This window comes from Lithobates pipiens, unplaced genomic scaffold (genome assembly GCF_037356315.1).
Source record: "Lithobates pipiens isolate NorthernLeopardFrog02 unplaced genomic scaffold, aLitPip1_a1.2 Scaffold_13, whole genome shotgun sequence".
Lineage (NCBI taxonomy): Eukaryota > Metazoa > Chordata > Amphibia > Anura > Ranidae > Lithobates > Lithobates pipiens.
The window spans coordinates 273,591,035-273,735,213 of NW_027507718.1; the positions used below are offsets into that span (position 1 = coordinate 273,591,035).

Here is a 144,179-nt window from a genome sequence, read left to right on the forward strand (position 1 = left end):
TCCCCAAACGACGCAATTAATGATAGGAACTTAACGGAAGAATGGTACAAGTTTTTCAACCAGAGCGAGACAGAGCTCTTACAAAAAATAGTGATTAGACGCCAACATAAATTAAAGAACATAGAGACTGAAATATTACAACTCAGAGACCAACTTATACCATTCAAGGAGGCAGCAGAATATATTGACAGGGAAAAGGCACTACAAGAGCACATAAAAAAGTATGATAAGGAAGTGCAGCAAAAGAAACAAAAGAAATTCAAGAGGGATGTGTTGGACTACAAGAACCAGCAGGTTTATAAATGGCAAACAGAGGGCAATTACAACGAAGAAGAAAATGAATTATCCATAATGGAAGAATCTAGGGAAAACTCAATCCAGGGCAATGAACAACAGTGGGATCAACCCACACAAACACAGAATGGAACAGTAAGAACTTATATTCCTCTCACACCAATGTACAGGAGGCCTGAGGGGAGGATACCAGGGGGACATGAACAAGATAGGTATAGGGGTAATCATACTCCCTACACACCTAACATTCCGAGAAATTACAACAGATACTCCCCCCTAAGGGAACACCCCCAACATACCCCATTTAGAAATCGAAGGTACGAAAGAGATTTTTTCACAGGGGACAGGAATACAGACCACCAGGCCCGAGAGATACGAGATATGGTCCCCAGAGAGAATAGAGACCTTTTCGATTTCCAGCAAGAAATCAGCAACAAGGACCTCCCAGGAGGAATGGAGGATGGAACCCGAGGTGGACCAGAGACGAAAACGTGAGGAGGAACTATGGGGGTCACGAACGCCATTGGGACCAAAGAGGGGAAGAGACATATAGGACACAAGGCAGAAGAATAGAAAACGTACACGAGGAAAGAGAGGAGGCCTCCAGAAAAAGAAGAAGGGAACAATAGGGGAGGGCATATATAATTTAAGTAAGGCGGTTTTCACGGAAGAAGAACTCAGAGTGTTGGACATGGGATTAAAATTTGCCCCAGATAAGGGGCTAGACAAATTCAAAACATATATTGACCTCCAAAGATTTGTGAGGAAACTTAACATCAAAAAAGTTTTTGAGGCTAGAAATTCCCATATAAAGGAAGATAACAACACAGTTTACAAGCATTCTCAATTAAGAAACAATTCAACTTTTAACCCCAAGGTCCAACACGATGAAAACATTAAGGTCTTCAAGAAAATGGTCGAACATGACCTAAAGGGCCTAGAAGTCAAGAAAATTAAAGGAAGAAAAATCTGGGAAACCATTAAACAAATAGAAAAAAGGAAAGGGATTATCATCAGACCCGCAGATAAGGGAGGGGGTCTTGTTATATTAAATAAACAAGATTATGAGAAAGAAATGTAGAACCTGTTAAGTATACCCAACACATATAAGAAATTGAAGAAAAATCCAAAATCAGAATATGAAACTAAACTTAGGAAATATGTAAAAAAGGGCAAGGATCTAGGCATTCTGAACAAAAAAGAGGCAAGGTATTTACTACCTAAGGCAGCAAAGACCCCAGTTGTGTATTATGTTCCCAAGGTTCACAAAAATCAGACTCATCCACCAGGAAGACCAATCATAAGTGGGATTGACTCCCTGTTTTCCAGACTAGGGGCGTACATTGACAATTTCCTGCAACCGTTGGTAGTAAGAGGGATATCTTATCTAAGGGACAGCAAGCAACTGATAGGTGAATTGAACGGCATGACAATCAATGAAAGTGACATACTGGTGACAATTGATGTAGAATCGCTATATACAAATATTGAACAAGAGGACGGTCTCAGCAGTGTTGAGTGGGCACTGCAACAGCAATCGGATTTGAAACAGGAGCAGATAAAATATATCATTGAAGGTTTAAGGATGGCAATGACTTCCAATTACTTTTGGTATAACGGAACTTTCTACACACAAACGAAAGGTGTAGCAATGGGGGCCAAGTATGCCCCGAGCGTAGCAAATCTGTTCCTGAACAGATGGGAGGAAGAACAAATATATGGAGTACATAGGCAAAATTTAAAACTATACCGTCGGTACATAGACGACATTATAATAGTATGGGGGGGCACGCCAGAACAACTGCAGGATTTCTTTGATGAGATTAACAACAATATATACCACATCAAATTCACAGTAAAATATAATAATCAGAGTGTAGATTACCTGGATCTACAGATTTACAAACATGAAGGAAGCTTTGGCACCGGTACCTTCTTCAAGGCCACTGACCGCAATGGGTATATTCCCACAAACAGCTGCCACCATCCACGGTGGCTAGGGAATATACCCAAGGGTCAGCTTTTGCGACTGTATAGGAATTGCAGTAAGAGTGACGACTTTGACAAACAGCCGGAAACCATCATAGAAAGATTTAAGAAGAAGGGGTATAAGGAAGAAAATCTCCGTAGATTGAAAAATGAAGTAAAGTGTATGGAGAGGAAAAAATGGCTAGAAGACAAAAAAGAAAAACCAAAGCAGAACAATCTGGAAATTGCGTTCCTTACTGGATATAATAGACAGTATAAAGATGTGGAACATATCATCAAAAAGCATTGGCCGATCCTGCAGGCGGACAGTTCACTCCGTGCCATATTACCGAAAAAACCCCGGTTCATCTACAGAAGGGCCCCAACGCTCCGGAACAAACTAGTGAAAAATGCGGTGGACCCACCAAAACAAATAAGAATCTCAGAGACCTTGAAAGGATTCTACAAATGTGGAAAATGTCTTCCTTGTAAAACCAGCAAAAAGACTGATAAAAAGAAAACCACCTTCAAATCAACCTCTAATGGAAAAGAATATAAGATAAAAGAGTTGATCACTTGCAACAGTTCTCACGTCACCTATGTCATTGAGTGCCCATGCCTTAAACAATACGTGGGCAGAACCACCAGGGAGTTAAGAATTAGAATAAGGGAACACATTGCAAATATCAAGAAGGGATTCCAGAAACACAGTGTATCCAAACACTTCAGGGATTTCCACAACCGGGATCCTGGACAAATGGTATTCTATGGAATAGATAAAATAAGAGGCCACTGGAGAGGGGAGGATAAAACAATTAAAGTATCTAGGAATGAAACTAAATGGATTTTTAACCTAGATACCCTCCAGCCAGGAGGAATGAACATAGATTTAGACCTCAATTGTTTCCTAACTAATTTCTAACATTAAATAGCCCACCATTCCTGATGTTAGATAACCCACCATCTCCATTCCCACTTTTTACTTTGGGTCGATTGTTTTCATTTTGGGTCGAATGTTATGTATGCAAAAAACCAGTGCACATGTCAGAATGCATTTCCAGCAATTTTTAAAAAATACTGACGATAAACATTGGTGACCATACATCATACACCAACATAAACACATCAGTTCACTGGTGAAAAGAACATATCAGACACACAAATACCCCATGGATGACAGGGCATATTTTTGATCTAAGCTCTGCACCGGGGCTAAACCACTGGGCACATTGGAGGAAAGAACTGTCCCCTAATCCTTGCCTATGAACAATAACAACCCAGCAGTATAATTACAGACACTGCTTTCTGATTTGGGTCCAAACTGACTGTGGTTGGGAATTACACGGTTAAAAGAATTATAACCACAATAGGTTGAATAATTAATCAAAAAACTCCTACTTAGTTGATTGATAAACAAAGCCCCAAATAGACCTCCCTTCCCATTTACATATACATAAAAAGCCTCTTGTTGCCTAAAAGAATCCCCAAAACTTTCATATTTTTATATTTTTATATATTTTTATATGTCCTCCTCGACAAAAACTAGGAAACATGATGTTATTTGCCTAAATAACAAAAAATTCCTCTGCTTGATAAAGTAATACAAGTAACATTAGGGTCCCCCCCCCTTTTGGAAATAATTATACATACACATCTAAGTTATGCTAGGGTCCCCCCTTTGGAAGTAATCATATACACATATCCAAGCCTATACTGTTACAATTTGTTTGCATTGGAGATTTAAATGAAATGTTTTAACAGTGGGTTTTAATAGGGTTTTTAAAAAATATATTTAAAAAAAATATATGGATAATAGCTGAGCCTTATGTTAGATATAGGATATTGTTAGTGGATGTCAGCAGTGTGGGATGATGTTCATAGTTCATATACGGAAGTAGGCTGCAGTGCTCCAAGGTTGATATGAATTCCACCACTAATGTGAGATCTGACACAGACACGATCAGGGTTACCCTCCGGTGGGTTATGTACCCAGGGGGAAGAAATTGTGACCGCTATCGTCAGAGTAGAAGTGTTGGGATCGTAGAGTAAGGGCATCCCGTACCTAAAATGGCGCTGTTAGTTTGGCGCAAGCGCAGTGGAGCACTGCACCCTATTTAGATCGTAAGGTGCACCAATATGGCCGCTCCAGAAGACGTCAGAGTGACGAAACATGTAGGGCGTGGCCACGTTGCGTGCACCCATTCCAATAGACAGAGACGGCCGGCGGAGATTATATGCATGTGTTTTTAATGTCAAATGTGAGTAGTTGTAAACTTAATAAACGAAGGTTTCTGTTTAAAAAAATACTACACTATGGATGTGTTTTCCCTTATGTATACCCTTTAATGGAGTCCATACAAATGGAACAGTGAAACTCTCCCCAGTGCACCAGCAGCAGCCAGACAGCGACACAGTGGCTTACATTGAGAAGGTCCATCCAGCCCCATAGGGGCGTAAGTTCTGGTGAGAGCATTCACATACTATAACACTGAGTGGCGCACCGGGATGAATGTTTTTCATTGAAGACCTGCACTGTTTGTACCAGTAATTTGTGGTGGCAGCATCACCAGCCAAAACACCAATATTGGATACGTGTAGCGAATACACATGCGTCCTTATGCGACTATTTGTTGAACTTAGATTTGACTTTTAATTTTTTTGCACTTTCCTTGCACTTATTTGCCCCGTTCACTTTTTATCTTGGATCATGACACTGAAGGACATATTTAGTGACTTTATGTTGTTTAAAAGAATTTTCTTCCTTTTTATATAAGAATTCAATATCCATTATGATCTATATGAATATTTCTTATATGAATTCTTTGGAGTTCAACTCATTGTTAAATGGCACTTATATGATGTTTTAAAACACCGATTATATTTTTATTTTTCAATCAAACATATTTAGGATGCATTTGCACTTTAACCCGTACAGGATCGAATTAGCACTTTTCATACCACTAAGCTTGGGGATAGGTCACTACGAGCACAATTATTTATATATTCATACATATGGTGGGTTTAGCGCCATAACCTATTCATTTGATTTTATAAATAGAAGTTCAACCTTCGTCATATTATCAGCTAGGGTTTTTTCCCATTGCCTAGATTGTTTGTTAATTTTTGAGATTTGCACAATAAGGAGACCTCGAAGATACGCTTTCATTGCATCCCAATATATTAAAAGTGCACCAGCAGCAGCCAGACAGCGACACAGTGGCTTACATTGTGAAGGTCCATCCAGCCCCATAGGGGCGTAAGTTCTGGTGAGAGCATTCACATACTATAACACTGAGTGGCGCACCGGGATGAATGTTTTCCATTGAAGACCTGCACTGTTTGTACCAGTAATTTGTGGTGGCAGCATCACCAGCCAAAACACCAATATTGGATACGTGTAGCGAATACACATGCGTCCTTATGCGACTATTTGTTGAACTTAGATTTGACTTTTAATTTTTTTGCACTTTCCTTGCACTTATTGGCCCCGTTCACTTTTTATCTTGGATCATGACACTGAAGGACATATTTAGTGACTTTATGTTGTTTAAAAGAATTTTCTTCCTTTTTATATAAGAATTCAATATCCATTATGATCTATATGAATATTTCTTATATGAATTCTTTGGAGTTCAACTCATTGTTAAATGGCACTTATATGATGTTTTAAAACACCGATTATATTTTTATTTTTCAATCAAACATATTTAGGATGCATTTGCACTTTAACCCGTACAGGATCGAATTAGCACTTTTCATACCACTAAGCTTGGGGATAGGTCACTACGAGCACAATTATTTATATATTCATACATATGGTGGGTTTAGCGCCATAACCTATTCATTTGATTTTATAAATAGAAGTTCAACCTTCGTCATATTATCAGCTAGGGTTTTTTCCCATTGCCTAGATTGTTTGTTAATTTTTGAGATTTGCACAATAAGGAGACCTCGAAGATACGCTTTCATTGCATCCCAATATATTAAAAGTGAAACTGAAGTTCTATTTATATTCTGATAAGTGATTAATTCAGTCATAATTCCTTCAGATGAAGGAAAAAGTGACAACCAATAAGGATTCACCTTCCATAGAGTACATCCTAGATTAGTCCTAAAAGAGAAATGTAATATTATAGGTGAATGATCTGAGATATCCCTGGCCTCACACTTAATATTACAAAGATATGGTAGCATAGAATATATTCCCAATGTTAAATCTAGAAAGGGTTTTATAACTACTTGAAAAGCAAGGAAATTGTCTATTGGTTGGATTAAGCTGTTTCCAAAGATCTATCAATCCCAATTCCATTCTATATCTCGCAAAGGCAGTGGGGCCCATTGAAGTTTGCTTATCCAATATGTTATATTTATCTATTGCGGAATCCATATACTTAAAAAAAAAAAATCACCAACCAATAGGCATGCACTATCCACTTTATCAGAGACGAACTGAATATTTTCTTTAAATACCTCAGTTGAATATGGCAGAGGGATATATATATTTCCAATCACATATCAAAGGCCTGATAATATACAATACAAAAATATAAATCTACCTTTGCTGTCCTTCTTAATCTATATGTAAAATCCAATCTATTAGATAAGTACAGGCACTCCTCTAGAGTATGATGTATATGTAGAATGATACTGAGTATTATACTGGTTTTGTTTTAGGTAGTGTAATCTCTCAGGATTTAAATGGGTTTCCTGAAGACATATTATTGACGGTGTAAATCTCCCTATGAAGTACAAACTGCTTGTCTCTTAGAGGGGCTACCAAGAAGACCCCTTATATTCTATAGAATTAATCCTTCATTTAGGGGGGCCTTGTCCAGTTAATCTCAAATAAACTAACCAAAATAAACATACCAGATACAATAATGGGTAAGTACCATGAAGGAAAGAGGATAGGCATGAGTGGGGGGAGGGGGAAAGGCGAGACATTAGTATATTCTGAGAGGTGCACGTGAACCAACAGACAAGACAAACATACACAAACATAAATGTATGACATAACAAGACAAAGACACAAACAAATGTATACACATAAGAACATAATCAACATAACAAAACACAAATATGGGGGCTATCTGATCAAGAGGGCTAAAAAGAGAACAAATCGCGCTCTCTCCGCCCTTCTCCCCGTCCCAAAATGTCCAATCATACTCCCAAAAATAGGAGAGAAAAAAAAATATATATTTTTCTTTTGGGAAGTTAATTTAACCATTTATAATTATCCAGACACTGGGTCTCTAATTCCAGGGATGCAAAAAAATGTGTGATGCCCTGTGCAGTTACTTTGAGTTTGGCTGAAAAGAATATAGAATAGGGTAAATCCAACTGACTCAGTCACCACTTCACCTCAATAAATTCCGCCCTTTGGCGCTGCACAGCTGCTGAGAAATTAGGAAAAAAACATATTTTTAAACCATTTATCCGTATATCTGAAAGTTGTCTAGCTCTCTGCAGGATATATATATATAGATTATTAGATGCCATTTACCAAACAGATTTCATGGACAACAGAGTAGAGCAGTGTTTTTCATCCTTTTTTCAGTCAATGCACCCTTTAAAATCTAACCTCGGGGCACACCAGTCAAAAATGTAATCAAATGTATATATTATTTAGCATCAATGGAAGATAACTGCCTTACAAACGAATGAACTATTTGTTACAAACTGCTGAATTCTAAAATTTGCGTTATCAGCAACTACTGAACTCTGAAATTTGCATTATCAACAACTATTGAACTCTGAAATTTGCATTATCAACAACTACTGAACTCTGCTTTACAAACTATTGAACTCTGAACGCACAGTTCAGCATTCAGTAACTTGAAATGCAGAGTTCACTCATTTGTAAGGGTTCAGAGTTTTTTCAATGCATTGATAAAGTAAAGTTGTTTTGATAAAGTTGTCTGGTGTTTTCTAAGGGCCTGGTTTTGATATATCTTTATACTTTTATAAAAAGTTCCTTTTGTTATATAGGAACCCATCTGGACATCCAGACAGTTAAAGAGACCTTGTGACCAGATATTTTATTTCAACAACCATGTTCCCTAAGATTATATTCACATTCACACATTTTGACATTTTATAACTGTAAAAGCCTCCCATGTGTGGACATCTAAAAGCCCTGAGACTGCTGCTGGGCGCTGCCACCATCTTGAATTTGATGTCAGCAGTCCTAGCAAACTCAGAGCTGTCAATCAAGTCATACTGTACTTGTTTTAACATAAAGGAGCCCTTGATATAATTTTCATATCTCAGGGAACTCTTACTAAATTCTTACATCCACAGCTCATGATTCATGAGCACTATCAGTAAGTTTTAACCATAAAAATAATTAAAAAAAAAACAAATGTGACTTTTGTAGGATAATAATGGCCAATAAAAAGACACCCCCCCCCCCACCCCTTCCACATAGGCAGTGGAATGAAGAAACTTGCAGAGCTGTACTCGGAATAGACAAGCTCTCTGCTAATCTATCTCTAAGTTACCTCCCCGACACAAATTTCCAGCTGCTTTTATTTCCTTTGTGGAGAGCTTGACAGAAAGAGCAACGGAGCAGCAGAAAGACACAGGACTTAGGGCTTTGGAGAGAGATAAGTACAGATATACGTGCCCAGGTCAGATTTCATGAATGAGGTTTACATCCACTTTAAACAAATCAGAAATGTTGCCTTTAAATGTAAAACAAAAATTGCAATGGCAGGGGTGATTACACTACAACAACAAACCACTGTAATTTATCTAGGAGATAAATCCTGTTTGTCTTAAATAGATTTTTTTTTTAACAACATAAAAATATGTGTTAAAGCTGAATAAATCTATCTCTTACTTTGCTAGAGATAATAACAATAATTAAAATAATAACATTCATTATTATTCTTAGCAAAAAAAAATGAACGACTATTATTCCCAAAATACTTTTTTTAGAAAAATAGATGAAATAATACTTAGCTATTTATGTGGAAGTAAGCAACCTAAAATATAATAATCTACATATTGCAGACAAAAACTGTGAGCTGGCATCACAATACCATTATGTGAGTACACATTTATTTTAATTCCTGGGTCAGAACACCCCTGACAGAAAAACACATTTAAATTACTACAGTATGTAAAAAATGTAAGACACATATAAACCCAAAAGGAGAAGAAAGGTTTGATGTGATTCCAATGAATTCTTAGCTAACAATCAAATAAATAGTGATGGACGAACTTCCGACGGGACGTTTCACGAACGCGAACCGCGAACGCAGCCAAAAGTTTGTGAACCGCAAAGTTTGCGGTGGACCCCATTGACTTTAATGGCAGGCGAACCTTAAAAACCTCCAGGTCATATTTTCAGCCACAAAATACTTACTAGCTGTGCACACATCGTCCCACAACATAGACACTGACATAACAAAAGTATTAAGTGAATCTGGGATCGACAACGACAAGCATTCTTTTTTTATCTGTGACATTTTGACAATTCAGGAGCGCATGAAGGCCATGGAGGAGAGGCAAGGTCAGGGCAGGCTATGAAGGGGGTGCAGGAGATGATCAGTGCCACAGTCAGGGCAGCGCAGTCCTGTGCCCGTGTCCCAATGTGCCAACCTGTGCTTGAGCCCCTCCCTCTGCCTGGCCCTTACCCCCACCTATGCAGGGCTCCACTGCGGTGGTCCGGAGGTGCCAGTCTAGTGCTGATCCTCAGCCATGGTGCTGGCATTGCCTGCTGATTGTCTTCTCCGCTGCTATCTCCCTCGCTGTCTGAAACCAGCACCGCAATAGAGACTGAGCACTGACACCAGCACCGTGATAGAGAGCACTGACACCAGCACTGTGATAGAGAGCACTGACACCAGCACTGAGATCGAGAGCAATGACACCAGCACCGAGATAGAGAGCACTGACACCAGCACCAAGATAGAGAGTACTGACACCAGCACTGTGATAGAGAGCACTGAAACCAGCACTGAGATAGAGAGCACTGACACCACACCAGCACCGTGCTAGAGAGCACTGACACTAGCACCATGATAGAGAGCACTGACACCAGCACCGTGATAGAGAGCACTGACACCACACCAGTGCCATGATAGAAAGCACTGAGACACACCAGCACCGAAATAGAGAGCACTGACACCACACCAGCGCCGTCATAGAGAGCACTGACACCAGCACCATGATAGAGAGCACTGACACCAGCACCATGATAGAGAGCACTGAGAACACACCAGAACCGAGATAGAGAGCACAGACACCACACCGGCACAGAGATAGAGAGCACTGACACCACACCAGCACCGAGATTGAGAGAGAGCACTGACACCAGCACCGAGATAGAGAGCACTGACAGCAGCACTGATACCAGCAACTCGCTGCAGGACCCAAAATTATGACACCCCTCAACCTCTTCAAACAGGAGGGTACGGGCATATAATATGGTGTGCTTTTTTTGTACAAGGAAGTGAGCCAAAGGTAGAAAAAAGGTCTGTGTGCTCGATTAAATAAATTGTTTATAGAGTTATGCATATACATGGTCTACTGGTCACATGTGTTGAATTCCTCCGAGATCCATGCCTCATTCATTTTTATAAATGTGAGGTAGTCAACACTGTCGTGAGCTAGGTGAGTGAGCTTATCGGTCACGATCCCCCCTGCTGCGCCGAACGTACTTTCGGACAGGACACTGGACAAGGGGCAAGCCAACAGTTCCATTTCAAATTGGGCAAGCTCTGGCCAGGGGTCAAGCCTGCTCACCCAGTAGTCCAGGAGTTCATCACTCCTCAGAGTGTCCATATTGGCCTAGGCATTCCCTGATGCTGGATCCAGATGAGACCTGTCGATGGGTCGGCTGAAAGGATGACCTCATATCAGAAGTGACCAACACATCTTCAAACCGCCCCCTTCTTGCAGGCGCTGTTGGATTGGTACCTGCAAATCCTTCTCTGGGAGTGGGAATGGCTCCTCTGCCAGCGCACGCAAAAGCAAAATGCAGCATTTCTCGAAGCAAGGCCTGGAAGTGCTGCATTCTGACACCCCTCTGCGACGGCGGTAACATTTCCGCCATTTTGTGTTTGTACCGGGGGTCTAAGTACGTTGCCACCCAGTACTGGTCCTTGACCCTTATGCTTTTTATACGGGGGTCCCTATTAAAACACTGGAGCATGAAGGCCCCCATTTGCACTAAAGTGGAAGCGGTGTGGTGGCCTGGCTCCTGCTCATCATCCAGGATAATGTCGTCCTCTTCATTCTCCTCTCCCCATCCACGCACAACAGGGATCCCAGAAAGGTTTAAAGCATGCTCTTCTTGCTCCTCCTCATCCGCCCCGGCACCATCCTCCTCTGACTCCCCTTCAGACTCCTGTTGTTGACTTGTCTCAGATAGAGTAGCCCCCCCGGGAATTCATCCAGCATTGCGACTTCCTCATCTTCCTGCTCCTCCACGGCTTGATCAATGACATGACGCAATGCACGCTCCATAAAGAAGGCATAAGGTACGATGTCACTGATGGCGCCATGGCTGCATCTGACCAGTTTGGTGATCTCATCAAATGGCCGCAGAAGTCTGCATGCGTCCCGCATGAGCGGCCACTGGCACGGTGAAAAAAAAACAAGCTCCCCAGAACCTGTTTTGCCGCAGAGTTTGTACAGGTAGTTGTTAACTGCACGTTTCTGCTGGAGCAGCCTATCAAGCATATAGAAGGTTGAGTTCCATCGCGTTGGGCAATCGCAAATAAGGCGTCTGACCGGCAGATTGTGTCGCCGCTGAATGTCAGCAAGGCAAGCCATGGCCATGTAAGATCTTCTGAAATGGGCCGAGATTTTTCTTGCCTGCCGCAAGATGTCCTGGACCCCAGGGTATTGGACAACGAATTGCTGCACGACCAAGTTTAAGACGCGTGCTATGCATGGCACGTGTGTAATTTTACCCTGTTTCAATGCGCTAAGCAGATTGGCCCCGTTGTCACACACCACTTTATCAACTGTCAAATTGAGCGGCTAAAAGGAGTGCAGGGCCAGTGTGGCTCTTGGCTTCCAGGCACAACAGACGCAGCATAGCATGGCAACGTCTCACCTGGCATGTCGAATAGGTTCTGGGGAGCTTGGGCGGCGCAGCGGAAGAGACGCTAGCAGCGGAAAAGGAGGAGTCAGCCGAGGAGGAGAGGGAGGAGGATGGAGTCGGAGGAGGAGAAGAAGAGGCAGGCCTGCATACAATGCGTGGCAGTAAAACCAAATCTACATGGGTGCCACGGGTTACATGCTTGACGGCCTTCAGAAGGTTCACCCAGTGGGCAGTAAAAGTTATATACCTTCCCTGCCCGTGTTTGCTAGACCACGTGTCTGTGGTCAGATGTATCTTGGCACCGACACTGTGTGGCAGAGATACATTCACTTGCCACTGAACATGGCCATATAGCTCTGGGATGCCCTTCGCCCTCCAGCCGTCAACCATTGGGCAATAGGGTTATCCGGCATCATAATTTTTTTACGCTCGAACATTTGGCCCACGGAAGCCTGCCTTTTTGCAGAAAAATGTGAGGTCGGCATGATGGAAGGTGGAGTGAAGGACAATTGTGAGGAGAGAGGAGAAGGAGAAGTAGAAGACGAGGCTGGACGGTGAGAGCCTGGAGTATGGCTTTGTGGGTTCCGTTGCTCCCACTGGGCTCGGTGATGGAAGCTCATGTGCCTTCTTAAGGCCGTCATCCCTAGGTGAGTGTTAGGCTTACCGCGACTTATGCGCTGACTGCAAAGATTGCAGATGGCAAAATTATTGTCAGCAGCGGACACGTTAAAAAAAACCCACACTGTGGAGCCATATGCCGGCGTCCTGGAAGCGCCAGATGTGACCGTACATGGATGATGCCTCGCTCCTGATACATTAGCAGTCTGGTTTGTCCCTCCTGCTGTGCAATCTAAGTTCAGCCTGCTTCTCCTCCCTATCTGCTGGTCCATATCTCCCTCTGAACTCCCCTCCTCTTCCTCTCTTGTGGACACCCACGTGACATCACTAGACACGTCATCATCAACGTCACCTTCCCCACCGCTATAATTAGAGATCTCGGAATAGGCAGCAACAGCGGGGACCAACCTCCTTGGGCTGATCTGGGTACTGTCGTCTGACTGCTAAGTGGCGGTTGTTGCTACCAACTCTTCCTGATCCAATGCCAAGAATGGCTGCGCATCGGAAATGTCTTGTGATGGATCGGAAAATAATTCCTGTGACTCATGGGAAGGTATATGGTGGTGGTGGTGTTGGTGGTAGTTTCTTTGGGGGTACACACAGCAGAGGGTGAAGAGGGTGCAGATCGAGAGGATGAGGAGGGTGCAGAAGAGTAAGGCTGTACACTTATACCAGTCCTTAAAAGGACCTTTGTGGACCTAGTAGCTAGGGATTTGCAGACTGTCCCTCAGCTCCTACACTGATAAAAGACAGCTGCAGAATCGGTCAGCGGTCAAGTATAATAGGCTTTCTATATTTGAAAGAAAGTATATTATACGTGTACAACCCTATATACTGTACACCTATACCAGTCCTTAAAAGGACCTTTGTGGACCTAATAGTAATAGCTAGTGATTAAACGGACTTTCCCTGCTCCACACAGCGTCCTATCCCTACTCTAATAAAAGACAGCTGCAGAATCGGTCAGCAGTGCACTCAGCAATCAGCAGCACAGCAGTCAGCAGCAGTGCACCAAAATCCTATATACTGTACACCTATACCAGTCCTTAAAAGGACCTTTGTGGACCTAGTAGCTAGTGATTGGCAGACTGTCCCTCAGTCCCTACACTGATAAAAGACAGCTGCAGAATCGGTCAGCAGTGCACTCAGCAATAAGGATGAGCCGAACACCCCCTGGTTCAGTTCGCACCAGAACCTGCGAACAAACCTAAACTTCGTGTGAACTTTAGAACCCTATTAAAGTGCTAATTTTTTTCAGGAGCACTGATTTTAATAATGATTACAGTGAAACAATAAAAGTGTAATATTCCTTTAAATTTCATACCTGGGGGGTGTCTATAGTATGCCGGTGAAGGGGCGCATGTTTCCTGTGCTTAGAACTGTCCCTGCACAAAGTGTAATTTCTGCAGAAAAAAAAGTCCTTTAAAATCACTCGCAGCTATAATGAATTTTCGGCTCCCGTAATACAGAGAACACTCATTGAAAGTCATTTATAAAATGGAGGCAGAAGATGGATGGATGCGCTGCGCTGGATCAGATCAGCCATCGCTGGACCCCAGAGAGATGATCATCCGTCGCTGGATGGCAAGAGTGGATTACCACTGCTGGAATCTTTTTTTTATTCTTTTTATTTTTAATAAAGGAATTTTTCAAAAGTGTGTTTGTCTTATTTAACTATTTTTCACACTTTCTTTGTGAAATGGTAGGGGTACTGAAAGGTTATGGTAAGCATCCATCTTGTTTCTGTCAGTCATCTTAATATTCACAAACTTCCATTTTACAATATGTACAGTTTGAACTTCTCAGATAACTGTCTCAACATGAGATTCTTCTAACTCATTTATTCTCACACACTTATCTAAAACTTTCACACATTTTCACACATTTTCTCAGCATTCCTTCAGCTACTGGAGAAATCATGAACTGTCTCACGTTTTTGTTATCTTTTTCTCACATTATTTTAGCCAGCTTAGAACAATGAACAAAGCCTTTTTGTCCTGACCAGCTGTAACCGTCCTGATGTCTACTGCGCATGTCTTATTCTGTGTGACGTGTAATTTACTATATGAATCACTTGTGATAACTCAATACAATTAGTTCTCAAGGGACAGCATGGTGTGAGTGTGGTTTTATTTGTCCTTTGAGAATTGATTCCAGATATATCTGAATTATACAATACATTGGATCTAAGGTCTGAGAGGTTGGTGGTCACAGACCCCCAAAGCATCCTCCCAATGTTGAGGGCATGTGGCCTGCTACGGTTCAGGAGGGGGGCGCTCTCGTCCCCCCTCTTTTCCTGTGGCCTGCCAGGTTGCATGCTCGGATAAAGGGTCTGGTATGGATTTTTAGGGGGGCCCCCACGTCAATTTGTTTTTAATTTGACGCGGTGTTCCCCTTAATATCCATACCAGACCTGAAGGGCCTGGTAATTGAATTTGGGGGAACCCCACGCTTTTTTTTTTTTATCAATGACTTTCAATGAGTGTTCTCTATATTACGGGAGCCGACAATTCATTATAGCGGCGAGTGATTTTAAATGAATTTTTTTTCCTGCAGAAATGACACTTTGTGCAGGGACAGTTCTAAACACGGGAAACATGTGCCCCTTCACAGGCATACTATAGACACCCCCCAGGTACGAAATTTAAAGGAATATTACACTTTTATTGTTTCACTTTAATCATTATTAAAATCACTGCTCCTGAAAAAACTGACGATTTTAAAACTTTTTTTGCATTGACCCAGGTCCCCAAACACTTTTTAGGACAGTAACTTGCATATTAGCCTTTAAAATTAGCACTTTAGATTTCTTCCATAGACTTGTACAGGGTGTTCCCGGCTTTTTCGAATTTGCTGCGAACACCCCAAATTGTTCACTGTTCGCCGAACAGGCGAACAGGCAATGTTCGAGTCGAACATGAGTTCGACTCGAACTCGAAGCTCATCCCTACTCAGCAATCAGCAGCACAACAGTCAGCAGCAGTGCACCAGAACCCTATATACTGTACACCTATACCAGTCCTTAAAAGGACCTTTGTGGACCTAGTAGCTAGTGATTTGCAGACTGTTCCTCAGTTCCTACACTGATAAAAGACAGCTGCAGAATCGGTCAGCAGTCAAGTATAATAGGCTTTCTATATTTGAAAGAAAGTATATTATACGTGTACAACCCTATATAGTGTACACCTATACCAGTCCTTAAAAGGACCCTTGTGGACCTAATAGTAATAGCTAGTGATTAAACTGACTGTCCCTGCTCCACACTGCGTCCTGTCCCTACACTGACAAAAGACAGCTGCAGAATCGGTCAGCAGTGCACCAGAACCCTATATACTGTACACCTATACCAGTCCTTAAAAGAACTTTTGTGGACCTAATAGCTAGTGATTTGTGTCACTACAGTCTGTCCCTGCTCCACACAGCAACCTCTCCCTACACTGACAAAAGACAGAATGTAAAATGGCCACCAGATCAGGTCTATTTATAAGGTAGGGGGAATGTCCAATTGTCCATGTGCTGAAATATCTAAATTGGCTGTCCTGTACCCCATGATGGATGTGTCATCATGGGTCAAAGTTCTTTCACAATGTAAATGCATATGTCCGCATCGCGAACAGCTCCAGAAGTCCGCCGGTTTGGCGAATCACGAACATGCAAAATTTGCCGCGAACCGCAAGGCCATCCCTACAAATAAATATACATCTTATCTATATTTAAAGTGACCTATTTAGTCTATTTATGAAATCTTCCAGCATAAAGTAACATTTTTTTTTTTAAATTAAAAAATCCAAATTCAAAATATTTTTATTAAATCCCAGCTTCCTATCATACAAAATTGATATGCAGGGCAGTACAAATATGAGCCAGTACAAATATAAATATATGTTGGGCTGGTGGCCCTGAATAGAGATCATAAGTATTACAAAGTGACTGTTCCTATTTAAAACTTGTGATCACAGAGTCTACCAGAAGAAAGTCTTCTAGAACCAGTTTCATTTGTGGCTTGGACATGTCATGTGGCTGGATACAGAGAACCACAATGGAAGCCTATTGTGCTCTGACATCCAAAAGTGGAGCAGAATAAGGTCAAAAGGAATCTTTTTTTCAAAGCCTCATCGACCATTTTTCAGAAACAATACAGGAACTCAAAAAGAGGAATGAAGTTACATTATAGAATATAGAGAATACACAAAAAATTTAGTGTAATTAAAACAATGATCACAGGGTGGCAGCATAACCATAAACAAATAAAGCGGAGCTCCAGGCTTCTTCTGCAAACCTTAAAAGTCAGCAGCTACAAATACTGTAGCTGCTAACTTTTAATATTAGGACACTTACCTGTCCACATTTAGGTCTCGTTTACACCTGTGTTTGGTGGGCATTAAAAATGCATGACTGAATCATATTATTACTGCACCCCACCCCCAGCTACTCCCCCTTATAGTGAATGAAATCTACATAAACGGAGATGACAGGAGGTCTTGCAGACATTCCCAGCAACTGCAGTTGCTGGGAGTGTGTGTGAACCCCCCCCCCCCCCACTGGACTACATTCAACAGTGCCTTTACCGGGGGGGGGGGGGGGGGGTGATTGGAAGTGTTAAAGATGTAGCTCAGAATTTTACCTTTTTTTATTTTTTACATTTACATTTTACATTTCTACATTTTTAATGCTCACCAAACACAAGTGTAAACAGGTCCTAAAAAAAAGTATCTCAATGAGTAAATGTAAATCTGACAAAACAACTGTCAACTGTCAGATGGAAGCACCAGATTGCCTCCACACACCCCCTTGAGAGACAGGCAGTGCCCATTAGCAAACCCAGGACTGACATGGTGGGTGCCACTGCATAAAGGGGAGGACGATGATTGAATGTCTGTTTTCTGGTCTGCCCTGCCTGTTTAAAGACTTGGAAGTGAAACGTAAAACATCACTTTTAGGTCCTGGTGTCACTTTGTGCACTCCATTAGCTACATTGGAGGGCAGGTGAGACATCAGGGGTCTAAAAGACCCCTGATGCCTCATTAACATAGAAACTGTCACCAGAAAATGCATCACATAGGGGACACTCTGTCAGTTGTGTAAAACGTTATCATGGTACACACCAGAGTGAGATCAATAAATCTAGGCCCATTTTTCACAGTTATCTCTAAACTAATGACCCATATGGGGCTTTTAAAGGTTTGCTTATGAAAAATATAGGGTACTGAAGTATATTGTAGTTTCACAGGGTCATACAATTTTGAAACTTAACATGTTTGGTATCTATTTATTATGAGCAACCTTATTTTTTATATTCTATCAAAAATATATTGCTTTTGTGTGCCCTAAAATTAATTTTAGTTTATTTTTATTGATATTTTTGGTTTCATATATGTTGTGCTAATATCATGTTATGTGACATAAAAATTTGGAACTACCACTATTTTATTCTCTAGGGTATCTGCTTTCAGAAAATATAGAATGTTTGGGGGCTTTACATAGCCTTCAGACCTAAAATTATTTTTTAAACATATGTGCATAAAATGCAAAAATGGATGTGGCAGCAAAATGGCATAATATATGTACTTAAGGAGTATATATATTAGGTCTTAAAGTCAGCTGCAGCAGTCTCATTAGCAGAGATTGGTTAAGGTGTGTTTGGATTCTTGTCTAAACAGGCCTGAGCTATCCTGACAGGAAGCTCTCATTGCACACTGACAATCATGAGCCGTCGAGACATTCCCTGCCCCACAGCCCTACATATACATGCCTCTTGTGTACATGCGGCTGTGGAACGGGAATGCCGGGAATGATTTGCAGCCATTATAATAGAGGGAGGGCCCTGTCATCAAGGCTATATGGGGCCCCATGATATATAACAGCAGCCCTAGCCCCCCTTATCTCCGCTCCACTCCTCTCCCTCCTTCTACTGTTGGTTTTGTTGACTCGTTGTCCCCCTCCTTCATAATCTTGTCTTACTGACCCTGCCCACAAACTTGCTAACTACTGCCACTTCTGTTGCTTCCCCAACATGAAGCAATTTCACTGCCTCCTCTCTAAGGCTGCCGTCACTCCTATGTAGGTGCAACAGAGTGTGCATGTAAGGGTAGAGTGATGGCGTAATTGGATGTACTTCCATGCCCTGTTGTAGTCATTTTGAAAAAGGAAAGGAGGGTCTGGCAGAATCACCTGGTATTTCACATAAAGGAAGTAATACAAAGAGAACAGGATACTTTTTAATACAAGTACACGGTAACACATCCACATATCAGGAATATGAGATGTTAGGGTAACATACACTTCAAGAAAATACCCACCTTTTACAATATGCATCAATCACTGCATCTTTATGTCATACTTTGTATAATGCACTTTTTTTTAACTCACATGAAATGTAAGAAAAAAGCCTGGTGCTTGTGTGTCCTTTAATCACTTATGTACAATACCTCCATGTATTATTGAAAGGGCAAAGTGGTGGACACTTATTTCTGAAGTGATATTTTAAAATAGAGCTGCAGAAATCACCCTCAGGTGGCCAGTGCACCCGTTTAAGGCTGTGTTAAGCCACTAAGCCATCATTTAAGCCATCATATAATGACTCAGTTCACATGTACAATGTACAGAGTTGCTATGGTAAGCCAGGGTTGTTAGTAAATTTACCTGCCAGGTATAGTTGCCTTGGCCAATTGAAAGGGTATCAATTGATTTCACCCTAATTCTGGAATTGCTGCACTTCTCTCTTCTGTCACTAGATGACTGGGTATCTGGTGACACTAGATAAGACAAGGGCACTGCAAGGACAGATTAGGAATAGATGGGGTATTTCAGCCAATGAGCAAGGATCTTCTTGGGTCCCTTGACCAGGTGATCGGGGTTCTGTGTCACCTGGACAAATGCGTTTCTTTTTGAAAAAAAAAACAGTTTTGTGCTTAAAAAAAAAAAATCTTTGTTTTTTTATGCAATTTTTTTGCATAATGTGAATGAATGAGATGAAGTTACGCCGTGTAAATAGATATCTAACATCTCATGTTACTTTTTTTTTAGTTCACTTTTATTCCTATTACAAGAAATGTAATCATACCTTGTAATAGGAATATAGTATGATCGGTCCTCTTTACAGTGAGATATGGGGTCAATAAGACCCCACATCTCACCTCTAGACTGGAAAGCCTGAAATCCCCCCCCAAAAAAAAAATGATCTCGGCTTCCCAGCCAGGGCGGCGCAATTGTTTGAATGCAGAGGCTGGGCGTGATGTCATAACATTGCACCCGGCCTCTTAACGATCATAGAGACTCTGGCAACCATCTGGTCCTCTGGAAATCTCTATGGTAAACATCAGGAGGCTGGCGGATCCTGTCTCCGACTCACCGATGGATGTGGTGAGTCGGTAGAAGCACCAGAGGGCAGTGGGAGGGGGGTCACACCCTCTCACCACCGGTAGGAATGATCAAGCGGTGGAACAGCTGCTATGGTGTAGGGAATCACCGTCTAAAAAAGCCGATATCTGTAGGTAAGGAATTGTTAAAACATCATGCTATTTTTTGCTGTGTGTGCCATTATAAGGTTTCTCTTCACTTTGTGCCCTGGAGATGCTCAAGGAAATGAGAGAAAATGAGAGCAGAATTCCTATCTTGGATAAATGTCACTAGAACATTGGATAACATTGGATAATTTACACTTCCTGCTCTGAGGACAGCTCTCAAATCTTAGATTTCCCTTTGCCTCCCCCTCGAGGGTTCCCACTGCTGTCTCAGCCAATGAGGAGGGAAAGTCCCAGGACAGCCGGGGCTATCGTGAACATCGCTGGATCAGAGGGAGCTCAGGTAAGGATTGGTGGGGGGCGCTGCACACAGAAGGATTTTTACCTTCATGCATAAAAAACCTTCAGCCTTTATAACCACTTTAACATGAACTGTTTGACAGGGCTGTTTTGTTTTTTGGGCGTTTTGTAGCAGACTAACTTCTTAAATGTCTGTTGTTTATGATGTTGTGTAGTGGCCTAGCCATGTGTCCGTCTACATGTGACGTAATAGAACGCTCACCTTTTAACCGCTTGCTGACGATATACTGTAAATATACAGATCCCTGTGCAAGATCACGTACCTGTACATGATCCTGCACCTCTGGGTCTGGGGAGCGGGGAGTGTGTGCGCCACCGGCGACTCGCTGTAATGGGGCACAGAGGGAGCCAATCAGCGGATCCTGACTCAATGTCTGCCGTAACCCGCCAATCGTTTGGGACAGAACGATGTTGTAAACAAGGGAGACTGCCGTTTTGTCAGTAAGGTAGGTAGTGATCCTGTGTCTCTGTAAAGCAGGAACACGGATCTCTGCTTTCCCATAGTACAAGCAGCTCCCACACAGTGAGTAAGCACATTTTAGGCACACATTTAACCCTTTGATTGCCCATAGTGTTAATCCCTTCCCTGACAGTGTCATTAGTACAGTAACGGTGCAAACTTTTTGCTCTGATCACTGTATTCACTGGCCATAAAACAGCCTTTGCACATAAATACAATGGCATAGAGAGGGATTGATGCCCTGAAGCAACCAGCTAAAAGTCATACTGTTAAAATCTGGTGTTTACTTTAGCAGATTTTTTATTTATTTTTTTCTATTTTGTTTATTTTATTTTTTTTCCAATTTTGGAGAAAAGCTTTAAAACTGTTAATAAAACAAAAGAACTGAACAAATTAGTGTTTTCATTATTAGGGAAGATCCTTATTCAGCCTCTGTCTATTGTAAATAAATGACTGCACTGGCCCAAAGGTAGCAAGAAACAAAAGGCAAAATTCAACAAGCGGAATCATTTTTCCTGTTTATTTTATTTTTTTTACAAAAGGATTTAGTCAGGAAAAAAAGTATGGTAAAACACTGAAATTCCAGTTAAAATGATCAGCTTCAGTTAAACCTGCACTATGTCTAAGGCCGCGTACACACGGGCGGACTGTTCGCCCAACCTTGTCCGCTGAACAGTGTTTGGGCGGACAGTCCGCTCGTGTGTGGGCTTTCAGCGGACAGTTTCAGCGGACAGTTGGACGGACAAGGTCTTTCGGAAATTCAGAAAAACTGTCCGCTGAAACTGTGTTTGAGCGAACAGTCCGCCCGTGTGTGGGCCTGTCCGCTGTACTTTCGAAATGAGCGGACTGTTCCCGCTCGGAAAGTCCGCCCATTTCGAGCGCGTGTACAGGTAGGCGGGGCCCGCGAGGGAGACGTCGCGGGCTTCGCCGCCTGGAATGGGCTTAAAGGGGAACCCCAACGCCGAAAAAAATCGGCGTGGGGGTTCCCCCCAAGTCCACACCAGACCCTTGTCCGAGCACGCTACCCGGCCGGCCAGGAAAGGGGGCGAGCGAGCGCGCCCCCCCTCCCGAGCCGTACCAGGCCGCGTGCCCTCAACATGGGGGGTGCCTTGGGGAAGGGGGGGCCGCGCGGCCCCCCCACCCCAAAGCACCTTGTCCCCATGTTGATGAGGACAAGGGCCTCTTCCCGACAACCCTGGCCGTTGGTTGTCGGGGTCTGCGGGCGGGGGGCTTATCGGAATCCGGGAGCTCCCTTTAAGAAGGGGGCCCCCCGGATACCGGCCCCCCACCCTATGTGAATGAGTATGGGGTACAATGTACCCCTACCCATTCACCTGTGAAATAAAGTACAAATAAAAACACAACACAGGGGGAAAAAATATTTTATTGCACAGCCGGGGGTCTTCCGTCTTCGGGGGTCTTCTCGCCGGACTCCTCCGCTATGTGTGTGTAGCTCTTTTGCCAGCGGAGGAGTCCGGCTTTCTTCCTCCCCGCCGCCGGCCTCTTCTCCCGACTTCGGGGGTCTTGTCCCCCTCTTCGGTTCTTCTGCCGGGCCACCGCGCCTGGTCCGGTGGCCCGGTCTTCTGTCGCCGTCTTCCGTTCTTCTGTCGCCGCCTTCGGTTCTTCTGCCGGGCCACCGCGCCTTCTTGTAGCTCTTTTACAGGCGGTGGCCCGGTCTTCTGTCGCCGCTGTACCCCATACTCATTCACATAGGGTGGGGGGCCGGTATCCGGGGGCCCCCTTCTTAAAGGGGGCTCCCGGATTCCGATAAGCCCCCCGCCCGCAGACCCCGACAACCAACGGCCAGGGTTGTCGGGAAGAGGCCCTTGTCCTCATCAACATGGGGACAAGGTGCTTTGGGGTGGGGGGGCCGCGCGGCCCCCCCTTCCCCAAGGCACCCCCCATGTTGAGGGCACGCGGCCTGGTACGGCTAAGGAGGGGGGGGCGCGCTCGCTCGCCCCCTTTCCTGGCCGGCCGGGTAGCGTGCTCGGACAAGGGTCTCGTGTGGACTTGGGGGGAACCCCCACGCCGATTTTTTTCGGCGTTGGGGTTCCCCTTTAAGCCCATTCCAGGCGGCGGAGCCCGCGACGTCTCCTTCGCGGGCCCCGCCTACCTGTACACGCGCTTGAAATGGGCGGATTTGCCTCCTCCTTACGTGGGCGAGTCCGTTCATTTCAAAAGTTGAGCGAACTGTTTGCCCAACCTTGTTCGTCAAACAGTCCGCTCGTGTGTGGGCAAGTCCGCTCATGCAAATTTTGAGCGGACTGTTTGATGAAACTGTTTGCCGAACAAGGTTGGGCGAACAGTCCGCGCGTGTGTACGCGGCCTTAACTAGCTAAGGAAAGTGTTGCACTGTCCAGACACCATAGATAATTCTTCCTTTTTCACTTCCTGATATGAAACACGCCAACACATATGCAAATAGTAATTTTGTATAAGCTCCCAGGGTGTCAACTTACCTGCTATACAGTGTAACATGTAGCTTGAAATCATTTACACAGAGTACAAGCAGAAAACTTAAATGTCACCCCTTAATAAAGTCTTGATTATATCCATTTACAGCAATATACAGTGTTTGGAAGAGATTTTCTTAAAAAATAAAAATACTTCGGCTCGGCTTAAAAAAGGTTGATCTGTTTATTGACATTATAAAAAGTATAAAAATATGCTCAATATACTGTAGAGTCCATTTTTCATGTGGATGAACTAAGACACTGAAAAAAAAGTCACTGTTGTTACGTCAGTATTTTTATTGCTTTTCAGTGCAAAAAAAAAAAAAAGGACAATCAAAAAAGATCAGTGACAACATAAAGCATTAATCTTGAAAAAGTTCATGTACAAAAAAAAAAGCTTTTTATTTTATTTTTTTTACAAAAATTACAGTGATTTGGACATGAGCCCATTAATTTTCCAAAATCACATGTATTAAAGAGGCAAACACTGCCAGTACTGTATATAAATCATACCCTGTAACACCTTTGGCTCACTATAACACTGTACAGGTAAAACCTGGTGTACACACTTTGCAAACATATACAAATATCTTTTCATTTAAAAATAGCAGCAGTTTGTTGCTTGTGCCTTGAATCTGCTTTCAAAGTAATTTCATCTAAGTGTGCATTAAAAATAAAATATCTCTTGAGGTTTGAAGATAGAAGGTATAAGGCCACGTTATATTTTTTTCTCTTATAGCATCTTGGGTATTTAGTCCTTGGAGGAACATATACTATTCCAGTGTAATGTTTCCAGCATAAAGGGTTATTAATAAAATGATAGCAAACCCAGAAAGCAATCCAGCATTCTGAATGGCAAAAAAGATCATGTCAGTTTTTCTTCCTTTTATCTTATCACTGAGCATTTCATTCATTTCCGGAAACTGAAAGAGAAATAAAGTACACATAAATGACATGCTAAGACCGTCTATCATCAGACAAGCTAGCTATCTTTTCCCAAACACCCTCTAGGTGGCAGCATACACAAGGTTCTTACATTGTTTTGCATCTCAATGGCTTGTCATTTTAAAGCGGGAGTCCGCCGGGACTCCGCGTTTTTTTTTTTTTTTAAAGTCAGCAGCTACAAATACTGCAGCTGCTGACTTTTAAAATAGTGACACTTACCTGTCCAGCGCGCCCGCGATGTCGGCACCCGAAGCCGATCTCTAGATCGACACTCGAGTGCTGCCGCCGCCATCTTGGGTATGGGAATCAGGAAATGGAGCCTTTCGGCTTCATTTCCTGGTTCCCTACTGCGCATGCGCGAGCCGCGCTGCGCAATGAGGACGGTCCCCGCTGCCTCTGGGATCTGTGTGTTTCCCAGCAGGCAGCGGGGCACTTGCGGAAGGGGGCGGGCACTTGCGGAAAGGGGCTAATGTACGCCCCTTTCCGCAGAGAGCTAGCCCGGAAGTGGGTGCAGTTACCTGGACAGGAATCCGATGAGCGGAAGGTCCATTTTAGGGTGGACCTCCGCTTTAACAATTCAAGTTGGAATGTTTAGGAAGCAGAAGAAAGACAAACTGAAATGGACATAGTTAAAATATAAATAATAAAGTTTTTTACCTGTGTGAGTATGGCACAAGGACAGGCTCAGGGGAGCTTGGCATTTTTTCCCCACGCCAGTGGCTGCTGATAAAGGATGCATGCACTGTACTGCCACCATTTGAGGAGGCGATAAGGATGATGAGTCGTGACAATGCATGCATCAGTGACACAATTCCTCTTGTGTTTGTGCCTGAACATACTCTGCGTGGTATTATCGCAAGGGCACTCAAGGTAGAGCAGCCGGAGGAAGAGGCGTACTTCCTTTCCTCTCAAGGCCTGCTTTATGCAGATGCCATTCTTGCGATGCCACGGAACACAAAAGAGGAGAGGGAGAAAGAGGAGGATTCTGGCAGTTTTGGAGGCATTGAAGCAGAGGAAGACATCTTGTCAAACCTTAAGAGATGAGTCTCAGTCCCCAGAAACCTTGGGAGTAGTACATGGCTGGGAGGAGTCAGTTTCAGATATTGTAATCCTCAGTGACCCTTGAGGACTCTGCTTTTCATGCCTTCGCAAACTTGCAGTGCATGGGCTCCCTTATTCTTCAAAGCCTGCAAAAGGCCCGAGAATTCATGGCATCAGGGAGAAGGATCATTATTGGTTGGCAACCCTCCTTGACCATCATTTAAAAGGGGAAGGTCTTGGAACTCATCCTGCCCCCGCAGAGAGAGCACAGGATGAAATATCTTGAGGACACCCTAAAAAAAAGGAGTTTATGTAACACCTTTCCAGACTCTGGTAGGTTACAAAACAGAAAATAGATCCCGCGCCTCCTAATTTCTAAACTAGGTTCCTGCTACCCCTTAACTAGGTGAAAAATCACCAGTGCAGAATTTGGAGAGGTTGGTAGGGGGCGCTAATTGGTCTAACAAACCGAAAAAATGTATAATTTTTTTTTTATGGCAACCAGCATGCCTGGTTTTACAACTATCTAGATATCTGGTAAACTATAATTGACTTATAAAGTGCATATAGATGTGAATCTTAACAGTACCCACATGTATTGCTAAAACAAAACAAAAAATATGACAACCAGCCTGCCTGGTTTTACAACTAAATTGGATATCTGTTAAACTATAATTGACTTAGTACCCACATAGATTGTTAAAACTAATCATATATATATATATATATATATATATATATATATATATATATATATAAATACATGTGCAAAATAATTGACTTATAAAAATATAAATCTTAACAGTATCCACATGTATTCCAATAACCAATCAAAAGGTATGTGCAAAATATTGTGATAACCAATCAAAGGTATGTGCTGTCACACCATATAAAATATAGACAAAATTTCATAACAAACAGAAACTGCATTCATTTAAACCCTACCACTGAATAAGTAAATGCACCAGCCCTCCTATAGTACCACAAAAAAATAGTTATACCTGTGAACTGGCAAATCGCATATAATAAATACCAATAAAGTGCTTACACCGTGAATGCCTATCTAGGTGTATAGATCAAAATCAGTGTACAAATCTTAAATTAAATAATATTTATGAGTGAACCAAACAACAAAAGTCCATATATATGTGATTCTTGTGACCGATTTTTCCGAACCATCAATGGGAAACCTTCACCACATTATGGATATCACCCTGAAAAGTGCTAAAAAAACTGTGTGTCAGCTTATCAGATGAAGTTGACCTAATTAGTGAAAAAAAGGTCAAGCAGGCTTTTGCAAGACAATCCTTGCTGTGTTGGAGAAATCTGTGGATCAGATACCCAGTCCCCAGCATATGGAGCTTACGAATGGAATATGAAACAAAATGCAGAGGAATCAAAAATAGTGTAATCCCATTTATTTTAAAAGGTTAAAAAATGCCAAATGGCTGCTTACATATCTTGTGCCATGGCTCGGCACTGAGGCTGAAAAGCGCTGCTTATTTGAATGGTATCCCACAGATTTGCACTGACAAGGGGCCTGCGTTCCACCTACAACGGTGAGACAACCACAGGGACCGGATATGACATAATCATGACCAAAGAACCGCCTCAACATATGTATCGGGTGAACAACGTCTTCAGGAAGCGCAATTATAGTTTACCAGCTATCCAACTTAGTTGTAGAACCAGGCAGGCTGGTTGCCATCATTTTTTTGTTTGTTTTAGCAATCTATGTGGGTTCTGTTAAGATTCACATCTATATGCACTTTATAAGCCAATTATAGTTTACCAGATATCTAACTTAAGCCCCGTACACACGAGAGGACTTATGTCCGACAGACTTCCAAAGGAGTTCCGTCGGAGTTCTGCTGGAATTCCGACGGAGTTCTGACAGACTTTTCGGCCGAACGGACTTGGCCACACACAATCACACTAAACTCCGACGGATTCGAACGTGATAACATACGACCCGACTCGAATAAGGAAGTTCATAGCCAGTAGCCAATAGCTGCCCTAGCGTCGGTTTTAGTCCGTCGGAGTAGCATACACACGAGCGGATTTTTCGAAGGGGACCGGGTCCGGCGGAGTTCCGTCGGGAAAATTTGAAGCATGTTCCATATTCTAAAGTCCTTCGGACTTTGGTGAGTCAAAAGTCCGTTGCAGCCCACACACGATCGTATAGTCTGACGGACTCAGTCCTTCGGACTTTGGATGTTGAAAAGTCCGCTCGTGTGTACGCGGCATAAGTTGTAAAACCAGGCAGACTGTTTGACTGGGGCATGTTATTTCAATTTTTTACAGCAATGCTAATTCTTGCTTTCATCAAGAATGCCTCTATAGCAGGTATGTCCAAAGTCTGGCCAATCCCCACCCACATTCTGGTTTTGAATGGCCCGTCTGGTTATTTGGACATATATATCATTTGTGACCCCCAATGATCTCCCAGTGCTGGGGCCACAAAGGATATATATGCTGTATATATATATATATATATATATATATATATATGCAGGCTGGACAAGGAGGAGGCAAAACAAGTTCTGTACACACACAGGAGTATTTCCTGTTTACACAGCAGCCTATGTAATAGGAAGTGCTGTCTCCAGCGCTGCCATTGGATGACGGTTCTGCCTATCAAAGGAGGTGGGAATTTCTATTAAATAGGCCACCAAGAAAACAGGAGTTTTTACTGTATGCAATCTTTTGGCACTTGTCCCGCCCCCTCCCTGTCCCCTCCAAGGCTGCAGATGGATGGGAATCAATCAGCCTGCACTGATGGCAATGGTGAGTCTGCATTCATGGCAATGGGGGTGCTGCAATCCTGACAAAATATAATGCTATATATCAAAATAACATGCCCGAGCTCATCTCTTTACTCGCACACAACCACAAAGGCAAAATAATTCTTGTTGGGCAGTGTATTAGTGCTCGAACGAACACACTTAGGCCAAATTTTAATGGTTCAGAGAATGTCAGGCAAAATGGTCGGCCCTCACACATGTTTACTTCATCAAATCAGGCCCTCTTTGAAAAAAGTTTGGACACCCCTGCTCTATAGGTTGACGATGTGAAGGCACCACCAACATCCAAAGACCTATTTTTCCCCAATTGTAACTTCTATCCAAAGTCTGCAAAAGAGACACCAGATTGTATCTGAATAAAAATTATTCTTGGCTTGAGTGTACTACAATTTGGCTCTTCACATAAGGCTTGCTCACTGTGGTGCAAAACGTTATTATTTCCATCCAAAGTCTGACAAAGAAACACCAGAATATATCCAAAAAAATCTTGTTCTGAGTGCCCTAAATTGTGGGTTCATTATAGAGATTGGCTCCCCAAGCCATTGTTTACAAAATAAAGAAAGCTTGCAGGGAAAATCAAATTAAATGTCTTTTTTTTCTTTATAAATGTCAGCTTTGCTGCTGCAGATTCTATACACCAGGGCTCGACAAACCCCGGGCGCCAGGTCGCATTTGCGACTAGAATTCGTGACCTAGCGCCTGGAGCAGCACAGCGGGGGTATCCTGTCTCCTTCCACCCCCCCTGGCATGATCGCGTCGGGCCGCGCCGCCGCCGGCCGGTAATTGAGGCCGCGGCTTTGAGGCCTTCTGTGGTCCTATGTTTAGTTCTGTAATCTGTACATCTAGTGGTGGCTGTTGGTATGACAGCCAGCGATGCTAATGAAGCTTTCACTGCCTACCCATCTCACCTTTACTTAGAATAAAAAATATATATATAATGTTTAGGAGTTCTAACAACCTAGAGAATAAAATGGTGGTCGTTGCAATACTGTCTGTCACACCGTATTTGTGCAGCGGACTTACAAGCGCATTTTTGGGGAAAAAGTCTTATTTTTTTAATTAAATAAATATAACAGTAAAGTTGGCCCAATTTTTTTTATATTGTGAAAAATAATGTTACGCCGAATAAATTGATACCCAACATGTCACGCTTCAAAATTGCGTCCGCTCATGGAATGGCGACAAACTTAGCCTTTAAAATCTCCATAGGCGACGTTTAAAAAATTCTACAGGTTGCACGTTTTGGGTTACAGAGGAGGTCTAGGGCTAGAATTATTGCTCTCGCTCTACCGAACGCAGCGATACCTCATGTGTGGTTTGAACACCGCTTTCCTATGCGGGCGCTACTCACGTATGCGTTCGCTTCTGCACGCAAGCTTGGCAGGACAGGGCGCATTTAAAACATTTTTTTTTTCTTATTTTAACTTTTTATTTTTTCACGGTGCTTTTAAAAAAAAAAATGTCACTTTTATTCCTATTACAAGGAATGTAAAAATCCCTTGTAATAGAAAAAAACAGGACAGGTCCTCTTAAATATGAGATCTGGGGTCAGAGAGACCTCAGATCTCAAATTTACACTAAAATGCAATAAAAATAAAAAAAATTGTCATTTGAAAAATAAAAAATAAAAAAAAATGTCCCTCTAAGAGCTATGGGCAATGACATGGAGACAGGTGGGGGGGCCGCGCTATCCTCCCCTCACTCGTCTCCATGTCAGGCCAGGGACAGGTCTGGATTGCCGTTACCGACCTGGCTCCTAACTTTTTTAGCTGGCTCCTAGATTCCAAGCAAATTTGTCAAGCCCTGCTATACACGATACAGATGCGCCACTTTACAGACAGACTTAGGGGACCCCCCAGGCATTATATTTAAATACATTTTTAATTTGTATTGTTTCACTTTAAGCATAATTAAAATCACTGCTCCTTAAAAAACAATATTTTTTAAAAATATTTTTTGCATTGATACATGTTCCCCAGGGCAGTACCCGGGGCCACCATACCATTTTTAGGGCCGATAACTTGCATATAAGCCTTCAAAATGGGGACTTGATTTTTCAAGTTCAGGGCTTATAGACTTTAATAGGGTTCACGTCCAAACTTTTGTAATGTTCAAGAGTTCTGGCGCAAACCAAACTGGATGTGTTTGGGCCATATCTAATCTCCACTGCAGACGTTTAATTAATTCCTTAAGTTAATTTTCCTGCACATCACTGGATGTTAGTGTTAGGGTTACAGGCAGGGTTTAATGTAAGGTTTAGTGTCAGGGTTACAGGCAGGGTTAATGTGATGATTAGTGTGAGGATTACAGGCAGGGTTAGTGTAAGGGCTTGTGTAAGGGTTGCAGGCAGGAATGGTGTAAAGTTTATTTTTGGGGTTACAGGCACAATTAGTGTGAGTGTAACAGGCAGGGTTAGTGTGAGGGTTGAAAGAAGGACTAGTGTGAGGGTTAGAGTTACAGGCAGAGTTAGTGTGAGAGTTATAGGCAAAGCTAACCTGAGGGCTATAGTCAATAATAGTGTGGGGATTACTGCTAGGGTTGCAAGCAAGGTTTGTGTGAAGGGGACTTCTCTCAATGCCAAGAGCTCTGAGCCAAAAAGTACCAGTGGCACTGAAAGCTAATGTAATGTAGTTTCAGCTATGCAAAACAATCTCTGTATATACGGGAAAAACAAAAGTTTTGTCTTACCATATCAGCCAGTCCAATATACAGAAACATTCCTCCAGCAAGTCCAAATATAATATTTGGTTCAAAGTTGTTGCCCACTAGAATCCCAATAATCATACCAAAGTAACAAGTGCAAGCAGAAATAAAATTGAAGAACAGAGCTTGGGGGATACTCATTCCTGCATTCAGCAAGATTGCAAAATCACCTAAAAAAAAAGAAATCACCAAATCAAAAACTTTACACATTTAATTGATTCATACAGTCATCTGCTTTCGCTAATTTGTTTGTACTAGATTCAGTATTTAAAAAAAAAAATTATTAAATACTGGTAATAATAATGTATATATTTAAATTTACACAAAAATGTAGGTGAGAAACTATTATAAACATTATAACTGTACTCACGCAACACCAACAGGGTGCCACCACAAATGCAACAAGAAACTTCATTGTAAAAAAAACACTATTTCCACCCCTTTCCATCAAAAAAAAAAATTAGAAACTGGATCTGGGGTACCATAATATGGAGGGAATGAAGAGGATGGGAAGCTCAGAGGTAAAGGATACAAAATAAGGGGTGGTAAGGAGGTAAAGAGAGTGGGTGGGGGGGGGGGGGGGGTGTAAGGAATGGAAATTTAGAGACATGGGCTATGAAGGCATTTGTATTGTAAAACAATGTTATTGAGGAACCTGGATGACAATAAAAAATAAAGTGACAATAAATGTATTGTTGACAACAAGCATAATAGTTTCATGACAGAGTATAGTTCAATTGGATAGCTGATGTAATAGATACCCAATCAAGACTGTATAAGTCAACCAGCATACCCATATCTCATAAAAGCTGGTATGCTGTATGTGTAGATTGTTTTGCATAATTTTTCTTTCATATTCCAATACTGTTTGACCCATGCAAGCTATTAACTCAAATTAGGGCTGTGGGTTGTTACCGTACTTAGACCCCGTTCCCACATACTGCAGTGACGTGAATTTTACTAGAAGAATGTAAGCCACTGCAAGGACAGATAGAACACAATTGTTTGCTGTTTGTCCTTTTCACACTACCATGCTGGTGTTATGTGCAGTGTGGTGCATTGTGTTAAAATGCTAAATGTAAATGCATGTGAGATAAATTAGAAAACAGCTTTTCGTTATTTTGACCCTTCCAAGGACCCATAGCAATTTAAATCACATAAAAATGGGTGTCAACACGAGTTTAAAAACATGCCAACACATCAATAAAAATGCACACAAATGGACGACAACATAATAATTTTTGCATTTTCATGCACTTTTATGTGTGAACAGGCCCCTAGGAACAAAATTTTTGGGTACGTTCAAGAGTTATGCAATGTATAGTTGAGTGAAACTCGATTATCCAAGGGTTTAAATTACAGGAAGACCTTCTAATATTTGCTTCCAAAAAGCCTGTACAATGAGACAAGATCACCAGAAGGCAATATGGCCACATCATTCAACATTTATCGGGTAGTAGGGGCCAGAATTTAAGTGTAATTCTTTGTCATCTTCCATTCATTGTAGGCGGAATTATTTTTCATCTTCCAAACAACTGATAGATTCTTCAATTTTGTGCAAATGGAGAAGACATGTACTAGGGCAAACACTTTATGAGATTATTTTTGTGCAAATTCACTTTAACAATCAGAGATTTACTAAAGAAGGGAGAATAAATCTATGGACAGTAACATTTTGTAAAGCATTGAAAGTTCCTCTAAGTTCTGTAAAGGGTATGGGATAGCTTCTCTAAAGGGTAGAAATCTGTGGTAAATTACGGTCTTCTAGAAGGAAATGTGATCCCGTATTTAACATTACAAAGGGTTATGGGACAAATATTGTACCCCACTCTTTATAACTGTACTAAATATTAATATACTTACTGAATAGGATATCAAATATTGCTAGGAATGAGCGTTAGGTTCAGGTCATTGAGTTGAATGCTGGCTGTTCAAGGCTCGCCAAATGGGTAAACTAAATGGCCAGATTTGGCCTGTTCACACACGTAGAACCTCTGATTGCTGCTGCTGCAGCCATTCATTTAATTAATTGAGGTATTTTTATTGCCACTAGAGGAATGACTTCAGAGCCAGCCCACTGGCTTGCTTCACATAGCAAACAAGTTAGAGGGTATCCTGGATTAAGCTGTTGAACAAATACTCTCATGAAAATATTCGGTCATTGATATCACATATCTTCAAACTGTCTCTGGTTTCGAGGGACTGTCCCTGATTTGGAGCAATGTCCCTTTGTCCCTCATTCCTCCTCATTTGACCCTCATTTTGGTCTGATCCATATAGTTGTATATAAAACACACTATTTATCTTTCAAAAAGTGTTTCCCAGTGCTAAACCTTTAATCCAATTTCTAAACCGCTGCATTTGTACATTTTAAAAGCCAATATAAAGGATAAATAGTGGTAAAAAAAAGCACTTGTGGAATTAATTAACCTTTTTTTAACCTTTTTTGGGGGTTAATTCTCCTTTAAGGGGGTGTGACAGGGGGTGTGCCCTTCACCTACATACATTTGCTAGTAGGTGTCCCTCATTCCCATCTCAAAATGTTGAGAGGTATGACATCAGGCAGCATCACCAGCCAGATTGTTTACACTGAGCAGTTTGCCCAGGAGTGGTCAGTTGCAGCAAGAGTCTTTCAGCCACAGGATTGTCATGTGGGGGTCGATCATTAGGTTATTGTCAGCAGATCATCAGGCATCATTCATAATAAGTTATGATGGATCTACATAACTACACATGTTGGTTGATGTTGGATTTTCTTATGTTTTTATGTTTATTTACATTTTTAGTGAATGAGTAAAAAAATTGACCTCCCCAAAAATGTATACTGTTTCCCAGCACACTCAGTGGCCACGAAACTCCTACTGAGTGGCTGAGAGAAATATGCATTTTTATAACTCAGTTTGACTGCAACTCATCATACTAATGCCAAAGGTACTAGTGACACCTACTGGCAAAAGGGAGAAACTACAACCACACTAAGCTTAGGGGAAAACCCAAATGATTGCAAAGACTGCAAATCAACCAGTTTAACTACAGCCCATAGCAAAGCTAAATTTACTGGTAGCCCCAGTTTTAGACATGGGTCATATACATATTTTTCATTTCACAGCACAGATAGCAACAAATTCCAACCCATCATCCCTGTTTTTACTAATCCCTCTGTCTCCATTTTGTGACACCATGTTAACAGGAAAGGCAATTCATTCAATTTTGCCCGGTGGGTACACCGGCTGAGAAAATAAAGAGTTTCTATCCTTTCCCACTACCAATTGTTTCTTGATTGATTTGGAAGTAAAGTAAAAAATTTTTAAAAATTGATTACTTAATATTACAGGATGCTTATATTTACATTTATTTTTAAGGGGAGTATGCATTCTATTTTTGTAAATACTCTCTGACACCAAAATTTACACTGTTTGGGATGATTGCCTCTAAAGTTGCAACACACCACCAAATTCCCAAAGCTATTTGTTCTTCCTGCAAGAGTTGGGACAAAAAATGTTGATGCTGAACACTAATGAAAGTCCAAATTAAAGTTTTACTTTAAAAAGAGAAGAAAACCAGTACACATCTTCTCCCCTTTGATGGAAGGTACAGATCTCCCTATTCAGAACCCCAACCAGTCAGCTGGCAATAGTGCTGTCTGTTGTACTGACATTTAACATCTCTCAATGGGATACCAGGCCAGGAACCTACACTGTGTAGTTCATTTGGGAAAACTGTGGTTGGCCATAGCATAAAGTAGAAAACTAAGAAGAGGTATTAAAAAAACAATTCAGTAACAGCGATACATAGTAGCCTAGCAGCTCCTAGTAGTAGTACTATTCAAAATGCTGATCAGTGGGAATCAGGAGCAAGGTCTATAGCCTCAGGCATTTAGAATACATGTCACTTACCAAACTCATGGGGAAACTCCTCACACACAATGGCGATAGATGTACTCAGCCCTTGCAAAGGAGATAATGTAAATGAAGCCCCAATGGCGAGCCCATCAATAAAGTTATGCAGGGCATCACTAAATGTTATCATCCATGCTAATGTTCCAATCTCCTTCATTGGAGTCCATTTCCTTATTTTGCAGCAACATTTTCCTTCATCTGTTTCCTATAAGGAACAACACATGTCAGTGAGAACTACATCTTATAATATGCACATTAAAACAACTTTCCCTACCTTCTTCTATCCAGAAACAACATGATTATTTGATTGTCAGATTTATTGCTGATTCTCATTAAATAAGGAGTACCCTTTTTTCTGGTAAAATATGTATTTTCTTCTACAACTCCGGAGACAAATGCTACATTGTATATTTGATCCATACTATAAGCAATTTAAACCTGTGTTTCTAATATAGAGGATTTGTTTGGCTTACCATTCCTTTAATGGGCTCTTATAAAAGATGGAAAGTGCAAATAAAAACTGACAAAAACAAGGAGGTACCATTTATAAAGCCACCAAAAACCAACTACCAGTTGGGATTCTTTAAAAAATGTTACATTTATATTTGCATAAATTGAATAAGTAACTGAATTTGTATTAATATCATCCTACTGAAACCACTTGCACATCACCCAACATGATGGGAAAAGAGCAATTAAGGTTCTGATGAACTGCATAGTATTGTATCTTAGGCTATAGGTCAGTGATGGCGAACCTTGGCACTCCAGATATTTTGGAACTACATTTCCCATGATGCTCAGGCACTCTGCAGTGTAGTGGAGCATCATGGGAAATGTAGTTTCAAAACATCTGGGGTGCCAAGGTTCGCCATCACTGCTATAGGTACACTAGCCTACCCTGATCGCGGCTGCGAGAAAATGCAAAACGCAACAAAAATGCAAATCACATTGTTCAGTTTAGGTTGGTGTAGGTCCCAAGCCATGCATTGAGTAACTGTAGTGCAGACTGCAGAGCAGTAATAAAACGGTATGCATTTGAATTGCACATTTACCTTTTGCCTGGAGTACAGCTTTAAAATTGCATTTCACATTTCTTGTAAATTCCATAGTAAGTATATTCAAATGCAAGAGGATCCCATGTAGATAGTTCATCATCTGCACTAAACTTGTTGAACCCATACTCACTATATATATATATATATATATATATATATATATATATATATATATCAAGTTTTCTTTATTATATACACAATTACACAATTGTAGGAATCAAATACACCAAATATACAAGCACATAAATAAAAGGTCAGCAGATTTTTTACAGAAAAATGTGCAATGATTGCCAGTAAAGGGAATGTAAGCCAAAGGAAACGAGCCTTGTAAATGTTTTTGGAAAAAAAAAAAAAGATATATAGAAATACAAGCTTACAAGGCTAAGACCTTTCACACAATATGCCAATATTGGTTTGTTCATGACGTAGATTCTTTATATGTGCTGTACAATGTATTGCTGCTACAGCAGTTTCTAATAGTATAATTAAACCTGACATTTAGCAACACATGTACTATGCTGTCAAAATGATATAAGCTATAAAAAGCATCTTAACACCTTCAAGTATTTTAGTGGTTTATTGCAGACAGCATTTTGTCAGCATTAACCTAATCTACTGTAAAACTTTAATTATAATGACTCTCAGGATCTTATCTTTTTTATTGTCAAATGTAAAAAAAAAAGTTGCTGATAAAAGGTGTATACTTTACTGAATACAAAACTAGACACCCTGAGAGCCGGTTCACACAGGGGCAACACGACTTCCAACGCGACTTTTGGAGGCAATTTGGACACGACTTGTTAACACGACTTGGGGCGACTTACAACACGACTTTAAGTCACCCCGGGCCAGGCGACTTTGGCTGTGGCCAATCAGAGAATAATGAGCTCTCAAGGGGGAATTCCACGCCAAATTAATTTTAAAAATCCGGCATGGGTTCCCTCTCTGGGAGCATACCAGGCCCTTAGGTCTGGTATGGATTTTAAGGGAAAACCCCCCTATGCCGAAAAAACGGATTATCGGAATCTGTTAACCCCCTTTAATAAGGGGGCCCCCAGATCCCGGCCCCCCACCCTATGTGAATGAGTAAGGGGTATATCGTACCCCTACCCCTTCACCTGGAGGAAAAGTGTCAATAAAAAACACAACACAAGTTTTAAAAGTAATTAATTAATCAGCTCAGGGGGTCTTCTTCTGACGTCGGGGGTCTTCTTCTGACTTCTCCGCTCTATTCGGCCTCTTCTCCCGGGGTCCGGCCTCTTCTCCCACTTTCCGGCGTCTTCTCCAGGGCTCCTCCACTGTCTTCTTGGAGCTCTTTTACTAGCGGAGGAGCCCGGTCTCCTCCATCCTCTGTCCTTCTTCCTTCTTCCCTCTTCTTTCTTCTTCCGATGTTAACATGGTGCTATCTTCTGCTGTACTGGCTTGTGCAATGTGCGCGGCGACTTATATAGGTATAGGGCGTGGTCACGGGGTAATGTCACACGATGACCCGCCCCTTTATGACGTCACAGACCCAGCATGCCAGGGACTCGATGTTATAAAGGGGCGGGGTCACTGTGTGACATCACCTGGTGACCACGCCCTATACCTATATAAGTCGCCGCGCACGTTGCACAAGCCAGTACAGTGGAAGGCAGCGCCGTGTCAACATCGGAAGAAGAGAGAAGAGGGAAGAAGGAAGAAGGACAGAGGATGGTGGAGATCGGGCTCCTCTGCTAGTAAAAGAGCTCCAAGAAGACAGTGGAGGAGCCCGGGAGAATACGCCGTAGAGCGGGAGAAGAGGCCGGACACCGGAAGAAGAGGCTGAACAGAGCGAAGAAGTCGGAAGAAGCTGATTAATAAATTACTTTTAAAACTTGTGTTGTGTTTTTTATTGACACTTTTCCTCCAGGTGAATGGGTAGGGGTACGATGTACCCCTTACTCATTCACATAGGATGGGGGGGCCGGGATCTGGGCCCCCTTATTAAAGGGTGCTCCCGTATTACGATAAGCCCCCCACCCCGCAGACCCCGACAACCAATGGCCAGGGTTGTCGGGAAGAGGCCCTTGACCTCATCAACATGGGGACAAGGTGCTTTGGGGTGGGGGGGCTGCAGGGCGTCCCCCTTCCCCGAAGCACCAACCCCCCCATGTTGAGGGCACGTGGCCTGGTACAGTCCAGGGGGGTGCTCGCTCATCCCCACCCCCTTCCTGACCGGCCAGGCTGCGTGCTCGGATAAGGGTCTAGTATGGACCTTGGGGGGACCCCCACGCCGTTTTTCCGGTGTAGGGGGGTTCCCCTAAAATCCATACCAGACCTAAGGGCCTGGTATGTTCCCGGAGAGGGAACCCATGCCGGATTTTTTAAATAAATTTGGCGTGGAGTTCACTCTCGAGAGCTGATTATTCTGTGAGAGGCGACATTGTTGCCTCAATATAGATGTAGATCCGACTTGGAGGCGACTTCCATTGAAATCAATGGGTACCAGTCACCTAGAAGTCGGATAGAAGTAGTACAGGAACCTTTTCTGAAGTCAGAGCGACGTCAGTAGTGTGCATTAAGACGGCTCTCATTCACTTACATTGATTTTTACATGTAGCTTGACTTGAGGCGACTAGGGGCGACCTGAAGTCGGATCATGAGTTGCCCCTGTGTGAACGGGCTCTGAGAATGCTGGTAGACAAAAAATGTGAAGTAGTGAAATAAAGTGGGATTGGCAATTTTTTTTCCATAATACATTTTTATTGAGAAAAAAGAATATTTTTCAATGTAACAAAAGACATTACAGCAGTGTGCAGTTACAAAAAGAACAAATTTGAATGTAAAATCAAGAAAAAAAAATAGTCACAGGACCACTGGTCCCCAGCATAAATTAGTCAGGTCTCAAAACTAGAGTATGACGAATCTGTATGAAAAATCTGTCAGTCATGTGAAAAACTAAATGTTTAAAGAGCCCAGTTAGTGAAGCCATTATAAAGGAGAACACATAATAAAGATCAAACCCTGTTACCCAAAAAAGCGGTACATGGAGGCTTAATAAAGACTGGGTACAAGGGACAATGCCTTGCAATCCTAGTTCCATGGAATTTTGGGTGACCAGCGAACAGAAAAAAAAGGGGGGTGGAAACCAAGGGAGAGAGGAAATGGGGGGTTAGAGTGGGAAAGAGAAAGGAAAAGGGGGAGAGGGGAGAAAGGGTGGGCATGGAGAAGAAGAGAAAGTGGAAGAGAGAAGAAAAAGAAAGAAGGAGGTGGAATCCAACTTCCCAGGGGGCCACGGAAAGGTAGTTAGATATACCTGGCTGGCCAGTGGGAATAGCTATTAATGCCATTACAGAGCACATTTGTGTTAGGAAATGTCATAAATAAAGCTGAAGAGGTCTGCAAAAGGTCTTGATTTTTAATCATTGATGGTAAAGTGGTTTTACTATGGAAGCTGTGCACTGTATTGGTTCAAACATTTTTCTTATTAGCTTTTATGTCTTGTTTTATCAGAGGTGTTGGCCAACCATGAACCTGCATGTCCTGCCCAGCTCCTGAAGAGAAGGAGTTAGACTGGATTCACACCTATGCAGTTCTAGTGCTTTTTGCATTTTGCAGACAGTTTCACTACAAAACGTGTTCCATAGAAAACCATGTTAAATGGATTGTAGTGCAAATCTGCAAAATGCAAAAGGCACTAAAAATGCATAGGTGTGAATCAGGCCTCATGTTAAATTCAGTCCTTTTAAATTGTCTTTTTAATAGTTTTTTTGTTGGTGGGTTTGTCTGGATGAAAACTCTTGTTGCAATTGAATGGCTGACTTCAGCAAAATTATTGCTGCAGCAATGACTTCTGGCTTGTTTAACCGCATGCCGACCAGCCGCCGCAGTTGTACTGCGGCAGCATGGCTCGGCTACGTGAATCACCGTAATGCTATGTCGCTCCCCGAGCCGATGCGAGTGGCCGGCGGTCTCGATTGCCGCCGGGCTCCTGCGATCGCTCGGGGCACACAGAGAACCGGCAGCTGTGGGTAAAAACACACAGTTTCCGGTTCTCTGAGCAGGGAAATGACAGATCGTCTGTCCATACAGAGTATGGACAGCGATCTGTTAGTTTCCCTGTCCAGTCCCATCGCCCCATCAGTTAGAACACAAAATAGGATACATATTAACCCCTCCCCTGCCCCCTAGTGTTAACTCCTTCACTGCCAGTGACATGTTTACAGTAATCAATGCAATTTTAATTGCACTGATCCCTTTATTAATGCCAATGGTCCCACAAATGTGTCAAAATTGTCCAACGTGTCCGCCATAATGTCGTTGCCATTACTAGTAAAAAAAAAAATATTAATAAAAATGCCATAAATCTATCCCCTATTTTGTAGACGCTAAATAGTCCAGGGCTGAAGTGGTTAAACACATATGCCTTGCATCCTAATTACTGGACAAAAGTTTTTAGATATGTTTTTTTTTTTACTAGTGAACATTATCTTTTTGTCCCTATGACTGTTTTTAATAGAACTAATGTTGTTGGTTCAGCTCCCAAGCACAGCAACTACCTGCCTTGAGTTTGCATGTTCTCTCTGTGTCTGCATGGGTTTCTTCCTGGTACTCTGGTTTCTTCCAACACTTCAAAGACATGTTGGTAGGTCAATTGGCTCCTGTCCAAATTGGCCCTAGTATGTGTATGTATGAATATGAGTTAGGCACACACATAGGGACTAATGTGAATGTACAATAGTGTGAAAGTCCTGCTTAAATTGATGGCACTATATAAGAACCTGTAATAAATAAATTGGTATAAGCCAAGCATGGCCTCTTACCAGAATATGGAGTTAGACTGGATTCACACCTATGCAGTTTTAGTGCTTTTTGTATTTTGCAGATTTGCACTACAGTCCATTCAGCATGGTTTCCTATGGAACACGTTCTGTAGTGCAAATCTGCAAAATGCACAAGTCACTAAAAATGCATAAGTGTGAATCCAGCCTAACTACATATTCTGGTAAGAGGCCATACTTGACTTGTACCAATTTATGTGATGTAATGTTGTTGTTTGAGAGGTATAGGATCTTTGGTATACATGGACCCTCTTCCCCCATCCTCCTCAACAAATATTATTATTTATATGCACATAAGGATTCCACACAATGTATGCTAAGTAGGGGTTTAATTAAGTACCAAAATAATAATGATTGCTGCTTTATCTGCCACTGTTATAGGGCACTGAACAAGAATGCCTTTTAAAGATAAGGGCCCTTTGATAGGAAAACTCATTTTCACCCCACCTGTATTCAGAAATTTGGAAATACATGTAACATCTCGGATTTTGGCCCAAACTTGTCTAGCATACACACGTTAGCACAAAGTTGTCGGAAAATCCAATCGTTCTGAACACGGTGACATAGAACACGTACGACGGGAATATAAATGGGCCAGTAGCCAGTAGCTTTCATCTTGTCATTTATTCTGAGCATGCGTGGCACTTTGTCCGTCGGAATTGTCTACACACGATCGGAATTTAAACAATCGAAATTTAGAAAATTTTAGATCCAGCTCCCAAACTTTGTGTGTCGAAAATTCAGATGGAAAAAGTCTGATGGAGCCCACACACGATCGGATTTTCCGACAACACGATCTGATCGCACATTTTCCATCGGAAAGTCCGACCGCGTGTACGGGGCATTAGAGTCAGCCAATGCAAAAAGATATATATAAAAAAAGATATTTTAGAACCAAAAGAATATTTATGTCCTCCAACATGCACAGCTTTTTAAAATAATGTGCCTTCCTAAGGTTCATTTATTATTCCAAGGACCAGATTCCAATAATCAAAATTTCAAGGTCCATGGGTCAAGCTAAAGGGAAATGCTAGAAAGCTTTTGTTGATCAGAGACCGCAACCAATTAGCTGCATCTGCTGATCAGTGTATTCTGGCAGTGGTCGATGAAGGAGTATGTTATTTATTTATTTTTTATCTATGGCCAGCTTTAGGGAGACAGTCGTTAATACATGGCTTTGCAGAGGTACTTTTTTTGCGGTATTGTATTTCAGGAGTTAAAGAGGAGCTCCAGCCCCCCCACCAAAAAAATTAAAAGTCAGCAGCTACAAATACTGTCTGACTTACCTGTCCAGGGATGCCGCAATGTCGGCACCCCAGACATTCCTTGTAAGGGAAACCGGTGGTTCCCTACTGCTAATGCGCAAAGTGTGCTGCACTTTGTGAATGGCCCGCTCTGGGAAAGGAGGAGGGGGTCAAATTTCTGGGGGGCCTCCCAGAAGTGGGGACAGGTACCTGCTAAAAACAGGTACCTGCTCCTCCCTTCCCTTGGAAGGGGCTAAATTTGTCATTGGGGGGGGGGAGCAAACAAGTGCAGCTTCCCCTTTTTGGGTGGAGCTCTGCTTTAATCCCTTTTTCTAATTGCCATAAAATCAGGAATAATTAAAAATAGGAAAACATGTTTTTTTTTTTTCAGTTTGACCAGTTGAGTTTTAAAACAACTAATGCAAATGTAATAGTCATGTTAAAATGATTTTTCTGGTGCAACATAGGAATTAAGTAATTTCCAAATAAAAGAAATCTTTTTTTTTATTGTTTCTATGCTTTTTTTTAAATAGCATAGAAAAATGAATAAACATAACAAATTTTGAGTATGAGCAATAAAAAAAAAAATATTTGTATGAGTTATGTAGGGATTAATCAAGATAAAGATTTTTTCCTTTTTACGTTTTACTTTTTGGGTTTCTGCAGCTAATGTAAGGTCTCACACACACTGGACATTGTGTGTTTTGGATACACATTTGTGTTCCAGCTCCTGCATGTTAGCCTGTTTGTTTAGTTACACTTGTTATGTTAGAATGATTCTGGTTTTGCAATTCATTTCATTTTTCGTTTGGTTTTTTGTTTTCGTTTCAAAATTTTCATCTGTATTCAAATTAGATTTGAATTGAAAATATTGAATCAAGTCAAATTCAATTTGATTGAATGCAGTTAAGCTGCGGCTACTGAAGTTTTTAAAACCTAGAATTATAAGATCTAAATCAAATCTAAAATAAAGAATTGTTGCAGAAAACAAAATCGCAGCATCCATGGCCAGATTAAACCTTTTAAAAAAAAAGGATTGAAGGTAACATTTAAAAAAAAAAATTGAAGGGTTCTAGGTTATAATAAGGCATATACTGTATGCTGATCAGGGAAAAAGGAGAGGTTTCGGGAGCTTAAGGAGGATGTTACATGGAAGTAGAAAAACACAGTAACAAAGTATTTAATAGAAAACAGATTACAAGGACATTAAGTAGTGTATGTGTGTAGTAGAGCTGGGTGATTTTCTCCAAAAAAAAAAGTCAGCGTTTTTCTTTTTTAAAAACTCGATTCACGATTCGATTCGTTGAAAGAAGAATCTAAAAAATCGATTTGCTGAAAATTTGAATTGATTTGACCTCTCAACTTGATTCAAGATTCAAATCATTTTTTTCCCCAGCCCTTATTGTTTAGTACCACTTTAAGCTTGGGGAGAGATACAGTGTATCCAAAACATATCTTTTTCTATATAAGTGCTGCCTTAGTAAGATTGACTTTAATGTGAATATTATTATTTATAGCATACATAATTAGTTTAATGACAAATATCTGATTTGTTTTACCTTTGAGATTACACTGACTTGATCAATGTTGACAGCACCATTGGCTTCTGTTATAGCTGAATTTCCATATATGGTGGTTCCATTGGTAGTTTTACATTTTTCATGATCAGTATGAAGTTCCTGTGGTGGTTTGTCAATTTCTAAGTGTTTATGAGGTCCCTGTGATAAAAACATTGGGTATATTAGTTAGGATTTTCACTGTTAGGGGCAAAGTAGCCAGTTCTTTCTTAAGACAATTTCATGTAAGTAATGGTATAACCAGTTTCTTACTTCACCATAGATGTTCAGACTCATTTTCAGTATCCTCTCAACAAACATGAGAATGTAGAATCCCCCAAAAATCGCCACTGCTTTTGAAACGTAATTATCATGTTTGGGATCAAATCCAAATGCCTGCAACAAGATACACAATTGTACACTTAAGATTCCACTGTAGTGTATCAGCTTTCAGACTATATCAGTGACCAATTGTCATGCGTGCCTAGAAAGTCTATAGTACATGCATACATTTGGGCTTATTGATAAAAAAAAAAAAACATTGCAATAGCAGTATACAAAATAATGTAACCAATAACATATTAACCCTGATCATTTTACAACCATATAACTGTTGGTTGCTATATGCTACTTTTTCATTAAAACATTATTCCAAACACATTAACAAGCCTGCTAATGTGTTTGGAATATTTATATATATATATATATATATATATATATATATATATATATATATATATATATATATATATATATATAGTATAAATCCATCTGCTATTAAGCAGCCGGAGTATAGGCTCAAATCGCAAAGCTTCACAAGTCGATCACCCAACGTCTGGACTAAAAACATAGGGAAAATATGTTCAGTATGTTTTAAGAGATAATTGGGGACAATGTTACAGCTATCAGCTCAATGTTACAGTTATCAGCTCAAAGAAATGTTGGCAGAATCTATTTTTTTTTTTTTTTTACAATTATTGAACAGATATGACCAAATAGACATGTGCAGAACAAAAGAAAAAAAAAAGGTTGTCTCATTTTGGATAGATTTGTTAGGTTAAAAATGTTGTCTAGTTACATTTGTTATGTTAGAATGATTAATTTTTGTAATTTGTCTCCTTTTTATTTTGTTCTCACTATCGATTTACATTTTTAAGCTGTATTCTAATTTAATTTGAATCGAAAATATCAAATCAAGTCAAATTTGATTTGAATTGAATGCAGTTAAGCTGCAGCTGCCAAAGTTTTTAACAATTAGAATTGTAAGATTTAAATCTAACAAAATCACATCAATGTAAAAAAAATTGAAGGGTCCTAGGTTATAAGGCAGATACTGTATGTTTATCTGGACACAAATGCTAAAAATATGCATTCACCAGAAAAACTGACTGATTTTTAACATGTTAAAGGGGTTGTAAAGTCAGTAGGTTTTTTATCTTAATACATTCTACAAAAGCCTTCTGTGTGCAGCAGTCCCCCTCGGCCCCCTAATACTTACCTAAAGGTCCATCTCTGGCCAGCGATGCCCACTAGTGTCTCAGCTGTCCGAGACTCTCCCTCCTAATTGGCTGAAACACAGCAACGGCACCATTGGCTCCTGCTGTTGTCAATCAAATTCAGTAAGCTAATCAGGAGAGAGAGGGGACAGGGCCAGGCCGCGGTTCAGTGTTTGAATGGACACAGGGAGCTATGACTCGGCTCAGGTGCCCCCATAGGAAGCTGCTTGCTTGGAGGGAGGGGCCAGAAGAACAGAAGAGTGGTCCAAGAAAAGGAGGATCTGGGCTGCTCTGTGCAAATCCACTGCAACAGAGGAGGTAAGTATAACATGTTTGTTATTTTTATAGGAAAAAAAGGAGACTTTACAATCACTTTAATCTTTTTTGTTTTAATAATACGGTTTATTCAGAATATATGAAGTGTTCTAAGTTATAAACTGGACTGCTGGAGCAATTTGGATCATAATCTATTGGAGTTTTTTGCCTTCCTCTGGATTACCTGTGGGTATAGGCTAGTGTAAATAAGGTTTTCTAGTGTGTGTGTTTGTGTGTGTGTGTTTTTTTCCTTTAATGGCTGAACTGGGCGGACTTGTGTCTTTTTTCAACCAGATTAACTATGTACAGTAACTATGTATATAAAGAAAATATCTGATTTTTTTTTGTATATGTAGTATGAATGCTGTCAAATATATATATGTTTTACTTATTTGTTTTTATAAATTTAAATAAATGCAAAGTGAGTGAAAAGAAGAAAAAATAAAAATAAATACCATTTGGCTTCAAAACAGCACCAATTCTTTTAAGTACAATAATACACACAGTCCTTGAAGAAAATCAACAATAGTCAGCGGGCAATATGTTTAAATTTTAAATTAGTTTTCGAATTCGATTGAAATTTAAATAATTTGTTATTTAAGACTAATTGAATTTCGTTATTTTGGATTTGTTTAAGAGCAATACATCCGAATCTCCGAATAAGGACAATTTTGTCCGAATTTTGATTTGGAATGAAATGAACCACATGTCTATGACCAAATACTTTAGACAAAATAGAGCAAATAAGGGAAGTTCATTGCTAGGATTTACATATACTTTATCTGTCACCTTTTTTAATATACTTATGTGACATATTGCCCACATAGATCACAATAAAGTTGGCCACACTTGGCTTGAAATTGTCCAATTCCTGCTAAATTCCACTGTGAATTGCTTTTCAGAGGGGTGCTTGTGTAAACAAGCCCTTAGGAGCCAATTTACAAAACAATTTAAGACAATAACATTTGTGAAGATTCACTTTAATCATACAATCATGTCAAATATTATTTGTTTTTTTCATATGATTTGGATAATTGAAGTGATTATTCAAACAACTGTGGGAATATTCTCAAATCCTTTAGTAAATCAACCACCAATTGTACATTCTCTGTACAGTCTTCTAGGAGACTAGGTTGTATGTATGTAATCAACCTTTTATCTACAAAAATATGTAGTGCAATGACCTGCTTAAATAGTCAATTTAGTTTATTTCCAGTCAGAGATGCCCCCATACAACATAGACACAGGTATATCTAAAGGAATTGTACAATTAGCTTGTAAGTGTATGATCAACTAAAGATACACAGGGCAACTCCTAAAAATGAACACTTAAATGCATATCTAAACCCCTCAATTTAATGGTTTAAAAAAACGGTTATATTCCTGGCATGTCGGAAATGCTAACTGTCCCATTTGCTTGTGCCCTCAACCAAACTGTCAGACCATCAAATGGTTGGTGTCATAACTGATCACATGTGCAGCACTATGGCAGTTGCAGATCAAACAGAAGCTAACATGGCAGCTTCCTTGGCTGCAAAGGACAGGAGGGTTTAGTTCCACTTTAAGTGTAGAAGTAGAGAATACATACAAATGTGTACCTCTAATGCTGACCACATATTGGCCAATTCTGGGGCTATTTTTAATTAACCAATCTATCAGCTTTAAATAAAAAGATATAAATTATGTGATTGAATAGTCTATTGTAGGGATCTCAAACTGGCGGGCCTCCAGCTGTTTGGGAAACTACAAGTCCCATGAGGCATTGCAAGGCTGACAGTTACAAGCATGAGTCCCACAGGCAGAGGCATGATGGGACTTGTAGTTTTGCAACAGCTGGAGGGCCGCCAGTTTGAGACCCCTGGTCTATAGCAGTCTCAAAGCCTAATCCTCCTAAATCTCTTTCTGGTTTGGAAAAAAGAATTGCTTTTAGGCTGACATTATAGCAGCTTTCATACTGTGATTGGTCGGTTGCTCAAAACTAAAATTTCCCAGGGTATAGTTAGCATAGGGATGTTAAAGTAGAGCAGCATGCATCACTTTGAAGTTTAATGTAAGTATCAGGCCAAATTTTATAAACCTGTCTCACTGTGTCACATGATCCCCATCCATTTAACAAAGCCATGTCCTTTTAATCATGTGATGCCTAATGGAGATGTCATCATACCACCCATATAGAATATAAAACACGTATTCCCCGCTAAATAAACACCTTTTTATTTTAACATATGCATGTATATATTTACTTTTTACTTTTCAGCTTCAGACCACTTACTTCTGGAATCAGTTGAAAGATTGCATTTGAAAACAAAGATCCAATGGCCAGTCCAATAAAGTATGTCAATATCTTTGGGAAGTAAGGCTTCTGTACAAAGGGGGTTATAAATAAGCCAACTACTGTCGTCAGATTGATAATTGTAACAGACAGAATGCTGAATCCCCAAACTAAAAGAAAAAAGTTCAGTTATTCAATATCATTGAATGATTCATAATAAATAAAATAAATGATAATATTAGACTAAAGCTGTATTGACCTTTATGTTATATATGCAACCCACATCTTGTTGCCTTAGACTGCATTCACATCTACTGATTCTTGCCGCTGAGATTGACAGTTTTGTAGGAATAGCTGCGCCCATAAAGTGCCCGTAAAGTGCAATGACTGGCTGTCAGCGGCTGCAGCTATTTGTGACTGTTCGCACAGCCAGTGATTATCTGCCGTGATCGTGGCTCGACGCCAACAGTCACAAATAGCTGTGGCCACGCACGGCTGACAATGCCAGCCATGGAAATCAGTAGATTTTTGTCGCTGGGATTCGCAGCATGACTAAGCATCCTTGCCAAAGTAGCCTTATCTTACCAAAATTAGGGAAGGGAAAAAGTGCATTTTAGAAGAGCAATCTTTATTTGTCGGCCTGGTAACAACCTAAAGATGATGTGGAGAAAATATATGACTAGATACAAATAATACTAAAATACTAGTAACTCCAGTGTGCATTCAACAGGAGATATAAACAGAAGAGATATTTTCTTTGTGATATCATGTCTTGTGTGAACTCAAAAAGTATTTTATTGTCTATGTTTTGATGTTCTGGAGAAAACAAAAAAAGTCCTAGGTATAAATTGTAGGCTGCTACACCAAGATGCCAGGTCTTTCTGAAAGACGAACTGCCATAATTTCCCTGTACTGTCAATGTTACCCACTCTATGCTAAAATTCCAATTGACTCATCACTATGACTGATTGGCCAATAGTAATGTGCAGGAGGCAGGAAGGCGTGGAAAGCTTAAGAAAGGAGCGCGGCTGTTCACGCACATTAACCAAATGCATATAGGATATATACTGTTTTAGTTTTTGCACCTTTCGCTTGTATAAAAAGGAGTGGAAAGCTTCCACACTAGCAAGAGCTGCTGGTCATAAGGGCAGGCTTTTGAACTCTTTTGCAGGTATTAGCACCCTTAATCTCTTAGGGCCTATTTACACTTGCTTCGGCTTCAACAAGGCTTCAACAAGGCTTCGGATAGGCTTTGTTAAAGCTCCCTAAATGCTAGTCAAAGCTCCTGTCACTAAATAAAATGGTTACTTTACAGTCCTGTATACACCTACTTTTGCTTTGCTTTGCTTTGCTTTGGCTTCACTTCAAAAATTATACCCCATGTAGCTTCAGTGGTGCTTCCAAGCGTCTTCAAAGCCTCCATAGAAGTCTATGGCAAAGCTTGGTTGAAGCCCCACTGAAGCGTCACCGAAGCCCCACCGAAAGCCCTATCGAAGCTCCACCGAAGCCTCATCAAAGCCCCACGAAGCCTCATCGAAACACCAAGCAAAAGCTAGGTGAAAACAGGACTTTGGCTGGTGTTCAGAGAGCTTTAACAAAGCGTGTCCAGAGCCATGTTTTGAAGCAAGTGTAAACTAGCCTTTAGTGACTGAGGGTAAAACAAAAAATTCTACCCAAATTATGCTGGCCATGAGGAAGGAATAAAACATTTCCGAAACGCGTTGGGTTTTGGGTTCAGCTGTGAACACCTTGAAGCCTGTTGGGTCATGACTCCATCTTGACTGGTTCGGTGCTACAGCTTACCGCATGAATTGGGGGCTTGTTTTGTATATTTGTATTTATTGGAGTATAACATGCACTTTTTCCCCCTGAAAATAGGGGGAAAATCACGGTTGCATGTTATATGCCAATAGTGTACCTCGGAGGGGAAAGAGGGGGTGAGCGCCGCCGGAATTCACAGAGTTTTCAACTCCTGTTTACTCTTCCACTCAGCTCTCACTCAGCTCTCACTCGGCTCTCACATCACACACACATTCCCACCTGCCACCAGCACTGGACCAGTGTTCTGTCTATCACAGGAGCTGGTCCAATGCTGATGGCGGAAGCGGGACTGTGTGTGAGAGCCGAGTGAGACCCGAGTAAACAGAAGATGGCGGTTCTGTGATTTCCCACACGGTTCCTGCACAAAAATGCTAGCCAAGACATTTGACCCCGACCTTGACCTTTGACTATTACCTTGACCCTAAGGCCCAGTTCACACCATATGCAGTTCAGTGCCTTTTATTTCTGCATCAAAAATTAATGGATAGAAGGTTATATGGTTTTCAATGGCATAGTTCATACCAGTGCAGTAAGTTCGAGTGCATTTCAGTTCTAGAAAAAAAAGTAGAACACCTGCTGTTTTATGCAGTGAACTGTACTGGAACGTGGCAAAATGCATCAAAAATGCACCGGAACACTCCAAAAGTGCACTGTAACACAACTGTCCTTATTTAAGGTGAAAAAAAAAAGCATCAAAAACACGCATGCAGTAAAGCATCTGGAACACTTTCGGACTGCTTTTCTATGGTGTGAACTAACACTAACCATGTCAAACCTTGATCTGGTTCTTTTTCTTTCTTTATTTTTTCTTTATTTTTTTTATTCTTTATTTTTTTATTTTTTGTTTTACACACTTTTGTTTGTTTAGGCCTCATGCACACTGGACGTTATAAAAACGCTAGTAACGTTAGCTTTAGAAAGCTGTAGCTGTATAATGAGTTTTGCAGCATTTTTGCAGTAGGGTTTTTTAGCTGTAGCATTTATCTAGCCTTTTTAGCAAAACTATACTCCCACAAAGGCTTATTGCTCAAAAACACTGATAAACACTGAATAGTTGCGTTTTTCAGCATTTTTAAGCTTTTATCAGATTTGGAGAGTTTTTACAGCTGAAAAACTCTGCTTAAAACCCACTAGTTCTGTTTTTTTTCCAGACAGATAATGCCCCTGCCAAAAATTGCTTATTACAACCTATGTGTGCATGGACACATAGGATAACATGATGGGGAGTTTACTGGCTGCAGACAAAAATGCCTGAAGCCAAAAACAGCAGCTGTAAAAACGTCCAGTGTTCATGAGGCCTTAGATCTTGCATGCCTACAAGATACAATGTATCTTTTTGTTAATTTGGAAGAGGAAGTAAACACAGGGGTGGGCTCACAGTGCCAACGATCAGGTAACCCGGAATCAGGAGGCCCGGGTCCCGATCATTAGTACGGTCAGCACAATCCCGCAAGCTGTGGTAGCTATACGTCGGCTCCTTTAAGCTGGATAGCAGGCGCCCGCTGCACTCAGGGGGTACCGATGCTCATGACCAGCAATCTCGATGACCGCCAGCCACGAGCGATCGCGGGAATGAGAGGCAGAACAGGGACGTGTGTAAACACACAAATTCCTGTTCTGTTCTGAGAGGAGATTCAGATTGTGAGTTCCTAATAGCTAGGAACCACAATCTGTCATCTCCTATAGTCAGTCCCCTCCCCCTACAGTTAGAACACACAGTCAGGGAACACAGTTATCCCCTTGATCGCCCCCTAGTGTTAACCCCTTCCCTGCCAGTGACATTTATACAGTAATCAGTGCATTTTTATAGCACTGATCGCTGTATAATTGTCAATCGTCCCAGATATGTGTCAAAAGTGTCCGATATATCCGCTATAATGTTGCAGTCACAATAAAAATCACAGATTGCCGCCCTTACTAGTAAAAAAAATAATAATAATAAAAATGCCATAAATCTATCCCCTATTTTGTAGATGCTATAACTTTTGCGCAAACCAATCTTATTGAGATTTTTTACCAAAAATATGTAGAAGAATACATAGCAGCTTAAACTGAGAAAAAAATGTGCTTTTTAAAAAAAAAAAAATTATTATAGCAAAAATACAAAATATTGTTTTTTTTCAAAATTGTCGCTCTTTTTTTGTTTATAGCGCAAAAAATAAAAATCACAGAGATGATCAAATGATGTCAAGTTTTTTTGGGTACAGCATCGCACAACCGCTCAATTGTCAGTTAAAGCAACGCAGTGCCGTATCGCAAAAAGTACTCTGGTCATTGAGCAGCCAAATCTTCCAGGGTTGAAGAGGTTAATTACTAAGTTCACTAATCCTTCTAAATTCCCTCTAAATGCTTTGAACTTGCCTTGACTGTTATCTGAATTTATAGACAACATTTGGATATTATGATAGGCTCTGATTACTGAGCCTTGCACTTGCCACCTAACCAAATGCAGACTTGTAATATATTCATGGAAATCCATGTGACAATGCCACACCATTAGCATCATTGAAAAATAAATAATTTCAGTTAATGTGATACAATAGTCCTTATAAACATGTGCAATTTGTTTCATTCCAAATTAGTTTTTTTACCAATTTCGAGAAATTCCTTAATTTGGAAATATCCAAATTAACGAACCCCATTTAACTAATTTTTCCAAATACTCGTAAATTTGAATATTCGAAAATTCGTAAATCTGAAAATTTGAAAATCTGAAATAATACCTATCATATAATAACTTAACTATTACTTACTATTATTATTATAATAATTAATATAAATTATAGGTATTGGAATTTTAGGAGTGGTGGAGTGGAGGTTTAGGAGATATTTGCAGCACCTACAGGTATAGCTTAATATAGGCTTACCTGTAGGTAAAAGTGGCTGTACAGGGTGTACAACCACTTTAAATTATAGGTATTGGAATTTCCTTTCAAATTTCAAAATTTTAGCTTCACATTGGATAGGGAAAAAGAAAAAAAATTACATATTTTTATATTCCACGGTACAATACTGGGCTGACGGGAGTTTCTATTTACAACTGCCTTAAAAACTCCACTGTAACTTAAGATTCTCAGAGAGAAGCTTCTGTAAATGGAAGCAACTTTGATGCCAAATACTAGACTAGTAACAAAATACATCATAATAGTAGATTGCAGTATGTGGCTTGGAAAACAGCTATTAAAAGCGTGTCATGTTAAGTGAAAATAAGTAACCGTGACTACACAAAATGAGTCTTCTGTACACTCAACACTTCTGAAATGCTGATACGGGCACTTCTAGGAATAAAAGCTTAAAAAAAAAGTAATGGTATTAGCCATACTGGACTCAGATAGTGCAGTCTTGGCAGCGACACATGCTGCACCTGGTAACCCACACTATATGTCAGAGACATTTGGCACATTGGAAAAAATGCAATGAATCTTGAAATACAAGTGTATTTACACTGTACTTTATAACTGATTTCATAAATTACACAGAAGTCTATGCTGATTTCATTGGTTTTACTATAGTTCATCTTGATTACTATACAATTAGTGACATAAATATTATAATTACTATCATATAAAACTCAATCAATATATCAAATGCTTTATTTAACATAAAAAAATTACTAATTGCAGACCAAGTAATACTTTATGAGTAGCACATACAGTACAAATAACATTTAGCACAGTTGTACATAATATACAGTGTATAGCTGTACCACAAAGTTCTATAACAATATAATTACAGCAGAAAATGGATTAGCAAAGTAAAATGGAAAACTAGATAATCACTGTCATACAAAACCCCTTCCCACCCAGCCCAGGCAACCTTTTTAGTGGATCTTTACACCCAGGGTGGCATAGCCTTCCCAATCAGATGACCACTGTGACTGGCTTTCATAGTGGACACATTGAGAGCCCGCCTCACCGGTTACCAATCATCACTGGAGACAATGGGGTCAAAATAGCACTTACGGTAAATCAGTTTTGAAAGTGCAATTCACTAAGAATTTTGCGTTAAATAACTAATGTAGTTTGTTCAAATGTGTGGTAATTATCGCACATTTTCATGCTGCAATTTACCGCATTAAACTGGTTGCTAAGGAGCGGGCTGTGAAGTCGGCTGCCGCATCCTTAACAACAGATGACTCATCGGCTCCCCTGCCCCAAAGCACCCTCTCATGTTGAGGGCATGTGGCCTGGTATGGTTGGGGGGGGGTCTGGTTTGAATTTTGGAAGGGACCCCACACCATTTTTTTTTTATTATTATTTTGGCGTGATGTTCCCCTTAAATTCCATACCAGACCCCAAGGGCCTGGTATGCATTGGGGGGACCCCACGCTGTTATTTTTCCATAATTTTTAATTGCTGGCATGTTTTCTTTTACATTTATCTGTCAGCGGGGAACCCTCTGATGGCTGATGAGTCATCTGTTGTTAACCACTTAAGGACCGAGCCTCTTTCCGAGATTTGGTGTTTACAAGTTAAAGACTTAGAACCCCCAAATATTGTATATTTTTTCTAACACCCTAGAGAATAAAATGGTGTTCATTGCAATACTTTCTGTCACACCGTATTTGCGCAATGGCCTTACAAGCTCACTTTTTTGGAAAAAATACACTTTTTTGAATTAAAAAATAAGACAACAGTAAAGCTAGCCCAATTTGTTTTTATATTGTGAAAGATAATGTTACGCCGAGTAAATTGATACCCAAGATGTCACGTTTCAAAATTGTGCCCACGCATGGAATGGCGACAAACTTTTACCCTTAAAAATATCCATGGGCAATGTTTAAAAAATTCTACAGGTTGCAAGTTTTTAGTTGCAGAGGAGGTCTAGAGCTAGAACTATTGCTCTCGCTCTCACAATCGTGGCGATACCTCACATGTGTGGTTTGAACACCGTTTTCATATGCATGCGCTGCTCATGTATGCGTTCGCTTCTGCGCGAGAGCTCGGCGGAATGGGGCGTGTCACTTTTATTCCTATTACAAGGGATGTAAACATCCCTTGTTATAGAAAAAAAGCATGACAGGACCTCTTGAATATGAGATCTGGGGTCAAAAATAAAATAAATAAATAAATAAATAAAATAAAAAATTAAAATTAAATTTCATTAAAATATCTTCCCCTCCCTCGTCTCCATACCTAACATGACACAGGACCCAATTTCCTCCACAACTGCCGGCTCCAGTAAGCTGCGGAGGGCACCAGAGTGCGGTGGGAGGGGGGACCCCTCTCCCACTGCCAATAAAAGTGATCTTGCAGCAATTCTGCTGCAGAGACCACTTTTATCTGAAAGCAAACCGCCTGCTGAAGAAGAAGATACCAGGGTTATGGTAGCTAGCTGCTGCCATAACAACAATATCCCTCTTCAAAATACCGTCATATAACGACGGCGGGAGGTCTGTGAATGCCATGAATGCCAACCTGTACTGTGACATACTGAAGCAGAGTATGATCTCCTCCCTACGGAGACTTGGCCACAGGGCACTACTCCAACATGATAACAACCCCAAACACCTCCAGGAGGACCACTGCCTTGCTAAAGAAGTTGAGGATAAAGGTGGTGGACTGTCCAAGCATGTCTCACTCTCCAGACCTAAACCCTATTGAGCATCTGTGGGGCATCCTCAAATGGAAGGTGGAGGAGCGCAAGGTCTCTACCATCCACCAGCTCTGTGATGTCGTCGTGGAGGAGTGGAAGATGACTCCAGTGGCAACCTGTGAAGCTCTGGTGAATTCCATGCCCAAGAGGGTTAAGGCAGTGTTGGAAAATAATGATGGCCACACAAAATATTGACACTTTGGACATTTTCACTTAGGAGTGTACTCACTTTTGTTGCCAGGGATTTAGACATTAATTGCTGTGTGTTGAGTTATTTTGAGGGGACAGCAAATGTACACTGTTATACAAGCTGTACACTCACTACTTTACATTGTAGCAAAGTGTCATTTCATCAGTGTTGTCACATGAAAAGATATAATAAAATATTTACAAAAATGTAAGGAGTGTACTCATTTTTGTGAGAGACTGTATGTTTTATGTGAGAGGCAATAGGTTAAGAAGTACATTACCAAATAAGTATTTTTTTTAAACTAGTCTGACTAATCTGTGTTTACATCAAACATCAGGGTTAGGGGAAAAGTCTCAGGTCTGCAACATCCCATATTGTCATCCTTGATTGTATAGTGTTAAAAGATAAACTGCAGGCCAAGTATATTTTCTAGTTTTGGGTAGACGTGGGTTTTCGGTGCCACCTGTGCCATCTTGTTGGTGGAGTTTTATCACCTTCCATCCCATTGACTGTTGTCACTGTTGCCACTGGGTCAGAAAATTAAGGAAAGCTAAATTCCTTATAGCTAACCAGAGGAATATAGGTAGAGAGACTACCCCCCCCCCCGACTTTTCCCCCAATTTTTATCAGCATTTGTATATATCAACAGGGTTTCCACCCCGGAAAGCTGTCCTGAGAGTTTGCAGCTGTAAGCTATTCCTTTAGCCAAAAAATTTATCATTCAGCTTTGTGTTTCACCTGACTTAGCAATAACATTTTACAAGACCATGTTATATGATCGAATCGAATTATGTTCAATTTAACATGTGTTGTAAGGTAATTCATACCTGGACTCTAGCAGTATAAAGTACAGCAATAAATCTTCAAAGGTTTAAGCTTAAGACTGAGTTCAGACTATTGTGAATTGGATGTGGATTTCTCCACATTCAATTCTCAAAGCAGGAGATTGTGACTGGCTCTCTATGGAGCCGGTTCACACATCTCCGCAGCAGGTCGGGTGCAAATTTGCACAGGAGTCCTGTATGTCTTTTGGCCCATTTCAGGTCCGAATTCATCCATAAATTTGGTCTGAAATAAGACCTGAAACAGTGAACAGGGACACACCGGACCCCTGTTGTGAGCTGCTGCATTCTCCAGTATGAACCCAGCCTTAAGAAACTGTGATATGGATCGATTTTATGAATGTATGTGATCTCTAGCACATATATATACTATTATCTCACCTTCACTTAAAGTGGTTTTAAAGGCTGAAGGCGTTTTTTTTTTTTTTTTTTCAAATATAATTTTATTAAACACCAACAAAGGAAAGGAATCCCAGCAATACATAGTGAATAAACAAAAGAACAGACATATAATTAACAGCTTGACACCCAAAACACCAGATGTTTATCCAGGAGCATTAAAATAAGTAGTGTTACATATAGGATGAGGAAACCTGCTGGCAACAAATAGGCAGCTGGGTATTCTAAGCTTCGATGGTAGCCGGCCTCCCTCCCCACATTTTCCATTTTCCGGTGAATGTAGCTAGAAAGCGGGTGAGAACAGAAAGGGAAAAGAGGAAGAGAAAGAAAGGAAAAGAAAAAGAAAAGAAGAGGGGGAGGAGGAGTAGAGAGGGGGGTTGGAAAGGGAAGAGGTTGGGGCATGCTGACAGCAGCCAGGGCGCGGACGAGCACCACATTACCAAGAACGGCTGAAGGCGTTTAACCCTAATGCATCGATCCAGCACTGTGCCCAAGAGCTGTTCACACTGATGTGAATTGGATGTGGGTTTCCCCAAATTCGGGCCCGATTCACCCCTGAAACGGAGAACAGGACTCCTGCTGTGAGCCGCGTCCACACACAGTGTGAACCCAGCCTTAAAGTGATTGCAAATGTTTTATTTATGAAATACCAAAGAGAAGCCTTGGTCCTCCTGTTCCAGGGTCCCCCCCCCCCAATGCTCTTGGCTCTCCCCCCCTTGCCAGGTGTGTACTCACTCCTGAGCCTTACTCTGTGTGTTCACAAGATCCACAGAGTGGGGCTCAGCCCTTGGCCCCTCCACACTGCTTAATGGCTCCCATTGCTCTCTGAGGAGGAACAGAGCAGAGAGAGCCAAAGTGAAAGCAGAAGTGTGATCTCTAGACAACTCTTCTGCTTTAACATAGTTACATAGTTAGTCAGGTCCTCCAGACTGAAACTCACCAGCCCAGCCGGCTGAGTCTCAGGAGATCTCCAAGATGTGCTGACCTGCTCCGGCAGTCCTCTCTCCTTGCTCTGGTGCCTCTAGGAAGGGCTTCCTCTGACAACCACCTCAGCACTCCATCTCCAACTTACACCCAACTCCCCCCTTCCCTCTTGGCATGGCCCATACCTTTTTATGAGGTGGCCTTCCCACTGCCAGCCTTTTACTGGGGATTTGCTGAGGTCCTCATAAATATTCCAAGCAGCTCCTCCTAGCCTTCACCCACTATATCTAGAACATTTTCCAATGTCCCAGAAAACAGGGGGAGGTACCAGAGAGGCTGCTAGTATGAGTCATCCAGCCCTCAGTCACTAAACCCTCACCCAGATTCCCTGCTCAGGCTTGGCCATGAGCCAAACTTAAATTTTCCTGCACCAACAGCTATAATAACAACCGAGCACTCTAGAGGGTACTACACCACAATTGATCCAGAGGAAGGAAAAATGCCTTAAGCTCATTCCTGATCCCACGAAGGCAATCAAATATTGCCTGGATCAATATTTCCTGCTGTTTTTACCTATAAATGCTAATATTCAGTTATGTTTTGTTCATTTAGGAATGCATCCAATTCTTTTTAAAACAATCTACTTTCAAACCATACCACTTTTGCTCAAGCATAAAGATATACAAAAGCTGAATAAGCAAAGCAAAAACGTTGTATAACTATGACAAAGCTCTATCCCCTAAGGAACAAAGGGGGCTACATTACCAAATATCAGATATCAGGTATAATTTGGCATGCCTTCTTCATACAGGCCTAGACTGCATGTCCCAGACATCTCATTACTCAAATTTGGCTCTAGAATCAGGAATGGTATACCCTTGTGCTTTGTCTACGGTGGACAAAATTCATTACCTACTAATCTCCAACACAACCTACTGTGGTTGTGTGGGGCGAAATACAGAAAAAATTGTCACTTTCTCCTTATATCTTCAGATAATTACTTATACATGGTAACCCTATGTTTCTTCAAACAGTAATTTGCACTGCTGAGCCACCACTTCTTACACTATCTACAATGTTCTGATTATGCTAAATCTTTCTGCCTGGACAAGACTAAAATATTCAATCTCTCCCTAATTGACCGCCTGATTCAAGAACAGTCTTTGCCCTTGTACACACGGTCGGAGATTCCGACGGAATGTGTCTGATCGGACCATATTGTCAGATAATCCGACTGTGTGTGGTCTCCATCGGACTGTTTCCGTCAGAATATCCGACGGACCAAGTTTTCCAACGTGTCTATAAAATTTTTTGACAACATGCTCCGATCAGACATACTCCGATCATGTGTAGCCTACTCCGACGGACAAAGTGCCACGCATGCTCAGAACAAATTCCTAGACCAAAGCTATTGGCTACTAGCATGAACGTAGTCCCATCGTAACAAAATAAAGTCATCACGTTATGTACAATCGGATTTTCCGATAACTTTGTCCGACCGTGTGTATGCAACAGTTTCGGACAAAATCCGTCGGACAAAATCCAATGGATTTGGTTGTCAGAATGTCCGATCGTGTGTACAAGGGCTTATTCTATCTCAAACATCTACCAACCACTTACCTCATACTTTACAAAGTCACTTGCGTCATCCTCTGGCTCCAACTGGAGTAAGGACTTTCCAGATGACACACTTGCCAATAAACTTATTGGAGGATATAATAAAGTACAGAAGTTGGTCACTAAAAAAACTGGAGAAAGTCGCAATTCAAATTATTCTATTGAGTCTTCATCCCATTTCTATCAGCAAAAAACAAGCCTCAGCTATCTACTTGTTCTTTGTGTGGCTCCTCTAGGCCTGCCCTCATTCATCATTTCTGGAAATGCCCAAAAATCTCCAACTTTTGGGACTATGTGACAAACTCATCTATGAAATTACTCATTGCTCTGTGCCCAAAAATCCTTAGCTATTTGGATATAGTTAATATTAAATTATAGTGTAGCGCTATATAAAAAAGAAGAAAAATAGCCTATTTAAACTACTTAGTGATATAACAATATTATATAAGTGTCAAAATTAAATAACACTCAGTGATGCTTCTCAGACTGCACCACACTTGCATAAAATCGTGAAAAAATAATGAACTGAAGAAATCAAATGATGTGAAAAAGTCCAAAATATACGAGAAAAAGTCTATTGATTACGTCTTTTGAGGACGAAACGCGTCGGGACTCCTACTGCAGCTCTATTTTTTATATGATATAAGCGCTTAATTCATTGGATACATGTAAGTTCATTACTTATTTTATTAAAAAAAAATTTAAACGGATTTACACTATTGTGGTCCTCATTTTCCTCCTGTATGAGTTCCATAATGTGCGTTGGAGTTTAAAGCGGAAGATTTCCCATCGTTTGAGTACTTGGTTGAAAATTCCCTGGAGAGTCACTTATGGTGGAGAGCTCTATATAAGAGTATTTAGAAGCCTGATTGATCCTTCGAATATATATTCGCTTGGATCCATTCAATTTGGTAAGCTTACATCCTATTTGGTGATGGAAATGCCACAGGGTGCCTGCATGTGGTCCTCATAAGAAGAAGGTGGATGGTTCTTTCCCTCTCACGTGTGGATTGGATTTAATTTAATCAATAGACTTTTTCTCGTATATTTTGGACTTTTTCACATCATTTGATTTCTTCAGTTCATTATTTTTTCACGATTTTATGCAAGTGTGGTGCAGTCTGAGAAGCATCACTGAGTGTTATTTAATTTTGACACTTATATAATATTGTTATATCACTAAGTAGTTTAAATAGGCTATTTTTCTTCTTTTTTATATAGCGCTACACTATAATTTAATATTTGGTATTTTGTTCACTATTTTATCCTTGTGATCGTGTTAGCAGCTTCTTTTTGTATATAATTTTGCCGTAGGCTTTTTGGGGATAGCGCAGTGTTGATTGTCATCGACAGCTTTTGGATACACATTATTTGGATATAGTTCACCAGTCAAGCACTCTACCTGTAAGCATTCTAGAAGATTTCTCCAATACCCGCAATGCATCTATCTTTGCCTATTGGTTGCTTGCAGATTCAAACTTGGACTTCCTCCAAAGTGCCAACTATCTCTGATGTTAAAAATCTGATAAAAGTTCTAATGTACAAGGAGAAGCTTGATAAGGAGTTGCAAAACATTATTCCAATTATATGTTTTGTCTTCAAATGGATTTTTACCTTGCCAGACGCAGAAAAATCCACTCTTACGTCCTCTTTTGATTCACAGAATTGTGTGATCAAGCCCCTCCTGAAGCATCATAAAAATGGTTATCTCTCCCACTGCATTTAAAAGCAAAATTGGTCATGCACTAGTGATACTACAAATCCTACTCCCATGTCTGTTTCTGAGTTTAAAAAAAAGATGCAGTCTTACATTTTCCCAATTGTCTCTTTATTAGTTGGTGTTTTTGTTTTAAACTGCCCTTCTTACCCCCCCCCCCCCCCCCCTGCAGTTGGCATTTTATTTTAGCTGCTTCTGTTTTAGTTTGGGCCTCTTAGGGTTCCCGCCGACTCCTTTTTGGCAACCCCCAGGAACCTACCATCCATGCTTTTCTACCTTTTGGGAAAGTCACTTAAATCTTTGTAATCTCTGGGCGTTTAAGAGCCCTATACAGTTGTGATCTTGGTATTGTACTGATGATGTATTATGTTCACCTGTCTTTTGAATTGGTCCTCAATATATCACTGTTCTTTTCCTATATAAAGCTCAAAAAAAGTATTTAAAAGAAAAACAATCCACTGAGTTGGTAAGAACTAGACATGTGCACACTGAAATATTTTGTTTCGGAATTTTGGTTTCATCCGAAAAATAAATTTATTTAGTTATTCCTGAAATTCCTTTTAATTTTCTCCTCAATAAACTACATTCTCTTGGCCTCCGGGATTCTTCTCTATCCTGGTTCTCTGCCTATCTATCACAGCGCTCCTTCAGTGTCACCTACAACTCTGTCTCCTCTCTTTCTGTGGGGGTCCCCCAAGGCTCTGTTCTTGGGCCCCTTCTCTTCCCTATCTACATCTCCTCCCTTGGTCACTTGGTAATGGCTTCCAATACCACTTATACGCCGATGACACCCAAATCTATCTGTCTACTCCTCACCTCACTCCTTCAGTCTCCTCTCTCATTACTAGCTTTCTAACTGACATATCAGCATGGATGTCACACCACCTCCTTAAACAAAATCTCTCTAAAACTGAGCTATTAATATTACCCCCTGCACATGTCCCCCTCTATGACGTTTCCATCAAAATCAACAATGCAACCATCAGGCCCTTCCCTCGTGCCAGGGTACTAGGTGTAATCCTAGACTCTGACTTGTCATTTCAGACCCAAGTCCAATCGTTGCCAAAAGTTTGTAGAATTCGACAGTAACATAGTCAGTAACATCTCTAAAATTCGCCCCTTTTTAACAAATGAAACTACAAAGCTCCTCAATCACTCCCTCGTTATCTCTCGCCTTGACTATTGTAACTCCCTTCTCATTGGCCTGCCTCTCCATAGACTATCCCCTCTTCAGTCTATCATGAATGCTGCTGCCAGACTTATCCACCTTACCAACTGCTCAGTGTCTGCCAACCCTCTCCTCCAATCCCTACACTGACTCCCAATCACCCAGCGAATTAAATTCAAAATATTAACCACAACATACAAAGCCATTCACAACTCTGCCCCAAGCTACATCACCAATCTTGTCTCCAAATATCACCCAAATCGTCCCCTCCGCTCTTCTCAAGACCTCCTACTCTCAAGCTCTCTCATCTCCTCCTATCTTGCTCGTATCCAGGATTTCTCCAGAGCCTCTCCCATCCTCTGGGACTCGCTAACCTCCACTGGTCTGGTTATCCCCTACTCTTGCTACCTTCAGGCAATCCCTGAAAACTCGTCTCTTCAGGGAAGCCTGTCATGTCTCCAACTAATCTCCTACCACTTCCATCAACTTATTCCCCACAGTTATAACCTTTTGTACCACCTGCCCCACCCTATTAGATTGTAAGTTCTTCTGAGCAGGGCCCTCTTAATCCTCTTGTATTTTATTGTATTGTAACTGTATTGTCTCCTTTAATATTGTAAAGCGCTGCGTAAATTGCTAGCGCTATATGAATCCTGAATAATAATAATAATAATAATTTATTTTGTTTCATTAAAAAATGCATTCATCCGAAAATCCAAATTAGTTAAGGTTGAATCTGTCTATTAAAGGATTATGGTGTCTGTCGGATGTTCTAAGATGATTCGACAAAGCAGCTAAACTGTACGATGTCGTGATCGTACATTTCTCGTCAAATGTTCCGCCCACAAGCTATAGTAGCATTGTAATGTTGTTTGACTAGTAATAATTATAATTATTAATTATTATTAGTAGTCAAACAACATTAGAATTCTTCTATAGCCTATGGGCGGAGCATTTGACTGGAAATGTCTGCTTACGGTGATCGTATGTTTTTAGCTGCTTCGTCGAATCTTCATGTCTCTATAATGTCGAATCTTTTCTCTCTATGTCGAATAATCTTGGACTAATAGCGCTAGGTTAGGCACATTTAACCACAGGTTTGATAGACACAGATCGCTATTGTCCCCATTATGTCGACTATTCTATCTATCTATATCAAATTGTTGTTGCAACGATACAAAAATATAATGGATACGAAAATAAACCATTTTTTTATTTCTAATCTTTCCGATTTTGGATTTTGCGTGTTCGTTATCGTTTGTTAAAACAAACACGAAAATCCCCAAAATTCGGACGAAAACAAATGCACATGTCTTGTAAGAACTAGTTCTTGAGGGGGTTTATTCCTCATTTTCACAACTCTTTCTGTGAAGAAGCTTTTCCATATGTGAAGGTTACCTTTTTTTTTCTCCAGACATAAAGAGTGTCCCCTTGTCCTTTTGTAATGACTTTAAAGTGAATAACGCAACACCAAGTTCACTATATGGACTACATGGCTATCATAACTCTCCTTAAAGCAATATTAATATTATTGTTATCCCCTCCCTCCCATGATTGGCTAGCTGACTTTGATTGACAGCAGCTTACCAACTCTTACATGTGATAGCTTTCTTTTTTAGGCTTTCTTTTTTCTTTTTTTATCTGGTTATCGAGCGAGTAAGTCTGTTATTTTTCCAAAGAGCAATTCCTCTTGTGGTTACAGGGATGGAACAAACCATTTTACACTGACAGGGGTGCTTACAATGAGCAGTTATTTATTTTTGGAAAACCTTTAGCATAAAGGGGAAAAAAATGGTTTGTTATAAAGTATTAGCTGGAGTTTGGCTTCAATTTGTAAGTGTATGTAAATTGGTTACTCTCCCCCCCCCTCTCCCAGACTGACAATGCTGCTGTCCAAATCTGTCCCCTGTTCTCACTTAACCAGAGTGGGGGCACTCTAATACAGGAGGTGGGTTCCTGGCCAGATCACCAGGTGAAAAAAGAAAACTAATGGAGCAGATTTAAATACACTAGCAATGCAACCGCCACATATAATGATTGGTAAGCGGCACGATATAAAAAAAAAAATTGGGGGGTTTAATACCACTTTAAGCACCTCTTCTCTAGCCACTTGCCGATGAGCGATGGCAGGCATCATCCTGGTATCTTTTTTTAGGCCGGCAGAGCTCTTTATGTGAAAGCAATCCTAGTGATTAAAAAGCCACTGGATTGCTTTTACAATCAGTGGGAGGGGGTCTCCTTCTGCCACCTTCCCGGGCTCTTCCATCCCACCAAGGAACCCAGGATTGCAGACGGCGGTTCCTACGGCTGACCATAGAGCTGATCAGGGATCATCTCTATGGTCTAAGAATCCAGAAGAAACAAGTATTTTGTCACTTATGGTTTTGATAGTTGTAAACAAACCATTACTGGTTTCAAAAAAGCATGGGATCATACTGATCTTGGTATGAGCAGATGCTTTTCAGAGGAGAGGCGGCATCTGTGGTCTAATAGTCCCTAGATGTCTCAGTAAAGAGGACCTGTTGCTGCCTATTGCTATCGCAAGGGATGTTTACATTCCTTGTGTTAACAGTAAAAGTGATCAAAGAAAAAAAAAAGATACAGTGGAAAGATAAAAAATAAAATAAATGATAACATTAACAATAAAATGTTTAAAGCGCCCCCATCCTACCGTACTTACACACAAAGGCAAACACATGCGTCAGTCCTGCGCCTTAAAGTGTATTTTTTCCAAACAAATTGCATTTCAAGAACCACTCTGCAAGCACCATAAAAAAGGAAAAAAAAACACCCACCATTTAATTTTCTAGGGTCTCTGCTTTAAAAAAAATATAATGTTTAGGGGTTTTGAGTAATTTTATAGCAATAAATACAGATTTTTACATGTATGTGAGCAGTGTCAGCAAAAGTCCTAGTCTTCAAGTGGCTAGAAAGAATACATTAAGTTCAGCTAATCTTTCCTCATAGCTGAACTCCTCTATGCTTCTTATCAGTTTGGTTGCCTTTCTCTGCACTTTAGCCAGTTCCTCATTATCCTTTTTAAAATTACCATTCTAGTGTGTCTTAATACAGTGTATGTGTAGTAAACAAAAGATTTGCTGTCTTAGCAGTCTTACAAGACCAATTTATATGATTGCAACCAATCTTCTAGAACATATTGCCCTATAAAGGTAAAAGCATCATGTCATGATAAAAAAGCCTATTATGTTCAGTTTGACATATTTATAACTCATACCTGCAACCTAGTAGTACAAAGTACAGCTATAAATCTTCAAAAGCCATAATTTCTAAAAACTTGCATTTATAGATTTGACTGTCCTTCAGCTAACACATATGAATCAATTTAATTGTGTATGTGATCTCTGGCACGTATACAGGATAAGATCTCCCTGCATTTAAAGCAATATTACAGGTTCAGGTTTTCTTGTTTTAACATACCAGACATATCATGCTGCTCTGTGCAATAATTTTGATCAGAGCAGCCCTAATCCTCCTTTTCTCAGGTGCCCTGCAGGCACTCCTGGCCCCTCCTACCCACCGATTGCCAAGAAGCTTGCTATGGGGGGCACTCGTGTGTTTCTCACTCCTGAGCCCTGCTTTGTGTGTGCATTGGACCTGCCCCCTGCTCTCTCTTGTTAGTGGCTGATTGACAGCCATGGGAGCCAATGGCTCTTGCTGCTGAATCTGAGCCAATGAGAATTGGGTTCAAGTATGTATTGGGGGCGGGGGTAGCTGCATGCAGGAGGTTTTTTTAAGCTACTGCAATAGACTGCGGAAAGGTTAAAAAAAACAAAAAACTCTGCCTTTAGAACCCCTTTAAGTATATTTCTGCTGCACATCTATCAACAACTTTGGAAACTGAGATTGTAGTACTGAACCCCAATTAAAAAACACAATTTTTAAACCTCTCATTAAACTGAAAAATGTCCCTAACATTAAAGCACCCACTAACACTTAATCCTCCCCTTTAATTTTCACTCAATTGCAAAAATAATGCCTAAAGCTTCATGTCCTGTCTTCCCTAAAACCTATAATTTAAATAAACTTGTCATGAGAGCAATATAGCCCTACAATTCCTGAAATCTCTCTGAAAATGCTACTTACTTGGTTATTATGGTGACATTCTAACTTTTGTACTATGTTGTATCTGAGGAAAAAAGAGTGGGTTGCGCTAAAATAAAAAATATGAAATATAAGCACAGTTACACCAATGTGGATAACTGAAAAAAATAATTTTGTCAATCCTGTGCAAAAAGAAATGAATAGTGTAGGAATGTACTGTAATGTATCAATGAAGATAACAAGTGTAAATCCCTATTGCTAATAAAAGCAACATAGATAATAATTGATTAATCTAATAACCAAAAACCAGCCAATCAAACTGTGTGGGTAATAAAAGAAATAAAATAAAAAAAAGGATTTTTTTCAAAAAATACAATTAGCTTAATACATTAGTGAAACATAATTATAAACAGTGAAAAAAATATATTATAATGTCCATAAAGTCTTTAGAGGAAAAATATGTTTGCAATAACTCCACGGTGATACAGTGACAGCAAACCATCCAAAATTGATGTGAATAGTGCACGACCTCCACCACAGATATTACTGCCGCTTACCGAAGGTGTATGGTTCCTTGTTACAGAGAACCATACAGCGCAAGTGACTGACTCCCCCAGTCCAGGGTATTCACAGGTGGATACAGGAAGGTACAGGAACCCGTTATTTCTCCCAGCCTCCAAACAAACTTCCTCTCATCAGTTTTCATAAAGGAAATAAAACTCGCAATAGTGTAAAACCCAAATAATTTAATAAAGTAAAAATACAGATTGCGCACTTACAGAGTGTCACTTAAACAAGTCGCGTAACAGATTTGAGCCGCCCAGTCTCGATATGTAGCGCCCAATACTTCCGAAACAAACACGTGAGGAAGTGGCGTCAGGACGTCGCTCCTCCTCCCTACGCGTTTCGTCACTATGGGACGTGGTCAGGAGCCTTCTCTTCCGCCTTTAGGAATGTCCGTATAGCGGGAGGTGAGCGGCAGCCGCGGTCTGTGTTAACCTCGTCCTGACTGCGGTCGCCGCTTACCTCCTGCTGTGCGGCCCAGTCATCAAGAGGCCGCTCTTGCTACAACATGCAGCCCAGGGACCGCCGCCCACCGGGCAAAAGCCCGGTATGCCCTATGCAGCCCGTGACCACGTCCCATAGTGACGAAACGCGTAGGGAGGAGGAGCGACGTCCTGACACCACTCGCTCACGTGTTTGTTCCGGAAGTATTGGGCGCTACATATCGAGACCGGCCGGCTCGAATCTGTTACGCGACTTATTTAAGTGACACTCTGCAAGTGCGCAATCTGTATTTTTACTTTATTAAATTATTTGGGTTTTACACTATTGCGAGTTTTATTTCCTTTATGAAAACTGATGAGAGGAAGTTTGTTTGGAGGCTGGGAGAAATAACGGGTTCCTGTACCTTCCTGTATCCACCTGTGAATACCCTGGACTGGGGGAGTCAGTCACTTGCGCTGTATGGTTCTCTGTAACAAGGAACCATACACCTTCGGTAAGCGGCAGTAATATCTGTGGTGGAGGTCGTGCACTATTCACATCAATTTTGGATGGTTTGCTGTCACTGTATCACCGTGGAGTTATTGCAAACATATTTTTCCTCTAAAGACTTTATGGACATTATAATATTTTTTTTTCACTGTTTATAATTATGTTTCACTAACGTATTAAGCTAATTTTCTTTTTTTTATTTTATTTCTTTTATTACCCACACAGTTTGATTGGCTGGTTTTTGGTTATTAGATTAATCAATTATTATCTATGTTGCTTTTATTAGCAATAGGCATTTACACTTGTTATCTTCATTGATACATTACAGTACATTCCTACACTATTCATTTCTTTTTGCACAGGATTGACAAAATTATTTTTTTCAGTTATCCACATTGGTGTAACTGTGCTTATATTTCATATTTTTTATTTTAGCGCAACCCACTCTTTTTTCCTTTCATGCCAAATGTAGTATAACATTTGGGTTTGCTGCTCACTTTTCTTTAATTATTTTTTATTTGACAAGCGCGGTTTTTCCTTTTTTCTATTTTCTATGTTGTATCTGAGCCAGTGATCCAGAACAAGTTTGGAGATCAGGAAAAACTCTTCACTCTTAACTTTTCTCATACATCTAACACTTAAAGCCCAACTTCAAGAATGTTGTATGACAGGAGTTTTGGGTAAGTATTTGGTACTTTTCTTATTAAAAAAAATGTAGAATGAGTTCATGGTGGAAAGGATCTTTTTGTTCCCTGAAAATTATCTTTTATTCTAAAAATTTCCATCAGGACCATTACAGACCCTTAGGTCTTGCGTGGTGGCCATGTTTGCCTGCACAGGGATGCACATGTGTTTTGTGCATCCTCGTGCAGGCAGTCCCATTTATGATGAATGAGACATAGAGGCTACATGGACACAGCTGCTTCTCCCAATTTGACAGCCGTGCAGGTGCCGGTGCACAGGCCCGAACAGAACACAGTGTGCTTTCAAAAAAATATATATAAAGTGCCCTCCAATTTACTCCAACAGGAAAGATATAAATACCTTCTGATTCCCCCCAAAAAATAAGTCTGCAGAAGTCTATTTTACATTTTCACAGCTCTTTCTGTGAAGAAGCCTTTCTGTATGTAAAGATGGGGAAGGGGGGTTCCTTGGAAAAACACCTTGTCCCTATGTTCATAAGAACAAAGGCCTCTTCTCCACAGTCCTGGCCCAGTGGTTGTGGGGGTCTGTGGGTGGAGGCTTATAAGAATCTGAAAGCTCATATTAACAATATAGGGAGCACCCAGATACCAGACCCCAAAATATTGCCTTAATCCTATTATTAAAAATAAATCTGTCATGCAAGCCATACAAGAGCTGCAGTATCTGAAAATAAACCTGTCATGAGAGCAATACAAGAGCTACATTTTCTCAAAATGCCAGTTCTCTTTTCTGACAGGTTGATGTTATCAGTATTGTGCAACTAATTGTCCTCCTGAGGGCTTGTTGGAGAGAAAGCTGTACCTGAGAACCGGCAGAGCAGACATCTCTCTGTTTCTGCTTCATTCATTCCATGGCTCTGTGCCTCTGCTTCTCCCATTTTTCTTTTGATCTCTGCCACCACCTTTGCTGCTGCTGCCTATGAATCCATGCTTTCACTACTTCTACTGCTTTTAATTTTCCCCCCATCCTGTTTTGCTGTCAATGAATCTGTGGCTTCTCCATCTCTTTTGCTGCCTATTGATGTCTACCCCTTGCTGTGCTGCTGCTCTCTGTCGACATATGACTCCTCTTGCTACCTACTGATCGTTCCACCATTTAATCATCAGTTCATGAGATTATCAGTCACCAGTGGGGAGGGTCTGACATGATTAAGCAATGCTGTGATCCTCTATCAAGATCAATATCTACATGGAGACACAGTGCAAAACAAATCAGGGTTAAGCTTAGTACACACTATGAGCTTTTTTTCATTCAACTCAGAGGAATGAATGAAAAAAAAACTGTCATCTCCAGTCACTGTACTAACTATGCAAAGTTAGTATAGCAATCTTCCCTGCTGAGCTGTTGTGTTCTGACAGGTGGGCAGCCCCCGCTAGCACACTCTGATCAATGCTCTCCATCATTGGTAGAGAGAGCTGATTGGGAGTCGGTCGGCTGCTGGTTTTCCAGGATTTGGAGTGTGCATAGAGCAGTGTACATGACCTCAACTAATATGCCCTTCTCATTCTAAACAATTGGAAGTAAGGGGGTAGGAGGAGAGGTCTGGGAGTTCACATAGGCTGTTACAAGGAGTAAGAAAAATGCTGAAAAAAACAATCTATTGAAATAGAGATTACAGGATTATTTAGTACTTGATGTGTATGGATTATTTTTATAGGATAAAACATCTTTTAGGGTCACTTTAAGGTTTGCCATAAATGCACAGGACCCTTAGATCTGTCATGATGGCACAGGTTTACCACAATGGTACGGCACTCTTAGATTTGGCAGGATGGCACAGTGCCCTCAAGTTTGCCACGATGACACACTATCCCCAAGTTTGCAACTAAGATTCAGTGCCTTCAGGCTTGCCACAGTGACATAGACATTGATTGGTAGGAACATTAAAGTACAGCTACTACTGTATGTAGCACCTTTTATCAATATGCTCTAAATATTTAATATGTGCAATGGCTGCCCCTTGCAAATATGATAAAATATAAAGCGAAATGTTGTTTTAGAAGATTGCTATATATTGACATGATTATTTAAATGATTGCGTCAGTTCCCTCCAAAGTGATATTCTAGATATATTTGAAGGCTAGTAGGCTGTGTGCTAAATCTGCCAACATTGAGCCTTGCTGTCTGCCATAATTCCTGACTTCCTGTTCCTGTCCTCCTAGGGTTTAGGGAGTTTTTATCAAAGGTTGCATGTTCCAGCTTCCCCTTATTTGTGTAGCACCTTCTAGTTAGGTTGCTACTTGCTAGGTACATGTATTTATTTTTGGCTCCTGCTGTAACTAAAGGAGCAATAAATGTCTGGTCTGGTCTGTTCATGGCTTAATAGGCTGGGAGTTTGATTGTTTCCCCCTGTCTCTAGAAGAAGTTTCTAGAGCTTAGGGAGGGAGAATTCAAATGACCAGCCTAAATATTGAGCAGGGCCTAGCCAATCCCTGGGGGGAGCAACTTGTGGCTGGAATGCTGCTTAATAGTTTGGAGCCCTGAAGAGATGTTTTTTTCCCCCTCCTGAGGGAATGAGTCAGTGAGTATAGAGGAGGGGGGCTGCATGCCCCTGGGACTGGATGCTGGATTACTTTACAAAAGGCTGCTCCTATTAATTGATCTTGTTCCAGGATTCTGTGACTGCGAGTAGAGCCGCCTTTTTGTGCTGTACATTAAAGCTGCTTTATGGTCCCAGCTGTGAACCATCCTACCTGTACTTGTGCTAAAGTTACGTCCCCAGCCATGAACCTCTAGACCAGTGATGGCGAACCTTGGCACCCCAGATGTTTTGGAACTACATTTCCCATGATGCTCAGCTACACTGCAGAGTGCCTGAGCATCATGGGAAATGTAGTTCCAAAACATCTGGGGTGCCGAGGTTCACCATCACTGCTCTAGACTGTTCCAGTCTAGCTACACTTCTGCAAACTATCTCATGGAACGTGAGAATTGTTTTCTACAGAATTGTGCTCAAATATTTTAGAAATCTCCACTTTACCCCAAATTAGAGGTAATAAAATATATATAAAAAACTAGATTGTTCAAATAGCAGAATTGCAGGCTGTTGCTGTGTGCCTGGCTGCTGGGAGAAAAGCAATCAAATCTACAGCCGTGGCTACAGCGATAATGCTACATATGTTTTCCATAGCGTAGCGTAAAATACATTTTACTAAATCCAGCAGTGAGCGTAGGAATCCCTCATGATAGTAACAGCAAGTGTGTGGATCCAGGAATTTGTACACTGTGATTTCATCAACAGAGCCCCCAAAAGATATAAGAAACTTCTGGATGGTTAAATTCTCCAACATTTAGCAAAAACTCACATATTAAATGGACAAATGGACAAATATGACAAAAAGCTTCCTTTGATATTTAAATATGTTTACATTCATGAGACAAATGCTGGTTAAACAATTGCCCCATATGTTGTAGTTGTCATGATATACAGTATTTAAGTGTTTGAAGTTTGTACCTTGACTAGGAGAAGGCTTCATATTGATTGTTTCTTCATAGTCACATGGCTTAGAATAGACTAAGTATAATAGAGTAGGACAGGCATCCCGAAAGTTTTCTTCTGTGATTTTGTTTCCATAATGTGCAAAGATGTCTTCACTGGATAAACACTACAAAAAGAAGGGGAATAACGTTATGCAAGTAGGAAATGCAAAAAGATGAAGTTCACAGAAGTGCTGAGTGGAACCAATAACATCCATTCTTCTGGCACATTATATATGTATTGCTCTCTAAGTTATGGCATTATGTTGTATAAAACCAAGCTTTTGCTATCTATTTCCAATAATAGGACATCAACTAATATTAAATTATAACTTTATTTACATACTACAAAGACAAACATAACAATGATATTAAATGCATCTGATCCTTTGACAATTTTCAGCTGTGACATTTTACAACTACCGGTTATTTAACAATCTATGATGATTATTTTTTTTACATAGTAAATATTAATTAAAGATGGTATTTAACAAAATGCATGGATGTCTGTTAGCAGATGTGTAACAAAAAGCCCTAATCTGACACATTCTACACATAAAGGAAGTTACTTTGTACAGAGTTAATTTTTTTTTTATATTTTTTCATTATAGATATAACCAATGTAATTGAATAGTATAGAGGTTATCACACAAAGTAAATTGAATTACGTGCAATTAAAGTCCCCAGAGTCCGTTTTCAACATTTTTAAGAATAACTGAAGTTTTGATTATTATTTATTCTGCAACCTAAGAACTCAGATAAAGGTCATTCTAGAAGGTGTATGAATCAATGTTCCTGGTGTGAAATCTTTCATCCTATCTATTTAAATCAAGTATGCTGACATTTGTGTTGTCAATAACTGAGCAGCAATATATAGCAACCTTCAAAGCCTTTCCATTTAATTTACCAATATTTCTCTTTACACCCCAAATCCCAATATGTTTCTTGTACTGCTCTTTCCACTGAGCTGTTAGAAAAAATATATCCGCTCTAAACTAGCTGAAACAAAATAACTTTTTTAGAAACGAGATATCAATGATGTTGTCATCACTATTATTATCCTTTTTAATCTGTCTATATTTGCTAGACTGATAAGACTAAGCCAGCCTGGGCAATAAAATATTTTTCCAAGGAATATCAAATTGTTACTAAATAAATGGAAAGATGTCATGTGTTGTGTTTTGGGTCTTCCTTTTACTGTATAAGCACTTAAATGAGTTTGTATCATACCCAACATAGGAATGTCCTAAGGAAATGCTTCTAAAAAGAGCCAAAAAACCTCAAATGGAAATTGTCAATATAGAAATGCAACAGCCAAGGGAATGCATAAGCATCCACTGCACTCTTCCTAGATATCCTACCCTACTAATAGCTCAGCTTGAATGATCAACTACACTACAGTTTTACAAAGTGAGAGCTAGTTGAGATTTCTTGCCTGCTACTGTAAAATAAATTACTTTCTTGATGGCAGTATTTTATACTCGTTACCAATGGCAGCCTGTCCATACCGGCAAAGTGGAACACCAGTATAACCTCATATAGAAGTGATACAATCTATATAAAATTCAACCCTATGTGAGAGCTGCTAAATACAGCAGGTGCCAAATATGTACGTGACATGTTAGTGGGGTAATGGTGGAAAAACTTTTGAAAAAAATAAAATATTTTTTTTATAACATATATGTGTACACCAATTAATTAACAATCTCTATACATGCGTAAATAGTGCTCAAAGTGCACATGCCATAATGGTGAAACTAATCGCTTTTACATGTAATGAATTATAAAATTGTGAAATAAATTGCTTTATCAAAAATAGTGATTAATATAAATAGTCCAACTGGGAATCAAACAAACAATCCAGAAAGTTTTTATTGGTGACTTGGTGCAAAAAGAAGGGTATTGCCACTTAAAGAAAGTCCCCCAGTGCGTGTATCCAAAAAAGTGCTGTTATTGCCCTCACCAGATCACCTGCCCAAATCTACTCCCCCTCACCCTCCTTCCACAGTGTTACCTCCCCCCCATTTTGGGAGGAGGTACTAAGTAGAGGCAGCTCAAACTCATTCCCTTTTTCCTGCTTTAACCCATTGCGCGATCTCACTTTTCCCTTTTGTTGTTTTTTTTTGCCTCCCCAAAATGTTGAGCACCAGCCGCCACTACTCATTACACTATGTTAAGATACAGTTGCAGCCCAACTACAGCCACACTTTTTTTTGCTTTAGATTGAGTGGGGAAGAGTTCATATTTCTTTCAGGTTTTAACTTCTGTGTGGAATCCATTAGAATATTTTCCAATACTTCCATCCTCATGACGCTCATAAAAAAAAAAAAAAATAGATGTGTAGTTGTCACTCGGAAAGGAAGGCATGGACAGCACTAAAACAATGTCAGACATATTTCATCACCTCTGGGTTTTTTATTTTTTAATTAAAAAAAATTTAAATGAACAAAATTTTTGTTTAGAAAATACAAAACCATTTTATATTTTGTTATTAAATTTTGCAAACAGGTAATTTTTCTCCTTCACTGATGTACACTGATGAGGCTGCACTGATGGGCACCGATAGGCTGCATTGATGGGCACTGATAGGCTGCACTCATGGGCACCAATAGGCTGCATTGATGGGCACTGATAAGGCGGCATTGATGGGCACTGATAGGCGGCACTGGTGGGCACTGGTAGGCAGCACTGGTGGGCACTGATGAGGTGGCACTGGTGGACACTGGTAGGTGGCATTGGTAGGCACCGAGAGATGCCACTGAGAGGTGGAACTGATGGGTGCCACTGATAGTAAGTTATGTTCCTTGTGCTGATTTTTTTTTGTTTTTTGTTTTTTAACTAAACCTAGGCTTTAAAGTGGAAGTAAACCCTTCTATCATTTTCAGCCAAGGAAGCTGCCATCTTGTCCTCTGTTTAATCTTCAACTGTCATGATGCTGCACATGTGATCAGTTATGACACCAACCATTGGATGGTTTGACAGTTTGGTTGAGAGCACAGCCAATGTGACAGTTAGCATTTCTGGCATGCCGGGAATGTAACTGTTTTTTGAAACTATTAAATCGATGGGTTTACTTCCACTTTAAGTTAAAACTATTATTAAATTTTTTTTGGGTAAAGAGAGAGATTATGTTGGGTCACCAAGACATGCTCTTCAACAAAGACACCAAAAAATTTTAATTGGGGGAGGATGGAAATCTCTGAGGAATTCTGAGGAATAATTCTCTTAAATCTGTTCAAACAAGAGTCTTGCAGACACCCCAGGTATGATAAAATTTATAAAATAATAAATAATGATAATAAATAATAATAAAAATTATTCAATAATGTAATCAAATCCAAAAACACTGAAATTTGCTCATTTGTAGAATTGTCGCCATCATTAGTTTTAGTGTTTGATGACGGATCTCCCCACAAATCGCTATCGCTCAATTCTGCAAGTGATTATAATTTATTATCGCTGTTTTCTAGTTGGTCTAAAATCACTTTTGACACTTTTTGGTTGCTATGGACAATCTCCAAATTACAGGCAGAAAAAACAGTATTTATAATATAAAAGTACATGCAGGTCACTGGACAGACCACTAGGGACCAAGGGGGTGTGTATTTTTTTATACAGTACTGTAATCTGTAAGATTATAGTACTGTATGTGTATTGTGTGTTTTTACTTTTTTGAATTTGGCGCCGATCTCCGCTCCCGTGCATCGTAACGTCGCAGGGAATGGAGCTCGGCGGCACTCGGGCACTGTGTGAATCGAGCGGAGGACAGCTCGCTCACACAGCCTGGAGGACATCGCTGGATCCAGGGGACAAGGTAAGTAACCTCTCCCTGTATCCAGCGATGCGATCCCGAGTCTGGCTCGGGGTTACCGCTCATGGTACTGAAATCCCAGCCCAAGCCAGACTCGGGATTACCGCTAGGGAGGTTGAAGAGGATTTTAATTTCCTGTCCTTATAACACAACAGATAGTAAGGCCTGGTCCACACCTATGCAGGCTAAAGTTTGCATATTCCATGTGCATTTTGCATTTTTTTTAATAAATGTTTTTGATCCTTTGAAGTCTATGGATCCAAAAAAACATAAAAAAGTGTCTGGCCCTTTCCATAAAATGCACAGATGTGAACGTGACCCAAAGGGAACCGTTGGGGCTATTTACTAAAGGCAAATCCACTTTGCATTACAAGTGCACTTAAAAGTGTACTGAAAGTGCATTTGGAAATGCAGTCTCTGTAGATCTGAGGGGGACATGCAAGGAAAATAAAAAACAGCAGTTTAGCTTTCACATGATTGAATGATAAAATCAGCAGAGCTTCCCCTCATTTCAGATCTTCCCCTCAGATCTACAGAAACTGCACTTCCAAGTGGACTTCCAAATGTACTTGCAGTGCACTTGTAGTGCAGAGTGAATTTGCCTTTAGTAAATCAACCCCCATGTTAAATGGACTGCAGCGTGTTTCTGCAAAACTGGAGACACACTAAAAAATTAATAGGTGTGAACCATGCCTAAAAGATAATATCACACAGGCTCTAATCCTTTCCTGCTCCATAGCCATACCTAAAAGAAAAGGTTTTTGACTGGAGTTCTACTTTAACCCAACTAGTGATTAAATACACTTCCGGATATATTTCAAAAGAAAATCATTTTCAAAGGTTGTCTATCCTATGGGCACATATTGAACTAGCGGTGTTGTGTCTTGGATTAGATAACAGACTGTCTGCAAATGGCTTTCACACATCAGATACCATAAAGGGAGTTTCTTTAGAATTTGTGAAAAAACTGATGACTGCAGCATTCTTTACAGATAACTGTTTTTCACTATGTCTGCCAATAAGGTTTGGTAGATAAGATACAAAATTCATTGAGTATTTATTTACTGTGTTTCTATTCAGACAAACTTACTTTGAAAACAAAAAGCATCCCTATGAGCCAACATACACATTAGTAACAGAATGTAATAACACTATACCGTATATGTAACATTAATTAAAGCGTACCCAAAACCAAAAGCAAAAATGTATTCTATTGCAGCTTACCAATCCTTAAATTAGCATTAAACCAAAAAGCAAACATTTATTATATTGCACTTTTTTTTTTTTTCTTCACTTTATCCCAAAAAGAAACCAAACTGTATGCTGTAAAGGATTATAAAGTGTGACTTGGAGTTTGGCTTCAATTAGTTAGTTTATTTAAATCTGCTAATACATTTAGCACTACCTTTACCCCGAACTTACAGTACTGCTGTCTGCTGTGCCTCCTGTACTCATTCACCCAGAGTTGTATCTCACTAATACAGGAGGTGTGTTACTGGGCAGATAACCAGGTATAAACAGAGGGGAAAAGTAAAAAAAAGAAAACTGATGCAGACACCAAGGGGGTTATTTACTAAAGGAAAATCCACTTTGCACTGAAAGTAGTAAAGTCGCTGTAGATCCGAGGGGGACATGCAAGGAAAATAAAAAACAGTATTTTAGCTTGTACATGATTGGATGATAAAATCAGCAGAGCTTCCCCTCATTTAAGATCTACCCCTTAGATTTAGAGAGACTGCACTTCCAAATGCACTTTCAGTGCAAAGTGGATTTGCCTTTCGTAAATAACCCCCCCAAGTCTAATGATTGGTAGGCTGCAAAATCATACATTTTTGGTTTTGAGTTTAACAAACAAAATTGCTTTATTGAAGGACAAAATAATAAAAAATACAGAAAGAAAATCTGAAACATCCAATTTGACATGGTATTACATCAGTTGCAATTGATAATAAAATAAAGTAAAATTAAAGGGAACAAATAAGACCGACCATCAATTTTAAGGAGGAAAAATACGCTCCAATACAATCCCATATTACCGGATATTGTATGTACATCAATAGGAAGGGCTACATATCCTCTAAGGCAGTGGTCATCAACCCTGTCCTCAGGGCCCACTAACAGGCCAGGTTTTATGTATTACCTTGGGGAGATGCAGACTAGAATATTGCAATCACTGAGCAGCAAATTATATCACCTGTGATGTATTTCAGTTATCTTGCAAACCTGGCCTGTTGGTGGGCCCCCAAGGACAGGGTTGATGACCACTGCTCTAAGGGGGTCCTGGAAAGGGAGGGGAGGGGGGGGCACATATTGGAAGGAATGGAGGGGGAGGGAAGGAAAGGAGCGATATTCAAGTATAGAAACCCTGCTCTACTGGAAAGTCCACGGCTGCGACATCTTTACAAATTTCCAGAGGCAACCACGACTGATGTACGTCAATTTATAAAGAGGCAGCGGAGCATCAATCATAGCCTCCCAGGATGACAGAGTAGGCGGAGCAGATGAGGACCATTTGCAAATAATTGCCTTTTTAGTATAGAATAGTAAATGAGAGATCAACAGTTTGCTATGATGAGATCTCTGAGCATCATCAGGGATCCCCAACAGAACCATTTCAGGAGACATAGAAACCACTTCAGCCCCAAAAGGATTTACCCCCTTAATGGCCAGGCCATTTTTGTGATACGGCACTGCGTCGCTTTGACTGACAATTACACGGTTGGGCGACATTGCACCCAAACAAAATTGGTGTTCTTTTTTTCCCCACAAATAGAGCTTTCTTTTGGTGGTGCAGTGCTTGGCCACTAAATGTGAAGGTGGCCTAACAAATATAAATATAAACCAAAAAAACTGTGAAGTCAAATACACAAATATTATGAAAAAATCTTAATGAAAAATACTTCTGAAAACCAAGTGTCCAATGAAATCAAAAACACACTGTGAATTCAAATAACCATATATAAATTGATGCAGCAAAATAACATAAATAATGTACCGTGTGAATATGAAGCAAAAGTAGCTGAAACTTGTTTATTCAAACAAAATACTTGACCACGTGGACCCTTCACCTCTAAACACCACTAATAGATGGAGGCTTACCAGGTCCTCAGTGACCCCCTGTTAGGGGAGGTCAAACTGCGCATATTCGATCATGAATCACATAGACGTCTTGATACCAGATGCCGGAGATCGTCCAAATCGTTCCGATGTCACGAGATCTTTAGACTCCAGCAAAGAAAAACAGCGCCTCACGGTCACCCGATGCCTGAATACCTCTCACAGGCTGTGGAAGTTATTCAGGCATCGGGTGTTCCTGATCACTATGAACAGCCGATCTCTCTGTACTCCCCTGTCATATTTATTAAATTTTCTTACATTTGTTAGTACACTGATTTTGTCAATAGAACAGTGGATGTGCCAGTAGTTTTTTTTTATTATTATTATTTTACTTTTATTTTTTTTACAATTGTATTTTTTTTATTTTTTTTTTACAATTTAGTTTTTATTTTTTCAAATTTTTTCACTATGCTTTTGGGGGAAGGGGGCAGTTGATGCTTTCAGTAGAGCAGTGGTTGGTGTCAGTCCTTATTTTTATTATTTTATTTACTTTATTTGTTTATTATTTTTTACAAGTTTACTTTTTTGTTATTTATTAAAAAAATTTAAATGCCCTGTTGGGGGGCTTTGGTGAGATATCAGGCGTCTCTACAGATCCCTGAAGTTTCCCTTTTGAGACAGAGAAAGGGACAGAGGAAACATTCCCCAGTCCCTTTCTCTGTATCCCCAGCTGCACTGCAGCTGAGTCAACAGGAGACAGAGATTCTGGTCAATTCACAAACATCGGTATCGGTATGGATCACTGAATGTTCATTCAGACAAGAAAAGGGCTGGTAAATGACATATTTACTGGTCCCTTCCCCACTCTCCATCCTGATACATCCCCGCAGCTGGTGGGAGAGGAGAGGAGGGAAGCACTGCAGGGGGTGAGGGGAGGCCAGGGGAACACACAGGGAAGCCCAGAGAGCAGGGGGAATCTGATGGACAGTCAGGGGTTATCAGTGTGGTGGGGCAATTACAAGCACCAATATCCCTGTATGACTCTCCATGAAGCAGCTGAAAGCTGCAGGAGGGAAAGGAGAAGTGGCTTTCAGCTGCTTCATGGAAAGCTATACAGGGAGATTGGTGCTTGTAATTGCTACCCCCCCCCCCCTTACCTCACTGATCACCCGACTGTCAATGATTCCCAGGATTTAGGCGGTACCAGGAGCATTCATTGGGCCTCCTACTGGCCCCAGGCCCTTGGACCATGCCTGAATGGCCAGTCCAACCCTACTGTTAAAGTAGGGGCCTGGAGCTAATACTTCAGTAGTCCTTATATTAATTTGGCCCTGAGTGGAGGAATCCCCCCCCCCTCCCTATCGGAATACAAGAGAACAGCAGGGTGGATTCCCCCATCTACATCAAGTATGTGAATGGAGGAATTGATTATTTTTAATTTTTTTTCAGTCCACTGATCAAAAAAAATACTCAACCATATATGGCCAGATTCAGACAGAAAGTGTGTTACTGGCTGGATCATATGAAAAAAAAAGGAAAGAAAGAAAAACTGGGAAAAAATAAAATAATGCAACTGTCACGTTCATAATCTAAAATATATTACATTTTGTCTTTGGGTTTATATATGTTTTACATAAATGTTTGACTGTTTTCATCTTAATACCAGAAACAAGACAAAGGCTGGCTAATGGATTTCGATCCATGTTTGGCCACTCACACTCAATAGTAGTTCTAATGATTGACTCCTGTCCAATGGGAATGTTGGAAACTTTTTTTTTCGAGGTGTGGCTGCAGCCAATAAGCTGAGAGTACCCATTTTCAGAATACAATGTCTTAGCGAGGAGGATTTCTTTATCCACCTTCTCTTGTGTAGATGGAGGAATCCATGCTTTTTTGAAAAAAAAAAAAAAACCTTCTATGGCCAACTAAATATTAGCAGGATTACATTTTTTAATCAAAATTCTTTTATTTTTTTTAATCAGTTTTTAATCAAAATTCCAGCCCAGACACTCAAAAAATACTGCTATACAGGCATACCCCACTTTTAAGTACACAATGGGTTTTATTTACTAAAGCTGGAAAGTGCAAAATCAGGCTCCCTTCTGCATAGAAACCAATGAGCTTCCAGGTTTTATTACCAAAGCTTAATTGAACAAGCTGGGATTAGAAGCTCATTGGTTACTATGTAGAAGTGAGCCTGATTTTGCACTTTCCAGCTTTAGTAAATAAACTCCATTGTGTACTTAAAAGTGGAGTATGTCCGTATACTGCTGATAAGAAAGGGTATTTAGCTATTTATATTTACTAAAATAATTGCATTTCCATGTTCTGTGTACTGTGGGAGACCATATATAGTGAATTTAGGGTCCTGGGTTTAGTAACACTTTTAGTTTTTTTTTGTTGCGTTGGCAGTTTTGAGGGAGGGGGTCTGAACAAAGTAGATCTGCAGAGGATCCATGGTTGTAATTACAAGCCAATGCATAACTGAGCTTTTACTCAAAGTACACATTAACAAAATTACGAAACTGTACTATGCTATATTTAATTCCATGACAAACCCATATCTACACTGGGCCTGAAACAGAGAAAATAAGAAGATTGTAAATTAAAGTCAGGTCCTACTAAACTAATAAATAGCTGAACTTTTAACAACATTTCTATCACCAGCTGAATACACTTTCCAAACACCTCTTGTATAAATACAATGGTTGCATGACTTGTAAAAAAATAACTTGAACTGGACCTCATTTATTTTGGATCTTGTCCAATGATGATATTTTTTCAGCACGGACAGCACAACCAACCATTGTGTAAGAAAATTAAATCTGTAATTTCGCAGTAATAGATTCAAAACAGAATGCATCCTGTATAAAGAAACACATTGTTACACTCATGATGTCTTATTGGAATTACCATCTGACTTAAGATATGATGCCTTTATGCTTTTCACATCAATCAATTGGAGACAAAAGAATGTTCCAAGTGTAAATAGGTGGAACTTTCCTGTAAATGGTTTCGGCTCAGGTGCACCTTTTTAAAGTAATCCTCAAAATTGAAGTGGAACGTACTTCCGCCTCTTGTAGACTTAAGCACTTAAAGTGGAACTTGACCTAAATTTAAAAAAATAAGCAGGATCTTTAATGCAGAAGAAACATGCTACATCTCCTCTGCATTAAAGTTACTTACCGGCCTGTTCGCACGGTGCACTGAGCTGCGCAGGTGTAGCTCAGTGTAAGAATTTCGGCAATGCCAAAATGACTGAACTAATGCCAGGTCAAGGTCATCTAGAGCCCAGGGTGAACATGCCAAACTGCGCCCCTCCCCCCAAGGTTTATGTGCATTGGGTGTCAGCAAAAATCCCCCCCCCCCACAAAAACACTGAGCTCTAATCTACATGCTTACCCCCAAGCATAAATTCCAGCTCCTCCCAGTACAAATCCATCCCTTCTGAAATCCCCCCTCTCAGCAGAAATATTTGCCCCACCCATCCCTCAAATCCCCGCAGCTCAAATGATCCTCCACCCCCCCCCCCCCCAAAAAATCACTCCTCCTAGTACATGTCCTCTCTGCTCCCAACCCCCTCCCCCAACACACACACACACACATACACACACACACACTTCAAATCCCCCCTCCCAGCACAAATCCCCCCTCCTAATACAAATCTTTTTCCCATACCCCTCCCTACACAAATTCCCCTAAATCACCACTCTTAGCACCCCCAAAATGTCCCCTCCTAGAACAATACTTACTCCCTGTTGTCTCCCAAATTTCTCCTTCCAACACAAATTCCCTCCCCCCCAATCTCCTTGTGGCACCCCCCACCTCGTATAATACCACAATGTCCAGGACAGCCGCCCCTCCTGGCCCTGAACTGAACTTGCACGCATATGCCAATGGAAATGGCAGGGGATCAAAACCCAGAAGCGCCCGAACTGAAAATGTCAGTGGCCAGCAGGAGTGCTCCAGGACATCGCAGCGCTGGAGAGAAGGTGAGTATAGTTCCGCTTTAAAGCTTAAGTTTAGCCTGCTTATATTTAGACGTAGCTGGTTCCTCCTTTTCCCTCTTCATTAACATGCTAAAAGAATGTTTAAATAGAACTTAGTCCATTTTCATTGCATACCTTAGTTTAGACCCAGTGACACCATCGCTGGGTCTCTGGTGCAGGGTGCTGCACACAGCTTCCTGAAAACATCACAAGTCCCTGTTTCAGTATTCTTCTAAAATGCTCTCAGCCCTGATGCAACTTACTCTTGAGAGTAGTTATATAAATATCATAATTCGGTTTTGGGTGGATGTTAGTCTGGAGGTGTTCCTAAGCTGAGCATCCATGATTGAAAGATCTGTGTGAAAGAAGCTTACAGTATGCACTGAAATCAGAATAATCAATTTCAGTACAGCAAAGGGGCCTGTAGAACCATGGAAGACCAAAGTAAAGGTAAAGCTTTAAAGGATATCTTCACTAAAGCAATTACACGGGTCATGATGCTTGTAAACTAACCCCTTACTTGGCCATTTGAGGATGTTTTAAATGAACATGGGTTAGTGCAATGCTCTTCACCTCAGTGTCCTCAGTGTGCATATGAGACAACCCATCTTCTGGGCTCCTCAGCAATCCCTTCCCATCCATTGCGCCCATTACACAGATAGGCTCATGGCTGAAGAGTTTTGTAGCAAGATGAAAGGAGTCTGATGGAAATTGAGAAACTAGTTCCCCATCAGAACCACCTTGCATTAGATTGACAGCGCAGGACAGGCTCTAAGGCTGTGGAGTAGGGTGTGTGTAGTCTGATGAGGAACTCTGGGACTGGTTCCCCATCAGGTCCACTTCCTGTGTGACTTGTCATTGGCCAAATATGAGCTTTGCCAAATTCAGGTAAGAACATCAACAAGAATCCGTGGCCCCTTTGTTACCATTCGACTTTTGGCCAAGAACTCTCAATGCTGAATGGGGCCAGGGATAGAACCCTGTGCTGAAAGCTGTGACATTAATGCAGTTCCCTAGCAAAAACATGCTCCACTCTGAGCACTGGCGTTTCTCCATGAACTGTAGTGGTATTCATTTTCTCACGTTACTTGAGCTGATGTTAATGCGGTCACGGACCTTTGTTTGCACATTGGGTAAGTGAAAGCAGGAAATACAAAGCCACTGAAAAACCTGGTTTCTAACTATGTGGCTTCCTGTATACTCAGAAATCTGCAAGTAAAAGACATTATATTGGATAATGATGTCCAAGAAAGGAATGTTTTACAATTTTTTTTCTTATTTTGCTATATAAATTGTATTGCCATGTCATTAATATATTATGTTTTTGGAAAATTTAGATAATATTGTGTGTGGTTAAGGCGATCTATGCCATTTTTCTTGCTATCCCTGCTTACAGTACCTGTGTATAGTGGCTGTTGCAAGCTTTTTAACGTGTTACTAAACCCACAACAGTAAAATCAGTCTGTATATGTAGCATAGCATGCTTGTGATACTCACTGTGGAGCTTAAGGGGTTAACCCTCTGCATTGTGTAAAAAGGCTGTTTTATCCTGTATGAACATATCCTCCGCACTGCCTATCTGGGGAAGGCCACCAGCACGTGCTCAGTATTAACTTGTATGCTGGAGAGAACATTTAGTTGTTCTCAGAGCTAGTCAGGTCACATGATATTGACATCACACATGTGGGTGTGTATACAGGCTGCACAGTGGAAATCCCCTCCTACCTGAACTCTCAGCACTGGAGAAGCTGTGCAGTTTATCATGTAACCATGGAATACAGAGCATCCAAAAATATATAATATTTTAATATAAAAAGAAAATTTATAAGCTGGGCACTGTGGGGGGAACTATTTTCATACTACTGGGTTTAGTAGCACTTTAATGTGTTCTTTCATGCCTTAGCACTCTGGCAAACCTAAAAAAAACTCTGATGTGCCATCTGTGTTTCTGTTCATTCTGCCTGGATGTAATCACATCATCCTTCCATAGGCAGCCCATACATAAGTCAGTTCAGTCCGCTGGTTGAACACAAAAAACTGACTTGATTCCCCCAGCTAGGTGCGCTGATTAAGTAGCAAAAATTTGTACAGAGGTTGATTTATATATTTTTCTAAAATAAAAAAAGAGGTTTATACTTACTGCCCTGGAAAATAAATTGCACAGAGCAGCCTTTAAGCTCTTCTTCTGGAGTCCAACGCTGGTGCTTTCTACTCTACCTCTTCTCCATGTGCCCCTGTAGGAAGAGGAGTGCTACAGAGGTGCACACAACATGGCTCTGTCACACCCCCCTGATCCCTCCTCACTGTATTTAACTGACAGCAGCAGGAACCAATGGCTCCCCCTCAGTCTGTCCTGTGAGGGCAGTGAGAGAGACCAGTGCTGCTGCAGACAGGCACAGCGCTGGATCAAGAGAGGTCTGAGGTAAGTGTTTAGGGTGGGAGGAGCAAATGGAAGTTTTTTACCTTACATTATAATCTGACTGTACAGTCTTCTTTAGATCAATTTATAACCTTATAGTACAATGGCATAGTTGATTTATAAAAACTGATTGATTGATTTTAACTCTAAATGAGATTGCTTAGATATTGTACAATCAGATTGTAAGGGTGAATTTCCATCCTTATATTACTGTAACTTCAATTAACTTTCTGAATTTAGCAGATTTGCACAATTTGCTTGCTTGATAGCATTAACAGCTCAATTAATTTCACTTGTTGATGTAAATACTCTTTACCAGATGCAAAGCAAAACTAAAAATGTATATTGACCTTTCTGTGACCTAATAGACTGGATTACCAATTTCGTAATAAAAAAGAGATTTGACCAAGCTACAAAATGATCTGTATGCAAATGGTGATGCAGACAGGCTCTAATCAGATGTTAGTGCTTCCTTGTTTGCATTGGAGGAATATCTGGTAGAACAATATCTAGTGCATTTTTTTAGACACTGTAGATGTGTCATTTCAAAGTTAAAGTGGTTGTAAACCCTTACCTATACCCAGTGAAGTGACTGGCCTCAGGTCATACTCTGAGATGAAACAAATCCTCTTACATAAGTTGTACCTGTTTATTTGCAGCCATGTGCCCTGTACACCCTTGTAAAACTCAAAGCTGAAAAGGACTTTTTGCAGATTCACAAAGCAGGGGGCGGGGAGCTGCAGTTACACACTGTACAATAGCTCTTAAAGCTGATTAGAGAGAAGGGACACACCTCCCTCCACACAGTGCACAGGAACAGAGCTGTAGCTCTTAATCACATGTTGTGTGCTAGAGATAACCCCTCTGTCACCGTTTTAGCTCTAAAGCCATGTACACACATCCGGGCTTCCAATCAGAATGAACTCTGACTGACTTTTCAACTGACTTTTTGACGGAGTTCCACTGAAACGGACTTGCCTACACACTATCACACCAAAGTCCAATCGTTTAACACGATGATGTATGATGGGACTAAAAAAGGAAGTTCAATAGCCAGTAGCCAATAGCTGCCCTTGCATTGTTGTTGGTCCATCAGACCTGCATACAGACGAGCAGTTTTCTCGATAGCAACTGGTTCCGGCAGAAAGATTTGAAACATGTTCTATTTCTAAAGTCTGTCAGATTTTTCGACAAGAAAAGGTTTGATGAAGCCCACACATGATCGAATTGTCCGACGGATTTGTTCCATTGGAACTTTGCTGTCGAAAAGTCTGGTCGTGTGTACACGGCATTAGTGGAAAATTTGTTAGAAAGGAGAAGGGACTTGTCAGAAAAAACAAGCCGATAACAGAGGAACTTGACAGCAGAGAAAAATGACAGTGCTTTGGAGAAAGGCAAGTAAACACTACAGAATATGTGCTTTATTCAGATTTTATTTCTGAGATTTACAACCACTTTAGTCCCTTTAAAGTTAAAGGAGAAGTACAGTCAAAGCTTGTTTGGCTGCACTTCTTCTGTAGGTCACAGAAGTGCAGTTCGTTCCACACTCCTGAAATCCGCTGTTGGCTGATGTCGCAGAGCCATTCCAGACTCGGGCAAGATCGTGACCATAAAGTCGTGATCTACCCACAACCCTGGACTGGCACCACAGACACCACATGAAGAAAAAAGAAAATTGATTGATTCCCCCATTAACACATTCAGCGGGAGGTTTCCAAGCCGTCAAAATGCAATGATCACTGGTGGCAGATTGTCTTCAGTACAACAATCTGCCCATACTTTAAAAATTCGACCAGTTCCTGCTTAACTGGCCAAATTTTCATCTGTCTATGGCCAATTCTTAGATGTGGCAGCTGAATTTATTTTCTTTTTTAGGCTTTTTCTTCCTTAATTTTCCCCTGGTGATCCAGTGGTCAGTAATACACTTCCTGTCTTAGGGTGACTCCACTCTGGAAGGTGGAGCAACAGAGACACACTTGAACAGCAGCATTGCCAGTCTGGGGAAAGGGTATTGTTATACTACCAGATTTAGATGGACATGACTGCAAAATAAACGCTAACTCCAGCTAACACTTTTTAAGCAGTTGCAGCAATGTTTTTTTTTACCTTTTGGGATAAAGGTTTTACATAAATAAGTAAAGTCTAGCTAAAAAAAATCAGGTCATCTGCAAGTTTAGGGCATACTGTGGTAGCGTGCACCACATACCAGCACATTATGAAAGACTTACCCCTAAAATGAAGCCCTCCAGTGGTGCCCTATCACCATTGACAGGGCTTCCATCTTCACCCAGTCTTCCTTCCAGGTTCATGGGTTCCTGCCATTTGAACAGCCAAGCTGCGATTATGCCACTCCTGTGAATGCATATGAGAGTCCTGGCCATGGCACAGAGCTCTGGTTTTAATTCAAAACGTAGTGCACATGCACCGGCAAAACATGCAAATATCTCCTAAATGGTGCACATTTAGGAGACATTCATTTTACCTACAGGTAAGCTTTAATATAGGCTTATCTGTAGGTACATATAAAATATAGCAGAGTTTACTACCACTTTAATGACAGTCCCAGTTAATCTGCATGCAGTTCAGGTACACTATAGGAGTCAGTATAATCTTGGCACAGGTGCAAGGTAGGTTCAGATGCAGTTAACAGTTGGCATAATGCGGTATAGGGTTGATATAGATGCAGTCTGTTTGGAATCAGTGCAGTATAGAGCGCAGTATGGGTGAGGTATGGATTGGGTACACCTGGTGTCCTGCTCCCAATGGCTCAGTCCCTGCTAGCAGCATAAGCAATGGGTGAATAGCCTTTTCACCAGTCCCCAGGATGCTGTGATGACCTCTAACTGTGGGAGGGGGGTCCACTCAGTTTTTCCCCACAAAAGCCTTTAGTGAGCAGCAGTGGGCAGCAGAGGGTGAGTGGCTGCTCCCAGTCTCCCTGTGGCAGCAGTGAAGGGGCTGTGATGTGGGCGTCTCAGGCTTGGATCGCCACTGGTATGGTCTCCCGCTGGCAGGCAAAAATCCAGGCTCTCTCTCTAACTTCCTTGGTGCCAAGAGGAAGAGCTTTCCTGCGCATTTTAATAAAAATCCTCTCGGCACTGCACATTGCCTAATGGGATCTGCAGTGTAAGGAGTCTATTCAGCCTATTATATGGCTGCCATCTCAAACTACAATTCCCAGGATTCTCAGCGCTCTGCATTGATGTCTCTGGGCTTGCCTGGCTTTAGTTCTCCCCTGCTGGCTAGGGGAGAATGGTGCAGCAAAACATTAGTATCCTAGTAGAAGGAGAGAGGAATAAAAAGCAATGTCTCCTTCTACATATTGCTGTAGCCCATCACCTGGCTACATATTCTTTTGAAAGAATATAGGGTATTCTGTGATTGGACAAGGGGAACTAAATCATCAGAATCTCCCCTTCTTTCAAAGAATACAAGACATTTAAAGAACGGAAGAGCTGCAGAGTGAGTGACTAGTGATGCTCGTTGTGCTCCAGCCCCAACTGCCCGTTTCAGCAGCAGAAGTTGCATGCTCATTTCACCGTAAGGGTGGGCATAAACAGTTTTCATAATCAAAGTAATAGCCACAAGAAGTACCCACATCAGTAGAGGCACATTAGCTAATGCCCTTATTTTGTTTTTGCCTAGAGCTCTGCTTTACATGTACGCACTGTTTAATCTTATGGGATGATATTTGTTGGAATGGTCAGGGTCTCTTTCATGTTCTAAGATCTAAACCAGATCACTGGACAAATCAGCATTGTGTTGCCTTCCTATTTGTTTAGAATTAGGCAGGGTATACACAGACTAAAAATCGTCTGCTTCAGCAGTAACTGGCCGATTTTTGGGCCATGTGTACTGCTGTCTGTTCAAGCTGGAAACCCATCATTCAATCATTGCTTTCAGCCAATGTCTGCAATACAGGCATACCCCACTTTTAAGTACACAATGGGGTTTATTTACTAAAGCTGGAAAGTGCAAAATCAGGTTCACTTCTACATAGTAACCAATGAGCTTCTAACCTCAGCTTGCTCAATTAAGCTTTGGTAATAAAACCTGAAAGCTCATTGGTTTCTATGCAGAAGTGAGCCTTATTTTGCACTTTCCAGCTTTAGTAAATAAACCCCATTGTGTACTTAAAAGTGGGGTATGCCTGTACTGACCTGTGTATTCTGATGGGGGAAGTCCTCCCTGTCATGAATACAGTAGCATGGCAGGGGAGATCTCTGTATTACGTATCATTTGTGTTGATGGAGTGGCCTGTCAGTTTTTTTTTGTTTTTTTTGTTCAATCTGCTTGTTAAATGAAAAAAAAAAAAAAGCTGCACATGTATACCTAGATTTAAGATGGACTGATCGATGGGGGTTCACCACCCCGCTCTGCAATCAAAAGCCATCATAAAGGCCTCCTGAGCTTTTGTGTTATGTGTTCTACCCTTTAAATATTTTCGATAACAATAAATGGAGCTTTCCCCAAACGGTCATTAGTGTAATGAAATGGTATAATCCAAGCCCTTAGACTAAAGTTCAAATATATATATATGTATTTTTATTTGTCTGGAGGAGACCATTTAACGCTTAAATCCATTTAAATATCCTTTCCCAACACACCCGAAACAGAGGAAAAAACGTGGCATTTGAGCGAAACTTGGAGCTTGTAGGAGATAAGATGGAACTTTTGCAAGAATATTTCACTTAGCTTAGTGAATGTGGTGAACATTCACTTTGCGAAGAATACACAATGACTTGTAAAACCATACCTGCTCATGACCATACAGTACATATTCTCTGGCACAAGGTTTTCAACCAGGGTTCCATGGAACCCTATGGGTTCCTCTAGAGGTTGCTAGGGGTTCCTTGAGCAATGAGCAATTTCTGCCTCTCAGATAAGTTCCCACTGACACCATTGATCTTTTTAGCTAACTGTAAGGGGGTAATTCCCCCTAATGACCACCAATATAAGGAGCATTCTTCCCACTGACCATCACACTAATGTATCATGAGCTGTAGATATTGTCATTTTTACCAGGGTTCCCTGAGACTGGAAAGTTATTTTAAGGGTTCCTCTGTGTTGAAAAGGTTGAGAAAGGCTGCTCTGGCAATATATGCACATGAGCAGGTTTATGCTCCATTGGGTTCATCCCTATACAAATCGCTGGGCTTTGATGATAGACATCCCTAAGAAACTTTACCCACTCCTGGCCAGGATAAATTGTGCCAAACAGGCTCAGGATGCAGTATAAAAATGATCATTACCATTATTAATAATACAATTAGGCAATACAGTTGCTTACTAGGAGGAGATCATCCGCATGTGCAGTAGACTCACAGACAGAGTTTAATGAGACCCCACCAGCACCACCAGTAGGGCCCACTGATTTAAATTGAAAGCAAAGACACTTGTTAAAAAGGGTTAAAGTGGTTGCTGCCAAGAGCTTAAAACCTCACATGACGTTAAGTCCTTACACGTGATTGCTTCATGCATTTACTTACTGAGTACGTTTTTGTTTTGTATGTTGCCTTTTAAGCATGTAAAAATGTAGTTTCACGTTTGTCTAGACTCCAGTATTGTCAATAGTCCATTGCTTACGGGATCACTGATTACTATTAAAGTGCACTATGATACTATGCCAGAAACTTAAACGTTTGATATTACATTTAAAATTACAACACTGAATGAATGCTATTGTTCACCATAAACAGCGTAACATGTTTTGGCAGGTTTCCTGAATATCTGTAAACAGCAAGGACACATGAATAAATTCTGATAAATGTTTGCTTATAACTGGAAATGGCAGAAAACAAAAATTATAACAGTATTTGTTGTCAAATGTTAAAATGAACTTGTCGTTAAGAGCACTTTCACACTGAGGCAGTGGGGGTGTCGGCGGTAAAGTGCCGCTATTTTTTAACAGAACTTTACCGTTGTTTTAGCAACGCTTTTCAGCTGCTAGTGGGGTGCTTTTAACCCCCCGCTAGTGGCCGATGAAGGAGTTAATAGTGCCTGTGTAGCGCCGCTGCCAAGTGCTTTGCAGACGATTCGGCAGTGCTGCCCATTGATTTCAATGGGCAGGGGCGCTATAGGAGTTGTGCATACACCACTCCTAAAGCCCCCCAAAGATGCGGCTTGCAGGACTTTTTTTACCGTCCTGCAAGCGCACTGCTCTAGTGTGAAAGCACTCAGGCTTTCACACTGGAGTGACAGGAGAGGCTCTTTACAGGCGCTATTTTTATCGCTAAAACGTCTGTAAAGTGCCTTGGTGTGAAAGTAGCCTAAATGTCATGGTTTACATCAGCTGTTCTCAACCAGGTTTTAGAGGGACCCTGGGGTTCCTCAAGAGGTTGCTAGGGGTTTATTAAACTGTAGTTGACTGACCACCAATCTGATGGTATCTGCCTAGATACGTGTTCATTGTCACCTAGAAGAGCCAGCTACGTGACACCAATTATCCTTCTATCTGTCTTTAAGGAGGACATACTTCCCACTGACCACCAATGTAAGAATCTATCATGACCTCCTTAATTTAATCAGAGGTTCCCTGAATCCCAGAAATAATTTCAAGTGTTTCCCCTTGGTAAAAAAAGGTTGAAAAACGCTGCATCTGAGCTACTTCATGTGATTTAATTCTTTGGCACAGATCACATGATCTCTAGCTACCAGCATTGTGGGCATTTCACATCTTGAGAGGTTGCAGATGGTCTTCAGTGAGACAGATTCTGCTTGGTGGCAAAACTACTAAAGCAGCCCCATCAGTAGATTGACTTCTGTACAACCGCAGTGCCCATACATGGATCAAAATTTGTCTGACCCTTGCTGAACTGGCCTGAATTTCGATCCATGTATGCTCAGCTTAAAGAATATGTCAACCCAACATTTCATATTCCTGATATGTGCCTTCTGTACCATGTACTTGTATGAGAAAGTATCCTGTTCTCTATGCATCCTTTGTGAGAAATACCTGGTGTTCCTGACAATCCCTCTGCTTTCCTAGTAGACATGACAGCACAACATAGAGTGTGGTAAGTTTTTTGGCTGCGCTTTGAACTCAGCCTGGTCTCCTTCAGTGATCAGACATGTCCTGACCCCCACCCCACCCACCCTTGCACAGCCATTCACTGAAAAGTCCAGTGTGATACTGTTTCTCTTCCCCCAGCTCTCTGAACTCTTTATGCAGCTGAGAACAAAAGGCATGTAATCACTTTTTATCATTTTGTTTATATGTACAGTAAAACTTTGGATTGCGAGCATAATTCGTTCCAGAAACATGCTTGTAATCCAAAGCACTTGTATATAAAAGTGAAATTCCCCATAAGAAATAATGGAAAATCAGATGATTCGTTCCACAAATATTTATTCAAAGGTCCTTCAGTTTTTTATAGTCCATATAAAAAGATTATAGCAATGTGATAGGTTGTGTAACCATAAAATGTCCATCCGCAAATGGCAGCCTCAACAAGAGGGTTGTAAGCAAAATTCATCAGGAGCTACAGAGTATAAAAGAGGAGAGAGGTGCTTCTAAGTGTAGCAATATGGTTACATTTAATGAAGGTACAACATTTAGCAACTCACATGGTTGATGATTAAAAAAGGCACATCTATGTATGCAGCATCTGGGGTAAAACTGTCCACACAGACCGTCCTCCGCTCCTCTGGCTCTCAACGTTGTCAGTTTGCAATCGTGACCGGAAAGACTACCCTGCAGTAGAGCGATCTGAAAGCGAGACTTGAAGCGCTCATGGAGTGCAGAGTGGAAGGGATGACGTCGATGGTGGTGCAGAGGATGGTTAATATGGACAGCTTTACCCCAGATGCCTGCATACTTAGCTGTGCCTGTTTTAATCCTCAACCATGTGAGTTGCTAAATGTTGCACCTTCATTAAATGTAACCATGTTTCTACACTTACAGGCGTCTCTTTTCTCTTTTATACTCAGTTGTGACATGACGCTACTTGTATATCAAGGCAAAATGTATTTAAAAATTTTGCTTGTCTTGCAAAATGCTCTCAAACCAAGTTACTCTCAAACCAAGGTTTTACTGTATTCACAAATGTTTTACTGTTTATTTATTTACTGTTTTATTCCTATTTTAAACTGAATGGGTTGTTTTAGAAGGTGAGCGTTCACATATACTTTAATATATATTAATTTGATTGTTTACTGCTGATCTATTTGCCATATCTATTTTTAAAATTTAGAAATTTTAGCTCCATTTAAACATATGGTGTTTATACTATAAAACGGGTTTATAGGTGCCCACACAAACAAACTATAATTTTTTATTTCAGGCATAGTAAATGCAATGTAGAAGATGAAGGTTATTTTTTCTACTGCATGAAAATGCATGACAAAGTCTGGATGGCTGCTGCTTTCAACACCTCAAATTCCTCCACCTTTTAAAAAACACTGTTGCTTTGATAGAAAAAATATATACAGTAGTACAAAATTGTTGACATTTAAATTGCTTTAAAATTCAAATCCAAACCAACTGATTTAAGGTGATGAAAATAGGTTATTGAGGGTTATTTCCATTTTAGGTCACAAAACAGCCAATGATTTTCAGGAGAAGTTCCTATTATTTAACTGCCTCTGTACATGTCTGATTGTTTCAGTTCAGTTAACCAAACCTGGGTATCCACTTCTTTTTCTTTTTCCTTCAAGCAGCGGGTTGAAAACAAAAAGAAACTCACACAAGCAATCTAGTTGCAGGGATCTCTCCCAGTGCACTACTGTATTCGGACAGTGGGTACTCCCCACCCGAGTCAGAATACACGGATCAGCTCTGCAGCCTGATTTTGTACTTTCCAGCTTTAGTAAATAAACCCCATTGTGTACTTAAAAGTGGGGTATGCCTGTACCTAGTTTAACTCTGTTGAGTTTTACAATACAAAAGTATTTGCAGCATTCTCACTCTCTCTCTATATATAGATTTATCTACATATCTATATATATCTATCTATATATATATATATATATATATATATATATACATGTGTGTCAAAAGTATCGGGACACCTGCCTTTACATGAACTTTAATGGCTTCCCAGCCTTAGTCCATAAGGTTCAATATTGAGTTGGCCCACCCATTGCAGCTATAACATCTTCAACTCTTCTGAGAAGGCTGTCCACAAGGTTTAGGAGTGTGTCTATGGGAATGTTTGACCATTCTTCCAGAAGCACATTTGTGAAGTCAGGCACTGATGTTGGATGAGAAGACCTGGCACGCAGTCTCCCCTCTAATTCATCACATAGGTGTTCTATTGGGTTGTGGAAATAACTCTGTGCAGGCCAGTCAAGTTCCTCAACTCCAAACTCACTCATCCATGTCTTTATGGACCTTGCTTTGTGTACTGGTCCAAATCATTTGGTGGAGGGGGGGGTGGGTCATGGTGTGGTGTTATTTTTCAGGGGTTGGGCTTGGCACCTTAGTTCCAGTGAAGGGAACTCTTAAAGAGGAAGTAAAGTCTTCTTGTTTAGTTGTACCTATAGCTAGGCCTATAATAAGACTTACCTGTAGGTACTGTAAATATCTCCTAAACTTGCACCGTTTAGGAGATATTTACTATATACGCCTCCGCCGCCATCATCGGCGCATGCACTCTGAAGGAACGGCTGCCCCTGCCGTTTATGCAGGGCCTTGTGCCATGACCGTCATCACGGCTCCGGCCAATCACAGCCCAATCACGGACCCAGAAGAAACACTGGGGAAAATGTCAGCTATCTCAGCGGTGTGCCAGTGCCGCTACAGGGCTTCATTCTAAGGTAAGTATACATACTAGCTCATTATGCCATTGTCTTACAGGTTTTTGTTTTTTTGGGGGTTTACAACCTCTTTAAGGGGTCAGCATACCAAGACTTTTTTTGGACAATTTCACGTTCCTAACTTTGTGGTAACAGTTTGGGAATGGTCCCTCCCTGTTCCAACATGACTGCGCAGCAGTGTACAAAGCAAGGTTCATAAAGACATGGATGAGAAAGTTTGGGGTGGAGCAACTCAATATTGAACCCTATGGACTAAGACTGAGATGCCAAGTTCACGTGCGTGTAAAGACAGGTGTCACAATACTTTTGACAATATAGTGTATATATAATCCCCCGCTGGCAGAATACGATGAAACGGCAGGAAAGATCCCTGTATCAACAAAGTTTGTGTGCATGTGGGAATTTGTCTGTTTTTCTATTTGTTTATCTAGCTGGTTGAACAAAAAATAAACAGAATGTGTATACATGTATACCCTGCTTTACTGTTACAGTTACAGGAGAGGTTAAAGTTACACTGAGGGTTTGTTTTAGGGTTACAGGGAGGGTAAGTATTACATTTATGGGGAAGGTTAGGTCTATGGGGAGGGATGGTGTTACAGTTACAGGGAAAGAAGAGTTTGTTTTAGGGTTAAAATGAAGGCTAGGGGTAAAAGGATGGTTTGTGTTATGCCGCTTATACACGATCGGACTTTCCGTCGGACAATTCGATCGTATGTGGGCTCCAGGGGACTTTTTCTTCCCAAAAGTCTGGCGGTCCTAGAAATAACACTGGCTTCAAATTTGTACTCAGACTTGGCTTTTAGCGGACAATCAGTTCATCTGTGTGCTAGTCCGACGGACTAAAACCCGACGCTAGGGCAGCTATTGGCTACTGGCTATGAACTTCCTTATTCTACATCATCATGTTCTAATCTGTCTGACTTTCGGAGGGATCGTGTGTATGTCCATTCCTTTGAAAGTCCGGCGGACCTCAGCTGCAAAGGCCATCGGATTGTCCACCAGACCAAATCCGTCGAAAAGTCTGGCCATGTTGTACGCGCCATTAGGGTTATAAGGAGGTTAGGATTACAGGAAAGATTAATATTGCCGTTGCAGGGTTAGGCCTTTAGGAAGGGCTGGTGTTAAAGTTCCAGGAAAAGTTAAGTTTGCAGGAAGGATTCATTTTAGGATTACAGGAAAGATTAGGAATAGAGGGATGGCTAATGTTATGGCTATAAGGTTACAGAGGAGGTTAATGTTACAGTTACAGAGAAGGTAAGGGTTACAAGCAGTGTTAGCTTTGGGATTACAGGAGTGGTTCAGATTTTAGGGAAAGCTAGTATGAGGTATACCTTCAGAAAGGTCATCATCCTGCACCTCAAAAGCTAACACCTCTGATCTCTCAAATTTAAAAGCAAATTATTATTATTCAGGATTTATTATTCAGCATTTATATAGCTCCAGCAATTTACGCAGCGCTTTACAATATAAAAAGGAGACAATACAGTTACAATACAATAAAATACAAGAGGGTTAAGAGGGCCCTGCTCAATCTAATAGGGTGGGGCAGGTGATACAAAAGGTTATAACTGTGGGGAATGAGCTGATGGAAGTGATTTATTGCACATCTAAATTCTTACCCATCAAACCCATAGAAGAGTGATGGCAAACCTTGGCACCCTAGATGTTTTGGAACTACATTTCCCATGATGCTCATGCACGCTGAAGTGTAGTTGAGCATCATGGGAACATCTGGGGTGCCAAGGTTTGTCACACTGCCATAGAAGAATACTCTCACCTGCCAGTTTTAAGCCTCCTTTAGCAACAACAGCAAAAATTACTATCGGAAAATGGGTTGCACGCCAAAAATGCATAATTTTCGAATAGATACATTTCTGTCTGGGTGTGGGTTCTTAAAAATATGTATTCATGAAGGTTGTAATTTTCCCATTATGTGGTCTATCAGACAACTGCAGATGTACTAAAGCCTATAAGGGTTATATATGACTACCAAAAGGATATCCGCGGCGAATGAACGTAACTCCCATACAGCACATTTTTGTTTTACATTTACTGATTTTCTAAGGAAATGATCACAAGAAACGTCTTACCTCATTAAACTGTGTTTGGAACTCCATCATCGTCCCGCAGCTGTCCACCATTCTGCTCACATTGTTGGCAGTAAGGGTACCATTGAGTCCAAATGTATCCAGCATGGCTTGAGTAAACTCTTGCTCCATAGTCAGAGCATTAGCCATCCCCAGCCACACAGCCACAACCAAAGCTAGGAAAAGCCAGCCATCTAAAGAGTGTCCAGAATGCCTCATATTACAGTAGAGATAAATCTGCTCAGTGATTTAAACTAAGTTTGTAGATCAGCACCCACAGACAGGTTGATACGTAATAACACAAAGCTGGCTGGACTGGTTACTGAATATACACTGTGTATATATACAATAATGCCAGGTGATAAAAGCTGGATTAACTGCTAGCATTGGTTGGCTATTTCTCTGCTGCTCTCTCCCTGCACACACAATGCAATGACTCCCTGTTGACAGCACAGTGTGCCTGTTAGTATCTATTCTTCCACGTGGTCTCCCTGTTGTTTCGCTGTCCACTGTCTACTCAGCTAGTTTTTAGACAGGAGCTCCTTCCAGATACTAGATGTTCTTGCCTTCAGACCCTGCAAGAGATAAGAAAACACACTTTTTTTTCCCTTGTTAACACTCAGCTAAGCTACAAATTAAAAAAAAAAAAAAAAAAAAAAGCAACGTTCTACGATTAAATGACATAATAATGTTTTAGCAACAATCCATTAAAAAGGCAAACGTAAGAAGCTTTTCCAGACCCATTCATTGAATCTTTTTTTTTTTTTCTCTCTCTTTTCTTTCACAGACCTGTGTGTACAGTTTGTTCTTTTCCTCTATTTCACTTCTTATCCAATGGGGATTTTCTTTCTTTTGACTACTCCAGATATTGCCTGGCATCATGTAACCAGTAAATAGAAGCATGCCAAATTCTTCTGGCTCTGGTCTCTTCAAATGGGTTATTGTTAGCAGAACCCAGCACCATAAAGACAGTGTTTCCTTTTTTTTGCCTTATTTAACACAGAAATACTAAAGTAAATAATACTACTGGCAGCTTGTTGTCTTAAACATAGAGGCTGAATCCTAGAAACTAACTAGAAAGCTTCACCGTTGTATGAGCGAACGTTGGATTTTTTTTAAAATAACTATATTACTAAGATTATGTGATTATGCAATACACAATAGCTGAATAGTTGTGAAAACAATCTAATAAGCTGCTTTGTGGTGCTTTGCTGGATAATGATCGAAATGTATTGCCATGAAAGAGACTTATAACAAAAAAAAAGAGCATATGCAGCAATTAACCACTCTAGTCTATCAATGGTCATGTTTATATTGTATTTAAAATAATTGACTTAGGATGGAGCTATGTTGGTTATCTTTGTACAGGAGTAAGGTACATTGTACTGTTAAAGTGCATATCTGTCCCACAGAAGCAATAGTGATAAAGTAACAGTTTGCAGATAAACATACTGAACAGGCTTATGGTAATAACTATTTGTGCAATGTTAATACTATTTTTCACTACAAAGCACTGTAGGGGTGCCACTACTTTTGTTGCCAAGTGTCCACACGCTAATAGATTTAAAAAAAAAAAATTTTGTACGAATATAAATTCCAGCATTCATTCATAAATTCCCAGTACATTCAAAATTGAATTTGCTTTGGACATTTGATTTTGGAACGAATGTAAATTTCCCAAAATAAAAACCGCATACACTGTTGGAAATTTGTGCACCCAAGAAAAAAAATTCTATCCTGCGCCTTCTAATTTTTTCCCTACTATGGTCAAAAATGTAGTCGACTTGACCCCACTAACCATTAAAAATTTGAACAAATGTGCTTAAAACTAAACATTTTGAATTTAAAATCCCTGTGGCTGTCTCTCTTCTTCTCCCACATTGACAGGACGGACTAAGCAGGTTCTGATAAGTGGACCAATTAGAATGCCTCCTATATGTACCGTTACGAGGTATGTTTACTGTGGGGGATTTCAAATCCCCAGACCAGTAAAGCGGAGATCCGATGTCTTCTAGCAGGTGACCACCGGCTTCAGGTACAGCAGGACCAGGGGGGATGGGGAGAGGGTCCAGTGTAACTTCACCTTACAGATTTTCTGTAAAGGTGGACTTACCCTTTAAACTTCTGATTTCCCTTTGCTGAGTTCCACAGTGTCTATGCATGTTGCATATCACCATGTTTTTTTGGGGGTTTTTTTGCATGCTAGTCTCATATTGAAAATAAAATAGGTTATTAAGGTTACAAAAATTCTCGTACGACAGAATAAAAATTCAGAAGTGATGTATTGTATTTGTATTGTATTTTCAGATGACAACTGTACAGATTAACTATACAGATGAAAATCGTACAATCTGGAATAATATGGGAAAAAATGTGTGCTTGTCCCATCAGATAATGTAAGTATGAATTTTTGTGATCGGCTCTCAAAAGCTGTGTACTAATGATCAGATTATCGTACAATCGCTTCTAAAGCGGTATTTTTTGTACGATGTTCTGATAGTGTGCAAGTTATACATTGGGACCAATTCATAAAAACTGGAGCAAAGGAAAAATAAAACTCTTGCTATAAGCATCCAGTCATCCTTATCAGGTACAACTTTGTGTCTCAAGTAGTTTTGGGTCCTAAAGACAAAGGATTGTTTGCTAGCCAACTCAGATGGCGTAAGTCATTTTCCCATTCCATGTAGAAAACTTAGGGATAGATAGATAGATAGATAGATAGATAGATAGATAGATAGATAGATAGATAGATAGATAGATAAAACATCTAAGCACAGTAACCTTGTTTCTGTTTCTAATTCGAACCAGGACCAGAAGAACAAAAGAGAACCTCTTATTGACTGCTAAGGATATAAAGGGCAGTGGGATTGATCTACTAAAGGCAAATGTTATGTCTACAAGTGGATTTTCCCTTGGCTTTGCAAATGTGGTGAAAATTCAATTTGCAAAGGATGTCCAATCAAGTGGAAAATAAAATAAAAAAACAGTATTTTGCTTGCATATGATTGGGTGATGGAAGTCAGTCGAGCTTCACCACATTCACAAAGCTAAGGGAAAATGATCTTGCAAAGTTCTATCCGCCTTTAGTAAATCAACCCCAATTCTTCTATAAGACAAATTTCTAATTCAATAGAATTAATTATAGTAAAAATTTGGTCTCAAGGTAGGAGTTTTTGTTGTATATATCTAATGTTTCTAACAACAATTTTTTATACAACTACCAATTTATGATTAGCAACTACTTTAAAATGATTAGTGAAAACGTATTCAGTTACATTTTGCATTGTGTACAGTGGATCTTCTTCATTAAAACAAGTAAAGTGCAACTGACCTAATTCACAAAGCTTTTACACAAGGATACATATCTTTATTTTAGCCTAGGTTCATACTTGTGCTGTTTTATAATCATACCTATTTCAGTGCACTTTTGTAGTGTGTTAATCCATGCATTTTCATGCTTCATGAGTTTTTGTTTTGATTAAAGACTAAAGCTGGCCATACACCTATAGATTATCTGCAGATTTTCTATGGTTAGATGGAAAAAGTGCAACGGATTTCTCCATGTTCGGTGGATGGAGGAAACTCCCACTTTTTCCATCTAACCATAGAAAATCTGCAGATAATCTATTGGTGTATGGCCAGCTTAACAATGTCTGCTGTGGCAGCATTGTTGTTAGGAGGAAAAGACTGGATTTTAAGCACAAACCTTCATCAAAAAACACATATACATGTGTTTTTCATGCTCTTCCAGTTAAGTCTATGGGTTCAAATGTGCACTGAGTAGCACCAAAAGAAGCACTCAAACCTTTTTCAAAAATCAGATTGCGCTGATGTGAACGGGTCTCATAGCGAATAATGAGGGGAATTTCTTAAAATGGGAGCTGCCAGAATCTCGAGCATCTGTACATATAAACCAGTTAACTTCTATATCTAATTTTTAATGTCTAACTGAACAAGCTGAAGACAGAAGATGATGGTTAGTATGCACAGCTGCTCCAGAGTCTACCTGCTCCAGTTTTTTATCAATTCCCCTCAATGTGATTTCCAATATGGAGCATGGCAGCCTAATGGCAGATGCCCACCAAATAGCACTAGTGTGAACAGGGGTTGACTTTCAAATCTCATTGGACTTAAAATAACACCTTTTTAAATTAAGCATCTATATCCTGATGTATTAGCATTGTCAATTGAGCTTGATGTATAGTTTATAAGAAAAAACTCTCAGGTGTTGCTTGCCCCTCTAAAAAGTAATTATAAATAGCCTCAACACACAAAAAACATGCACATTCACACACACAAAGACGTCAATGGCCCCTAAAAGTAAAAAAAATAAAAAATAAATAACATATAATTAGAATCAATTACGGTAAGTTAAAATGCAGTATATTATTAACACCTTGAATGTAAGCACATGACCTAACTAATGTTCTGAATGACCCCATATACTGTGTGTAAGGCATGCACCTATATATCTGCTATGCTATGTAGATAATCAACTGGTGTGATATCTCACCTGTTCCTTTGTCAGTGCTTTCCTGTCTGTTTGTGAGCTTGTATAAAAAGACTAGACTGATCACATGATTTTCACATTATTTCGTTAATTACTCAAGAGGTATCTAGTAAAGTAAACTGTGGAGATATGTAAATTGCTCGTGACGTGGACATGCACAATTGTAATCCAATCCTCCAGTTTTTTTTTTTTTTAGAAGATGAGGCGTGCCAGTCTAACTGCCTGGATTTACTTGATGCAGCACATTTTTGAAGCTAAAATAGCTTCTTTTCTTTTCTAGCATTTTGACCCCCAGGCCAATTCTGCAATTTTTTGTTATACATGTAAAAATCCTCATTTTATTATTATTTTTTACTAGAAAATTGCTAAGAACCACCAAACATGATAAATATTTTTAAGCATAGGCCCTAGAAAATAAATTGGTTGGTGTGTTGCAATTTTTTATGCCACGTGATATTTGCATAGCGGCTTTTCAAGCTTGTCTAGAGGCAAGGAGAAACAGTTTTAAAGGTAATATACCACTCCAGGTAGCAATCTGGGAAATTCACCTGCCCTGCATTGGGTGGGTGCGGCCTCTGTATGCAAGATACAAGCAAAGGAAAAAAGATCCGGATACAGAAACAGTTTTACTTACCTGATCCTCCACTCCTGCAGCAGATGACACTCCTCCGTGCTCCGGTGGTGGTCTGTCCTTCAAGGCCAACACATACAAATGCAGTGCTATGGACCCTGTTTTGGTTTTAACAGCAGGGTGGAGCAGAGGGTGCAATGCGTATATGGCGGAGCCGAGCCTGTGATGTTGCGCTATTCTCTTGCCTGTGAGCTGAGCCGGCGTTTGACCTATGAATTCTTTTAACCGTCTGCATTTTAGTATGTGTATGGCTCCTTGTGGGAATAAACATGTCTTAGCGGAAGTACACTGTGTTTTCGCCTTTGTATCTTCCATAAACCTGCTATGATTTGTGAGCTGTTGTGGAAGATGGAGGAAACAGCCAGTCAGAGTGCAGGAAGGAGGATTGGGGATTGAGGAGCGGGTCCCTACATACTAGAGCCCAGAGTATCATACACTGTTTCATTCAGTAATTAAGGTGAGCAGGTTATTCACCTGGTGGAGGATGAGCACGAAGGCATCTATTGAATTTGAACACATTTGGGTGATTTGTTTGTATCAAATTGAACAGTAATATTGGACTCTTGGAAATTATATTGACAATGGACTTAATTGCACCTTATGTTGAATTCATTGATTGAGAGATTCATATTGTATTGCACTTAAGTTGTGCTTCACTATATTTAATAGAAAAGGATTGTAAAAGTATTTTTTTTTACTAGACTGAAACGAACAATTAACCCTTGGGCTTTAACATTTGTCATTTTTTTTCTCACTGCCCTTTAATTAGTTCTCAAAATTTCCAAAATTTCTTAAGAGGTCAAATGCAAGGTATTAAAATAAGCACACAAAACAGGATTTTCAGGTTAAATACAGTACATCTGTAGGTCTTATACCTGCACTGTATTTAGTACATACAAAAACTGTCCTTCTCAATATGGAGCTTACATTGGGATTCTCTTCCCCATGTGACAGTGTCAACAGCGATGTTGAGGGAGTAGAGTCACGTGCTATCCTAGGCCTGGAAGTAATGGGTAATTTTCTTTACTTCCCATGGCCAAACAAAGTGCAGGGGAGTGAAGGTAGAGTTCTTTTGGTGATGCTCCCAATAAAGTGAGCCTGTTGCTTTGCCATGCAGGTTCATCTTAAAGGGCGCAGCACATGGCTTGATATTCTTTTCTGCGGGCTGAAGACTGACAAGTGAAAATTGATTGATGCCCCTATTCATATTAACAGTCGCAATACTAAACGGTGACTGCATTTGGTAGTATACAGTCACTGTCTGGCCAATAATTTTTCTACCTTGCTCAGTATATTTTTTAAGTTGTCAACACAGGTGGTGCCAACTTAAATTGCAAAAAATGTAACCATCTATGAAGGTTTTAGGGTTGTCTTCATACAATAGGGGTCTACCATTTTAGTCAGCTACACTGTTCACATGTAGTATACAGGCATACCCCACTTTTAAGTACACAATGGGGTTTATTTACTAAAGCCAGAAAGTAAAAAATCAGGCTACTTATTGATAGATTAATTGAACAAGCTGGGGTTAGAAGCTCATTGGTTTCTATGCAGAAGTGAGCCTGATTTTGCACATTCCAGCTTTAGTAAATAAACCCCATTGTGTACTTAAATGTGGGGTATACCTGTATGCACTTTCATTCAGTCTATTTGGATTCTCAGCGATTTCTGCATGTTTTCATGTGAGTTTACATGAGTGATGATCAGTAATCATGCATTTTTACCAACTGCCATTAATAGGCCCTATAGCATTGCATAGATGTGAACTAAATAAATAAAACTGAAATAAACCTGTGCCCATATCATGCACACTAAAGTATTGATATTTTCTAAACAAGCAGTAAAAGTTATTTCATTTGCCCTCATTCATCTACGTATCTATAAGCACTGTGGAGCAAAATAATGTTCAAAATTTACAAAACTGACATTGAGGTGGGTATAGTTCTGCTTTAAACGCAGTTGGGGAGGTGGGGGTGGCATGCTTTAAAGCAACTATTTAATAACACTGTAAGTGAATGTTTTTAAGCGGTATTAAACCCACTGCCACCATTTCTGCTTTATTTAATGTCTATGCAGCATTATACCTGGATGCCTGTCTCACAGTTTAAAATGAAAAATCTTAATACAATTTTGATGCCTGTTACACTGGGGTCATGTGACTTTGTTTCAGTAGCTCCTCATCCCAATGTGTGATTGGTGGATGGATGAATTGTCCCTAAAGCCTATGCTTTATCTGAAATGTGGGACCAGTAACCAGACACAGAAATTTCCTACCAATCATGGTTACTTACAACTTGTGTTGCCCCACATCCCTAACTTTGGACTTGCCTCCCTATCTCTTGTAAAACATCACGTGGGGAGGCTCAAACAGAGAAAACAAGGTGAAGATATTCAAAGGGAGACATTGTGGGCATGTTCAGTGTGAGTGGCAACACATAGGCTCCAACATTAGCTGTTATTGCGCTGCCACTAAGAAGATGGAGTAAGTTAGAAACCACAGGATCAATCGGTTATTTATCTACAGTAAATATATAAGATGAGGGAAGAAAAGGTAAACAACATAGATAATAGATAGCATTATAAATATACATTCCAATGGAAAAGTATTTGGGTTTAATGATATTAATGCCATTTTTGTTGCACAAATTAAAGCATATTGTGTGAATTGTGATACAAGATAAACCATCTGGCCCCTTCGTTAAACTGTAATTTTTGGTAAAGTAAAACAACCCAGAAAATACACTATGCGATCTATATGCCATTACATTTAACGGGTCTGTTTCTGTTCACGTATTGTTGTTTAGGCTGGGTTCACACTGCAGCACGGAGCGGCTCAAAGCAGGGGCTTGGTGTGTCCCCATTCACCATTTCAGGTCCGATTTCAGACAGAATTTTTGGCTGAATTCTGTCCTGAAATGGACCAGAGGATGCACAGGACCCCTGTGCAATTCACACTAGGGCCACTCCGGAGATGTGTGAACCGGCTCCACTGAGAGCTGGTCACAATCACCTGACATGCGAATTGGATGCAGGGAAACCTTGGATCCAATTTGCAATAGTATGAACCCAGCCTAAGTGTTATTTTGCTGTATTGTAACAAAATACACCTGTTGTTGAAATTGAAATGAAGCCTTTGAAATCATAAAAAATGTGAGAAACGTGTAAAAATGTACATAACTTTTTGAAAGTGGAGGTTTGAGACATAATGGCAGTCATATACGGTTCGAATTTCGAATGAATTTATTTTCAAAAATCGTATCTAAGAATTTTCGTACGAATTTTGCACCATTAGTGGGCTGCAGCAATGGCCGATTTTTATGCGGCAATCAAATTTAAGGAATCGGACATGTTGGAAATTTTTTTTAAAACTAACGATTTTCTAATCAATGATGGGAGAATCGTGTGAGAAATGTAATAAGAAAAAAAAATGCGCATGTGCAAGAAAAGAAAATTTACAGAGAGAAAAGAAGATTCCAGGCCACGAAAATTATTTTATGGTGGTATGGTGACATCATCGGATCACAAAAAAACTAACTTTCTGATTTTGAAAAGAATATTTGTTCGAAATTTGACCATGTATGGCCTGCTTAACCTCCCTAGCGGTAATCCCGAGTCTGGCTCGGGCTGGGATTTCAGTACCACGAGCGGTAACTCCAAGCCAGACTCGGGATCGCATCGCTGGATACAGGGAGGATTCAGGGAATGTTTACTTACCTTGTCCCCTGGATCCAGCGATGTTCTCCGCGCTGTGTGAGCGAGCTGTCCTCCGCTTGATTCACACAGTGCCCAGTGCCGCCGAGCTCCGTTCCCTGCGACGGTATGATGCACGGGAGCGGAGATCGGCGCCAAATTCAAAAAAGTAAAAACACACAATACACATACAGTACTGTAATCTTACAGATTACAGTACTGTATAAAAAAAAATACACACCCCCTTTGTCCCTAGTGGTCTGTGCAGTACCCGGCATGCACTTTTATATTATAAATACTGTTTTTTTCTGCCTGGAATTTGGAGATTGTCTATAGCAACCAAAAAGTGTCCCTTTATGTCAAAAGTGATTTTAGACCAACTAGAAAACAGCAATAATAAATTAGAATCACTTGCAGAATTAGCGATAGCGATTTGTGGGGAAATTCGTCATCAAATACTAAATCTAATTACAGCGACAATTCTGCAAATGAGCAAATTTCAGTGTTTTTGGATTTGATTACATTATTGAATAATTTTTATTATTATTTATTATCATTATTTATTATATTATACATTTTATCATACCCGGGATGTCTGCTAGACGCTGGTTTGAACAGATTTAAGAAAGTTATTCCTAAGAATTGCAGGCCTACAATATAAAACGCCAAATTTCCATGCAAAATAATTGTACCGCTTTCAGCACCTAAAATCAGAACTAATCATACCGCCAGGGAGGTTAAGGCTCAGTATTCATTATAGTTTGATAGTCACCAATGTCTACCCTATTTTCCTTGAATTTGGTAGCCAGTTGAAAATTTTTATGAAGCCCAAGCCTGTTCACAATAACTTGAAATAGGCTCCAACATAGACCACTTTGTAAACACTTGAAAAGATACCTCCTAACCTCTTAAAAAACACTCTCTATGTGTTCAGTAAGGTTAGATGGTGAGTGTAGCAGGTGTTTAGAGGTATCTCAGTGACCACTTCATAATAGGGCACCTTTCAACCACAACCCACTTATACTTTTGCTATAAAGAATTCTCTCTGAGTAGGTAGAAAGCTGCTGACTTGCACTTCCACCCCATAGTCGTGTTATCCGTGAGAGTTTAGCTGAAGGATAATTAAACCATGGTAATATTTTTTTAAAAAACAGCATAAAAATATGTATAAAATGAATTGTTAATTTTATACAGTTCTCTGAACTTTAACTTGTAAATTGAAACTGCTGACTTCATATTCTTTTTTATAACATGTCTGTAATTCCTGTGAAGATGTATGATGCACAGCTATTTCATATGTCAGCTAAAATCTCTGTGTTTTCTGTCCCAGTTGTTTATAAGGCTATTGCTCAGCCACAGTATATGGCATAAAGGCAAAATGCAGGTGCCCTAAAGTAGGTTCAGAGATATTTATTTCCGTGAAAGTAAAAACCCAAGTTAAGAACACTCAAACTTTATGAAGGAGGAAGACAAGAGCATTGTATGTACAGTGCTTAAACGTGAACTCTATTTCTATTCCCCCTTTTTTTTTTTTTTTTTTTTTTACTTACAAGATATAGACTTAAGATCACCCATAAAGTTTAGACAGCAATGAGACTTTTAGATGTATCAGTAACCTTTGATGGGGCCCTTAGAAAGAAACTGTGTCTCCCTTACCTCTCCAGGGACTACCAGCCCCAAAAGCACACCAACAAATTTCAGGCTCAGTCTAGGGGTGTCTTATAGTTTTATTGCATATTTTGAACATAGACAGGAGGGTACAGGATACTCAAAAGCACATGCAGATCTTGAAGGACAGATTCCTTGCAAAGTCTTGTTTCAGCAAAATTGGGCTCTATAGAAGACAGTAGTGGGGCAGCCAATCAATATGAGACCCTAAGCGAGCAATCATAGTTTTTGCAGCAACCTCTGGTGTCTAACTCTGTCTCAAGACACTTTCACACCTGAAGCTATAGGCGAAAGGTCTTATTCAAAATGTCCAGGAACAACTTCCGACAAACTCACCTGCAACTCTCTTCAATGAAAGGGTTCCCTCTAAAGCCCAGCTTCCACAGGTAGTATTTTACCATTTTGTAAATGCTCTTTCCTGCTTTTTCTCCTGCTTTCAGCAATAAAAAATTCTACTTTGTTCTCTTTGTTATGAGAGGGGCTGGGAAGCTGTGTTTACCATAGTTAACCCTATCTGGAGACAGATATCTCATCAGTTGAACTAGATATGAACACTGTTTGTCTTAATGAAAGGTTAAAGGTTTAGGAGTTTGGATTCTCCATGTTGATGAGAACTGGACTCAACCAGTCCCCAGTTCAGCTATTGAGACAAATCACAAATCACGCTGAGCTACTGAAATTAAATGCTTGTATTCAGCCATGATCAATTTAACCCCTCTGGCGGTATTCCCGAGTCTGGCTCGGGGTGGAATTTTTATACCAAAAGCGGTAACCCCGTGCCAGACTCGGGACCGCATCGCTGGATCCAGGAGGACGCTTACTTACCTTCTACCTTGGATCCAGCGATGTCCCCCCGCTGTACGAGCGAGCCGTGTCTCGCTCGATCTATCACGGAGCCGATCTCCGTTCCCTGCGAGCGTTGTGACGCACGAGGACGGAGATCGGCGCCAAATTGAAAAAGCGAAACACTCACTATACATACAGTATAATGTAATCTTACAGATTACATTGCTGTATGTAATCATTTCACATCCCTTTTGTCCCTAGTGGTCTGTCCAGTGTCCTGCATGCAGTTTTATATTATAAAAACTGTTCTTTATGCCTGGAAACTGGAGATTGTCCATAGCAACTAAAACTGTCCCTTTACATTAAAAATGGTTTTAGACCAGCTAGAAAACAGCGATAATAAATTGTAATCACTTGCAGAATTGAGCGATAGCAATTTGTGGGGAGATCCGTTATCAAATACTGAAAAGTAATGACAGCGACAATTCTGCAACTGAGCAAATTTCTGTGTTTTTGATTTGATTACATTATTGAATAATTTTTATTATTGTTATATTATTAATTGGTACAATTATTTATAATTATTTATTATATTATAATTTATGATTTAATTTTTCAAACTTTATCATACCCGGGATGTCTGCTAGACTCTGGTTTGGACAGATTTAAAGCGGGACTGTACTGGGGAAAAAAATATTAAAAGCCAGCAGCTATAAATACTACAGCTGCTGACTTTTAATAATTGGACACTCACCTGTCCCGGGGTCCAGCGATGCTGGCAGCCGAGGCCGATTGATCGCTCGGCTCTCGGCTGCTGCCGCCACCATTCTAGGTGAGGGAATCAGGAAGTGAAGCGAATCGGCTTCACTTCCCGGTTCCCTACTGCGCATGCGCGAGTCGCGCAGCGCAATAGGAATTGTCCGCGCTGTCTCTGGGACCCGTGTGTGTCCCAGCAGACAACGCGGCAAGACAGGACCAGTTTGGTTATTTGTCTACCTGAAGTTCTTTCTCTCCGCTATCAAGACAGGTTGGCGGCAAGCACGGGGAAGACAGGATGCTATACTCTGATAAGCCCTGGTTATTAGCAGGGTATGGAGCAAGCTGTCAGGGCTGGCTTAGCCCTTCCTTCTCTGGGCTGGCCACTCAGCTGTCGGCTAATTGCCAGCTCTCTTCTCTTTCCACAGTTACCAGCTGTTCCGGATGATGCTCATCTGATCTGCCTATTTAAAGCCTTCAGCTCATTTCTCCTTTGCCTTCACGTTGGTCACATCCCTAGGAACCATCTCCTGCTGTTTGTTTCAAGACTGGCTTGCTGACATCCCTCCTGGCTTATATCCTGCTTGCAGTTGCTCTCCTTGGATCCCTGACATCTGGACTGGCTGATTACCCGATCTAGTTTATGAACTTTGGACTGGCTGACTTCCCAATCTGGCTACTGGACTCTGGCTATGCATGACTACGCTTTTTCCTATTTACCTTTTTATTTTTATTAATAAAAGTGTAATTTGATTGTACTTCTGTCTCTGTTTCATGGTTCCTGACACAAGCTTAATGGAAGATACTCAGATAAGCCTTGGCTGTTAGCAGGTATAGAGTGGGCAAGAGAAGGAGGTTCCCGGAAGAGCTAAAGCCTGACCATTGGCAGGCAAGCGGCGGAATGGCCAGATAACCCAGCTATTAGCGGGTGGCCCTATCTGCCCCAAGCCTGGTGTAATCCACCTACTTGGCCTGGTCTGATCATGGAAGCAGGATTGAAGTTGCTGTGTGCGGTGATGTATACTTTCATTTTACATATTCCATGGCAGAAGTTTGTGTGTTTTTGTTTGTCTGTTTCTTCTCTGGCTCTAGTGTAGTGTTGCCATCTCATCCCTTTAAACCCAAACACATATGAATTACACAGGTTATGAAGCTAATTTAATGCAGATAAGGCACCAAGTGAGTTTAATTACTACCTTAATCAGCCACAGAACCTGTATAGTTAATATGTGTTCGGTTTTAAGGGGATGAGGTGGCAACCCTACACTAGTGTCTTCCAGTCTATGGCAGCTGGAGCACTTTTGTGTTCCAAGCCGCTGCTTTCTCTTCAGGCTAGGTGTCCCTGGGTTGCTCCTGCCCAGGGTCCCAGTGCACGGGCGCTGCAGGCAAGGGTGGCATTATTTCAGTGGAGAAATTCAATTGATGGTCAGTTCTGTCGATGTAGAGATTTCTCTGTAGGCAGCAGCTGTGTGCAATCATCACAGGCTCTGCATTAACACCCAGGTATGCTGCCTGTGTTTTGCTGCTATGATTTGATCACCTCTGAAGGTTTTTCTGTCTGTGCAGTTTACACTGTGGATGTATCACTGCCCCCCCATGTGGCCAGCCCTGGTGCAGCAGGTATGAGAGGGTGGGTTTAACCCTTTCCTTGCTGACCTGGGTACTCTTTTTTGAGTTATTTTACTATTTCCTTTCAATCCTATTTTTCTTTTGTGAGTCTTTCTAGGTCAGGTTGACAATACACAGCACAAGATAATAAAGACATCATTAGGTCACAACATTCTTCTTCAAATGTATTAGTCATAGGTCACCATCAAGGTCCAGCTTTCATAGCAGAAGCCCTGAATCCTCCTCTACACACCCACCGCTATGTCAGCTGCTCCAAGGAGGGAGCCTGCTGGGCATGTGGGACTCCAGTCCCAGAGAGCAAGTCTCCGTGTGAGCCATGCTAAGCACAGGCGCTAGTGTTTTCCAGCAAATGGAATCCCTAGTGAGGCACATGGTGCAAGAATCTCTTAAAGAGTTGGATACAAGCCACATACAAAGTCCAACAGCCATTGCAGTGTGTTCTCCCACTAGGATGACCAGGAAGAACTGGAACTGTCAAAACCAAGGTGGAGTCTCCTACAAAGCAAGGGGAATTTCTGCAAGCACCTTTGGGCTCAGTTTCCACTGGTGCGACTTGTCATGCGACTTTGGACACATGGGGTCATATGGCAGGTCACAGCTTATTAAGTTTAATGGCACCCATTACAATCTATGCAACTTAGAGTTGCAGCCACTTTGAGGGGTTCCTGCACTACTTTGATGAAATTTTTGATGCAACTTTGATCCAGAAACTGTAAAGTCAGATCAGGGTCACACTCTGAATTGCAAGACTTGGAGACATAGCCGTACAGAGAGTGTTCTAACTTCTCATTCTTAACAGAACTAGGGAACATAATTTTGGATAAGTGGAGCAAGGTTGTGAGACATCCATCCCTTCTGAGCAAGATGGCCAAGCTCTATCCATTCAGAGATAAGGATGTGAAGCATCTAAAGGCTGCCTCTCTAAATGGCTGAGGCCTTGATGAGGTGAGCAAGCATGTCTCTCTTCCTTGGAAGATGCAGTGAATAGCCCAAAAAGTCTGCCTGGGCTCTTGTGGCCATATCGAAAAGGATGGAAATGTGGATGGAGGATGTAGACGCAGTATTCAGGAGCGTTTTTGGAAACTCTGTAGTTCAGGAGCCGGAGCCGTGTCATGATAAGGCACCAAATGACATCAGCCACATGGTGGCAGGGTTATGCTCTCATCAGTTATGGCAAAGTGAGTGCTATGGCTGGGGCCTGGGGTTGCTGTTGCCACCTTTAATAGGCCTAGTGTAACATTCCCTTTTAGGGAGCTTCATCTTTTGACAAGCTGGATAGCACCTTAACCCAGGCCACAGTTGGCAAGTTGAAGTCCTACCTCAGGACCAGCACTGGCTAGGTCAGAAAAAGACAGTCTAGAGAACAAAATTCATAGCGTGCGAGGGTCGCACATTTCTACAGACCAGGTTGGGATTTTAGGAAGAGCTGGTGAGGGGACCTAATATCCCCTCAGATGTGTGCTAAAACTTGAACTCGGAATCCAAGAAGCTACTGAATTTGGCTTCAGACTATTGGGACGTCAAATTGGTCCTTTCGGGACATGCAGAGTCCATCAGAAGTCCTCCATCTTCTCTGATTCATTTCCATGGATTTTGCCTCACGCAAAAGAAAAGCGGTAAAGAAAGCATATATTCATGCTTTGCGTAACTTGCTGGTGTCGCAAAGTGCTGCTGTGCCAGTCTCTGAATGTGAGAGATTTCAGGGCAGGTGCTCACCCCTCTTTTGGTCATGAAGAGGAACAGCTTACAGAGGACGGTTTTAGACCTTGCACACCTGAGACAATTTTCAGCAAAGGAGAAGTTCAAGGTTGAAACATTGTCTCTGATACCTAGGGGGTCCAGCCAGGTGACTGGCCTGTTTCTAATAGACTTAAGATGCTTACCTTCATGTGCCCATTGTAGAAGACTTGCTCAAGTTCCTTCGGTTAACTGTAGGTCAAGACCATCTCTAGCTCCAGCCATTCAGGCTTTTAACATCACCCTGTGTGTTTTCAGGGTCTTATTGGTTGTTATAGTCTTTATCAAAATAAGGAGCATATGCCTGCCTAGTTACGTGGATGTCCTTTTTCTACTGTTCCAAGACAAAGGGCAGCTGCTGGAGCCCAGAGCTCAGGTCTTTTCTATGCTCCTCAAATTCAGCTGGCTGCTGAATCTGACAAGGAGACACCTAGAGCCCACTCATTTTCTTGTGGGCCTCGGGGCTTAGTTCAATATAATCTTGGATCATTGCCTTGGCTCTGGATCCCAATTTTTTGGATCTGAATACTCCTGGCCCCTGTCTTCTTCCCGCCTGTGTGCCTTTCAGTGTCTAAAATGATTGACACCATGGTGGATCAAGTGGAAGCTGGAGAAGGCAGTCTTTCTGTAAGGGGTTTTTCCCAGCAGTAGGAGCCAGGAAGCAGATTTCAGGCCTTTCACCATATAACAAAGGGAGTGCCAGTGCTCTTAGATTAGTCAACACTATGGCGGTCTCCTACATTAAGACAACTCACAGCCTGTTCTCTATTACAGGAAGCAGAGCCAATTATGTCTTGGGCTCAGAAGAATCAAACCTACAGCTCAGCAGCGTATGTTCCCAGAGTCCAAAATGTTCTAATGGATTTTCTTTCCAGAGTTCACAATGAATGGTCTCTACATGTGGAGGTGTTCAGGTGCAGAAGCCCTGATGGATCATTGGAAATTGAAGGACTTATGCATTTTTTCCAGTCCTCTGGTTTTCTACGAAGACTCCAAACAAAGGTTGTGGTGTTAGTGGCAGTGATACCTTATTGGCCAATTAGGTCATGATTCCCCTTGCTAGCACAGTTCAGCTTCTGGAACACAGTCCACCTTCACCTCAGGCCTTCTGTCACTAAATACAAGTCTACATCCATATCTAGCACGGTTGCATCTGATGGTCTTGTTCTCGAGATTGGAGGTCCTCGCCTGCTCTTCCAGAGTCATCTCCGCTCTCTTGAATACTAGAAGAATGAATGCAGATCAAGTTGATGGGAGTATCTGGTCAAAGTTGTTCAATACATGTCTGCTGCTGACCGATCATGTGGTGATCTAGTGTCATCTTTATCAGCCTTCACAGGTGTTTTCTGGTCTAGGCATCTTTCTTGTCCAACAATTTTTCAAGAAAGCAGCTAGGTTCCGACCTCGGAGTAAGCAGATGTTTTCTAATGGAGTCTCCCTCTTGTTCTCCACACCCCTTGAGAATTGGAGGAGAGTGTTCTAGGGTTGTCTTTGTTAGAGGCCTCTCTGTCCAGTTCGCCAGTTGGCATAAAAAGCCTTAACAATTAGGGATGGCCGAACTGTTCGCCCGGCGGTCGTTTCGCGGCGAATATTGAGTGTTTGCAATTCGCCCGATCGGCGGACTATTGCCGATGTTCGCCTGGCGGACATATGTGTTTACAGTGTGAAAGAACTTTGACCCACGATGACACATCCATCATGGGGTACAGGACAGCCAATGGAGACATGTCAGCACATGGACAATTGGACATTCCCCCTACCTTATAAATAGACCTGATCTGGCGGCCATTTTACATTCTTTCTTGTGTCATTATAGGGAGAGGTTGCTGTGTGGAGCAGGGAGAGACTGCAGTGACACAAATCGCTAGCTATTAAGTCCACAAAAGTCCTTTTAAGGACTGGTATGGTATAGGTGTAGTACAGGATATAGAGTTGAGTGCACTGCTGTGCAAGTGATTGTTGCAGCAGCTTGTCTTTTGTCAGTGTAGAGAGGGACAGGAAGCTGTGTGCAGCAGGGACCATCAGTTTAATCACTAGCTGTTACTATTAGGTTCACAAAGGTCCATTTAAGGACTGGTATGGTATAGGTGTAGTACAGTATATAGGGTTGTACACGTATAATATACTTTCTTCCAAATATAGAAAGAATATTATACTTGACTGCTGCCCTATTCTGCAGCAGTCCTTTATCAGTGTAGGAACTGGGGTACAGTCTGCACATCACTAGCTACTCGGTTCACAAAGGTCCTTGTAAGGACTGGTATAGCTTTACAATACATAGGGTGCTGGTGCACTGCTGCTGACCGCTGCCCTATTCTGCAGCGGTCCTTTATCAGTGTAGGGACTGAGTTACAGTCTGCACATCACTAGCTACTCGGTTCACAAAGGTCCTTGTAAGGACTGGTATATCTGTACAGTATATAGGGTTGTGGTGCACTGCTGCAGATTGCTGCCCTATTCTGCAGCGGTCCTTTATCAGTGTAGGGACTGAGTTACAGTCTGCACATCACTAGCTACTCGGTTCACAAAGGTCCTTGTAAGGACTGGTATATCTGTATAATATATAGGGTTGTGGTGCACTGCTGCAGATTGCTGCCCTATTCTGCAGCGGTCCTTTATCAGTGTAGGGACTGAGGTACAGTCTGCACATCACTAGCTACTCGGTTCACAAAGGTCCTTGTAAGGACTGGTATAGCTGTACAATATATAGGGTGCTGGTGCACTGCTGCTGACCGCTGCCCTATTCTGCAGCAGTCCTTTATCAGTGTAGGGAATGAGTTACAGTCTGCACATCACTAGCTACTTGGTCCACAAAGGTCCTTGTAAGGACTGGTATAGGTGTACTATTTGGTGTGCAGTATATAGGTGTGTAATACACATATAAAATACTTGCACATATAGAAAGCATAGTATAGTGCATTTCCACTGTGCAGCATTGTGACTGCTGAGCGGTTCTGCAGCGATACTACAGAAAGCGACAAACGCAATAAAAAAAAAGTATTATAACCGGTGTGATAGACCAGTGGCCCCCAAAAACAATAGATTGAATCAGGGTGTTATATACCTTCTTCCACATACATACTGCACTTCTCTGGAGACTTTTGTTGCAGGGTTATTTAAAAAATGACAGGCAGAGGAAGAGGCAGGCCCTTCCGCAGGGGTGGTAGGGGTAGGGCAGGAGCAACAGGCTTGAGCCAAAGTAGCAAATTGCAGAAGGTGCGTGCGATTACGTCAAAGGACGCACCAGACTTGGTTGAGTAGCTCAGTCAGCCTTACTCTTCTGCACCCTCCTCATCCTCTCGATCTGCACCCTCTTTTTCACTCTCTGCTATGTGCACCCCCAAAGACACTACCACCAACACCACCACCACCATATACCTTCCGCTTGAGTCACAGGAATTATTTTCTGATCCATATCAAGACATTTCCGATGCGCAGCCACTCTTGGCACTGGATCAGGAAGAGGCGGTAGCAACAACCGCCGCTCAGCAGTGTGACGACAGTACCCAGATCAGCCCAAGGAGGAGGTTTGTTCCCACTGTTGCTGCCTACTCCAAGATCTCTAATTATAGCGGTGGGGAAGGTGACGTAGATGATGACGTGTCTAGTGATGTCACGTGGGTGCCCACAAGAGAGGAAGAGGAGGAGAGTTCAGAGGGAGATATGGACCAGCAGATAGGGAGGAGAAGCAGGAAGAACTTAGATTGCACAGGAGGGACAAAGCAAAATGCGAATGTATCAGGAGTGAGGTATCAACCATGTACGGTCGCATCTGGTGCTCTCAGGACGCCGGCACATGGCTCTGCAGTGTGGGCTTTTTTTAACGTGTCCGCTAATGACAATAGTGTTGCCATCTGCAATCTTTGCAGTCAACGCATAAGTCACGGTAAGCCCAACACTCACCTAGGGACGACCGGCTTAAGAAGGCACATGAGTTGCCATCACCGAGCCCAGTGGGAGCAACGGAACACACAAAGCCACACTCCAGGCTCTCACTGTCCAGCCTCGTCTTCTACTTCTCCTCTCTCCTCACAATTGTCCTCCACTCCACCTTCCATCACGCCATCCTCACATTTTTCTGCAAAAAGGCAGGCTTCCGTGGGCCAAATGTTCGAGCGTAAAAAAAAATGATGACGCCGGATAACCCTCTTGCCCAATGATTGACGGCTAGCTTGTCAGAACTCATAGCCCGCCAACTACTACCATATAAACTGGTGGACTCGGAGGCCTTTTCAAAATATTGTGGCCATTGGAACACCACAATGGAAGGTCCTAGGAAGGAAGTATTTCTCACAGAAGGGCATCCCAGAGCTATATGGCAATGTTCAGCGGCAAGTGAATGTATCTCTGGCACATGGTGTCGGTGCCAAGATACATCTGACCACAGACATGTGGTCTAGCAAACACAGGCAGGGAAGGTATATCACTTTTACTGCCCACTGAGTGAACCTTCTGATGGCCATCAAGCATGTAACCCGTGGCACCCGTGTAGATTTGGTTTTACCTCCACGGATTGCATGCAGGCCTGGCTCTTCTTCTCCTCCTCCTCCTACTCCATCCTCCTCCCTCTCCCCTCCGGCTGACTCCTCCTTTTCCGCTGCTAGCGTCTCTTTCGCTGCGCCGCCCAAGCTCCCCAGAACCTATTCGACATGCCAAGTGAGACGTTGCCATGCCGTGCTGCGTCTGTTGTGCCTGGAAGCCAAGAGCCACACTGGCCCTGCACTCCTTTCAGCTTTGCGTTCACAGGCAGATCAGTGGCTAACACCACTCAATTTGACAGTTGGTAAAGTGGTGTGTGACAACGGTGACAATCTGCTTAGCGCATTGAAACAGGGCAAAATTACGCACGTGCCATGCATGGCACACGTCTTAAACTTGGTTGTGCAGTGATTCGTTGTCAAATACTCTGGGGTCCAGGACATCTTGCGGCAGGCAAGGAAAATCTCGGCCCATTTCAGAAGATCTTACACGGCCATGGCTAGCCTTGCTGACAATCTGCCGGTCAGACGTCTTATTTGCGATTGCCCAACGCGATGGAACTCAACCTTCTATATGCTTGATAGGCTTCTCCAGCAGAAACGTGCAGTTAACATCTACCTGTATAAACTCTGCGGCAGAACAGGTTCTGTGGAGCTTGTTTTTTTTTCACTGCGCCAGTGGCTGCTCATGCGCGACGCATGCAGACTTCTGCGGCCATTTGATGAGATCACCAAACTGGTCAGTCGCAGCCATGGCACCATCAGTGACATGGTACCTTATGCCTTCTTTATGGAGCGTGCATTGCGTCATGCCATTGATCAAGCCATGGAGGAGCAGGAAGATGAGGAAGTCGCAATGCTGGATGAATTCCCAGGGGGGGCTACTCTATCTGAGACAAGTCAACAACAGGAGTCTGAAGAGGAGTCAGAGGAGGATGGTGCCGGGGCGGATGAGGAGGAGCAAGAAGAGCATGCTTTAAACATTTCTGGGATCCCTGTTGTTGTGCATGGATGGGTAGAGGAGAACGAGGAGGACGGCATTATCCTGGATGATGAGCAGGAGTTTGGCCACCACACCGCTTCCAGTTTAGTGCAAATGGGGGCCTTTATGCTTCAGTGTTTTAACAGGGACCCCCGTATAAAAAGCATAAGGGTCAAGGACCCGTACTGGGTGGCAATGTACTTAGACCCCCGGTACAAACACAAAATGTCAGAAATGTTACCACCATCACAAAGGGCTGTCAGAATGGAGCACTTCCAGGCCTTGCTTCGAGAAATGCTGCATTCTGCTTTTGCATGCGCTGGCAGAGGAGCAATTCCCACTCCCAGAGAAAGAGTTGCGGGTACCAATCCAACAGCGCCTGCAAGAAGAGGGCGGTTTGAAGATGTGTTGGTGACTTCTGATATGAGGTCATTCTTTCAGCTGACCCATCGACAGGTCTTATCCGGATCCAGCATCTCCTAGACCGACAGGTGTCCGACTACATCGGGTTAACAGCCGATGTGGACGCTCTGAGGAGTGATGAACCCCTGGACTACTGGGTGGGCAGGCTTGACCTCTGGCCAGAGCTTGCCCAATTTGCAATGGAACTGTTGGCTTGCCCCTCGTCCAGTGTCCTGTCCGAAAGGATGTTCAGCGCACCAGGGGGGATCGTCACCGATACGCGCACTCGCCTAGCTCATGACAGTGTTGACTACCTCACATTTCTGAAAATTAATGAGGCATGGATCGCGGAGGAATTCAACACATGTGACCAGTAGACCATGTATATCTCTATAAACAATATATTTAATCGAGCACACAGACCTTTTTTCTACATTTGGCTCACTTCCTTCTACAAAAAAAGCACACCGTACTATATGCTCGCGTCCCTGCCTGTTTGAAGAGGTTGAGCAGTGTCATATTTTTGGGGCCCAGCAGCGAGTTGCTGGTATCAGTGCTGCTGTCAGTGCTCTCTATCTCGGTGCTGGTGTCAGTGCTCTATATCACGTTGCTGGTGTCAGTGCACTCTATCACGGTGCTGGTGTCAGTGCTCTATATCACAGTGCTGGTGTCAGTGCTCTATATCACGGTGCTGGTGTCAGTGCACTCTATCTCAGTGCTGGTCTTAGTGCTCTATATCACGGTGCTGGTGTCAGTGCACTCTATCTCAGTGCTGGTGTCAGTGCTCTCTATCACGGTGCTGGTGTCAGTGCTCTATATCACGGTGCTGGTGTCAGTTCTCTATATCCCCTGGTGCTGGTGTCAGTGTTCTATATCACAGTGCTGGTGTCAGTGCTCTATATCACGGTGCTGGTGTCAGTGCACTCTATCACAGTGCTGGTGTCAGTGTTCTATATAACAGTGCTGGTGTCAGTGCTCTATATTTTGGTGCTGGTGTCAGTGCACTCTATCTCAGTGCTGGTCCCAGTGCTCTCTATCATGGTGCTGGTGTCAGTGCTCTATGCTCTATATCACAGTGCTGATGTCAGTGTTCTATATAACAATGCTGGTGTCAGTGCTCTATATCTTGGTGCTGGTGTCAGTGCACTCTATCTCAGTGCTGGTCCCAGTGCTCTCTATCATGGTGCTGGTGTCAGTGCTCTATATCACGGTGCTGGTGTCAGTGTTCTATATGACAGTGCTGGTGTCAGTGCACTCTATCTCAGTGCTGGTGTCAGTGCTCTATATCACGGTGCTGGTGTCAGTGTTCTATATCACAGTGCTGGTGTCAGTGCTCTATATCACGGTGCTGGTGTCAGTTCTCTATATCCCGGTGCTTGTGTCAGTTCTCTATATCACGGTGCTGGTGTCAGTGCACTCTATCATGGTGCTGGTGTCAGTGCTCTATATCACAGTGCTGGTGTCAGTGTTCTACATCACAGTGCCGGTGTCAGTGCTCTATATCACGGTGCTGGTGTCAGTGCACTCTATCTCAGTGCTGGTCTCAGAGCTCTCTATCACGGTGCTGGTGTCAATGCTCTATATCACGGTGCTGGTGTCAGTGTTCTATATCACAGTGCTGGTGTCAGTGCTCTATATCATGGTGCTGGTGCCAGTGCACTCTATCACAGTGCTGGTGTCAGTGTTCTATATTACAGTGTTGGTGTCAGTGCTCTGAATCACGGTGCTGGTGTCAGTGCACTCTATCATGGTGCTGGTGTCAGTGCTCTATATCACGGTGCTGGTGTCAGTGCACTCTATCATGGTGCTGGTGTCAGTGCTCTATATCACGGTGCTGGTGTCAGTGTTCTATATCACAGTGCTGGTGTCAGTGCTCTATATCACCGTGTGGTGTCAGTGCACTCTATCACAGTGCTGGTGTCAGTGTTCTATATCACAGTGCTGGTGTCAGTGCTCTATATCACTGTGCTGGTGTCAGTGCACTCTATCACGGTGCTGGTGTCAGTGTTCTATATCACGGTGCTGGTGATCATCTTCTGCACCCTCTTTATAACCTACCCTGACCTTTCCTCTCCTCCATTGCCTTCATGCGCTTCTGAGTCCTGAATTGTCAAAATTTCACATATAAAAAAAGAATGCTTGTAGTTGTTGATCCCATATTCACTTCATACATGTGTTATGTCAGTGGCCATGTGGTGGAACTATGTGTGCACAGCTAGTAATTATTTTGTGGCTGGAAATATGACCTGTAGGTTTTCAAAGTTCGCCTGCCATTGAAGGCAATGGGGCCCGCCACGAACTTTGTGGTTCGCGAACGCCCGGTCGGAAGTTTGTCCATCTCTAATAACAATTGGTTCACTGGTCATGGAGAACTTTCTTATGTTGTTTCCAGTTGAGCGGTGCGTTTACCTATGCTTGACTCAATTCCCAAGGGGGCATCAGTCTTCGTGGGAGCCAAGAAATTGTTTTGCCAACCTTAGAGTTCTAACTTACGTGGGAGAAAGTGTGCTATGACTTAGTTGGTTAAAGCCCATAACTAGTAAACGGAATCCTGATTTAACTTCCAGCAGTGCCTTCCTTCATATCTACAGCTTCATTCAGGCTTCAAAATGCCTGTTCATTCTTTTGCCAGAAAGGACAGAGAAACATGCCTCATCTAGGGTGATTGTGGCACGGATTGTCATGGATGTTTTGTTTCTTTAAATGCAACACTATGGTGCATCTCTGTTGTACTCACTTCCTGTGTGGCGTTTCTTGTTCCAGCTGGTTATTATTCAATGAACATCGCTTCTGTACAGTAATGGCTTGTGCCGAACATGCCTCTGTACAATAATGGCCTGTGCTGTCTTTACTTACATCACATCAAACATGGATTGCCTAGGTCATCCAACCGCTCACAGAGCCAAGGGGCTTGGCTGTAGGGATGAGCTTCGTGTTCGAGTCGAACGTACGTTCGACTCGAACATTGGCTGTTCGGGCATTGGGCGAAATCCGAACTCTTGGTCCGTTCGCGTCAAAATTCGTATGGCGCGCGCGGACCACAATGCACTGCGATGGCGCAGTGCATTGCTGGCTCATGATTGGCCAAGCATGCACTGTGACCCCGCATGCTTGGCCAATCGCAGCGCCAGCAGCGAGGAGAGCCATGATTGGCCACAGGCATCCTGCCTGTGGCCAATCATAGCTCAGGCTGTGTAGTGCACGCCCCACACTATATAAGGCCACCTTTGAGGCGGCCTCGTGTAGTGTGTTGGCATCTGAAGCAGTGGGTGTTCTGTGTACCTTCAACACAGTTACACACCAATCGTTTTTGGCTGATTTCCTATCTTGCTCTTGTGTAGTGGTTATTGTCTGTGCCCTGACCGCAGTATACACCACTACACTATATTCACCTCACCTATATAGCTAGCTAGTGATCTATCTTTAACCACTTAACAACCGCCCATTGCCGATTAGCGGCTTCAGGGTGGTTGTTTAACTCTGAGAGGCCGTTAATTAACGGCCTCCCAGAATTCTGCTCTCGCGCGCCCCCTGGAGCGCGCACTCGAGAGCATCCGTGACCGCCGGGTCCACAGGACCCGGCGCATCACGGATCACGGTAAACGGCCGCTCGTCGCGGCCGTTTACCACGTGATCGCTCCGTCAAATGACGGAGTGATCACTTGTAGACAAACCGGCGTCATGTTATGACGCCGGTTCCTCCCTCCCCTCTCTGTACCGATCGGTACAGCGGAGGGGAAAGAGATCAGTGTCAGCAGCGATGTGGGCTGCATCTGCAGTGCCCACATCACTGCTCACCGAATTTAAACCCTCAATTCCCTGCCAATACTCTGCAATACCAGTGCATACTCTGCAGTACCCTGCCATTACTCTGCAGTACCCCCCATTACTCTGCAGTACCCTGCCTTTACTCTGCAGTACCCCCCATTACTCTGCAGTACCCTGCCTTTACTCTGCAGTACCCCCCATTACTCTGCAGTAACCCCCATTACTCTGCAGTACCCTGCCATTACTCTGCAGTACCCCCAATACTCTGCAGTACCCGCCATTACTCTGCAGTACCCCGCCATTACTCTGCAGTGCAGTACCCTGCCATTACTCTGCAGTACCCTGCCATTACTCTGCAGTACCCTGCCTTTACTCTGCAGTACCCTGCCATTACTCTGTAGTACTCCCCAATACTCTGCAGTACCCTGCTATTACTCTGTAGTACCCCGCCAATACTCTGCAATACCAGTGCATACTCTGCAGTACCCTGCCATTACTCTGCAGTACCCTGCCATTACTCTGTAGTACTCCCCAATACTCTGCAGTACCCTGCTATTACTCTGTAGTACCCCGCCAATACCCCGCCAATACTCTGCAATACCCTGCCATAAATTGCCATACCCAGCCATACTCGGAGATACCCAGCCATACTCGGTGATACCCTGAAATACCCAGCCATAGACGCCCCCCACCCCTCACCGCCCTCCGATGCTTCTACCAACTCGCCAGTACGATCAAAGCCAGAATCTTTTTTTTATTTTTTATTTCAGGCTTCCCAGCCTAGAGGTGAGATGTGGGGTCATATTGACCCCCAGATTTCACTGTAAAGAGGACCTGTCACCCCATATTCCTATTACAAGGGATGTTTACATTCCTTGTAATAGGAATAAAAGTGATCAAAAATATATTTTTGGGGAAAAAAATGTCAAACTAAAATAAATAAAGTAAAATGAAAAAAAAAAAAACGAAAAAAAAAATTAAAGCGCCCATGTCCCCATGTGCTCGCATGCAGAAGCGAACGCATGCGTAAGCCCCGCCCACATATGAAAACTGTGTTCAAACCACACATGTGAGGTATCGCCGAGAATGTTAGAGCGAGAGCAATAATTCTAGTCCTAGACCTCCTCTGCAACTCAAAACATGTAACCAGTAAAAAAAAATTTATGAAGAAAAAATTACTAATCTGCTAAATTTTATAACAGAAACAAAGAAAAATTCATTTTTTCGCAGAATTTCCGGTCTTTTTTCTTTTATAGCACAAAAAATAAAAAAACTGAGAGGTGATTAAATACCACCAAAAGAAAGCTCTATTTGTGTGAAAAAAAGGACAAACATTTCATATAGGTCCAGTGTTGCATGACTGAGTAATTGTCATTCAAAATGTGAGAGCACCAAAAGCTGAAAATTGGTCTGGTTATTAAGGGTGTTTAAGTGCCCAGTGGTCAAGTGGTTAATAATAGAGCTTGCAGTCAGTAGTGTTAGGAGATAGTGCGTGCTGTCTGCGTGCTCTGTACCCAGTACATACCGCTATAATATAGGGCAGGCCCCTACTTTCAAACATCCAACTTACAAACATCTCCTACTTGCAAACGCAAGGAGACAGCAGCAAGTGAGATGAAAAAAGACGGATGGCAAAACAAATTATACAGGGGTGATAACCCTTCCCTATGTTTTCCAAAAAGCTTAAAAATAGTTTTTTTGACTGGAGCTACACTTTAAAAATGTACCAGTTGAAAATTACAAACAGATTCAACTTAACACAACAAACCTACACAGTCCCTGTCTTGTTTGCACCGCCTGTATACTGCTGTTCTGAGTATATAGGGCCTGGGGGCCACACGCATTTCCTTTTTTTAATATGGGTACAGGGTTCCCCTTAATATGCGTACAAGACCCAAATAGGCTGGTAATGGGCAGGGAGGGCTACCCATGCCATTTTTCTCAATGATTTTCAACCATATTGCAGGAACCAGATATAACATTAAAACCGCAAGTAGTTTTAAATGGTGTTATTTCCGTTAAATGTCATTTTGTACAGGGACTGTTCTAAACACGGGAAACACGTGGCACTTCACAGGCATACTACAGACACCCCCCAGGCACGATATTTAAAGGAATATTTCACTTTTTTTTTTTCACTTTAATTGTCATTAACCACTTGCTTACTGGGCACTTAAACCCCCCTCAGTCCCAGACCAATTTTCAGCTTTCAGCGCTGATGCACTTTGAGTGACAATTGCGCGGGCATACAACACTGTACCCAAATGAAATTTTTATCATTTTTTTCCCACAAATAGAGCTTTCTTTTGGTGGTATTTAGTTACAGCTCGGAGTTTTATTTTTTGCTAAACAAACAAAAAAAGATGCAAAAAAAAAAAAAAAAAAAATCATGTTTTAATAGTTTGTTATAAAATTTTGCAAACGGGTCATTTTTCTCCTTCATTGAAGTGCGCTGATTAGGCGGCACTGATAGGCTGCATTGGTGGGCACTGATGGGCTGCATTGGTGGGCACTGATGGGCTGCATTGGTGGGCACTGATAGGCTGCACTGGTGGGCACTGATAGGCATAGTTAAGGCGGCACTAATAGGCACAGATAAGGCGGCACCGATGGGCACAGATAAGGCGGCACTGATGGGCAAAGATGGGCACAGATAAGATGGCACGGATGGGTGGCACGGATAAGTGGCACGGATGGGTGGCACGGATGGGCACTGATAGGTACCACAGATAGATGGGACTGATGGGCACTGATAGGTGGCACTGATAGGTGGCTCTGATAGGTGGCACTGCTGGGCACTGATGGGCGGCACTGCTGGGCACTGATGGGCGGCACTGCTGGGCACTGATGGGCGGCACTGGGGTGCAGCACCTTTGAGGCAGATTTTGGGTGGCACTGTGGGTGGCACTGCTGGGTGGCACTGTGGGTGGCACTGTGGGCACTGCTGGGTGGCACTGTGGGCACTGCTGGGTGGCACTGTGGGCACTATGGGCACTGCTGGGTGGCACTGACAGGGGGGCACTTACTTTATTTCAGGATGGCACTGCGGGTGGCAGGTGGGCACTGGCAGGGGGCAGGTGTCCGCTTAAATTGCTGGCCGTGATCGGGACTGATGTCCCGAACACGGCCGCCGGCGATCGGCTTTTTTTTTTCTTCTCGCGCTGTCAGCGCGAGGAGGAATACTAGCCGATTACCGGCTCCGTTTTATCACATGATCAGCTGTCATTGGCTGACAGCTGATCACGTGATAAGGGGTCGGGATCGACCCCTTACACGGATCGGTGATCAGGCGAGTCTCACGGACTCGCCGATCACAGAGCGCGCCGCGCGCGCCCCTCAGGGGGCGCGCAGGCCGCTCGTATCCGGGATGACGTCAATAGACGTAGTCCCGGAAATGTGGGTCCGCGCTATTGCCGTCATTTTGCAATAGCGCGGTACCCAAGTGGTTAAAATCAGTGCTCCCGCCAAAACGGCAGTTTTTAAAACTTTTTTTTGCATTGACCCATGTCCCCTGAGGCAGGAGTCAGGTCCCCAAACCCTTTTTAGGACAGTATCTTGCATATTAGCCGTTAAAATTAGCACTTTCCATTTCGAACGTTCAAGTCCCATAGACTTCAATGGGGTTCTAACGTTCGTAACGAATGTGGGGGCCGTTCGCAAGTTCTGGTGCGAACCGAACCGGGGGGTGTTCGGCTCATCCCTACTTGGCTGCTTTGGAGGTAGTGTCTGCTCACTGGACCAGGAGTGGGTCTACATCTTGGGCAGCTTTGTGTCATGAAGCTCCCAAAGTCATTTGCAGGACGGCTTCCTGGTCGTCTATGAGCACGTTTGTATCAAATTACTGTGTTGAACCAGCTGCCCTATCTTTAGTTAATTTTGGTTGACAGTGTTAAACTTTCTTTGCTCAACATTTATCCCACCCGGGTGTGTACGGCGAGTTATATCCCACATGTATGCTGCCATAGAGTCTGTCAGGAAAACTGAAAATATCCTATCAAATACTTACTGTAAATTTCCTTTCCTGATAGACTCCATGGCAGCAGGAGTTCCCTCCCAAATGTCTGGAGTAAGCTAGTTACGGAACACGGCCGCTGGCTTGGAGCAAAGATTTATGGGAGAGGGGTCCTATAGGGGAAGAGTGTAGGCGGGGTTAAACCACACATATGCTGCCATGGAGTCTACCAGGAAAGGAAAATTACAGTATGTATTTGATAGGAAATTTTCATTTTTTTTCTCACTTTTCTTTTTACATACTGTCACCAGTGCAATTACAATATCATCATATGACTGGTGTGGTAATCAGGGAAACTAACTGGTGACAGTATGTAAAAAAAAAAAATTAAAAGGAAATTTTTTATTAATCAATTTTTTTTAACATACTTTCATCAGAGTAGTTCAGTGTCACCATAGTAACACTGTACTACTCTGGGAGGGTGATCAGGGATTTTTTTTTTACATTTTGTTTGTTAATAAAATGGAGTTCATTGTAACAGCAACATTTTCTTTTTTTTTTTTATTATATGTGTAATTTACTGGCCCCTTCTTTTTTCTGAATTGAGAGTCAGTGATCTGTAAACTGAGTTTAATATGCTTCAGTTTATGAATGAACAGGAAGATATGTACAGAGCTATTCCTGTCTGCTCATTCTGTGCAGCTGAGGCTGCAGAGAAAGAGATTAGGGGCTGTGTCCTCAGTCTTCTCCTCTGTCTCAAAGGTGGAACAACATAGGTCTGTTTAGACCCCTGATATTTCACCAAAGCCCCCCAACAGGGCTCCTAAAAAAAATGTTAAAAATAATTATAAAAATGACTGATACCAGTGGTGGACCTACAGAGCTCACAAAGGTCGTACTTGTGACTGGGCCCTGGAGTTCCACCACCGGGCTCATGGTTTCTTGCACCGGGACCCTGAAGATTCTAGTTACACCACTGTTTATATACATTATTCTAGCAGCTGTATTTAAGCTGTTGTGCAGATTTTACATTTACACAGTCCCCCATGATACCTTGTCCTAATAAACATCTAGAACAGGGATATGCAATTAGCGGACCTCCAGCTGTTGCAGAACTACCAGTCCCATGAGGCATAACAAGACTCTGACAGCCACAAGCATAACACCCAGGTCAGAGCATGATGGGACTTGAAGTTTTGCAAAAGCTGGAGGAGGAAAAAAGTTATGCTGTGTGAATAGGAACACATAAACATTTAGTGAGGTTTTCTCAAATTAGACTACAAAAGTAGAAATACACCTTAAGGCAGTCAATAGGGCGTGCAGGGGCGTCACCCCCCCCCCCCTCCCAAAGCTAGTAATCAAAAGATTAAAAATAAAATAAGTTCCTATAAGTGCCTGCAGGCGCCAGACACACAGGTGTCTATGGGAAGCATGACATTTTTGTAATCATGTAATTGCAGCTAGGAAGCCTGATTGGTTTCCTTTAGTGTTTCCTCAGGGTGCAGAGCCATGCGCCCCAACACTCCCACTATACAAATATTCTTTGTGATTGGCGGAGCCATGGAGGACATAGGGCGGTGCTTTTAGCTGAACTGCTTCACTTCTGGTCTCGCCGATCAACTTTTCCTAGTCCCATGGTGGTGGAACACAAAGATTGAGCCTCTCTAAGTCGGCTGGCGGGCCATCAGACACTCCTGTATACCTCCCCTCCTGCTGCTACCTAGCCCGGAGAACACAGGATTGGAGAATGGAGTGCCCAGGGCAATCCCTGCCCAGCCTGCATGCAGGTAGGTGGCCAACTGGCCATCCAGCCAGTGCTCTATCCGGGGCTGCCGATAAGGGGGGAGGGGCATCGGTTCATCGGTAGAGCCGGGGAGACTGTAACTGGAGGGACTATTTTTTCTATTTCGGCTCCTATGCAGAGTTACACTGTCCGCATTTGCCGACAGATAGTTTAAAGTTCCGGCTCTTTCAGTCTCTGTGCTGCTGGCGGAGGAGTGAATTGACTGACACTCTGCCTGCCTTCTTCAGCAAGTAAGTGCTGGGGGAATCAGCACGGTGGCAGGCTCAGGACCATGAGGCAGTCAGAGGCAGCAGACCATGTTATGGTTGCCACCTCATCCCTTTAAAACCAAACACATATGAATTACTCAGGTTCTGTGGCTGATAAAGGTTGTAATTAAACTCACTTGGTGCCTTATCTGCATTAAAGCGGGATTGCACTGTGGAAAAAAATATTAAAAGCCAGCAGCTACAAATACTGCAGCTGCTGACTTTTAATAAATGGACACTCACCTGTCCCGGGGTCCAGCGATGCCGGCAGCCGAGGCCGATCGTTCGCTCGGCTCTCAGCTGCTGCTGTCACCATTCTAGGTGAGGGAATCAGGAAGTGAAGCGTTGCGGCTTCACTTTACGGTTCCCTACTGCGCATGCGCGAGTCGCGCAGCGCAATAGGAATTGTCCGCGCTGTCTCTGGGGCCTGTGTGTGTCCCAGCAGACAGCACCCAGGGACAGGAAGAGGCATAGACTCCCGTGGGAGTCTATGCCCGGAAGTCGGTGTAAATACCTGTCTTTGACAGGTATCTGCACCCCCCTCCCCCATGAAAGGTGCCAATTGTGACACCGGAGGGGGGAGGGTTCCGATCAGCGAAAGTTCCACTTTAGGGTGGAACCCCACTTTAAAATAGCCTCTGAACCTGTGTAATTGATATGTGTTCGGGTTTAAAGGGATGAGGTACCAACCTTAGACCATGTCCTCCATCCATCTCCCTATGACAGACAACCAGCAGTGCACACAGAGGGATCACAGCAACACCTTTCACCCCCAACTTTACCTCCCCTCTCTCCGTGTAATGGAAGTCTGCACATCTACCCAATCACACCGATTCTCCCCCTCCCCCCTCCTTCACTTTCTGCTGTTTGCTCTCCCCTCACATATCTTCACTGCTCACACACTCCCTTTATCCTGCTGAGTCAGATCAGACACCATTCCCATCACTGACTGACACCATTTCCATCCCACATTACTTTTTCTCTCTTTTACCTGTTCAGTAGCTCAGTACGTTCTCTGCAATCATTTAAGGTCGCTGTAGTAGGAATTAAATAATAAAATGAATCATCTATTCTATGGCCACCTTAAATGAATGCAGAAAATGTACTGAGCTGCTGAACAGGTAAAAGAGTTAAAAAGTAATCTGGGATGAAAAGAGTGTCCGTCAGACAGTCAATATGTCGACCCTTAGAGAGGAATGCCCAGATCTGAGACCACACTTGTAAAGAGGACCTTAGGGCTCATTCGCACAGCTGGGAGGGGCAGCACAAGCAGGCAGTTGAGCTGAAATTTTACCACCCCCGACCACCCCACCTGAAAAGTGATGCAGCTGGTGCTGTTCAATGGCAAAATTTAAATGGCATTTCACCATTAATAGGGTGCACCACAACTACCCTGCAAGTTTGTGCAATGAACATGGCTGGGGCATTGTGGGTCTGCATATGATGGGCACAGTGAGGCTGCAATTGACGGGCAGAGTGAGGCTGCAATTGACAGGCACAGTGAGGCTGCAATTGAGGGGCAGGGTGAGGCTGCAATTGACAGGCACAGTGAGGCTGCATTTGACAGGCACAGTGAGGCTGCATTTGACGGGCACAGTGAGGCTGCCTTTGATGTGCACCGTGAGGCTGCATTTGATGGGCACAGTGAGGCTGCAATTGATGGGCACAGTGAGGCTGCATTTGACGGGCACATTGAGGCTGCAATTGACAGGCACAGTGAGGCTGCATTTGATGGGCACAGCAAGGCTGCAATTGAGGGGCACAGTGTCAGGGCTGGCTCAGCCCTTCCTTCTCTGAACTGGCCGCTCAGCTGTCGGCTAATTGCCAGCTCTTAACTCTCTCCACAGTTACCCAGCTGTTCCTGATCCTGCTCATCTGACCTGCCTACTTAAAGCTGTCCAGCTCACTTCATCTCTGCTTTTGCCTTGGTCACATCACAAGAAACCATCTCCTGCATACCTGTTTAAAGACTGGCTTTGCTGACATCCATTCTGGCTCCTTTGCCTGCATGCTGTTCCATTTGAATCCCTGACTTCTGGCCTGGCTGAATACCCGATCTAGTTACTGAACCCTGGCTATGGTTTGACTACACTTTACCTTTTTATTTTTATTTATAAAGTGTGATTTAATTGACTCATTTGTTCCTGCAGAGTATTCCTGTGTTAGAGGAGCATCTCCGTGGTCTTCGTTCCACTTGGGTACAAGTCGAGGAGGCTTTGCATCAAGCTAATGATAGGTACAGACTCCATGCTGACCGCAGACGCCTGCCTGCGCCTTCCTACCAGGTTGGGGACAGGGTCTGGCTGTCATCTTGCAACCTCCGACTTTGTGTTCCCTCACAGAAGATCGCACCTCAGTTTATTGGGCCTTTCCGTATCCTTCGCAGGATTAACCCAGTGGCTTACGGGTTGGACCTTTCTCCTGGTATGTGCATCTCAAATGTGTTTCATGTCTCCTTATTGAAACCGTTGGTCTGAAACCAATTCACCACCTCGGTGCCACATCCTCACCCTACACAGGTTGTGGGCCATGAACAGTATGAGGTACAATCCATTGTTGACTCCCGTAGGAGTACCTGGTGCATTGGAAGGGTTACGGTTCGGAGGAACGCTCATGGGTCTCATCCTTGGACGTACATGCATAGACATTTTCCCCTCAAGCCCGGTGTTTCTCCGAGAGGGAGGGGTCATTGAGGAGGGTGTACTGTCAGGGCTAGCTCAGCCCTTCCTTCTCTGAGCTGGCCATTCAGATGTCGGCTAATTTCCAGCTCTCATCCCTCTCCACAGTTACCCAGCTGTTCCTGATCCTGCTCGTCTAACCTGCCTACTTAAAGCTGTCCAGCTCACTTCATCTCTGCCTTCGCCTTGGTCACATCACAAAAAAACCATCTCCTGCTTACCTGTTTAAAGACTGGCTTTGCTGACATGCCTTCTGGCTCCTTTGCCTACTTGCTGTTCCACTTGGATCCCTGACTTCTGGCCTGGCTGATTATCCGATCCGGTTACTGAACTCTGGCTATGCTTTGACTATGCTTACTCTTTTTACCTTTTTATTTTTATTTATAAACAAGTGTGATTTAATTGTACTTCTGTCTCGGTCTGATTCATGGTTTCTGACACACAGTGAGGCTGCCTTTGACTTGCACAGTGAGGCTGTCTTTGACTGGCACAGTGAGGCTGCATTTGACAGGCACTGCGAGGCTGCATTTGATGGGCACAGTGAGGCTGCCTTTGACTGGCACAGTGAGGCTGCATTTGACAGGCACTGCGAGGCTGCATTTGATGGGCACAGTGAGGCTGCAATTGGTGGACACAGTGAGGCTGCAATTGGTGGGCACAGTGAGGCTGTATATGATGGGCACATTGAGGCTGCATATGATGGGCACATTGAGGCTGCTTATGATGGGCACAGTTTTATCTAGCAGTAATGATACATAATCACTCGATAAATGGCTATTTACAACCCTGCATTACTAACTAATTGTTCAGTTTGTTTGCGCCCCCCCAAAAATTTGAGCACCAGCCACCACTGCCTTAAAGTATCCCTGTCACTTAGTACACTGAAATAAATACAAGTCAGCCTGTAAAATAAGATGATGTATATATTTACCTTTCATTAGCTGTCTGTATTAAAACTCTGCTGTGTTGCAGATCTCCAGGCACTGTTGATATCCAACATTTCCAGGTGTGTTGAATGCCTGGTCCCCCCCACTGTGCACTCTGGTTCTTTCTGCTAACGTGTACATTATGTAGTGATGTTAGAGCCAGCAGGAGGAACCAACATGAACAGCAGGGGAACAGGTATTCAACACATTCAGAAGTGTCAGATACCAGCAGCTCCAACAGAGTGGAGTTTTAACATGGACGCTTACCAATGGTGCCACTTTAGGAGGAAGCTTGCACAGACTAAAAAATGTAGGCTGCCATTTCAAACCTCGTCTTCTGAAATGTATAGTTACCTAGCTGTCCAATTGTTTTTTTTCATGCAGCTGATTACCTAAAAAAAAGTTCTAATGCCCCGTACACACGAGCGGACTTTTCAACATCCAAAGTCCGTCAGACCGAGTCCGTCAGACTATCCGATCGTGTGTGGGCTGCAACGGACTTTAGCTTCGCAAAAGTCTGACGGACTTTAGAAATGAAGCATGCTTCAAATTTTCCCGACGGAACTCCGCCGGACCCGGTCCCCTTTGAAAACTCCGCTCGTGTGTATGCTACTCCGACGGACTAAAACCGACGCTAGGGCAGCTATTGGCTACTGGCTATGAACTTCCTTATTCGAGTCGGGTCGTACGTCATCACGTTCGAATCCGTCGGAGTTTAGTGTGATCGTGTGTGGCCAAGTCCGTTCGGCCGAAAAGTCCGTCAGAACTCCGTCGGAACTCCGGCGGAACTCCTTTGGAAGTCTGTCGGACATAAGTCCTCTCGTGTGTACGGGGCATAACTTTCCTCTTCCTTTATCTGTGGCATGCCTGTTACTGGTAAGTTACTCAAACTTTCAAACCCACAGACAGTCGAGCAACTAGCATTTTCACAAAAGGGGCAGAAATGGAAGCCCCTTAATCTTTGCATTACAGGATAACTTAAATCTAAATGTATCATCATACAAAATACAGTTTTATGGTGCCCCCTGTAATATTGTAACTCTTAGTTTTTTATATCTCTATAAAACACTTATAACATATTGAAAAGAAAATACTGTTTTAAATTTCAGACAAAGGGCTCATAAAGCTTGCAAACATCAACATTTATGATCCCCTTGCTTACCAGCATTTGCTTGCAAAAAAATGTCTACATGTTTATTACATTTACTTTTCAAAAGAGATATTGCTTTACAGGTATTGAGGTTCATCATTTAAAGGTGCATCAAGCAAAGTACAATTCATCTTAAATTTTTAGTAATACAGTGGGTATAGAAAAGAATCACCCCCTTTAAAATGTAGCACAGCCTCAAAGGGACTGCTTGGAATTTCCTGCTCATTCGCACTGCCCATGACCTAGTGAACATTCCAACCCACCTGACACTCTGGGTTCTGACATCCTTGCACCACCTTAAAGTAATAAATCAGACAACTCTGAGTATTTACATTCTGATGTTTACTAGAACAGACTGAACAGGATATTGTCACATATAGGAGGTAAAAGATCTGCTGAGTTTTAGGCAACAGCGCCAACTCAGCAAAGGAATTCCTTCAAATAACACAAAGCAAGATATTATCAAGTAGAGCAGTATATTATGGACTCTGGATGGATCAAGTACTGCTAGCACCTGTAAGGATAAACACAGATACCTGAATACTCTGACACACTTCTAATGAAGGAGTCCTTGGCTGCCCTATAAATGTTACCCCAAGGAGAGGTCAGACTTAAAGGTGATGGTATAAGGGCCCTTATAGCAGTAATGACAGTAATGTTCCCATTACAGATCTAATGGTCTTCACTGGCATGTAGGAGTTCATTAACTGTAATCCAGTGATGTGTGGTAAGAAGCGATTCCTTGTAAAGAGGAAAACTAAAGGTGTCTATGCAGTATTCAAAGCAAGTTCAGTAAAGGATTCCTAAGGTAAGGTTTTCTGTGCAAAGTGTCCCAGTGGAACCGTGATAAAGGATTTGTAAAGGTTGGGCGATTGCCATCTCAGCAATGACCAGGCCGATTCGATATCTTCTGGAAAGTATCTCATGTAGCAACACTCGTGCAGCGAATCCGCCATATCGATCTCCTGATGTGAAGCTCGGTATACTGATTAGCAGGAGACCAGAGTGGTGCCGCATACATGACAGATGAACAGCAGCAGAGCTAGGCCCCTCTCATCCAGGTTGGAATGGGGTAGGCCGTGACCCCTTCTCTCCATGCACATTGTTTATAGCTACTCCCAGCAAGATTCCAGATGACAGTGAAGATCCCTGGGATATGTAGTCCAGGCTCATAAACATGCAAAAACATTATCAGTATGAGGGACTACTCCTCCTACAATTCCTTTTGTTTGGCTCACAAATATGATGTCACTTTATAGAACTGAGCACTAAAGGGACATGTGATGCGTAGAAATACCAGAGGATCACTGTGCTTTAATGGTCGTAGTCCATATTGCTACAAATATATTCACATGTTGTTGCTTTGCAGCCTGAAATGAAGACAGACGTTTTTTTTATCCAGTTGTATTTACTCAGTGTGACTTATGACATCCAAGTGTAAGATATAACACCAACATGTCAGAAACAAAAAAAAAAAAATCAAAAACAGAATCACTGAGTTGGAAAAAGGATCAGCTCTCTGTGTCAGTATTTTGTTGAACCATCTTTTGCTTTAATTACAGCCTTTGGGATATGTCTCCATTAGTTTTACACATCTAGACTTTGCAATATTTGCCTACTCTTCTTTGCAGAACTGCTCAAGTTCAGTTAAATTTGATGGTGGCTGTTTGTGGACTACGGTCTTCAAGTCATTCCACAGATTTTCAATGGAGTTTACGTCTGATCTCTGACTAACCCATGCAAGGCCATTCCTTCAACTACTGTGTGGTAATTTTTGCTGTGTGCTTTGGAACATTGTTATGTTGGAAGGTAAACCTTCTTCCCATTGACAACTTTCTGGCAGATTTTCATCAAGAATTTGAAGGTATTTTGTCCCACCCATTTTTCCATCTATCCTGACAAGTACTCCAGTCTCTGCTGCAGAGAAACACCTCCAACAGTATATTACCACCTCTATGCTTTACTGTAGGAATGGTGTTATTTGGATGGTGAGCCGTACTGGATTTCCACCAGACCTATCATTTTGTGTTGAGGCCAAATAATTCAATTTTAGGCTTATTTGACCATAACACTTTTTTTCCATGTGGCCTTAGAATATTCAAGGTGCATTTTGGCAAAGCTCATTCATGACTGCATGTGACTTTTCTCTTGCAACCCTCCCATACAAGACACATCTGTGGAGAATTTGTGATGTTGTTGCCACATGCACACAATGACCAATCTTTGTCATAAATTCCTGCAACTTCTTCAGAGTTGCTTTGGGTCTCTCTAACCAGTTTATTCCTGGCTCTTTCATCCAGTTTGGAGTGATGTCCTGGCCCAGGGAGGGTCTGTGTTGTACCAAATATCTTCTACTTCCTAATAATACACTTTATTGTGCTTCTAAGCATTGATAAAGCCTTTGATTTTTTTAGTATCCATCTCCTGACTTGTGCCTGTCCACAACTTTATCCCAAACAGCTTTTGACAGTGCCTTGCCATCTATAGTTGATAGCTTCAGTTGCACTGTCAGGGACTGAAATGCTCCAGGAAAGCTATTTTCATGCATTCATTCATTCATTTCAATAACCACAGCTGATCACAGTTGAAAGTCAAATGGTTTTGTGTGTCATTGAGAATGGGATTAGTTACACCTGATTGAGTTTACAAGTAATTTTTAGAAGGGGTGATCCCTTTTTCCAATTCAGTACTTAAATTGTTTATTTGTGCAAATGTGTCTGGAAGAATTGATGCTGGTTTGATTTATCTTATGTTTGTTCAATTTTCATTTTGTAAATTGTTACAAAGTTATGGATTTTGTAGGATTATGGCGCGTACACACGATCGGAAATTCGGCCACCAAAAGACCAATGACAGGTTTTCATCGGAAAATGCGACCGTGTGTATGCTCCATCAGAATTTTGCTGGCCGAATTCCCGCCAGCAAAAATTTGAGACCACGTTCTCAATTTTTCCAATGGAAATTCCGATCATCTGTGGCAATTCTAACGCGCAAAATTTCCGACGCATGCTCGGAAACAATTCGACGCATGCTTGGAAGCATTGAACTTCATTTTCACGGCTCATCATAGTGTTGTATGTCACCGCGTTATTGACGGTCGGAATTTGGTGTGACCGTGTGTGTAGGCAACACAAGCTTGAGCGGAATTCCGTTGGGAAAACCATCAGAGCTTTTTCCGACCATAATTCTGATCGTGTGTACGTGGCATTAGAGCCAGATGTATTATTAACCAGTTGTACCAAGTAGGTGCTAATAATCATCAATTTCATACGTAAGTTGAAACACAGTCATTAATTGAAACAGAAAAAGCTGTATAGGTGGATTAAAACTGAGTGAGGAGCAGCCAAACTCTGCTACTAAGGTGAGGTTATGAAAAAAGTTTAATGTCACAGGTCATATACCTTGGCAAAACTGAGCACAGCAGCAAGACAAGGTAGTTATACTGCATCAGCAAGGTCTCTCCCAGTCAAAGATTTCAAAGCAGATTGGGATTTTAAGATATGCTGTTCAAGCTCTTTTGAAGAAGCACAAAGAAATGGGGAATGTTGTGGACCGTATTCGCAGTGGTTGGCCAAAGAAACTTAAAGTGATTGTTATTTTTATTAAAAAAAAAAATCAAAAGGTTTACAAACATGTCTATACACACCTGCTCTGTGAAATGGTTTTGCACAGAGCAGTCCTGATCCTCCTCTTCTGGTGTTCCCCGCTGGTGCTCCTGGCTCTTTCTCTTCATCAGGTGCCCCCATGGAAAGCAGCTATCCATGGGGGCACCTTATGAAGAGAAAGAGCCAGGAGCACCAGCGGGGGACACCAGAAGAGGAGGATTGGGGCTGCTCTGTACCAAACCATTTCACAGAGCAGGTGTGTATAGACATGTTTGTTATTTTTATACTCGTGCGGGCTTCCTGCATCTATTGACACAGACAGTGGGACCGCTTTTGATTGACAGCAGCGGGAGCCAATGGCTCCTATCGATCTGTCCAATGAGGAGAGCAACAGTGGCTGGAGGCGCTGCGCTTGTGCACATTGCTGGATTGGATCAGGCTCAGGTAAGAAAAGGGGGTGCTGGGGGGACTGCAGCACAGAAAGTTTTCACCTTAATGCATAGAATGCATTAAGCTGAAAAACCTTAAGTCTTTACAACCACTTTAATGCAACAGATAAAAGACATATCATGCTTACTTCCATTTGTCTTTGGAAGATGTCCAGCAGTGCCATCAACACAGGACCCAGGTATACTCATCTACTGTACAGAGAAGTCTAGCCAGAAGTTGTCTTCATGGGAGAATTGCGGGCAAAAAACTATACCTTGATGTGGAAGCAAGGCTAAGAGACTCAGTTATGCATGGAAACATAGGAAAGGGGGTGTCGAAAAATGAAAGCAGGTGCTCTGGACTAATTAGTCAAAATTTGAAATATTTGGCTGTAGAAGGAGACAGTTTGTTTACCAAAGGTCTGGAGAGCAGTATGATAATAATGAGTGTCTGCAGGCAACAGTGAGGCATGGTGGAGGTTCCTATGAGGCAGCATTTCTGCAAATGGAGTTGGAGATTTGGTCAGGATCGATGGTGTCCTCAATGCTGAGAAATACAGGCAGATAATTATCCAACGTGCCATACCATCAGGGAGGTGGGTGACTTGTCCCAAATGTATTCTGCAACTGGACAACGGCCGCAAACATACAGCCAATGCCATTAAGAACTATCTTCAGCTTAAAGAGGAAGTAATCCCTGATGGGTTTACGTCCTCTTTGATTACCTGCAAAGGTAAAGCATAATGGACTACTATGCATCTCATAGTAGTTCATTATGTGTCACTAACCTGACACAGGAGCCAGCGAAGTCACCGCTGTCCCCTTGTGTACGGAGCCTCCATCTTCTCGGTGGGTCTCGCTGCTCCGGCGCTTTCTTTTGACGAAGCCGCGATGACGTCACTCCCGCACATGCGCATGGGAGCCACCACTCGCGGCATATTGTCGTGACAGCGGCACGCTCAGTGCGCCTGCGCGGCGCTGTCTACGGTGCATGCACCATAGACAGCGGTGCCTGTGTTTTGGCAAATATCTCCTAAGCCGTGTAGGTTTAGGAGATATTTATTGGACCTACAGGTAAGCCTTAATCTAAGCTTACCTGTAGGTCAAAGTGGTTTGTAAGGGTTTACAACCACTTTAAATAAGAACAAGGAGTCCTGGGAGCAATGCTGTATTTTGGTTTTGTGCCACCCCAGCCGCAGTATACCATTCTTGTCTCAGGGTCTGATGAGGAAGCTGCTGCAGTTTACGGGGAAACAGCTGCAGCATCCTCATCAGACCCTGAGACGTGATTCGTTCAAGTGCCACATATGTTGTCAATGGGGCAGAGGATGAGGTTAGCGGGACATAGGATGGGGTCAGCAGGGCAGAAGATGGGGTCAGCAGGGTATAGGACAGGTATCAGTAGGGCAGAGCGTGGGGTCAGTGGGGCAGGGGATGGGTTCAGCAGAGCGCAGGATTGGGTCAGCGGGGCAAAGAACAGGGTCAGTAGGTCAGAGCATGTGGTGAATGGAGCAGAGGATGGGGTCAGCGGGGCATAGGACAGGGTCAACAGGGCAGAGGATGGGGTTACTGCAGGCAGGGCTCTCAACAGAGGACAGGGGTGAGTAGGGCAAAGAATGGGGTCAGTAATGCAGGGAATGGGGTCAACAGGGCATAGGACATAGGTCAGTAGGGCAAAGGATGGGGTTACTGCAGGCAGGGCTCTCAACAGAGCTGCTCCTTCACCCACTGCACACAGCGGAGGTTGAATTAATATGAGGATTTCACAGGTCAGAACTGCAACAGCCAGCTACACACAGTGCGGTTCAAGATTTTATCTGTTGTGGTAGTATGGTACACCACCAGCGGAAGGATGCAGGGTTCTCAACCAGGCAGGTTGAGGGGCTCCAGGGGAGTTGTTTGTTTGAGAGGAAACTGGCTTTTCAGTTTCCTCATTGTTTTCAAAAATCCAGTTTGGGACCTGGAGCCCGGAGATTCCATAGTGTTATGGGTGGGACGGAATCTCCAATCCTGGGACCGGGTTTTGGGAACAGCCAGAAGTCTGGCTGGTTGATTGCACAGGTGGGTCCTGGGCTTATAACAGAGCCAAGACCATGGTTCTGGGCTCCACCCTCCCGAGGAGTCCAGGCAAGCAAGAGAGAAGCATGCATGTCTGCATGGTATAGTCAAAGGGCCCAAAGCTGTGGGCTGAGCAGCAAAGAAGATAAAAAGAGGTACAGTAGTTGTACGCCATCTCTGTTATAGGGATAAGAGGGCTGAAGTGTAAAGCCTAAATGTCAGTATTGCTGAAGAGAGCCAGGTGGCTTGGTATTTTTCGTTTTATTATTACGCTGTTGCTGTGGAAAGCTGAAACCCCTGTGTGGAAAACCCACCTGTTATTGGACTTGTTTTGTTTTACTTTTAATAAAAGTGGGCCAACAAGCCCTTAAATGGCATAACTGGCATGGACTCTGCTCACTGGTGTGCTCTACACAGAGGCTAAATAACCCCCAAATATCACACTGTACAAAGATCAAATCCAGACTGTGTGCAGTGTGGGTAGTAGCAGCTCTGCTTTCTGTTCTGTGTGATACTGAGTACAGTAAAAAAAATAGGGGGAGGACTTACCGATCCCGGCACAGCATCCATGAGGGGGGTGCCACACCATCCTCTAGATCCAGCTGTCCTCAATGCCACTTCAGTGTGGTTCCCCCATAGGGGAAGAGCTCCTGGCGGGAGATAGCACCAGAGAAGTCTATCAGCAGGTTGTGCCAGTGCAGGATGCAGAGCGCCTGGCCCACTATGGCTGCGAATCGGCACTGGACTGAGCCGAGCGCCTCCAGACCCCACATCAGAGCCCCCCGGGTTGGTGGGCCAGAGGGACTGACTGTTTAGGTGCAGAGGCGGCTCTTTAATTAGGTAAATGAGGTGGCCACAAGGCCCCTGTGAGCGTGAGGCCTTAGGCGACTGTCTATTTTGCCTAATTAAAGAGATGCCTTTTCCCTTTTGCATGGGGGTGGCACTGCACCCCTAAAAATTCCACCCAAGGCAAATGTCTCGTTTGCCTCACAGTAAATACGCCCCTGCCTGGAAGTGATGGTTTGGCCCCCACGGAGACCTCATCAACATCAAGTCTGTCTGGGATTACATGAAGCAACAGAAAGCTGCCTACATACACAGAAAATCTGTGGTTAGTTCTCTAAGATGTTTGGAACAACCTACCTGCCGAGATCCTTAAACTTTGGTCAAGTGTACCTGGAAGAATTTATGCCGTTTTGAAGGGAAAGGGTGGTCACGCCAAATATTGATTTGATTTGGATTTCTCTTCTGTTTATTTACTTTCCATTTTGTTAACTAATAAAAAAAAAAAAAAAACGACTAACACTTCTATTTCTAAAAGAATTCTTAATTTACAGCATTTTTTCACACCTAAAACATTTGCACAATAGTGTAGTTGTTCTAGTATATTATATCTATAAAAGCTACATGCTGTTCAATTTCAGCATTGTTAACTGGGTTGAATGAATTAAGATTTTTCCTATCTTTAAAACAATGGCAATCTGATGTTTGCATCCCCATTGTCAGTCCAGTCACTCTGCAAAGATCCTTCACTAAGCTGACAAAGGCTTCACACTTCCTGACATTTTCAATGAATAGCTTTTCTGTATATCAACAAACCCATTCATTGTACATAGTGTAAAATTACAACATACTAAATAATTACCATAACCACATTTTACCTCCTCAAAGTTTTTGAAATACTTTTTTTAAACAATACAGATTAACCACCTCAATACAGGGCACTTACACCCCCTTCCTGACTAGACCAATTTTCAGCTTTCAGCGCTCTCATAGTTTGAATGACAATTACTCAGTCATGCAACACTGTACCCATATGAAAATTGCATCCTTTTTTCCACACAAATAGAGCTTTCTTTTAGTGGTATTTAATCACAAGTGTTTTTTTTTATTTTTTGTGCTATAAATAAAATATAACGTACATTTTGTGAAAAAATGCCTTTTTCTTTGTTTCTGTCATAAATTTTTGCTAATTAGTAATTTTTCTTCATAAATTTTGGCCAAAATTTATACTGCTACATATCTTTGGTAAAAAGAACCCACATTAGTGTATACCTGATGACGCAACATTTCTATTTGCGAAACGCGTTGTGGCTGCCTGGATCCCCGTTGATTAGGTTCGGTGGATGAGGGCGATGGATTGGGACGTATTCTCAGGAACCACGGATCATTACTGAGGGTGATTGACCATACAGAAAGGTAGACCCCATCCATACTCCCACGTTCATTGCTGGACATGCTTGGTGCCGGCTCAGGCACAGGCATATGTGAATGTGCATTTAGCTGTTGTTTTTAAATTTTTTTAATAAACCTGTCTTGACTTACTGCACTATGATGGTCTCTTATATATTTTCCGGCAATACATTACAACAGCGAGCAGTTTTAAATGACATTTTTTCCTTTACAAATGTAATTTCGCTCCTCTCATTCATAAAACTATGTGCGGCCGCTATGTAAGCAGCCTTACATAGTGTGGGGCGTGGACTCAGCCCCCTGAGCCGTGTTTTGCCTTTGGACAATCATGGCTCACACAGCAGAGCGGGCTGTGATTGGCCAAAGCATGCAGGTCAGGTGCTGTCAATGCACTGTGATCTCGCAGTGTATTGGTGGTCCGCAGGCACTAGAATTTCCCCGAACACTCCACAATGTTCTAAATTCGGCAAACACCCAATGTTCGATTCGAACTTACGTTTGACTCGAACATCGGCCTCATCCCTAGTTTTAATATTCATAGTTTGGGAACAGATGCCTGTTAGTTTTTCAGGGGAATCTGAATGGAAGATCAGTCAGTGTTGGTCTATGGGCAGGTGGTTGTAATAAATTCGACTACCTCCAAGCCTGTCTAGATCTGAAAAAAAACATATTTTAAATTTTTTCTGACTTGAATGTGATGGGTTGGAGGTAAAAGGATGTAAACAGAGGCCATTTATATCTGCCTACATTTATATAGACCTAACATAGGCCTGTTACAAGATGGAGTAAAAAACTTCAACTTGAACAGAACTCTGCTAACTAAAAAAATGCTATAATAATAACATAGCATTTGTATATGTGAAAATGGAAGCTTTTTGTAATAGGCTATTCACTGCGACAAATGCCATGTGACAAATGCTATAACCAGTCTACAGTAAACGTTTACATTTGTCTACATTATTCTTTATCTGAAAGTTCCCAGTACAAGTTTCTTTTCTTATTTACCCAGATGCTTGTACTCTACTTGCTGCTGAATGTTTTGCTGTTTGTTCTTGGCATTAGTGACCTATTATCAGCATTATCGTACAGTTCCCTATGGTGAGCTTTATTGTGAAAACAAGAATTTCAAAGAAAAAACATTAACTTGCACAATGCTTTGATGATAATGTCTACTGATCCTATAATCGTATTTAAATTGTTACTAAACCCAGTACCCTGTATTCACTATATCTGGTCTCCCACCGTACACAGAAAATATGGAAATGAAATTATTTTAGTAAACATAATCTGTTAAATACCTTTTCTCATCAGCATTTAGAGCAGTCTTGTGACTTCTATCAGTGTCCAGCCAACACTGGTTAAAGCTTGTAGGAGGAGTTTTCTGACTGCTCTATGAAACTGCAAGACCCCTGCCTGGACAGTGCTAATTGGCCCTGTGCTGATCATATGCACCCCCCCCCCCCCAAAAAAAAACTCCTCTAGCAAAACACAATAAACTGAACATGTGCAGCCTGACTCCATAGGCTATGTGTTATCAGGAAATTATCAGGGGACGGTGGAAGGAGGGGAGGATCAGAGAAGCCAGGATCAAACAGCCATTTTTACACAATGCAGAGGATAAACCCCTTAAAGCGGTTTGGTACCTAAAAATTAAACTTCATATTATTAAAATCACAAGATAGAATACTTACCTAAATGAACCCTGAAAAAAAAAAAATATTCTTTACTTACTTTTTATTTCAGATGTTTCTGCTGACTTCCGGGTTGTCCTCCCGTGGGAGTAGGCGTGGTTATCGTCCTCGCAATGGTCCCTGGGAAATTTCTAAGCTATTTCCCAAGAATCCATGGGGGGACAATGAAATTGCGAAATCTCGTGAGATTTCGTTAGGACGCCGGTCACGTGACGAGGGCGTGTCCGAATTTGCCATTTTTAAAGTGGGCAGGCAGCTGTATATGCCATTACCACTGCTATCACTGAGCATGCACGAGATGGAGCGGAGCATGCTGGGAGCCGAGCGTCATCGATATACAGGAAGTAAATGCCTGTGGGCTTCAGACGCCCACACTTAAAATGGAAAACGCCAGAGCACTTTTTTAAAAGTCATCCCGAGGAAAAGAATCCTCGCGCCGGGGGTCAAAAAAACGCTGGACGTGGATGCTAAGCGAAGGTAGCAGTCGCCCACCTGTGACACAGGTAAGAAAAAAAAAAAAAAAAAGAGCGGAATCCCGCTTTAACTTCCACAATGAGTATAACAAGCATACTTTACTGCATATACACATTGATTTTACTGTTGTGAGTTTAGTAACATTTTAATATGTAGATTAGTTCTGTATTTATCTTCTGGTGACATTTTAATGCCCCATCAAAATGTGACATCCATAGCATTTATAAATATGGATCAATATCTTATCTTTATACCTAAATTGTCACCAATTTGTGTGAAGCAGCCCTCATAAAGTTGTCATTTCCTGTTTTGTACCCTCCACATGCCCAACAACGTTCAAGTTTAATTAGAAATTTTTTTTTTTGATCACTGATTATGGCCAGAGCTTTGGACATTTGTTATTTTGAGCTTTACCCGGCACAGATATCTATGTTGATGCATTTTTTCATTTGTAAAGAGTGGGTATTCCTGATGAACAGGTGTGAGCACTTGAGGCATACATGATGAGACCGAAACAATTACACTGGAGGGTGTGCCCTTTACTGGGTGGGTCTAGGTGGGTGTGCTAGCAATCCTAAAGTTATTTAAAGGCCTGCATTTGTGGCAGGTGTTTGGCCTAAGAACAGGTCTGAATCTTTCTTTGCAGTGTGTATATTGGGTTACAAATAGATATGTTTTTTGTGGGGGGTTTTCTTGGGGGGTACATAATTCCTGACCCACACCCCACTAAGGCTGTGGTTTGATGATTACTTCCAAATTTCACGTGTTAGTTTTACAACTGCTATGTAATGGTTTAGATGAAAAGGAAGGTTCCTGCTAATTAATTCCTGCTGTGTGTGTCAATGTTGTTTGTGTGCTAACTTTTTGGCTTTTGTAATCATTTTGTCTGCTTTTCATTATGATAATCCTACCATTTTTAGGGGATTGAAGGGCAAGGACTTCTGAACACCACAAAGGTTTGTCATGGTTGTTATTAGCTTTATTTGTATCCCTGCCATGT

At 41.8% G+C, this 144,179-nt stretch overlaps 1 protein-coding gene and 1 long non-coding RNA gene across 2 annotated transcripts; one reads left to right on the plus strand and one right to left on the minus strand.

The window, feature by feature from the left end:
• Positions 1 to 23,835: 23,835 nt before the first annotated feature.
• On the minus strand, positions 23,836 to 101,471 carry SLC39A8 (solute carrier family 39 member 8). Its single transcript, XM_077476633.1, has 9 exons — positions 101,449 to 101,471; positions 96,939 to 97,510; positions 71,797 to 71,947; positions 47,806 to 47,975; positions 43,996 to 44,118; positions 43,726 to 43,884; positions 35,063 to 35,270; positions 31,152 to 31,336; positions 23,836 to 24,596 (listed from the first exon to the last, which is right to left on the minus strand). Exons 2-9 carry the CDS (start codon positions 97,152 to 97,154, stop codon positions 24,447 to 24,449), a joined length of 1,362 nt encoding a protein of 453 aa, XP_077332759.1. The 5' UTR covers positions 97,155 to 97,510; positions 101,449 to 101,471; the 3' UTR covers positions 23,836 to 24,446.
• On the plus strand, positions 94,575 to 109,734 carry LOC143974867 (uncharacterized). The gene is made up of 3 exons (XR_013272288.1): positions 94,575 to 94,848; positions 99,243 to 99,331; positions 109,405 to 109,734. It is a non-coding gene; the product is annotated as an uncharacterized LOC143974867 (long non-coding RNA).
• The last annotated feature ends 34,445 nt before the right edge of the window (positions 109,735 to 144,179 follow it).

Excerpts from the sequence above, each read along its gene's own strand:
- SLC39A8 (XM_077476633.1), bottom strand. The coding sequence starts at position 97,154 with ATGAGGCATTCTGGACACTCTTTAGATGGCTGGCTTTTCCTAGCTTTG. Across the intron at positions 47,976-71,796 it reads GAAGCCTTCTCCTAGTCAAG|TTTGGGGATTCAGCATTCTG; the intron begins GTACAAACTTCA and ends TTTTTCTTTTAG. Across the intron at positions 31,337-35,062 it reads GGAGTTTCCCCATGAGTTTG|GTGATTTTGCAATCTTGCTG; the intron begins GTAAGTGACATG and ends CTTTTTTTTTAG.